The sequence below is a fragment of the Adiantum capillus-veneris genome, chromosome 12 (genome assembly GCF_014529385.1).
Source record: "Adiantum capillus-veneris isolate H3 chromosome 12, ASM1452938v2, whole genome shotgun sequence".
Taxonomy (NCBI): domain Eukaryota; kingdom Viridiplantae; phylum Streptophyta; class Polypodiopsida; order Polypodiales; family Pteridaceae; genus Adiantum; species Adiantum capillus-veneris.
The window spans coordinates 157,049,352-157,180,766 of NC_140942.1; the positions used below are offsets into that span (position 1 = coordinate 157,049,352).

The 131,415-nt window shown below is 42.8% G+C and overlaps 2 protein-coding genes and 1 pseudogene across 3 annotated transcripts; all 3 read right to left on the minus strand.

Annotated features, from left to right (window-relative positions):
- Positions 1–29,811: 29,811 nt before the first annotated feature.
- On the minus strand, positions 29,812–67,401 carry LOC147446742 (bZIP transcription factor TRAB1-like). Of its 2 annotated transcripts, none has more exons than XM_086526294.1 (5): positions 65,870–67,399; positions 31,287–31,358; positions 30,997–31,026; positions 30,747–30,819; positions 29,812–30,546 (listed from the first exon to the last, which is right to left on the minus strand). In XM_086526294.1, the coding sequence occupies exons 1-5, from the start codon at positions 67,085–67,087 to the stop codon at positions 30,398–30,400; spliced, it is 1,542 nt and encodes a 513-aa protein (XP_086382420.1). In that variant the 5' UTR covers positions 67,088–67,399; the 3' UTR covers positions 29,812–30,397. The 2 variants fall into 2 exon arrangements, 1 of the variants encoding a protein (XP_086382420.1); XR_015189948.1 differs by lacking the exon at positions 29,812–30,546 and adding an exon at positions 64,643–64,707 and having other exon boundaries at positions 30,714–30,819; positions 65,870–67,401.
- Positions 67,402–69,579: 2,178 nt separating this feature from the next.
- On the minus strand, positions 69,580–91,368 carry LOC147446743 (uncharacterized; annotated as a pseudogene).
- A 2,789-nt stretch (positions 91,369–94,157) lies between these two features.
- Positions 94,158–94,866, minus strand: LOC147446744 (uncharacterized). The gene has a single exon (XM_086526295.1). The coding sequence runs from the start codon at positions 94,864–94,866 to the stop codon at positions 94,255–94,257; it is 612 nt and encodes a 203-aa protein (XP_086382421.1). The 3' UTR covers positions 94,158–94,254.
- Between the last annotated feature and the right edge of the window lie 36,549 nt (positions 94,867–131,415).

Below are 131,415 nucleotides of genomic sequence, written 5' to 3' on the forward strand. Positions count from 1 at the left end.
CGCATCAGGTATTAGTTGGGAGGACTCAGTCAATGGCTGCTCCTTTGAAAATCATCTTCTCTGGGATGAAGTTGGAGCAATATCTACTTCCAGAGTTTGACCTTCAATCTCTAGACCATGAGATCGATAACTCAAGTCTTGTAGTTGCTCTATCGGAAAGAGACCATGATTGCGTATGTGTTGGTCGTAGAAGTTTTTTGTTTTTGAAAGATCTGATGCTTGCAATGCACACAAGGACACACCATCCTATCGTCCATACTTTATCTACCAATGATGCAACAAATAATGAAAACACTCTAGTTGTTATAACTACACACTACTAAGTACATGAAAATACATGACAACCTCACATTCTCTAGCCATGCCCGATCCCTGCACACCTCGGTCTAGAGGTGCACGGAGATTAGGACCACAGGGTAATAATATCGTCTTTATTGATCAATGACTATATATTAAGGTTCTTGAAGTCTGTGTGCACTTTTGAAGTTTGATTGCGTTTTTTTAACTATTTGCTGCTAGCTCTAACAACCTCACATTCTCTAGCCATGCTCGATCCCCGCACACCTCGGTCTAGAGGTGCGCGGAGATTAGGACCACAAGGTAATAATCTCCTCTTTATTGGTCAATGACTATATATTAAGGTTTTTGAAGTCTATGTGCACTTTTGAAGTCCGATTGCGTTTTTTCTACTATATATTAATGTAAGGACATGGGTCCTATAGGCAAGGTCACCGGCATAGCCGGACAGTGTGTATGCTAGGGGGAGGCTATAAGATAGCACGGTTGGGTGGAGACTAGCACACGAATTACCACCACCCTTTCACTAGGCTAAAAGCGTCTTGCATGTGCGTGCGACGCCCTACTTCTCTCCCACCTTCCGCAAACAGCGACGTCTCCGCTTTGCAGCAAAAAGAAGACAGGCACAGTTTCCTGTGCGAGCAGTGCGTGGATAGACAGTGACAACCGACTGCGACCACCCCACCTACGCCCTCCACAACGGGCGACCAAGGAAAACTCAATCGGCAACTCGACGGCACCGAGGCTCCGAAGGCTTCCGTTGGCGTCGTTGGCTGCACGCGTAGGAAGGTTCACTTAACCATTGTATGAAAGAGGGTTGAACCCACCCCATGAGGGTAAGAGGCCAACACCTCACCATCAAACTATTGGCCCTTGTTGTGTATAATAAGGAAAAATAGTCTACTTGTGCTGAAAGGAAAACTAGAAGGAAAGGGAAAGCTTCAAACTTCAAGGAAGTAGCTTTACCCTTCCTTTTCACTTCTTGGAGGAAGGCAAGTTTTCCTCCAAAAATTCTTTTTTCCTCAAGGAGGTAGCTTCAAAGTGAAGAAAAGCCCTCACAAAAACGACGAGTTTTTGTGAAGAATCATCAAAGGTGTTCTTACAAGGAACAACAAGTGAAGCGCTCAAATTCTTGCAAGGCAAGGTTCGTATGCAATGCAAATCACGAAGCATACAAAACACAAAGACTTCAATTTCTCAAGGTACAAGTTGTCGTTTCTTTTTCTCTCTTTGCATTAGTGTGTGTTTACCATGGCCAGTGAGGATATACCAGATCAAAATCAGGGCACCACGGGTGCTGCTGACACTAATATGCATGATGATGATGATCTAGGAGATCATGGGCTTGTAGATATGGCTTCTTTCAAGACTTTGGAACATCGGCAAAGCGTATTTGAAAGAAACCTTCCTACACTCAATGCAAATGTTACCAATCTTACAGAGTTACTTGTGAAATTTATGAATTCACAGACAACTCAAGGAGCCACAAGTGGCACGATTCAAGGGAACCAAGCTCACACGACTCAAGGAGTCCAAGAGACAAGTGCTGCAGAAGATGCAGAAGGTAGCAATGCAGAAGGCACCATTCTTGAGTTTCATGAGGAAGAGCGTGATCGCAACAAGGATGCGGTCAATACGTTCTTACACAAATGGAGTGATATTCATAGATTGAGACACACCCCGGATATAAAGACGGCTGTGGAAACAAGTCTATCTCTTAAAGGCAAGGCCTATAAGTGGTGGATGACATTTACAATAGATGCTCGTCCTCCGTCTTGGGCTGCATTTCAAGCTTCTTTCTCCAAAGAGTTTTTGGACTCCAATGAAGAAGATAAGAATTGGTTAGCATGGGATGCATGCCGCATGTCTGGCCTCTCTCTCACACAGTACCTTTCAAAGTATTGGGAAACCGTATTAAAACTAGAAGGTCTAGATGAATTCCAAAAGATGCGGGGTTTTAATAGGGGTCTTGACAAAGACTATCATCTTCATGTCAAGACCCAACATCCAAAAACTTTGGAAGAAGCCATTAGTCATGCACAAAGATATGATGATGACCAAGAGAGGAAAGGAAATGTTCCCTACTCTAAGAATACTTTTGCTAAGAGCAATGTGGCTAAGAGCCAATGGCGAGGTAGATCTCCCACACGTTCCAAGAGGAATAAGAGACAATCTACCTCTCCACGCCCACAAGAGGCTAAGAAGCCTAAGCAATCACAAGATACTCCGTGTGGGTCTCTCAGCACTGCTGATTTTGAGCATGCAAAGAAACACAATTTGTGTTTTAGATGTCTTTCGGACCAACATAACAAGAAAGATTGTCCTCTTTTGCAAGGCAAAGAAAAGGCCATGCACACGGTGCAACGCCTCACATTAGATTCATCTCCTAAATATTGTGTTGTAGAGATTCTTCATATGGAAGAAAAGCACAAGTGTTGTGTACCTGCTTCAGTGTGGCAGCCCACCTTTGGCCCCCATGATTTGATTCGCATGCATGGCACTATTAACGGACAACGTGTTCGTATTTTAGTGGATGATGGTGCAACTCATAACTTCTTGAACTATAAGAAAACTCCTTGCTCTCACAAGTATGTGGTGGAGCAGATGTCTAGGAATGATAAAGAAGTATGGGACACGGTAGTTCAAGGGTTGAGCTTATTCTTCAAGATCATACGATGACCCTCAACTTCCAAGTTATGAACATGGACCATGCTGATGTAGTTTTAGGACGGGAGTGGCTGCATGGTTTAGGAAACACATTGCACACTAGTTATGAACACAACTCCTTATCCTTTATGGCCAATGGTAAACATGTGTTTTTGCTTGGTGAGAAAAATATACCATCTGCACCACTTATATGTACAATCGAGCTTTCTATTCTGCAGAAAGCAAATTTAATAGATGGAGTCTTTTTGTGTTACTGTTTGTGTCCAAGTCTTGTGAATTCTCAAGAGCAAAGTGCAGTGAATTCTAGTAATGGTATGCAAAGTGCACTAAATTCTAGTAATGGTATGCAAATTGCAATGAATTCTAATGGTATGCAAAGTACAATGAATTCTACAGATAAACAAAGTGTTAACAAATCTAACGAGCAAAGTGCTCTCAATTTTAATTCTATAGAGCAACGTGCAACTGTTGTAAAACAAACATTATAGGAATTACAAGATTCTCCATCCCAGCATAACTCTAGTTTACTTTCTCCTTTTGCACGGCAAAAGCTGACTCACTTACTCACGGAGTATAGTGATGTGTTCTCAAGTGATTTACCACCGGGTTTACCCCATACACGTGATGTGCAGCATAGCATAGATGTCTTGCCAGGCACTAAACCGGTGAGTAAACCACCTTATCGTATGAGTGCTAAATAAGCCAAGGAGGTTGAGAGTCAGTTGGCTGACTACCTCGCTCGTGGTTTCATTAGACCTAGCACTTCGCCTTGGGCATCACCAATTTTATTGGTAAAAAATAAAGATGGTACTATGCGCATGTGCGCAGATTATCGCGGATTAAATGCAATAACCATCAAGAACAAGTATCCTCTGCCTCGAGTTGATGAGTTGTTTGATCAACTCCACGGGGCAAGATACTATACAAAGATAGATCTTCGTTCAGGATACCACAAGGTACGTATCCTACTGCAAGATATCTCCAAAACTGTCTTTAGAACACGGATCGGGCATTTTGAATTTTTGGTTATGTCTTTTGGTCTAACCAATGCTCCAACTACATTTATGACACTCATGGATAGTGTCTTACGTCCTATCTTGGAAAATTTGTTGTGGTTTTCCTTGATGATATTCTCATTTACAGTAAGACTGAAGATGAACACATAGAACACTTACGATTAGTGTTTGAACAGCTACGAGCTCACGCGTTGTATGCTAAGCAAAGCAAGTGCAATTTTTTTAAAACAAAGATACATTACCTCGGTCATGTGATCTCTTATTCTGGCATCACGATGGATACTGACAAGGTCGTTGTCATTCTTCGATGGCCACCTCCCAACACGGTTGAGGAGCTTCAAATATTTTTAGGTATGGCTGGATTTTATCGACAGTATATCCGTGACTATGCCAAAATCACTGTTCTTATGACGGATCAACTTAAAGCAAAAGGTAAAACCTTTTCTTGGCAAGAATCCCAAAAATGCAGTTTCGAAGAGCTCAAGGTAGCTATAGCCATTGCTCCCATCCTAGCAATCGTCGACCCACTTAAGTCGTTTGTGGTAGAGACTGATGCTAGTGATAAAGCCATCGGTGCGGTACTTCTCCAGGAGGGAAGACCTATAGCTTTTGAAAGTAAAAAGTTAGATAGAGCTCAACAGAATTATTCTGTCTATGAGAGAGAGCTCTATACCATAATTCACGCTTTACGAAAGTGGCGACACTATTTATATGGTGCCGAGTTTGAAGTAGTTTTTTTTTTTTACCATGAGAGTATCAAATGGTTTACTACTCAAACAGACTTGAAGGGCCATAAAGCTAGATGTGCAGAAATCCTTCAAGATTATGATTGTAAGCTACGATATCGCAAGGGGCGATATAATGTAGGAGTGGATGCACTAAGTCGGATGCCTCAGATTAATACACTTGCTTTCACGGAACTAAAGAGTGGATTTTTGGAGTCATAACGTGGCAAGTGTGCACAAGATCAATTATATGCTAAAGTGTGGAGTGTAGTTTTAAAAAGGGATCCCTCACACTCACATGTCTCTGAACAGCCAGATCAACATGTCTCTTCACACGCAGATAGAAACTCTAGCACATAGAGCTCCACCCCTACTCAGGAAGAGCTTAAGCGATGGAAGAATTTTTCCATTGATGATGGCTACTTACTCCACAAAGATAGAGTATGTGTGCCAAAAGGACTTAGACACTAGGCGCCAAATCTTATTTGAGTGTCACGATAGTCCAAGTGCTCGCCATCCAGGTATCCGTAAGACGTATGCCTTAGTTCGACGGCAATTTTATTGTCCGGACACACATCATGATGTTCAAGAGTACATACTAAACTGCCAAGTTAATAAGGAAGAGCGCCTCAAGGTAGGTGGCCTTTTATATCCTTTAGAGATTCCACAAGGTAAGTGGGAGAGTATCTCTATGGATTTTGTAATAGGACTACCTAATACAAATCGTGGCCATGATGCCATTTGGATAATTGTAGACCGATTCATTTTCACTAAGACTACGGTTAAGACATCGGAATTAGCACGGCTATTTGTAGAGCATATATATAAACTCTACGGTCTTCCAGCTAGTATCATTAGTGATGGAGATCGAAAGTTCGATAATCACTTCTAGAGAGCTGTGTTCCAAAAGTTGGAAACTAAACTTAATCTAAGTACGGCTCATCATCCAAAAACGGATGGTCAAACAGAAAGAGTTAATCAAGTGCTAGAGGATATGCTACGAGCATACGTTAGCAAGAAGAAAACCAATTGGAAAGACTACTTACCTATATTGGAATTTGTTAACCCTAATGGCTCACAGACACCCTATTACCTACGATGGACGTTGTAACCTACGGCGGACATTGTATTATTTATTTGGTAGAGTCAGGTACCGGGCTTGTCGGTCCAATAGGAAAAGGGTAAGAGTGATCGCCGATGAGAGGCGCACTCTAACTGGAACATTCAAGGGATTAGTTGGCTAAGCATGGGCGCCCAAGTGTGAATGGGGCGAACTCATATAAAAGTCAACTAAACCTAAAATTCACTCATTCTCTCATTTGTGCAATAGAAGAGTGCTCTTGCTCCATCTCCATCTCCATCTTCTTCTTCTTCACCTCCTTGTGTGTGTGTGTGTATGTGAGAGAGAGAGAGAGAGAGAGTGTGTGTGTGTGTGTGTGTGTGTGCGATCGAGCATTGCGACGACGGCGGCGAAGAGGTTGAGCGCAGCGAAGCGACGGCTCCTTCTTCTTCGCAGCGAGGAATCCTCCACGAAGCAAGCGTAGAGCGGTGAGTGACACACCATCGCCTTCTTTGAGCTTACTAGTTTAGGCTTATTGTGTGCTTGGAGCCATTTGTGGCTCGCACACGGTGTATCGGCAAGTTCCTTGCATTGACACGTGCGACATACGCGCACATTTTTGGCGCAGCTGCCGGGGAGTGCCATACATGAAGCTCGAGTAGCACTCTATGCTTCTCCGTGGTGCAATTTCTATTGTAGGAAAGGTAAGGAAGGAGTGTGTGTGTGTGTGTGTTGAGAAGAGGGATTTGGTGTTATACTGTGTGTTTTTTTTATTAATGGATTTTTCAAAGGTTCTGTGTTTATTCTTTGTGTATTAAGGTAGTTAGTTTTCTTTGTTAATAGAGATTTCAAAGGTTCTGTGTTTATTCTCTGTGTATTAAGGTAGTTAGTTTTTTGTGTACAGTAAGTAGAAAGTAGATTAGTGAGAGTTAATAGAGTGTGTTAGTGTGTAAGAGTAGGTGTATTAGTTAGAAGTAGGTAGAGAGAGTGTGTGTGTGCTCTCGTGCAGGCTGCGGCGGCCTTATCCTTATTATAAAAAAAACTTTTTAAAAAATAAAATTTAAAGGTAGGACCGGGATCGGGAATATCTCCCACATCCAAGCCCAGACCCAAGCCCAAGCTCATGCTCAGGCCTAGGCCTCAGTCGCCTTTTAAAAAAAAACAAATTTTAGCTTCACACGTAGCTAAAAATAGATTTTTTGAGGACCAACGGAACGTCAGATGCCCAAAAATTGTGTTGTAAAGCACACAGCGACCCTTTAAGTGATACGCTCGTTTCGAGCTATCACACACTTCAATCAAAAAAATCAAACATTAAAAAAACATTCAAAAAACATCAAAAACAAGAAAAAATCAAGTAGAAAACGGGGTGCAAAACACCCACAAAACAAAGCAAGTAACCTTTGAGTGTACTTGCTGACACTTGTAGGGCACCCAAGGCACATGTATCTACGCTCTGGTCGTGTGCTAGAGTCCAAACAACTAGCCAGTGCTTTGATTTACGGGGGTACTCACTATCCTTCCACGTTAGGGTCTATGCCCTCGGCGGGGACCCAAGGTAGTGCAACCCAAGACCCAAATATAGCGGCTAGCGACTCTTCCTCTGACTACGATATTATGGAAGAGCATCTTACACAAAGCCCCGGGGGAACAAATGAAACCGTGCCTAGCTGGGCCCAACAACCTGGAACTAGTGTTTTTAGCCGTTTGATGGAAACTTTTACTAGAGCTACGCGCTCTGAACCTACGGCTAGTGAAGTAAATGAAGGGGGTGGGGAAGTAGAATCACCATTCACATCTCCTGTAGACCCCACACTCCCTCAGAGTGTCCACGTAGACATTCTACCTACCTCATTTAATGAGGGCCCTACCGAGCTACCACCTTCCAAAGTCGCCTCTAAGGTAGCGGTGACTAAAAGTCAAAACACGGGAAGCAACATTGCATCCACCTCACGGCAACCCTCTAGTACACCAAGTTTGGACTGGGTATTTCTCAATGAAAATTGGAAATATGACCTACACACAGAGACTTTGACCGACCTATACATGGGCTACACATACCATGTGGGTTGGTTAGAAGTTGTACAATCCACATCTAGTGCCACTAGTCTAGAGGAACAACAACACATGATCTGCAATGTCATCCATAGGATTATCCAGTCTGAGAGGCAAAATCGAGGAATAAACATACCTTCGACGGGTCCTATGCAATTTTTAGACACAGGCAAAGGGAAACAACCCACTCTATCACAAATGGAGACTCCCCCAGTGAGTCCCATCGATCCCCCATATGTTGTTTTGCCAGGGGTCTCAATGCAATCTGAGCCCACAAGTGATAGCTTTACTTTTCCAAGTCTAGCTCATCTTTCCCTTGATGACACCATGGCTACCATGCCTACCCCAATGATGGGCATGCCAAGAAACACGACATGGACCTCGTTTGTTAGTAAAGCACCGCTACATGGTAGCTCAATGCCTGCAATAGTACCTACAAGTGCAAACCAATCGTATGCACCTATGGATCCACGTACTCATGTAGTCTCTACCCCTTCCATTGTTTCAACTACCTATGCTCCACAACCACAATACACAAGTTCTTATTTCCATGGGACTATACCGGCTAGCATTAGCATGTCACATCCGACGTCTGCTATGCCTAGGGCCACTCATATGAACTATGGACCACCACATGGCACAACATCGTACCCAACGTGGAACCCAAGGGCTTCCTATGCGCCAAGCCCAATGCCAATACCTACTCCACATGTAGTCTCTGGAGCGCCTTCACCCATGGTGCCTGCTCACTTAGGTGACTTGGCAACATTTGCTCAAGCTATTGGTCGATCTATTGCTGAGAATATGCGTAACACGCCTGATAGAGAGCCTAGAAGTAAGGCAGTAAAAATAGCCAAGCTCACACAAAAATTTAGTGGAGACGGGGATGTGAGAAAGCATATCGAAGTGTTTGAACAAATATGCGATTCTCTAGGAGAACACAATGACCTGCATAAGAGCAATGCTTTAAGCCTAACCTTAAGTGGAAAGGCTGGAGATTGGTATAGAACCCTAAGGGTGGAAGAAAAAACGATTTACCCTACTCTTAGGAGACTGTTCTTAAAGGAATACATACGAGAGGGAGTACTTTGGGGTGTAGCCTCTCAGCTCCAGAAAGCCCAACGAGAGGAAGGAGAGTCGGTGAGAGACTTTATAAGTCGCTTGAAGCATTTGAATTCTCGTTGTAATCCAAATGAGCACTTCAACAATAACCAATTGCTTGATAGATTCATTAGGGGGTTACAACATGAGGATATCTACAATGGCCTAGTCATTAGAGGTATCACCACTTGGGAAGCAGTCACCGCCAATGCGATCCAATTGGAGGATAATTTAATGATTCAAGGAGAAAGAGTGTCCGTTGAGCCTAAATCTATTAGCTCGCAAGCATCAAGGAATCAGTCAATGACCCTAAAGCCTATTGCTAAGGAGCCAAAGATATCTGAGATGACTTTAGCAGATCTCACCAAGGCTATTCAAGAGAGTCTTAGAGACAATCGTGCTCCACAAAACAATCATATGTATCCAAGAAGGGAGCAACAATGGTGCTCAGTATGCTATGGACCGCATAGTACCAGTGAATGCCCTACTTTTAGAGTAAAATTCAATGGGAACTGCAATGCATGTGGGAGGTATGGTCATCAAGCTAAGGATTGCATAGTATTTAAGCGTGCGATGGCCAATAGACCAACCTTAGCATGGACAAACACACCTCGAGTGCCTGCATTGATGCCGGCCCCACCTCTTGAACAAACATCACAACATATGGTCCCTAGGGCCCAAAATGTTGTTCAAACAACACCCTTACCGCCTCCAGTGCTAGGACCGCAACCACCACATCTGAGAATCACTTCTGTGAATCAAGTGGGTTGTGAGTCATCTATTTCTTGTTTGGAAGGCTATGAGGAAGATATAGATCCTAATATCACCTATGGGATGGATGTGCTTGAAGAAAGTCCACAATACTACATGGAGGACTATTGGGGACAAGTCAAACCTGTATATCAAGTAGCTGCTCTTGCGGCAAGAGGCCAAAATATCAACTACACTGCTAAGAGACCACCTCTTCAATGCTATGAGTGTGGAGGTCCACATCGTGTAGCCGAGTGTCCTATTAGGCTACAAAAGAATGCCACACTAATGCAAACCAATCAAGCGAGCACGTCTACAATGCCGATACTCATGTGTAATCGATGTGGCATAGATCATTTGATTGCCCAATGTCCAAATAATCCAAATTCACCGAAGATCACGCCATTAAACTTGATTGAAGTTACCGAGGAGCCATCACCAAGTACACCCGTGGTACCAGTAAACGTACTCACACGATCGATGCTCCAAAAACAAAATTATATTCTTGAGAAAAGAGACACGGCATCAATTGCCCAATCTCAGAAAAAGAAGAAAACACGAAGAAAGAGATCACAAAAAGCAGCAAAGTCAGACCCTAGTTCAAAGACCAACATAGGGACTGGTGATGACCCCGTATATATGAACGACGCTGAAGAAGATTCTGATTCAGGTGAAACCATGGAGACCAAAACGACCACTAACATAGAAACCAACAAGGAAGATCTTCATGAGCCACAATGGACAGGATCCAAAAAGAAGATAGGAACTTACCCAAACCCTATAGAGGAGATTGAGCGAGTCAAGCAATTAAGGAGTTTGGTAGAAGATACCCAAAGGGATCTAGAACCAGCACCTAGGAAGATCCAGATTACAAACACCGTGTTCCCTACGCAACAACAACCTCACCAAGTCCATAGACCCTTGGACATACCTAGTGTCATCCAAGAAGAAAGTGACTTAAAGTCATGGGAAAGTGGACGTACTCACTTCTTGATGGAAAGAATGTTTACAGAGGGACTACCTGATCCTATCAAAGAAATGGAGATCCCATCTTCACCACGTCAAGGGACTCAAGGCCAAAAGGTGTCGTTAAACATTGCCAAATTGATGGATTTCATGTCTTCAAAAGTTAGAACCACCATCATGTCCAAACTATATAAAGACCCTGAGCTAGTCTCAGCTCTTCGAGCCTTCCTCAATGGAGAACTGAAGTTTGGGCTACCACAATTTGCACAGATGGATGGAGCTGGGGAGATGCCAATAGAGGAGGAACACATAGATCCACAACCCAACCTTGATGAGAACCTTGTTATAGAAATACTTGTTAAGAAGTTGGGACAATACTTTGAGGGTGATGAATCCAATGCGACTATACCAATCACTACTAAGGGTTTAACTGTGAAGGGAATCCTTGATGGTGGCGCTGGGGTTAGCATTGTGACTAAAAATTGCTGGGAAACTATGGGAAGACCTCACCTTGCGACGACAACCATAGTATTGAAAATGGCCAATGGGTCTATTGTTAAACCTATTGGGATGCTAGAAGATCTCAAGATCAAGGTCTTTGGACATAAAATAAGAGTTACCTTCATTGTTATGGATTTCTCCAAACACACTATGGCATTGGAGATGATCTTAGGACGTCCTTTCATGAGGGAAGCAAAAATGGTTCATGACTGGTCTAAAAACCATGTCTACTTGCAGTTCCAAGATTCTGTCATTCGAGTGGATCTTGTGACGGGTCGAGCACATCCTCTAGGAAACAGGTTTATAATCGATCATAGATCTGACACCACAGTTCACTCGGCCCCATTGCAGTATTGTTACACGTGTAAAGCGGACACTGATGTTGGGGAAGATTCTCCTTATATGAATGTACTACCTGGGATAACTGAGTCGGACAATGTGGATTGGGTCCACCTAGTAGCAACCATAGACACTTGGGGAAATAGGGGGACGACCTGGGTAACACCTGAGGGGGATGAAATACCACCACTTGTACCCTTAAACATGCTAGAAGCAATGCATATAGCTTCTGATGATCTACAAGATGAAAGTTTGACTGGCATTGAAACCATTAGCGCCTCAGAAGACTATAGCCCACACGATTTGGGGTCAGAATCATCAGTTGAAATTGACTCTGAGGACAAATAATCTGAGTTAAATCTTAGTGCAAATGTGGGGACAAACCATTCAGGGCCCAGTGGTAACCTAGATGATAATCTATCCAAGGGAGCAGAAGACACAAGTAGTGATTCATCTAGTGAGTCTTCACTAGAAATCGACCGTAATCGATAATTAAACAAGACGAGTAAGAGATATAAGAGGCGACGATATCGAGCAAATGTGCGTGCTAGAATAAATGAAAAGAAATCTACCGCAGAATGGCTTAATTATATAGGGGCATGTGATGCTCATCGAAAGTTGGTAGATAACTGGGGTGAATACCTTCAAAGCGTTATGTGGTGTAGTCCACAACCCATTGACATCGCACAACTAGAGGCTACAGAGAAGCCAAAGTTGAGCCATACCGTAAGGAGACGACAAAATCGAGAGTTAACTCAACAACAAAAGGAATCAGAAGTTAAATCACAGTCCACAGAATAACAAGACCCCATAGACTTACACCCTGCACCTGAACATTTCAAATCCTATACCACAGAGGAACGTAAGGTTGTGTATACAAAGGCTCAAAGAAAACCTATCGATGGGAGCAATGGAGTTTATGATGGTCCAGCGATAGTTAAGGAAATAGAGTTAGCAGACCCAGGAGAAGAGTCTAAACCTGTTTTCATTGCCCAAGATCTGACCGAGACTGAGGAGTGTGTACTTAAAGAACTTATCAAGGAATTCAGAAATATATTTGCCTGGACTTATCATGATATGAAAGGTGTTCCACCTTTCGTGTGCAGCACACAATCCCCATGAATAGCATGGCTAAACCAGTTCAGCAACGACCCTACCCAATGAATCCTAAATATACAAAGATCGTTCAAGAAGAGATTGAAAATCTTGTGAAATGCGGATTCATATATACTATTGAGCACTCAGAATGGGTGTCCCCAATAGTGATTGTGCCAAAAAAGAATGGGAAACTTAGAGTGTGCGTGGATCTCAAGAAGGTCAATGCCGCCACTAGGAGGGACCATTGCCCCTTGCCATATTCAGAACATGTGCTTGAAAGAGTTGCAGGGAAGAAAGCTTATAGCTTTTTGGATGGGTACTCTGGCTACAATCAAATCACAATTGCGCTGGAGGACCAAGCTAAAATAGCCTTTATAACCGAATTTGGAGTGTTCACATTTCGTGTTATGGCTTTTGGCTTAACCAATGCCCCGGCTACCTTTCAAAGATTAATGAACACTGCTTTTAAAGAATATTTGAGGGAGTTTTGTGAAGCTTTCTTAGATGACCTTTGTGTTTATTCCTCTTGGAAAGAACATCTATCATGCTTACGAAAAGTGTTTGAGAAGTGTAGATTGTATCGCATCTCCTTAAATCCTTTCAAATGCCAATTTTGGGTTAAACATGGAGTCATTTTAGGGCATATAGTGTCCAAAAATGGGATTTCCACAGATGAGAGCAAAATTAAAGCCATTGCAGAATTGCCAACACCTACAAACTATAAAGGAGTTCAAAGGTTCATGGGCCATGTTGGTTATTACCTACGGTTTATTTTAAACTTTGCCGAGATAGCTCGTCCTTTGTACAAGCTTCTTATTGAGTTCCAATGGACTACGGAGTGTGACCATGATTATGAGTCATTGAAAAAGACCTTGACTAGCGCTCCTATTCTACGAGTGCCCGATTGGAATGTAATTTTTCATGTGCATATTGATGCATCGAACTTTTCTATTGGGTGTGTTCTAGCTCAACCAGGAGAACATAAACTGGACTACCCCATTAGCTTTGCAAGTCGTCAGTTGAATGATGCCGAAAGAAACTACACCACTACACAGCGAGAAGGTTTAGGTATGATTTATGCAGTGAAGAAATTTCGCTACTACCTTCTGGCCAACAAGTTTGTGTTCTATGTTGATCATCAAGCCTTGTTGTATCTAGTGAATAAACCTTGTTCCACGGGAAGAATTACAAGATGGTTGTTAATTCTCCTTGAGTTTGATTTTACCATTGTGGTGAGACCTGGTAAAAGACATGTCATGGCTGATCATTTGTCTCGCATACCCAATGGTGAAGCCCCTACTGGAGTCGATGATGAATTGCCTGATACTTCTCTATTCCTAGTTGAAACCATACCTGAATGGAGTGAGAATATTGTGAACTTTCTAGTTAATGGTTTTCCACCCAAAGAGCTTCGTAAGGACATAGCTCGAAAACTGTTAAAAGAATGTGAACCTTACTCTCTCATTGTAGGAACTCTCTATAGGCTAGGGAAGCATGATATTCTTAGACGTTGTGCCCGTGAGGATGAGTATTTATACATACTGCAAGAATCCCACATGGGTATAGCCGGAGGACATTTCTCAGGGGAACTAACAGCTAGAAAGGTGTTGCAATCAGGCTATTGGTGGCCAACCTTATTTAAGGATGCATCACTTTTTGCAAAAGGATGTGATGAATGCCAACATTACAAGATCACACAACAAAAGGATAGGATGCCCTTACATCCTGTTAAAGTGACTCAACCATTTGAAAAATGGGGTTTAGACTTTGTAGGCCCAATTAGTCAGGCAGCTCGTAGCACTCAATCTCGATATATTATCGTTACCACTGACTATGTGACAAAGTGGACGGAAGCCAGGGCGACACGTAAGGCCGATGCAAGGTCAACTGCTAAGTCTCTCTTTGAGAACATTGTTACAAGATTTGGTTGTCCCTTTGAGATTGTGAGTGACAATGGTACTCATTTTATAAATGGAGTAATAAAAGAACTCACTACCAACTTTATGATAGCTCACCATAAATCCACACCTTATTATCCACAAGCAAATCGCCAAGCTGAGAGCACCAATAAGACCTTAATCTCTATCTTAACCAAAACTGTGGAAGCTCATCGCACAGATTGGGATTTAAAGCTTACATCAGCTCTATGGGCTTATCGTACTGCGTATAAAGTTGCCATTAACTGCACACCATTCAAGATGGTGTATGGCCAAGAAGCGGTTATGACGTGGGAGTTTGTCGTTCCTAGTCTTTGAGTAGCTTCTCAAGAAGGTTGGGATGGTAACCCCTTAGTTGAGCAATTATATATCCTTGAAAAGCTAGATGAAGAGAGGCAATTAGCTGTGCAAAATGCACTTGTGGAGAAAGATAGGAGGAAGAAATGGTTTGACCGTCATTTAAAGAACAAAGATATCAATGTTGGTGATAAAGTCCTTATGTATGGAGTGCGTAACGAAAAGAAAAAGTTGAAATATGCGGGAAAAGGACCATATAGAGTATGTGAGATCACCCCACAAGGAACCATTCGTGTGGAGACTCTTGATGGAGTTGAAACCATTGGATTCCTCAATGGGAGCAAATTTAAAATATACTATGATCCTTTAAGCCAAGAGAAGTTGCGTGCCATTCACACAAAAAAGGCAGCCAAGGCACAAATAGAATTGAAGAAGATACAAGCTCAATCTGAGGCTAAGGAGCGACAACAACGTATAAAACGAAAACGAGAGGCTAACCTTGGAGTCACACATACATTCCACGTTGAAATCGACGAGTATTGGTTGGACTCTGACACACCTCTACGATACCCTATTGAGCTAAATAGCACCTATGGAAAAGTGCTATATAACGCCTTATTGGACACAGGTGCTAAATATAATATGCTATCATATGGGGTGTGGTGTCACTTTGGGAAGCCACCTCTATCTGAGAGTATTATCCAAGTCAAGGGTGTCAACAAGAAAAAAACTACGGTTTTTGAAATCTGGCACACTTCTGTCAGTTATGACAATGGGGTTGTAGCTCAAGACTTTTTGGTCATGCCTGTTGGAACTATGGAGGGTAATATAAACCTAGGACGCACGTGGATGATAGCCACCAAATGCACTATTGATTGGGGGACTGGGGGTGTCACAACGCAAAAAACAACTCTTATCCCTACCACTCAAGCCATAGTCCCTGAGATATTGCCTAAGGAAATAAAACCCAAGACATTGCATGTCCAAGAGGTTGAACCATACGTCCCCATAGCCCAACTCTCTAGAGCTTCAATTGATGTAGTTGAAAGAAAGCTTGAGACACACAAGAACCATCATAATATAACAAAGAAAACATACAAGTGAGTCCCTAAAGCTTCTTTAGTAACCATGGCTGATGCTAAAAAACGGAAGCCTCGTAAGAAACGTCCCCCTCACTCCAAGAAATGTAAAGAAACATTACGTTGGATTCCTAAACGACTATTGGAAGCCCAAGGATACTATGAAGGAAATGATCAAATCTGGGTGCCCAAACGTAAATTGTACTTTTACCTGTCACCGGGCCCATGTGAGCTCAATCCTATGGCTCCAAAACAAATTGAAGATCGTGGAAAGGAAAAAATCACAGAATGCGACACACCTGCTTCAGAGCTAGTTTGGGTACCAAAGAAAGAACAATTTGTTCCACCTAGCTCAGGAACAGGGAAAGCAAATGAAGCTTCTTGCTCTTCATGTAGTTCCTATACGGAAATAGAAGCTTCGATACAACCTCCACCTACCATTGTACATATCCATACAAGCAAGAAAGAGTTTACACCTCCCGTTGTAAATTCACCACCTACAACGATGTTGCAAATAAAATCATGGTAGAGTACCTTACCACCCTTGCAACTATATGAAACGCATAGAGTGGTCAAAAACTATTGGTTAAAGCCTTCACCTATAACAACTTGGAACAACTAGTTTCAAAGGGTGACGACATCATTTCAAACGGTATGATCTACACAAGGAAGGGGGGAGTGTTTGTTGACATCCATCATTCACTTGCTTCCCTCTCAACCTTTCTCCCTGACCTCTTAATCTCCAATCTTAGGGAATGTATATATAAAGCCTTATACTCACAAAAACAAGATAAAAAAGTAAAAGAGCAAGAGCGACTAGCAACGAGAGAGCACCCTATCAGATCCTACACATAAGTCTAAATTCACCATGTCACATCAAGCAACACACAAAAACAACTCATGTTTTAAAGACCTAACCAAATCTATTTGTATTCTCAGAGATGGCTAGTTCACCAGAGGCATGGGCTTCTATTTTTTATGAAAGGTACCCTTTTTCTTTTTCTCAAGTGTTTCACATTTGCTACCCTGTACTTTCTTGCGAATGGGATTTGGTAGAGAGACTTGCACGTGAGTGAAATTTTGAGGAGTTAGAATGGCTGATACGTATATGGATAACTAGTGATCCCTACCCAGTAGCGAATGTTTCTCCGATGGCACATGCTTATTCTTTTGCACAGGATGAGTATCCACGCATCGCGAGGTTCTTGATTAACACGCTTGCGCAAGAGGATGATGAAGAAGAAATAATAGAGACCGAGGAAGACTATGGCCTCACGAAAAATGATTTCGTTTATCTAGATGATAAGGATAGAGGCCTAGCCTTAGGGTGGCCACCCGGTTTATATAATATCCTCTTTTCTTGATTCTAAAAGGGATGACAGATAGGTAGGTTAGGGGTCTGGATTGTGTTTTGAGTTTGTTTTCTAGGAGTTTTAATTTTTTCACACTGACATGCCTCCTAGAGGTATAGTGCTTGTTTTTTGGATGTGTTAGGTAGGACTTATATGGATCTCCATCCACATGGCTAAGGACATCTGCTTCGACGAAATGAGCAACTCCATACCTCCAGGTGTACTACTTTCCATGATTCATGTTGGTGGATATGTATAATTGCTAATAATGATTTTTCATGGTTTGTTTGAGTGCAATAGTTACGTTTGTTATCTGCCATTATAGATGTATAAATTTTTATTTGCTTAAGTTGATGGAACTAGAGTATAATCTTATGGATGAGCCTTGAGATTTGGAGACCGTAACTTTAGGTTAACTCATTTACTTGACCACTAGTCCTAGCTAATAAAATTATCTGAGTATTTGAGACCTTAGGAATGTTTAAGGCATAGAGAAGCTTGCTCACTTAAACAACAAAAACACTAGTGAGAATACAAAGGAAATGATGGCAAAAAACATAAGTGCCACAAATGAAAAATCTAATGCTGGAAGAGAAATCCTGGCTTGATTTGGTACTTCACTCACATGTATTGTGTATGGTACTAGAGTCCTAGAGGTTCCCAGTGTGGGTGCTTTTCCTTGAGAAGCAAAAAGCCCCGGACATACAAAATAAGCACACACGTCAAATGATTGTGAACCAAAGTAAAAAAGAGAAAAAGAAAAAAATGACATTTAAAAGACTTCCATCGAGCTTACAGTTAACATTTCAAGCTTTTGTTTGCAGTTGTGAGAGCTAGTTGGCTAATCAGAGCTGAAAAGCACAATTAGGGAATCTTGCATTTAGATAATCTTCTTAGTTTAGCTAGTACTAGAGTAGTTGTTTTAACCTTAGTCATAGCTAACTAATTGATAGACTCACCCATAAGCCCAAAACTCTTGATTAATTAATTTACTCAAAGTGCGATTTATTTGTCCTTAATGGCAGTCTAACATTTCATAAATCTTGCATTTCCTCATTTCCACATGTACTTTACATTCCCCTCATGATTTATGGAAATATAATTCCGCTTGCTGAAACACTGACTTTGCCTTGCAGATTCAAATCCAGATGCTCTACAACATGGACATAACAAGCTTCAACTCAATAGCTTCCGAGGACGGAATCTACATCAAGAAGGGGGGCATGTTAACCCCCACGGCTCACAGACACCCTATTACCTACGACGGACATTGTAACCTACGGCGGACATTGTATTATTTATTTGGTAGAGTCAGGTACCGGGCTTGTCGGTCCAATAGGAAAAGGGTAAGAGTGATCGTCGATGAGAGGCGCACTCTAACTGGAACATTCAAGGGATTAGTTGGCTAAGCATGGGCGCCCAAGTGTGAATGGGGCGAGCTCATATAAAAGTCAAATAAACCTAAAATTCACTCATTCTCTCATTTGTGCAATAGAAGAGTGCTCTTGGTCCATCTCCATCTCCATCTTCTTCTTCTTCACCTCCTTGTGTGTGTGTGTGTATGTGAGAGAGAGAGAGTGTGTGTGTGTGTGTGTGCGATCGAGCATTGCGACGACAAAACGGCGGCGGCAAAGCGGTTGAGTGCGGCAAAGCGGCGGCTCCTTCTTCTTCGCGGCGAGGAATCCTCCACGAAGCAAGCGTAGAGCGGTGAGTGACACACCATCGCTTTCTTTGAGCTTACTAGTTTAGGCTTGTTGTGTGCTTGGAGCCATTTGTGGCTCACACACGGTGTATCGGCAAGTTCCTTGCATTGACACGTGCGACATACGCGCACAGAATTTTCTTATAATAGTTTAAAGCATGTGACTACAGGGTTTAGTCCATTTATGCTTTTGTATGGATTTCAACCTAGATCACCCGTTACGGTGGGGTTTGCTAAGAAGAAGATACAACAAGCAAAGGATTTTCTCCAATACCATTTTGACATGCTTCGAGTTGCTTGACAAAATGTTAAGAAAACTCAAGATTGATATAAGAAGTACGCAGATGAGCATCGATGTCTTGCTACTTTCAAAGGAGACAAGGTTTTCCTCAAAGTTCCGGAGCATTCAGAAATTCTGAAGACGGGAAAAGCTGCTAAACTTTCACCACGCTATTGTGGACCATTTACCATTCTCAAACGTATAGGTCAAGTGGCCTATAAGTTAGCTCTTCCAGAGCACTCACGAGTTCATCCTCTTTTTCATGTTAACCGTTTACGAAAATAGTAGGACAGAATGATAATGTCATTGACACAGGTGTGTTGGTTGACCTTATCGCATCGCCAAGTATTCCTCATGAGCCCGAAAAGATTTTGAATTCTCATGAGCTTCGCACCAGACATCATGTTAGACAACAGATGTTGGTAAAATGGCTAGATAGACATGAAGAAGGTTCTACATAGGAGAATGTCTCCGCACTTAAGAAACGTTTTCCTACGTTCGTTTTCGACGACGAAAACGATTCTCCAAGGGGGGGGGGGGTAATGTAAGGACATGGGTCCTATGGGCAAGGCCACCGGCACGGCCGGAAGTGTGTCCGCTAGGGGGAGGCTATAAGATAGCACGGTTGGGTGGAGACTAGCACACGCATTACCACCGTCCTTTCAATTAATTTGTCTCTAGCTGTAACCTAACCTATAATCTAAGCTAATCTATAACCTAAACCTAACCTAACTTAATGTAACCTAACTTATAACCTAAACCTAACCTAACCGAAGTTTGTTTTCATTTTTAGAAGTACACGAGTCATCTTCGAAGTCCGTTTGCATTTTTTCTACTATTAATTTGTCGCTAGCTCTGACTTAACCTATAATCTCACCTAACCTATAACGTAAACCTAACCTAACCTAACCTAACCTAACTTAAAAACAACACAATGGTGAGGAGTTTGTCAAAACGGCAAGCCATACAGCTTGCCCACAATGCATATGCGATGTCGGCAACCTCTATGGCTTGCCAATTTGCCATTTAGGGTTGCGAACACAATGGTGATCCGTTGGCAATATGGCAAGCTATAGAGCTTTCCCATAATGCATATGCCTTGTGGGCAAGCTTTATGCCTTGCCGTATCGCCAAATAGATCACCATTGTGTTGTTTTTAGGAACACGAGGCAATTTTAGTGCTTGAAAGTCGCTCGCAAACATATAGACAACACAATGGCAAGTTGTTTGGCAATACAACAAGCCATAGAGCTTTCCCAGAATGCATATGCATTATGTGCAAGCTCTATGGCTTTCCAATTTGCCAAACGATCTCCATTGTGTTGTTTTTAGGGCCGCGGGGCAATTTTAAAGCTTGAAAGTTTCTCGCGGACGTATAGATAACACAATGGCTAGCCTTTTGGCAATAGGGAAAACCATAGAGCTTACACACAATGCATATGCATTATGGGAAAACTCTATGGCTTGTCATATTGCCAAACAACTTATCATTGTGTTGTTTTTAGGGATGCTTAGCTATTTTAGGGCTTGAAAATCGCTTGCAGACATAAAAACAACACAATGGCAAGTTGTTGGCAATATGGCAAGCCATAGAGCTTGCCCTCAATGCATATGCCTTGTGGACAAGATTATGGCTTATCGTATTGCCAAACGGATCGCCATTGTGTTATTTTTAGGCACACGAGGCAATTTTAGCGCTTGAAAATCGCTTGCAAACATATAAACAACACAATGCAGAGCCGTTTGGCAATACGGCAAGCCATAAAGCTTTCCCACAATGCATATGCATTGTAAGCAAGATCTATGGTTTACCGTATTGCCAAAAGGCTTTCCAATGTGTTGTTTCTAGGGCCGCTTAGCTATTTTAGGATTTGAAAAATGCTTGCAAATATATAGAAAACACAATGGCGATCCGTTTGGCAATACGTCAAGCCATAGAGCTTACCCACAACGCATATGCATTGTGGGCAAGCTCTATGGCTTGCCGTATTGCCAAACAGATTGCCATTGTGTTATTTCCAGGGTCGCTTAGCATTTTAGGACTTGAAAACCGGTCACGGATATATAAACAACACAATAGCGAGCCGTTGGCAATACGGAAAGCCATAGAGCTTGTTCACAATGCATATGCGTTGTGGGTAAGCTTTATGGCTTGGCGTATTGACGAACGGATCGTCATTGTTTGTTTTTAATATGCGTTGTGGATAAGCTCTATGGCTTGCCGTATTGCCGAACGTAGCTTAAACTAACCTAATCTAACGTAGCTTAACTTAACCTAACCAACCTAATTTAACCTAACGTAGCTTAACTTAATCTAACCTAACCTAACATAATCTAATGTAGTTTAACATAACCTAACGTATAAGATAACTTAACATAATCTAACATAACGTATAACATAACCTAACGTAGCTTAACTTAACCTAACCTAACGTATAAGATAGCCTAACCTAACCTAACTTAACCTAAAACATAAACGAAATTTCTTCAACACAAAATTTTTCATAAACCAACCAATATTTTTTTATAATTCAAAATAAAATTTCACATCACAAACCATAATTTCTTTTAAAGCATTGAAAGTTTAAAGCATTCGAAGTTTAAAGCATGAATTTTTTTTATTAATATACAAAGTAATTTAAATAAATTTAATATGCATTTAGAGATTTGAGCACTCACATTCGTCCTATTTGAGGAATAAAAGAAGTAAATATTCTGGAACCTGCAAAAACGCACACACAAACACAAAGTTAAACCCTAAACCCTAAATCTACAAGTAAACATGAAAACAATCTCACCTTAGTGTTATGGGCTAACCCACAAGCAAGATTAGCACTTCCGAATGCTTGTTTCACACCAAATCTGTTAGAGGTGAGGAAGGAGAGAGCTTGAGAAAAGGCGCAAGAAGAAGAGAAATACACAGAGAAAGCCCAGGGTTTCTTTTTTTGCAGGTACCGTCGGTACATAAATTGGTATAAGCGCCGGAAAGCGCGCCGGAGACAGCGTCGAAAAGTGCATGCGCGTTGACGTCGGAATAGGCATCGAAAATTTGAAAATCAAAATTTTTAAAAACTTTAGCTCCCTCCATACATACCTACACATATACCGACACCCGCCAGTGATGCCGATAATGTGGCCCCGAAATTTAAGTAACCTCTTGTAGTGGTAGAAAACCAAATCTATATAGATTTGTTTTCTTAGAATGCACAAGTATTCAAATAGCCTATCTTAGTGTCCACCAAGCACGATAGATACACATTCTGCTACTATAATTGACACATATGATTCACCTTGACTAAATGAGAGTTACAAGATACATATATACTCCAAGAGAGTTTTTTTTCTTGCACAAACGATGAGATAATAGATTGTACTTCATGTCTCTCTTGCTAAATGACATTGTGGCATATTCGCAAATATGTTTCTTAATATTTGAAGTGTCACAAAGTGTACAAACTTTGCTACAAGTGTGGGTGTGACCTCTCAATATGGCAACAAAAGAGTAAGTAACAAGCTTACACATGAACTCTTTAAAGTTTAAAATGATGATTGGCTACTACTTTCTACAAACGAGTAGTCTTCAAGATGTTTTCTAGGGAAATGTTAGCATATAAACGTTGTAAAAAAATTATCTCTCAACTAAAGCATTGTAACTCTCTTAAGTTCAAGATCATGATTCTTTGCAAAAGACTTCTATGTATGATCTTTTAGATATTATTCTAAAGATAAAAAGTACCACCATACGACATGGTATCAAGGAGAAAATCTTTGACTAACACATCAAAGATTTTTGAAGATGCATTCAACAAATGGTTGTTATGCCACATCCAATAAAGCTTATAAACGATTAGACACAGACATGGACTGCACGTGTGAGAAATGAATACATCATTAAACATGCAAAGTTATCCAAATGATCACAAAGATTTTTTTCAATTCTAAAAAAAGGGTACATAATTAGCTATAAGCTCAAGATTGCCACTAATTGGCTGAAAGTTTTTCCCATCAAGTAATCCTATGAACTCAGTTCATAGAGATTTATTATTCATAGCATGAATTTGAATAGCTTGAGGACATTTCTAACTATCAAGACTCCTAAGTATGCAGCTAGGCTGTCACTCAAAGTTATATGATAAAATGAATTGAAATATTCATATGAGGTGACCATCACCGATGTAAAATTGAATTTAACACAACAACGATCTATTTTTGTCTCTCTTACCCAAATGAGGATTCACAAGATCTATTTTTGTTTCTCTTACTCAAATGAGGATTTACAAGCACCACATCTGTTAAAGAATATGATGTTAAAGAATATGTCCATTGTGCTATGGACGGCCGGACACTGACTATACTATGTTGTAAATATACTTTGGATAATAGTTAAAAGAGAAGAAGAGAAGAGCAGCTCGTTGAATGGCTGCTGCAGGGTAACGATTGTGTGTGTGTGTGTCTCGATGTGTGTTGGTGTGTGTGCGTAGTCTTATTTCCTACCTTCTCCATCACCTGCGCACTCTACAAAGTGGTATCAGAGCTCAGTTTAAGGAGCTACAGTCAATACACAGGTTTCCGCAGCTCTGGAAAATAGCAAAAAAGAGAGGTTTTTTTGTATAAGTCCCTCACCCGAACTCGGAATACAGTGATCCAGGAGTCTATCTTTATGTTTTTGGGCGTTCCAGACGCACTGGCATGCTCAGATTTGCCAAAAGCTGCAATTTTTTGTAGCAAACAGCCAATTCACACAAGCATAGAAGATGTCTAGTTTTGCACTCGACAGTAGATTTACAGGTTACAGGTGAAGAATTCAGCATTTACACAGGTTTTGGAGAGCAACATAGAGCTTTTGCATCATGATATTGTGTTATGGAAGATTATGTTTGGTTGTTGTGGGTCCGTTATGACAGCCGCCTATGTAAGAAAGGTTGTGGGAAGAAGTTGAGGCGGTTATATTGTCAGATTGAGTAATTTGTGGTTATGTATGGATATGCAGTTAATGTATTTTGGAAAACTGCAGCCTTTGTGAGAGTCGAGTGAGGTTTTTTGAAGCCTTGCCTTGGGAGCTTTGGTACCTTGGCAAGGTGGATTAGGTACTGGAGCGAACCCCCGACTGGCCCCACGAAAGACCTCATATGTCGTTTACGACTATGGGAAGAAGGTGGATGTATGGATATGTGGTACAGGACAGCGTATGGATTGCACTTGCATACAGGTCCATGTGGACATTGTTTTAGAGTATTTATGCATAGTACTGAGTCAGTTTGTGGCAAAGTGAGTCAGTGGATTTTCCCTTGGCAGTGAGAGATTTTCTGTCAGTGTTTATGAGCACTTTGGTTGAGATTGTCACTTGAGATATTTTCCAAATACAAACGAAACTCTGCCGAAATTTTGTCAAAATCCTTTGGAAGAAATTGAGAGAGTGAAGATGGCAGAAATTTCAACTCAAGTCACACAGATTGTTGGAGAGAAGCTGACCAGAGAGAACTACAATATATAGTCTTACAGGATGGAGAACTTTATCATGGGAAAAGGTTTATGGGATTATATTACAGGTGAACAAGAGTGTCCCGAGGTTGGTTTGGAACCAAATAGAGAGAATGTTGAAGCACATAAAACATAGCAAGCAGGAGTAGAAGCTTACAAGAAGTGGATCGAGAATTCAAGGAAAGTGATGCATTGGATTTCACTATGCATTAGTGACTTCTTTATACCACATGTGAAGAAGGCTCAATCTCCAAAGGAAGCATGGGAGATACTAGCAAGAATGAACAGCTCCAATACAGAACCACGAAAAGTTCACTTGAAGCAAAGGTTACATTGTGTATGGCAAGGAAATAGATCCATATCAGATTATGTGACAGAGATAAAGCAAATACAAGAAGATCTTGCAAGCATTAATGTTGAAGTTCCAGATGATGACTTAGTTTCAGTGACATTGAATGGTTTGGGACCGGAATACAAGTCATTGGATACATCTATATATGTTCGAGGACACATGCCTGATTTTGAAGAGTAAGTAAACCTTGAAGAGGTGAAGTTAGGCAAGTCAGGTCCTTCTACATCAAATAACAATTCCAGAGATCATGTTTTTTACTCTAGAGGTCGTGGAAACAATAGAGGTGGAAGAGGAAACTATGGTCGTGGAAACAATGCTGGAAGAGGTCAATGGCAAAACCAACAAAGTCAAAGTTACAATGATTATAGCCAAAGAAGCAGGGGGAGAGCCCGAACCCGTGGACGTGGAGGTGGACGATTTGTACATCCTCAAAGAGATGGATATTGTAACAGATGTGGCATTTATGGTCACTTTGAAAGAGAATGTTACACAAGGCTAAATCAAAATTGTGATCGTGGTGGAAGAGGCCGAGGTTATGGCAGACATAGAGGAAACTTTGCTGGATACAATCCTCATGATCAAAATATATATGACAATAGATCGAGTGGACATTTATTTCCTAGGGAGCATGTTGTTGGAAGCATGGTGGAGCCACATCATACAGATGATTGGTATTTAGATAGTGGTGCCACAAATCATATGACATATCATGGTGAATGGTTTGACAGAAAAGAGAAATTAGAAGAGGATGAGTTTGTCGCTACAGGTGATGATACTATGCATCGGATTACGCATGTTGGTTCAGTTCCATTACTAGAAAAAGACGGGACATACAACACATTAGGAGATGTTCTATATGTGCCTTCAATCACAAAGAATTTAACATCAGTTGGACAAATGACAGATCAAGGGTTATAAGTCCGTTTTAATCGTTATGGCTACTTCATAGAGGAGTTTCACAAAGGCAGACCAGGCAAGATATTGGCACGCGGAAGAAAGAAAGGTCGCTTGTTCTCATTGGAAGCTGGAGATCCATGTTTACACAGTGGTATGTATGCAAACAAATCAGCCACTCAAGATAATTGGGCAGAGTTATGGCATAAGAGGATTGGTCATGTCAATTTTAGAAGACTAAAGCATATGCAATCAAATCAAATTGTACGTGGATTACCAAAGTTTGGCAGATTGAATTTTGATCATGTTTGTGACGCTTGTCAATTTGGAAAGCAATTTCGTTTACCATTTCCAAGGAGGGGGAGGATTAGCCAAAGTCCTTTGGAAATTGTTCATTCAGATATTTGGGGACCTTGTGATCATGCTACACCAAATGGTTGTCGATATTTTATCACATTCACGGATGATTACAGCAGAATGACATGGGTTTACTTTCTAAAGGCAAAGTTGGAGGCATTTGAGTTATTCTTGGAGTTCAAAGTTATGGTTAAGAAAGATAATGGTTGTCAAATTAAATGCCTACGTACAGATGGAGGGGGAGAGTACATGTCACACAGTTTTGATATGTGAACAAGGCATAAGAAGACAGATTACTTGCAGATACACACCACAACAAAATGTGAGAGAAAGAATAGAGTCATAGCAGAGATTGCAAGAGCCATGATGAATGAGATGAATATGCCATTAACATATTGGGCTGAAGCAGTTCATATAGCAGTACACATTATGAATCGAACACCAACAGCTGCCATTCATGAAATTTCACCTTATGAGAGAATTTATGGGATCAAGCCAACAGTTTCCTACATGAAAGTTTTTGGATGTGTTTGCTATGTTCATGTGCAAAATGAAGCAAGAAAGAAGAGGGAGCCAAAGGCAGTGAAGTGTATATTCTTGGGCTATCCAATTGAAAAGAAAGGTTACAAGTGCTATGATCCTACGACAAGACCAGTTTATGTCAGTAGAGATGTCAGATTTTGTGAGCATGAACCATGGTATAAACCAAAGCCAGTGATGATAGAAGATGAGTATGAAGAGCAAGAGAATGTGCGTCATGTTGTTGATAAGCCAGGACCATCAACAAGAACTATTTCAGGACCACATATGGCAGAGGAGAGTACAGGAAGTGTCAACCCATGGAGTGGTCGTTTGCGAGATAAGAAGCAAGACGAGAAAGGAAAGAAGAAAGTGGTTGAAGAGAGTTCTGGAGATGAAAGCCTTGATGAAGAGCATGGTTTATCACATTTGAGGACACCTGGCAGTAAGCATATTGAAAAATATGTATCTCCATATGCAAGAGTTGAAGAGAAGAATGCACCACAATTGAGAAGATCAGAGAGGGTGCGTTATCCAGTTGATAGATTGACATACAACGGTTACATGCGTACACATTATGCATACATGGTTTCACGTGTGCAACATAAAGAGCCTACATGTTTTCAAGAGGCAATTGAAAAATCAAAATGAGAGTCAGCTATGGATGATGAGATGGATGCTCTTGTGAAGAATGACACTTGGGATTTGGTTCGCTTGCCAATTGGAAAGAAAGCAATTGGTTCAAAATGGGTATACAAAGTCAAGTGCAAGTCAGATGGTAGTGTGGAAAGATACAAAGCGAGGCTTGTTGCTAAAGGTTATGCACAAACAAAAGGTCTTGATTATGATGAGACATTTAGTTCAGTTGCAAAGATGACAACAGTCAGATTGGTAATAGCAATGGCAAGTATGTTTGGTTGGAAGTTATGGCAAATGGATGTGGATAATGAATTCTTGAATGGTGACTTGGAAGAAGAAGTTTATATGATACAGCTAGAGGGTTATCAACATCCAGAGTTTCCATATTATGTGTGTAAGTTGAAGAAAGCATTGTATGGTTTGAAGCAAGCATCTAGAGCTTGGTGTGAAAAGATAACCGGATTTCTGAAGAAGATTGGATTTAAACAGTCTACTGCTGATCACTCATTGTTTTTGAAGCATGTTGATGGAGAGATCATCGTTATTATTATCTATGTTGATGACTTGATTCTCACTGGAAGTCATGATGAGCAAATTTTGCATGTCAAGAAGAGTTTGTTGAGAGAATTCAACATGAAGGACCTTGGTGAGTTGAGATATTTCTTGGGAATTGAAATTGTCAATACATTATCAGGAATTTGGATGATACAAAGACAATATGCATTGGATATGCTTGAGAAGTATGGAATGACAGCGTGCAAACCGGTTGATACACCTCTTGATCAAAATGTGAAGTTGTTTGATGAAGGACATTACATTGAGGATATCACTATGTATCGCAAGATGGTTGGAAGCCTTATTTACTTGACAATAACAAGGCCAGATTTGAGTTATGCAGTGGGTGTTGTGAGTCAATTCATGCAAAAGCCATGTAAAAGTCATATTGATGCAGTGAGACGGATTATGAGATATGTGAAAGCCACTGTCAGTTATGGAATGTTTTATGGAAAGAATGGGAAGCTTTGTCTTTAGGGTTACACAGATGTAGATTGAGCAGGAGATTTCATGGATAGAAGATCTACAAGTGGTTATGCATTTTCCATTGGCAATGGTATGATAAGTTAGAGTAGCAAGAAGCAATCAACTGTAGCATTATCAAGTACAGAAGCTGAATATCGTGGAGCAGCTTTGGCAGCATGTGAAGAGTCATGGTTGAGAGTACTTATGGTAGGCTTTGGTTTTGACTATCTTGATAGTGTCATTATATATTGTGACAATATTAGCAGCATCCTGTTGGCAAAGAATCCAATCTACCATGCTTGCACTAAACACATTGAAGTACATTATCACTTCATCAAGAAAAAGTTTTGGCAAGTGAGATTGATTTGGTGTATGTAAAGACAAATGATCAAGTTGCGGATATATTCAAAAAAGCTCTTGGAAAGGAGAAGTTTTGTTACTTTCGTGAAGCATTGAGAATCCATCATATGCAAGCTCACTCTGAGCTTGAGGGAGAGTGTTAAAGAATATGATGTTAAAGAATATGTCCATTGTGCTATGGGCGACCTGACACTGACTATACTAAGTTGTAAATATACTTTGGATAATAGTTAAAAGAGAAAAGGAGGAGCAACTCGTTGAATGGCTGCTGCACGATAACGATTGTGTGTCTCGATGTGTGTTGGTGTGTGTGCGTAGTCTTCTTTCCTACCTTCTCCATCACCTGCGCACTCTACAACATCTATGTCCTCTTAAAGATGACTCATAGTCGAGGCCGAGTATGATGTAAGAGAAGCACATCTCTTTCTTAAATATGACTCATCATCGAGGATGACTATGATGTAGAAGCAACATAATGTCACCAAAATTAGATTTTGGTAAGAGCTTCATCAGAGTTTGATTATTGGATTGCATTTTCTAACATCCTCAAGGAAGGCTCAAAAACTTGAGGCATTAGAGAGAGAGAGAGAGAGAGAGAGAGAGAAGGCTAGAGGGGAAAATACTATGAAATGCCTAAAGTGAAAATACAACTGAAATTGGTCATATCAAACTCTAAATGAAGTATACGTTTTTTGAACATTTAAAAGCCATTAAGAGTAGAACTATGTGACCGAAACCCTTCTCCAAAATTGATTCTCTTTAATTTAGAGAGACAATATCAGTGGAAAATTTTTCTCAATCTACAAAATCAATGGTCATGCAAAAAACGAAACTTTGGAATAGTCAGTACGGAGTCAAATGTCTCGAAGAGATTGAAGAGAAGCCATAGACAAGGTTGACTATGACTTCAAGGAAGAGAGAATGTCATGAGCTATAACACTTTTATTTGAGAAAATTTTCACGGGAATTATGATCAGAGTGTCCTTTAGAAGTCAAATTCCTTGTTAAACAAAAGTGCTTTCCAAAGAGCACCAAAGAAATGTTTTCAATATTATTTTTGAATTGAGCGTTAAAACCTTCAAATATAGTCAATTATATTACGTAGGTTTTCCAAGGCTTGGGAGCACTCACGAGTGGTGTTGAAGCGGTGGGTAATAAGCCTCTCTCTGCTTCAAGAGGGCCGGAAGCCATGCATGCCTTGCTCTTCCGGCCATTGCTGCCGTTCTATACAAGCATCGCCTAAGCGGCAATCAAGCAAATTTACACTAGCCGCCGTTATAATTATTCAAGAGATGAATAGAGTACAAGAGTTAGTTAGAAGATGCAAGCTTGAAGTCAGCCAGCTGCCAGCTGCAGTTGTATGTATGTATTGGTTTTCTCGTTAAATGTCAGTGGTTGACAAACCCATACAAAGTGATCATGTCATCGTATGCAGAAATTAGTGTGCCAACATGATTGCACAAAAGCCCTGCTGCATACCACCATACAATCCCCCTGCCCACCACGCTTCAACAACCAAGATTATGGAATTACAGCCCTGCCACAGACCTCAGCTATTGCCCCCATTTTACCCACAACCAGACACTGTGCTCTCTGGCAGCCTTTTTGAGAGGGACATTCCAAGGATCAATAAATCTCCTTCCGAGATCGTTGTCCTCCACATGTGAAGCAGACTTGCTTCCAATTATTGATTCCCCACCATCTGCAGTTCCACAGCAAGCATCGCACCCAAATCCCGAACGCCCATCATGCAACTGCAGCTCTCTCGCATACCAGTAAAAAATATATATGTGTACAGATGAATATGAGCTGGGCTCTTTGTTGTCATTCATGCGTATGTGCGCACCAGGCGTCATGGTACATAGGTCCAAATTAAGAGCTTAAGGTCTTTTCACCACGGACCAGTTTGGGTTCTTCTTAAAGTCCGCGCTTTAGGGGGCATGTGCGACCCCAAGGAGGCTAGCACATCAAGGAACTAAAAACAACAGAACAGTCTATTATTATTGGCATGGCGCGATATCAGGGGTAAACACATGTTATGAAACCACGAACATTCTAGAAGCATTGTGCATTTCTTTTGTTGAGCAAGATTGTTCTTCATGAATGACAGCAAGCATACATCTTCCACATAATACGAAAGCACGCCGCTTACCTGCTTCCTTCGCGTGTCTGCCATCTCTTCCTGTAAATGACACAGACGTCAAAGGTTAGAGATTATGGAAAAGAATAGCCATATCGACAACATAAAACATCGACACACATACATCCTAAAGCCTTGATCATTGCATCAGAAAAAGCAACATTAAGGGAGGTCCTATGTAATGGCCAGAGGTTTGGACTGAACTCAGTGGTCCAGCGATCCAATCAGCTGGCAAGTTTCTCTCCGCAAAAGCGACCTTCAGCATTGGCCACTTGGATGGAAGAGGGCGCAAGGGGACACACCTGTAGCAGCCGTAACCGCATATTCTCTTCCTTCAGTTGCAAAACCTCTGCTTCAAGCTCCACTGTGTAAGCCTACATACATAACAATAGAGTTTAAACAAACCATCAAACACAGCTTACAACAGCACAAGGCCTTCCTAGATTTGGCCTCAAGTCCCATCTCTTCTTCTTTTTGGTAAATATGTGAATGTATTTAGAAAAGACGCTTTTTTCATCACGAGACAGAGCTCGCCCCATATCAAGTCCCATCAATTACTTTTGCAGGTTCAATTTGAGAATATAGAATACTTATCTTCTATAGTTAAAGAATCTTTGCTGACAACCTGTCTTCCTTGAAGAAATAATAGGAAAGGGAGAAATTGAAGTTTGGGAGAGCTTGGGCTACTTTCAATGACCATGATAGGCAGGTCCTTTGTGACAGGGTACAAAAGAGCTCATCACTCTCTGCCCAAACTGAGATACAAATTTTTTCCAAATATCAATGAATAAAATGACCAAATTTTGATCTTCAAAATCAAGGTCCAGTGAAGTCATAACCTATAATTTTCAACCAAAAAAATTACACTGCAAATCGGGATTAACGACCACTACAAATCGGGATAATTGTTTGCATGCATTTATACAAATTATAAAGAGGCTAAAACACTCACAAAACCACAAAAGCAAGGCACACGAGAAAACGGATAAAGAAGAAAAACTTACTCACCTTATTTGTTTTAACAGATAACACTTGACACACAAACACTATATATAGCTGATGAAAAGCTCTCGCCATACGTAGTGTGTGACAAGTGCACACATCACGGTGCCATTACTCATCTAAAGTTCACTATATGAGGCTATATCACATGCATTACGAGATTATTAGTCATACCCCTACATACATGATATATTCGTCAGATCTAGAGCAGGCAGCGGAAGATGCAATAAAGACAAGAACTTGCTCCCAATCCAGTGGACACCTCAATTCCGATCTAGAACACCTGCATGGCCACGTACATGAAAAAGGCACCTATGGAGAAGAGAGATCACTCAGGTAAAAAGAGACATGACTGACCAAGGGTGGTCTGGCATAGATTTGACATGCCCCAATAGATAGACCCGATGTACACACAATTGTAACTGCCCCTGCACACAAGACCAGACTGAACTACCACACTGGCTAGCACCCCAAGAAGCTCTGGGTACAAAGCAACCTGTAACTCCTCATGGCTGGAAGGCAACTCTGAATAAAGGGAGAGAGACGGGCCTCAAGGCTGCCATAAGGACATGGCTGCCCTCTAGGGGATCTGGGATCTCTACTCTCCAAACCCTCCTCCAGCTACTTTGAGGAAAAACGCTAGGGATACAACCAACTGTTGACCACAACAAGGCGTGGAATGGGCTGCCGACGATGGAGAATTGCAACACCTCCTAAGCTGCCCAAAAACGCAGGAGAGGCTGATGCCAAAAAAGCTAGCACGGCTCCTCTGCAAGCCCTCAAGGGCACCCATACGACCAGCCCCACGACCTGGCAAAAAGCCCAATACCTGTTTGGGGGACATATTTGGGGCAGTTTGAGGGCAGGTTTCGGGACAGATTTTGGGGTTATTTAGGAATTGATTTGGGACTAAGTTGAATGGAGGTAATTCAAGCCTTACTTTAGTCAACCGTTCCGGGCCCGTTCCCGTTCTGTGCCCCCTTCCTCCTCCCCGTTCCCGTCCCCGTCCCGTTCCGGACCCTCCCATTCTCGTTCCCATTCCCCACTCCCATTCCAGGTAACTATGGGCTACTGGACACTAGGGTGCTGGGCAAGCACTAGAGTGCAGGGGGAAATGTACCCTAAGGCAATAGGAGCCTACATGGCTATGGAACAGAGCAAAAAACCTAGGCTAGGAATGACTAGAATATCCCGACATGAGAAAACTACCTCATACTAAGGGCATAGCCACAAACAGGCGATGATAAATTTCGAGCGTTGCTGCTGATGTGGCAGCAGTGGTAATAATTAAAAAGTTAGAAGTTTTTGAAGTCGACGACGATAGAAGCGCTCGAAGCACTCGAAATTTATCCGCAGGGCCACAAAACAACCCTCACTCCCTAACACCTATCCCTATGAGAAATTGGTACCGACTGGACAATCCAAAGAGATGCCAAAACTCCAACAATATTTACAATATGGTCGTCTTTGGAAAGGCCCACCTATCTAGCGCTTGAATACTATTGATTATGAACATATAGGAGTTGAAGGAACGGGAGCGACGTTCCAACACCTCCTCCTCTTGCCATTGTTACTGAAGAGGACTGCACAAGTTTGAAACCTGCTCATGCCTCGGTGTTTTGCTTCTGTTTACATAGCAAGGCAAGGAACGTAGGGAATCTGTAGAGATTCCAAGGTAATAAAGTTGAAAGTAGCCAACAGCTGATAATCTTAGCGTTTAGCCTAGGACAAGTAGTGTTCGTGGTTAGCATTTCGCCTAGTAGTAGTAGTAGAGTGTGGTTAGGTCCGTACTAGCCAAACTCGTCGAAGGTATGCAAGCATTTCCAAGCCTAACCTAGTGTGATTTTGCGAGTACTTTTGATGAGGACTTAATTGAAAATATGTGGCATATCCTTAAGACGGTATAATTAGAATGTTTAAGGCTGAAACCCTTACTAGTAGCCTTACCTCTTCGGCAAAGGGCTAGCAATTCTGTCACGTGACACATCCAACCCTATGTGTCCGTGGACAAGCTACAGCATGATCAAGGTTCAGTCAGTCGAGTCCATCTAGATTTAGAAGTGATCTGGCACTTTTGTGAGTCTATTCGTAGACTTAGCATAGATGCATATCCTCTGGTTGCACACAGCATGATCATCAAGTATTCCCATCAGAATCAGTCAGGGGAATTTTCCAGTGCATTTAGCCTATTTTACTTATTTTCGGCACTTTTCACTTATTAATTTAAGTGACTTTGCAACAAAAGTAGGTAGGACAATTTTGCTAAGTTTGTATATAAGCAAACCAAAGCTAGCACTATTTGGCAGAAGAGGCAATAGGAGCACATGCTCAACAGGCACCTTCTCAGCACAACACCAGTAGAAAGCCCCCAAGAGACCTAGCATTTTCGCTCCATAGCAACAGCCTAGCGTTTTTGGACCAGATCACCCAACGATTTGCACTTGCAGATTCCGGCAGCAACAAGACATCAGATCAGCCTAGCATTCTGCATTTGCAAGACAAACAGCGTCAGAATTGCAGATTTTCAGACCTAGCGTTTTTGCATCTGCAGCCAACCTTGGCGTTTTGCAGATTCTCCGCGACGGAAAGTCAAGGAACATCAGCGTTTTCAGTTTTCAGTAGTTAGGACCCGCAGATCAAGTCCCGAACCTCCAAATCTCACCTTCTCGCAACAGTTTCTGGCCGCACGGTCAGTTTCCGCAAGGTTTACAGTTTCAGCCCGGAAAACGCAGATTTCAGCATCTGCGTTTTCAGCGCGTCGTCACCAACATAGAGTCAGAATTCAGCAGATAGAACATTCGCAGATTTCAGCCCATAGCGTTTTTGGACAGCAATAGAAAGATTGCAGATTTCAGCCCTTAGGTCGACTTCATCATCACCGTCGTCATCATCGACATAGCCTAGACTTGCATTAGTCTCGTGCATACCGTTTGTACCAGTTTGTGCAATCATAAGTAGACCACTCTCGTCGACGAGAGTGGGGCCTTCGGAGGAGGGTTTTACAACGTCTCTGGTGTCGTATCTCTCTTCTCTCTCTATCTCTCAGTCTCATACACTTGCACGCACGGTGTCCATTCACTTTGTTTGTGATCACAGCACTCTCTCATTAAGAACAGAAGGCTCTACCTTCCATTAAGAACAAAAGGAACCTTGAGCACAGTTCGGAGCACTCATCTTGAGCAAAGTGCAAACAATCATTCTGCTGCACCTTACAAATTCCATGTTGCTAGTCTCCCACTTTTATAGTATAACAAAGCACTAACTTTAGGCATTCATCTTAGACAAGGAGCACACAACATCCTGCTAGAAAATATAGAAGATATCAATAGTCCAAAAACAAGACGCGACAAAATGCAAATAGGACCCTTTTTATCATCGTTTTTGAAGGTGATCTATTGCAAAATTTCCAACGACAAAAGCACTCCGTGTAGTAGCCCTTAAGGGGTTCCTACAACCCCCTATTCTTTGCTCTTTGGCAGAATAAAGATCCTCATAGAGAGATCCTGCAGGTCTTCGTGGAACACCATGACCATGCATTTGTCAATTCCAAAGGTCATGCCCCAGGTCTTTGCCCATTCACTCACCTTGTCAAGGCTCGTTTCTAGGCTTTCAGGAGAGTCAGTAAGTAGAACCAGGTCGTCAGCAAAAAAGAGTCCTTTAATTCGCTTGAGGAGGTTAGGTACTTCCAGGCCCCATGTTTCCCCATCTACATCTAAAATATCGTTAATGTATATATTGAATAGACAGGGCGATCCCGGGCATCCTTGGTGGACTCCCCGCTGCACCGGAATCGAATCCGACAGTTGTTCCATGTGTCGGACTTTAACAAAGGTGGACCTGTAGAGCGCTTGGAAAAATCTAAGTGCTCGACCTTGCAGCCAGCCGCAGCGAGCTTTAGGAACAACCCCTCGTGCGGTACTGTGTCGTACGCCTTCTTGAGACCAATGTAGGTTGCATAGGTTGGTTTCCCATCCTTATGACGGAGTTTCACGATCTCCTTCAGACATGCGACCTGCCCTACGCATTCCTCATTAGTACAGAATCTTGCTTGGCCGAGATTGAAGAAGTTCCTCTTTTCAAGTATCTTAGTGTCCGCCTAATCACGACCGTAGTGGGGACTTTTATGGCAACGGAGATTAACGCGATCCCGCGATAGTTATTAGTGTTGGTCAAATCGCCCTTCTTGGGGATTGACACAATCACTGAGTCGCTAGCACCGGCCGGGATGTCTCTGGTGTCGTAAATGCCCTCAATTATGTGCAAGTATGCCTTGCCCATCTCCGATCGTGGCTTACGCGGATCCGACCTAAGCCCCTTATCTTTCACAAGCAGCTTAAAGAATTCGGGTGGTAAACCATCACCACCCGCTGCCTTGTGCCTCTTCAAACGCCGACAAGCCTCCCGTACTTCATACCAGTTCAAGGGGTCACATACTTCAGGCATACCAAGCCAGATGCGCACGTGTTTGTCATACCATGCAAGCGGATCCTTGTTGGTACCGTCCGTATCGGCGAATACCTTGGAGTAGTGACCCTCCCATACTTGTAATTGCCTCTCTGGTTCCATTACTAGCTCCCCATTTGCGTTCAAAGGTTGATTGGCAGTAGTTCCTTGCCCCTTCTATAACAAACTGCTGACGTCTCAAAGCCTAAAGAATGGAGCCAACTTACAGATGTGGCCGAGGGGCCTAAACCCTAAGAAGAACAAGTAACAGAAAAAGTCCTACCAACTTATGGGGACCCCGTTCAATGGGGCCCCAAGTGACATTAAGGAAGAAAATAAAGCAGGATCCGGACACGCAAAAACTGATGACGTGGTAGATTTCCAAAAATTGTGTTGGCATGATGACGTGGCACGCTGTACGGATTTACGTAAATTACGGTGGCAGCTTTTGGCATTGCTTTTTGGACCAGAAGCTTTTGAGTTTTAAAGGCTTTTTACTGTAACTACTTTTCAGGCCAAGGGCCTTTAAATATGAGGCTAGGGCTCATTCTATGGCATGCTTCCTGGAGAAGGTGCAGAGTCTGGAGTACCGGCTTGTACTGTGTTGATGCAATATAAAGAAATACCGAAAGGGGCGCCAAGGTTTGGGGCCAATACTCTCCGGGTGGAATTCCACCACTCCGTGTCGCGTGTCGTCTCTCTCTCTTTCAATTCAGTTGTTATTAAAGTGCTAAAAGTCTGTTCAATCTGTTCTTTTCTATTGGCACGTGGTGCCCGTCTTGTGACACATTCCCAACTATTTTCTTGAGGTGGGTAAAGAATTTCTTCGCTTGACCCTCCCTCAGGAGCTCATTCACTTTTTCCACGAAGCGCTCGAAGGATCTTTGGTTACTGTCACGGACAGCAGCCTTCGCACGAAGTGCTATTGCCTTGTACTTCCTAACCGCTTGCCGGCCAGCCCTAGTGTTCCCAGACTTGTTCCTCACCTTATTCCAGTCTTTTCGACGCGCATTAATGAGTCTTCGAGCCCGAGGTTCGAGTCGACAACCTAACCTTGGCCTCGGCAGGGGCTTCGTGGAAAGAGCTCTTGCCTCTTTGGCAATTGATGTAGCAACGGAAACAAACTTGTCATAACATTGTTGGGTCGCATGTTCGTTCTCATGCTCGAGGTGCAGCAGAGTATTCCATCGATTGTCATTGAGGAACAACCTGCAATTCACATCCATCTTACATGCGTCCAATTTGGGTATGGACGGCACAGTCGCTTTGGCTGCTACTCCCGAATCCACAGAATGTAGCTGGCACACTAGTGGCCAATGGTCAGACAAGTCTATCCCCTTTGTACTGTATTATCGAAAGTTGTCTCGCGGCGGACTCGTTCACGAAAAAATGATCGATGTCCGACTTTCCCTTCCCCACCCTGGAAAGATACGTGACGTTCGAGCCTCAAACCATTAAGCTCTCGAATCCTCTTCCGCATCTCAGTAGCCACTTCTTCAGTGTCCCCGTCTTCATGTTGAAGTCACCTCCAACAATTACCGGTAGGTTTTTGTTCGAGATGGCGCCCAACATTCGGGCGAGGGTCTTCAAAGCGACTGTCCTGGCTTCGCCCAACTGGCGCTGCGAAATGTGCACATTTCCATGAATCCAAGCCCTCAACCTTTGGGAAAAAATTGTATGATAAACTGATTCGGGGAGGAGAAGTTGAGCTCAAAGGGCCTGAGCTCAATTGCGACTAGAGACGCCATTCCACGTTCTCCTGGTTTTGCGGTGCCTAGTGCATTGAAGACCACGTGCCCGGGGAGTCTAAGAGGCCAACATCCTTGGAACATTCGGGTTTCTTGCACCCTGACAATGTTCCATTTCCCGCTTCCCATCAACGATCCAAGCTCGCTCCTTTTGTTTCCGAGTCCGTTAACGTTGAAGGTGGTGTTCATTCCTCCCAGTAGGCATTGTCCGTGCTTGCCGCTTGAGTTCGTTCCTTCCAGTAGAGGTGTGCAGTGTGCTCATAGCACTCACTGAACACAAGTTCGTCATCGCTTTGAGAGTATAGTAAGCTTTGAGAGTATAGATAGCTTTGAGAATAGTTGAGAAATTTGGAGAATTTGAAAGAATGAGCGCTAGAAAGCAAGAGCGTTTAAATATATGGTTGTACTTTTCATTAAGGGCCCCTGAATACTCTCTCCCGCGGGGGTTGGGAGAGAGACCACTTGCATCCCCTCGTGGTGCAAGGATGGGCGCCAATTATTTCCCCTCATCCCCTTGAATACTCTCTCCCGCGGGGGGCTAGGAGAGAGACCACTTGCATCCCCTCGTGGAGCAGGGATGGGCGCCAATCATTTCCCCTCCTCCCCTTGTATGGCTGGCAAAGGGGAGGTTTACACAACACGCCCTACTTCCGCAAAGTGGAGTTTGGATCTCACCATGGAGTGAGTCCTTTTAATTTTTATGATTCACGACCCCCCCCCCCCCCCCCCCCCCGCCCCCCCCTTTCGCACTCGATTGGGGGGTACTGCTCGAGACTCATCCCTTTGCAGCTCGAGGGGAGCCACCACTCCCCCCTGGGTGGCCCTAAGGGAGAGCGCCTCTGACCCAGGTCTGGGGGGAGAAAAGCTTTTACACCTCTCTCCCAAGCACCCCGTGGGGTGAGCCTGAGATGTCCCGTCCCCCCCCCCCCCCCCCCCCGCCCTACGGGGCTCTTAGCCAACTTCAGCAAGGTGAGTTACCCCACCCTCCTGAAGTCCTCAAGAGACTTACCTTTAGCCCAGGCACAGGGCGTAATGCGTTCAATACCCATAGGACAAACTTCAGGTCTAGTGCGTTCAAAAGCCACAAGGAGTGAGTTACTACCTCATCCGCTTGGAAGCTAGATCTTCACGGGTTGGGAATCACCCCATCCGGTGGAAGATCCCTACCTTTAGCCCAAGTACAAGGCGTAATGCGTTCAATACCTTTAGGACAACCTTTGGGTGTAGTGCGTTCAAAAACCACAAGGGACGAGTTACCTCATCCGCTTGGACGTTAAATCTTCAAGGGTTGAGTATCACCCATCCGTTAGAAGATCCAAAGAGGCAATGGAGAGTTCTCGGTTAGGATCCAGTCCCGCCACGTGGAGGCGACTCTCTGTAGGGATGGGTGAAGACTCAATGGGAGAGTGGAAATGTATATATCATTGAAAGGTGTTTCATCCTCACTAAAACAAAAACCCACAAAACTATCAATCTCTCCCATCTCTCTCTCTCTCTCTCTTTGACCTAGTAGACAACAGTTTACTCTTTTGATCAACTCTTTTGATCATAACTTCTTCATCCAAACTCCAATTTGGGTGATCTATAGCATCTATCGAAGAGCACGATGCCCTCTACACACTACGCACTAATGTAAAAACACAAAATTTTTAAGCAATGTAAGGCTTTTCTGCAAGAGCATTTTTAAAGTGAACAGATTCAAGAAAGTTGACTCTCATCTCTTATTTTACATACAATGTCTTCCGGCACTCACAAGGATACTTCTTCAACAAGGTCCACAACCGCTGTAGAAAATGATCCAAAATCTCCTACGTATGAAGATACCAACAGAACCACGATTATGGCATACTTGTTATCGTTCCAAGAGACCGTAAACAAACGAGGTGAAGACTTGCAAACATTTGCAATGAAGAATGGCACGCTAAAGATTCTTGTTGTTGAAAACGAGCATCTCCAGAGGACACTTGAGATGCAAACAACAAGATTGATGCAACTTGAAGAGGAGGTCAGAGAATGTAAACGCTTTCTTATGGACTTGAATGGTCTGAAGGAGCGCACTATATGCACAAAGAAGTCTTAGGTTGAAGTATGTGGTAGCAATGTGGTTCCTAATTCCTCTCTCAGGTAAGCTATGGCCCAAACAAAGAATGCTGAGAATATGGACATATAGGAGTTGAAGGAACGGGAGCAACGTTCCAAGAATATTGTTGTTCGTGGAATTCCTCAAGAGAAGTTACAGAGACTTCCTCCTCTTGCCATTGTTATTGAAGATTTCTTCAAAACCGACTTTGGTATGTCAGGAGTTATGGTTTTCGGAGCACATAGACCGATAAGCAAGGAGCTGCTCGCTCTAGAGAATGGCCAATTGTATGCGCCATGCCAAAAATAAGACCAAACAAAAGATTATCCTAGATAATAGTTGAATTTATTTAAGGGATACAAAATGTTATGTATGCAAAGATCACGCTATTAAGCAGCAAAATATGCGCCGCAAGGCATATGAGAATAGGAATAAGAAAAACAAGGAAATCTCTCATGAAGAAAACATGCCCAACAAGGACGCAAGTCCCTCAAGCAAATAGAAATGTGCGATCTGAGGCCGAGTTACAATTGAAAGTATGCTTTGGGAATTACAATGGATAACCGTCGAATGTAGGAGTTGGTATAGATAAACTAATAAGCAAGCCGATGTTGTATATCTTGTTGAAACTTGGGAGCATGATACACAAAGGATTAACGAGTGAAAGGATTACAAAGTACATTCATTGATATGGTCAAAGAATCTCAAGCCAAAAAAAGGGCAAGGACGGGTAGCATGTATTATTAAGAAAGGAGTAGAAGATATGGTATCAATTATAAAAAATGAAAAGCACAAACGTTATGTATGGTTGAAAATTATGATACCGAAAAGAGAGTCCATTTTTATAGCCAATTGCTACATTGCTTATCATGATTCCCTCTTTTATGCTTGCATGAAAAAAGATCAACCATTTGTTGATTTAGAGAAGAAGGACATTGCTTATTTCAAAGACAAAGGTGACATTATTCCGGGGATATGAATGCTCTCACGAAAACATTGCAACATGATACTCAACACTTTGATATGCGGTACATTTCAAGGGAGTTGGAAAGAGTTCACTTGTATGATCCTACTTCACTGGATGAGAAAGAGCCGGATCACTATGGAACGCTACTTTTACACAATGGTGTAGCTTTATGTGGAGAAAAACTAAGCATGATAATCTCAGCCAAAAGAAAGAAAAGTTATCTCTTTGTATGGTTTTCAACGGGCACCAATGTAAAACTAAATGAAAAGCTTTCAAGAAAGTTACTTATTCTTGTGACGATGAATGTTTTGTCATAAAGCATGTCCATGGTGTCAATAAAGGTAGATCACGCAAAGACGAAGAATGCTTTGTCATAAAGCATGTCCATGGTATCAACCAAGGTAGATAACGCAAAAGGTGGTTTGATAAAGAATGTCAAGATGCTTGAAAATCCTTGATAAAGCTAGATGTAACTATGGACAAAGACAACTATCAAAGTCATTTATATACAAACAAGGCATTGATTCAAAAGAAGAACATGGGAAGTGAAGCATCAATTTTAGAAGTCCAAGAAAAGGCACACGCATGTGGAAGATTTTGGAGAAACTTGACGGACAAGCGCGTTGAGAGTCTTGGTAACTTGAGTGTTATGAATATGTACACACATTGTAGGCACAAGGTTCATTTCCATCTATGCCCTCTTTTTTTTGATATCGAGTATGTGTGGCAGGCTCGAAAAGTTGGACACTCACAAAGCGAGAGATCTTGAAGGTATCAAGCTAGAAATGATTAAGTGGACGGAAGATTTTACATATGATTGAATGTGTTATATATTCAATCTTGCACTTCAAGAAGGTATGCTTTGTGATCGGAGCACTAATTGAGTGCATAAAGGAGGGAATGTAAAGAATGAAAATAATTGCCGAGCTAAAATGATTGGGTCTCTTATGGCAAAGTTATTTGGGTGCGTAATGGAAATAAAATTGAGTGATTGGGCTGCAAAGATTGGCAAGCGTGCAAAAGGACAAGCACCATTGACCATCTTGTCACTCTTCGTGTTCTCATGGAGGAAAGCCGGTTGAAAGGAAAGCGATTGTTTTGTTGCTTTGTGGACTTCAAGAAAGCCTTTGATATGATTCTACGTAATAATTTGTGGAGAAGTGAGTTTATGCTTGCGGTTTCTCGAATTAGGAGAAATCATATGTCAATTGCGTATGGGAAGAGAAATTTAAAAAAAAATTGCAAGCACTATTGGGGTTGAGCAAGGATGTCCATTGTCACCAATTTTCTTTAGTCTATGCATCGATCAATTGGAACAAATGGTACAGAACGGGAAATTGGGATGGGAACGGAGAACGGGGAACGGAAAATGGTCATTCCCTGTTACTATGATGGAAAGGGTTGTAGAGTACATGATAAAGATGGGTAAATGAAACCGGCCTGTTCAATCCAAAAAGGGCAGTAGACTTTAAACTTAAACCTTATTTGCTTTCACCCATTTAATTTGTCGCCCACTTTACCTGTACTTTCAAGACACAACAAAGGGGAAAGGGATACAGGCTGCTAGATTGCACCTGTATGAGTAGACCGACACCAGATTGGCCCCTAACTTAGGCGCCCTATTCGGTATTTCTTTACTGTTCAAAAGAGGGAATAAACGTTGTGGTTCCTTACAAGCTGCCCCACACAAACTTGGCTGAATTTCAACTGTTCCGGCCCGATTTCGGCAACATAACTGTACTAGGACCCTTCACAGTCAGTATTCCCACGCATTGAGTGACTTTCCCGACGCATACGGGCACTTTGCAAGACCTGGCGAGAATCCGCAGCACGCTGAATTCTCTGTTTTCAGCCCCCGAAAATGCGCCAGATCACCTGTACAGCGGTCCCCTCGCGTCCCCGAACCTCTTGGGGGTATTAGGGACCGTTTAGGGCCAAAACCCTAAACCTGCAAAAATACACAGCAGGCTGTAATTTACTGTTTCGGGCTCCGTTTCGCGTGCCGATCGCATCCGTAGCAAGTCCTCGAGCTCCTGCACCTATAGGGCTACTTGCCCTTTGAATCAGACGAGATTTCTGGCGTGAAACCTCTCCGAATTCACCTGTACCTACCGGGGGGATTAGCCGCTAGCTAATCCAGTACCTGTGCAAGAGGCTCTTGCCTCGGCAATCGCGCATGAACCCACACAACTGTACATTGGTCAATTGAAAAGCCCACTAGTGGGGCATAACATACTGCCATAGGGGAAAGAGGGCAGTGCATAGCGTGCAGGGCATCACTCCTCGCACCGCACTGTGCATAAGAGGGAAAGCAAGCACTCCATAGCTCTTAACCTGTGACAAATTCTGCAAAACAGCCCCTCCTCCCTTCAAATTCAGCGCCAACTCTTGTTGCATGAGGAAAGTGCACCAGAAGGTGCCACTTGGCACATTTACAAGCATTTTCCCGTTTCGGGGTTGCCGCCTAAAAATCTCCCAACCGGCTACCCAGTTGACTTCACGGCAGAGTAAGAAAATGTTCCCCTCGTCATTCCGGAGGTAATGACGCAAACACATTTTCAGGTCCCAAAATAGCAGTTCCCTAAATTTTAGGAGATGCTGCCATTGTATCTTTCTAGGTCATCCGACCCTCTTTGTACACTGTGGCCACATCCAGAACTGAAATGTAGCCTCTGTAGCAAAGGATTCGCTTTGGCTAGTCAATGACCCCACTTTGGCTAACCATAGTCCTTGTCCAACCTTCGTGCTCTCTTGCCCTCAGGCCTTGACTCCCTCTGGACAGTTCCACACTAGCTATGCAATGTAGGACAGTTAGATTTCCTAAGGGGTGTTTCCAAAAAGTGAAAGTAAATAAATAATAAGAAAGAAATCAACAAAAAGGATAGATAGTAGTCACACGTTGGTGACATACCCCCCCTTGAAATCTCAAACGTCCTCGTTTGCATCTATGTCGTACATGCTCACAGTCAACATTGATGTATGCAACACCTGTCGACACATGTACGACACATACATGCTCATTGTCAACCCTAGTGTATTCAACACCTTGTCGACTCATGTATTACCTGCGTGTGAACCCTGTCCCAATGACATAGTGATAGCTTCGCACTCTGCCATTGTTTTGAGTCACTAACTTTCCAATGACAAAATGGTAGCGACACATTTTGCCACTGTCTTATAGTACACGTTGGATCCCGTAACACTTTCGAGCATACCCAAACTGACAGTTTAAGAATGCAGTTACACATGTACTCTTTAATAGAAGCAATTATTGTATCCTTGACAAACTGACAAGAAATACTCACTTCTATAGCATTAAGCACACTTTTGGACATTCCATAAGAGCAATTGCCAAACTGACAATCTGTACAGCTCTAACATTCATGTAACAGGTATTTCATTTGAGCTCACTTTAAATACCATGTACATCATTTCTTTCAGAAGCCATTGTCACACTGACAATCCATGTAGCTTTGAAACTCAAGGGGTCAAGGTAGGTTGCAAATCGAAGGCTTCAAGGTAAAGTGATAACACAGTTGGTGACTCTGCAAGTTCACCTTCTTCCATCCACTTAGCATCCATTGGTGGATAGTTTCTGAATTTTACCAAGTAACGCCTAGCAACCTTGCCGTTCACTTTTGTGCCAAAATCTTTTCCGGGTCCAAGATCTCGTCAAGTTCCTCCACTTCCGGCTGATCTTCCACTGGCATATCCTCTGGCACATCACCCACATAGGGTCTGAGAAGACTCACATGAAACGCATTGTGAATCTTCCAATTGTTAGGCAATTTCAGCCTATATGCAACATCACTGATTATGTCGCACAATTGAAAAGGCCCATAGTAACGCATGCTGAGCTTTGAAACATTCTTTCCTTGCCCTTCATCTTCTTTAACCTTGCCTTTTCAAAGCACAAAAGCACCCAATCACCAAGTGAATATACCACTTCACGACGGTGACGATCAACTGCTTTCTTTTGCTTTGCATGAGTTTTTTCTAAGGCCACTTTGACCTTCTTGTACATTTCATCCATGTCCTGGACATACTTATCTGCTTCAAATATCTTGTCCTTTGTATGCAGTATGGGAGGAACTTTCTTGCCACCTTCAACAATCTCAAAAGGTGCCTTGCCAGTTGATGAATGCACTGTATTATTGTATGCATACTCCACCAATGGCAAATATTGCTCCCACTTTCCTTTATGCTCTGACACATAACACTTTAGCAGATCTAGGACAGTAGAATTTGCCTCTTCTGATTGCCCATCTGTTTGAGGATGAAATGACAAAGAGAATTTGAGCGTGGTGTCCATATTCTCAAACAAGCCTCTCCAGAACAAACTTGTCATGCGTGGATCACGATCGCTAACAATCGACTGTGGCATCCCATGATACTTGAAAATATTGCTCATAAACAAACGTGCCATCTGATCTAGCTTTATCTTCTTCCTGACAGGAATAAAATGAGCCTGTTTGCTGAATCTGCAAATAATGGTCCAAATACCATCGTTTCCTGTCTGCGTTCTCCGATTATCAAAGATAAAATCCATAGCAATACTTTCCCATGGTTTATCTGGAATAGGTAGTGGTTGCAATAATCCTGGTGCCTTTTGCCTGTCAAACTTGACCTTCTGGCAAATTAGGCATTCTCGCACAAAGGCATCCACATCCCTTCTCAATGTAGGCCAATAGAAGAATGTCTCAACCGCTTTAACTGTAGCATCGATACCACGATGCCCTGCATACGGTGGGACATGACTCTCTTCCATAACTTTGCGTCGCAATGGCTTTGTGACACACAATCTGCCATGCATCATCATGAACCCATCTTTGAGAAGATAGTGTTCATGACGTTATCCGTCCATTAGCTGCTCGAAGACCCTTGCAAAATCTTCTTCATTTTCATACTGTTCTCTCATATCATCAAGTTCATGATGATAAGGAATTGACACAGCTGAAATTTGTGGCTTCCTTGACAAGGCATCAGCCACAACGTTCTTCTTGCCTTCCACATGCACAATCTGAAAATGGAACATGGACAAGATATTTGCCCATCGCATATGCTTCTCAGATAACTTTGTCTGTGTCAAGAAGTACCGCAAGGTCTGATGGTCCGTTTGGACAACAAAGTCTGCACCTAGCAAGTAGTGTTTCCAACTTAAGAGCGCATGAATCACAGCCAGTAACTCTTTCTCATAGACCTGCATGGTCATCTCTGGCCCTTGCAAAATTCTGCTCTCATTGGCTACTACCCTGCCATCTTGCATTAGCACTGCACCAATGCTACTACCATAGGCGTCACACTGGACCACAAATGACTTCCTAAGATCTAGCAACACAATGACTGGATCTGAAGTCATCTTTTCCTTTAAGAGATTAAAAGCTGAAATCTCTTTCTGTGTCCATCTAAAGGTGACTGCCTTCTTTTGAAGAGCATGTAAAGGTGAAGCAATCTCAGCGAAATTTAGGATAAACCTTCTGTAATAGGAGCATAGTCCCAAGAAGCTTCGCACATCATGCACCGTCTTCAAATCTGGCCATGACTTGATCGCTTCAACTTTTGCAGGATCCATTTTGACACCATCCTTTGAGACAATGTCCCAGAAAGTGGATCTCTTCCAGAAAAAATTCACTTTTCTTTGCATTGATGAGCAACCTATGACTGCGTAGCTCTTCGAACACAATGGCCAAGTGATGCCTATGCTCCTCTTCATTCTTTAAGTAGACTATCATGTCATCAAAGAAGGTATCAACAAACTGCTGGTGTGGACGGAAAATTATGTCCATCATCCTATTGAACGTAGCAAGAGCATTTGTGAGACCAAAGGGCATCACTAAAAATTCGTAAAGGCCAAACGTTGTTCTAAAAGCAATCTTGTGCACATCCTCTGATCTAATGCGGATCTGATGGTACCCACTCTTTAGATCTATCCTGCTAAGCATAGCTACTCCTAATTTGTCCATAATATCATCAATTCTAGGTATAGGAAACCTATTCTTGATGGTATTCTTGTTCAGTGCACAGTAGTCGATGCACATACGCCATGAGCCATCCTTTTTCTGCACCACCAACACTGGAGAACAGAATGGAGATGAACTGGGCTGAATCAGCCCCTTTTCTAACAGCTCCTGTACTTGGCCCATTATCTCTTTCTGTTGAGCCGCACTAACCCTATACGGAGGCTTATTTGGTGGGCTACTACCTGGCACCAAATCTTCGCATGGTTCTCGGGTCTCTCTGGCGGTAATTGAGACGGTAATGAATCGGAAAAACAGTCACTATACTATTGTAAAAACATTGACCTTTCTTTATCTAGCACAGATAAATTTGATTCATCACAATCTGACACTTCACGTGCAAAAACCAAGTACGCAGAAAGATGCCTTTTCATTACAGAAGTAATAGCAGAAGCTGATACAGTGGGAATAGACTCCCCTTTAAGCTTTACATCCAGAATGTGAGTCTTTCCCTTGCTCTGTACAGTGATCTTTTTGTTGTAGGCATCCATGATTCCCTGTGCACGAAACAACCAAGGAATACCTAACAACACATCACATCCGTCCAGTGGCATGATGTAAAATTCTTCAGCATCTACATAGGACTGGATATGTAGGCACAACTTTCCAATGATGGGTGTCACAGCCTCTGTATGGCCAGGGCATGCCAAACTTGCCTCTGCTGTATACCCCATCTCTTCAGGTCTGATTCTCAACTTCGAAGCCAATTCTGGGGAAATGAAGTTGGCTTTGGCACCTGGATCAAAGAAGATGAGCACTGTTTGATCCCTAACCTTTCCCCATGCTCTGCAAAGCTCACTTGCATCTGAATTTGGCTTGTCGCCCACCATATCTGGCACTAGACCAGCCATGCGCTTCTTTCCTTTCTTGTCCTCCTTGTCTTCAGAATCAGCTGGCCTTTTCTTTGTAGGACAATTGTAAGCAATGTGGCTAGGCTGCTCACAGATGAAGCATTTGTTCTCTGACCTCAGGACCTTCTTTTGCTCTTCCGACTTGCGAGGAAAGCATCTTTTCCATTTCTTTGCTGGTCCCTTTTCTGATTCAGCCGTAGCTTTGTCTTTCCCTGCGTTGGCTGGCTCCTGGGTCACTTTCGGAGCCTCCTTGGGAACATACTTCTTTGCTGAATTTTTCTTGGCTGATCCCTCCTTGACGCCAGTATTGAATTCACAATCTTCTCCCTTGAGCAAACCATTGCCAGTGTTTGCTACCTCGATGAGCTGCTTCAAAGTAGTGACTTTGGTCTTCGTGCAGTATTTTCTCAATCCTTTGGGTAGGCCACAACAGTATTTTTCAATCTGTTATGTCAATGGCACAAACCTATAGGAAGTTACTGGAAGTAGAGCTTTCCAAAACTTCCGATTGTAATCATCCAGATTCTTGCAAGTGGCAGCATTAAGCTGGTGCCATTCTGTCATGACATCTGCTTCAAAGTCATCAGATAACCATGCTGCTGCAAAAATCTGCTTGAAGTAAATCCATGTGTGTTAACCCTCGTGGCTCACGGACACCCTATCGCCTACGACGGACATTGTAACCGTATTATTTATTTAAGTAGAGTCAGGCACCGGGCTTGTCGGTCCAATAGGGAAAGGTAGAGTGATCGCCGATGAGAGGCGCACTCTAACTGGGACATTCAAGGGATTAGTTGGCTAAGCATGGGCGCCCAAGTGTGAATGGGGTGAGCTCCTATAAAAGCCAACTAAACCTAATTTTTACTCATTCTCTCATTTGTGCAATAGAAGAGTGCTCTTGCTCTATCTCCATCTCCATCTCCATCTTCTTCTTCTTCACCTCCTTGTGTGTGTGTGTGTGTGTGAGAGAGAGAGAGAGAGAGGGAGAGTGTGTGCGATCGAGCATTACGAAGGCACAACGGCGGCGAAGCGGTTGAGCGCGGCACGACTGCAGCTTCTTCTTCATTGCGGCGAGGAATCCACCACGAAGGCGAGCGTAGAGCGGTGAGTGACACACCCTTTGCTCTCTTGAGCTTGCTAGTTTAGGCTTGTTGTGTGCTTGGAGCCGTTTGCGGCTCGCACGCGGTGTATCGGCAAGTCCCTTGCTTCGACAGTGCGGCAAGGAGCGCACATTTTTGGCGCCGCTGCCGAGGATATGCCCTACACTAAGCTCGGTTAGCACTTTACGCTTTCTTGTGGTGCAATCTCTATCATAGGAAAGGCAGGGAATGAGTGTGTGTAGTTGTGTGGAGATTTTTGTTTTGTGCGTTTTCTACGTTTTCTGGTTTGCACTGCACAGTTAGCATTTTCTGCATTTAATTTTCATTTTCTGCGTTTAATTTTCTGTCAAGTTCCAATTTCTGCAATTTTCTGCATTTTCTGTGCTTTTTCAATTCTCTGCATTTCTTGCGTTTTTTCAATTTCTGCAATTTTAAAATCTGCATTTTCAATTTCTGCGTTTTCAATTTTTGTATTTTCTGCAAAGAAAAAAAAATTATTTTTTTTGAAAAAAAAAATTAAACGCGAGCGAGCGGACGGTTAAATTTTTCGAAAATAAAAAACGTGACTCTTAAAACGGACGGGTTGGTTTGTATAAAAGATAGATCGGGATCGGGATCGGGATCATTTCCCCAAGCCCAAGCCCAAGCCCAGGTCCAGGCCCAGGCCTCAGTCCTCAGTCTTATGATATATACTAGACTCACTCTTATATATATACCCTACCTCCTCAAGAGGGAATGAGAGTGTGGGGCAAATCCTCCACTCTCCTCCTTTCTCTTCCCACTTGCACCCTTAGACTTTCTAGTTTGGGCTTAGTTCCCTACTGAAAATTGACAGTTTTAGGGATTCCGAGGGCATAGAGTGACCAAACGGAGGGCTGTAAAGCACGGCACGACCCTCTGACCGAGACGCTCGTTTTGAGCTATCATACGCTCTATTCTATAGCCGGGTCAGAAAAAAAGGACCAAAAAGTCAAATTAAGGAACGACTTGGGTTGCAAAACACCCAAAAATACTAGGTGAGCAACCTTCACGGGCACTCACTGACACTTCTATGGGATCAAGTCATATGAACCTACGCTTTGGGCGGGTGCTAGAACACGAGCATATTGAGGGTGCCTCTGTTCATACGGACACCCATTACCCATCCACGATAGGCTCTAGACCCTCAACGGGGACACAAGGTAGCACCACCCAAGACCCTAAAATAGCCGCTAGTGATTCCTCCTCCGACTCAGAAATCATGGAAGCATACCCTACCCAAAACACTGAGAGAGAAGGCCATGCACCTCCCGAAGCTCCACAGCTTAGTACTAGTATGTTTAGCCGTTTCATGGAAACATTAGGTAGAGCTACTCGCTCGGAACCTGATGCAAATGAAGCACGCGAAGGGGGTGGGGAAATGGACTCTCCTTTCACATCGCACGTGGACCCCACACCCCCAAAGAGTGTCTATATGGATATCCTACCTGGGATGACGAAGTCAGACAATGTGGATTGGGTCCACCTAGCAGCAACCATAGACACTTGGGGAAATAGGGGGATGACCTGGGTAACACCTGAGGGGGATGAAATGCCTGTACCCTTAAATATGCTACAAGCAATGCATATCGCTTCCGACAAGACTCATCCTAATGTCACGAAGAAAACATACAAGTGGGTCTCTAAAGCTTCTTTAGTGACCATAGCTAGTGCTAAAAAACAGAAGCCTTGTAAGAAACGTACCACTCGCTCCAATAAAAGTAAGAAAATGTTGCGATGGATCCCTAAACGACTATTGGAAGCCCAAGGCTACTATCAAGGAAATGATCAAATCTGGGTGTCAAAACGTAGATTGTGCTCTTACCTATCACCTGACCCAAGTGAGCCCAATCCCGTATCTCCAAAACGAATCAATGATCGTGGAAAGAAAAAAATCACAGAATGCTATACACCCGCTCTCGAGCTAGTTTGGGTACCAAAGAAAGAACGATTTGTTCCACCTAGCTCAGGAAGAGGGGAGTCCCATGAAGCTTCTAGCTCCTCATGTAATACATCCATAGAGGTAAAAGCTTGTACACAGCCTCCATCTATAGTAGTGGACCTCCATGAAGCTACAAAAGAATCCACACCTCCCAGTGTTCAAGAATCACCTGATGAACCACTTCAAGTTCGATCCTGGGAGAGTACCTTACCACCCTTGCAGCTTGACGAGGCACCTAGGGTAATAGAAAACTACTGGCAAAAATCCTCACCTATTACCAACTGGAACAATTGGTTTCAAAGGGTGACAAGCTCATTTCAAATGGTATGATCTACCCAAGGAAGGGGGGGAGTGTTTGTGGACATCCATCATTCACTTGCTTCCCTCTCAACCTTTTTCCCTGACCTCTTAATCTCCAATCTTAGGAATGTACATATAAAGCTTTATACTCACAAAAAACAAAAAAATAAAGAGCAAGAGCAATTCGCAAACGAGTATGCACAATAAAAGTCAAAACATTGACTCAGACCTACACATTCACATCTGGTACAGTGAAACAGAAACCTATGCCATAACACACCTTTGATCCTCATCACTGGAGTGATGGAGGGTAGGTAAGATTAGTACGATAGGAGTGTTTCTGTTTTAGAGTTGAGAGATTAGCGAAGTTCTCTTTTCCCACTGATGTGCCTCCTAGAGGTATTGTTTGTGTTTCATAGTGTGTACAGGAGCGTGTTGCTATTGATAGGATTTGGACCTTCATGGAACCTTTCTCTCGTTCACACTTCAAATCAAGCGCGACCATCAACACAAACAGGTGTTTCTTGTCCATTAGCATTGCCCTTATCTTTTTGCATCCATGTTTGTCTGCTTTGATTGTGATTGGTAGCATAATATTCAGTGCATTTGCTTAGTATCAAACATTTAATTCAATGTAATGTTTTGTCATAATCACTTGTCTAGGTTTAAAAATCAAGCAGTCCGACTAAGCTAGTTTGACCAAGCTAGGTATTAGAAATCTTCTCTTAATACCATGGGGAATGCCTTCCTAATAAACAATGGTTACTTAGGTTCTTAATCCGATTTAGGCAGCATTGTGTGAAATGTACTAGGGCTTTCTAGTGGGCTTAACCCTAGTGACCTTTAACTTAAGTATTATAAAGGGAGTTTACTAATGTGATGAGCCTGGGGAGGGTAAAAGTGTTATATGACCCCCCAAAGTTACAAAATTAAAATGCTGAAAATGAACAAACAAAAAATCAAAGTGCCACAAATGAAAAATTTTACGCTGGAAGAGAAATCTCAGCTTGAATTGGTACTTCACTCACATGTATCGCCTATGGTACTAGAGCCCTAGAGGTTCCCAGTGTGGGCGCTTTTCCTTGAAAAGCAAAAAACCCAAGGCATACAAAGTAAGCACACACATCATAATTGAATCAATGTGAAAAGACTTTGGGGGGTTAAAGAAAAAGTATCAGTCAGGCGATGATTTCATGAGAAATTCCTTTAATGGTAGCTTAACTACAAGGTTTTCTAGATATAGCCTCTAGTCAACCCTCGAACATGAATACTTGGCTCGCGCGATTAAACAACTTAATTGACCATAGAAAATTAAGAAGCTTACCCATGGTATTAATATTCGATCTCTAGTGCCTTTCGACCGTCAAATTAGCGACCTCAGACTTGTTTAATTTTTTACCTTTACATCTGTTTATGCATTTGATTACATTGCAATTTAATGTTCATTGCTAACAAATTGTTTGAAATTCTTTTACCAATCAATTTGTCTACCTAAACTGCATATGCTTTTTAAGAGAATGCAATTACTGTGCCAATGTTGTTTGATTTTGCAGTGACTGAAGAAGGCTAAGGACATTCATCTCAAATGCTCTTCCACCTCGACGAACCAGCTTCAACTCAATAGCTTCCGAGGACGGAATCTACATCAGGAAGGGGGCAATGTTAACCCTCGTGGCTCACGGACACCCTATCGCCTACGACGGACACTGTAACCGTATTATTTATTTAAGTAGAGTCAGGCACCGGGCTTGTCGGTCCAATAGGGAAAGGTAGAGTGATCGCCGATGAGAGGCGCACTCTAACTGGGACATTCAAGGGATTAGTTGGCTAAGCATGGGCGCCCAAGTGTGAATGGGGTGAGCTCCTATAAAAACCAACTAAACCTAATTTTTACTCATTCTCTCATTTGTGCAATAGAAGAGTGCTCTTGCTCTATCTCCATCTCCATCTCCATCTTCTTCTTCTTCACCTCCTTGTGTGTGTGTGTGTGTGTGAGAGAGAGAGAGAGAGGGAGAGTGTGTGCGCGATCGAGCATTACGAAGGCACGACGGCGGCGAAGCGGTTGAGCGCGGCACGACTGCAGCTTCTTCTTCATCGCGGCGAGGAATCCACCACGAAGGCGAGCGTAGAGCGGTGAGTGACACACCCTTTGCTCTCTTGAGCTTGCTAGTTTAGGCTTGTTGTGTGCTTGGAGCCGTCTGCGGCTCGCACGCGGAGTATCGGCAAGTCCCTTGCTTCGACAGTGCGGCAAGGAGCGCACAATGTGGACGGAGCTTGCCCTTAAAGCAATAAAGTTGTCCACCATTGTCCCGCATTCCTTGTTAAGAAAGTGGCTGCCTTGCGGACCTTTGAAGCCTCTGTAAAGTTTCCCCCTGCATAGGCCTTGTCAAACTGTTGGAGGAATGAGAGAGTCTTCTTCCTGTCATCAAACCCTGTAAAGGTCGTGAATGTCACACCTTTGCCACCTTCTTTGTACGGAGTTGGCCTCTCCAGCGGCGTTAAATTGTCATATGGAAGTGACTGAAACATGGGAACACTGTTAGGGTTCATTTGTGTTCCTTGGCCGCTATTAACTTGACCTGGAAATGCCATATTTGGCTGCTGATTTGTAATTCCAGCCATACCAAAATTTGCCTGTGGCATTCCAAATTGGCCCTGAGTGCTCTGAAACCCTGGTTGCATACCCATGACACTGTACATGGGGTTAGGCATCATCGTTTGAGCACCCCCAAACACTGTTCCTGGCGTGTAAAACTGATTTCCAGGTGCATGACCAGCCATGCTCTGGAATACGGATCCACCTCCAAAATAGCCAGGGTGTACTGAAGGTGGTGGGAAGACCTGTTGCATAGCCTGTAGGTTGCTTCCCTGCCCATTAGAACCAGCTATAGGCTGCTGAAAGGTGGCGGGCTGCACTGGTACAGCTTGAAAGACTGGCATCTCAGCCACCTGTTCTTGCACCTTAGGCATAGGTTGTGGAGACTGCATGTTCTCCGTCAAGTGTACAGGTGTTTCCATTGACTGTGCAGTATGAATCACCTGTGCTCGAGCCTTAACAGGCTTTTGAATATGATCCAGTGACCCAACTTGCTGAGACGGAACAGGAGGTTGCAGAAAGGCTAAAAACCTCGGGTTTTGCATTACTTGTGTGAACATAGCGACAGCAGTAGCCAACTGGGTCCTGAATATATCATCATCCGTCTGTGGTGGTCTTGAGGACTCACCCACTTCATGTGTCTGTTGACCCTGTGAAGAGGAAACCTCTTCAGTCACATAATCTGGTCTGTCAGCCATAATTGCAATTCCCTGTGTCTGGTCTATGATCCCCTGTGTCTTCAAGCCCAAAACTGACCAAGGATCACTTCTATGGGAAAAAGTGATTTAATCCCGTCGATGGAACCATGAAACCGGCTTGTTCAATCCAAAAAGAGCGGTAGACTTTAAACTTAAACCTTATTTGCTTTCACCCATTTAATTTGTCGTCCACTTTACCTGTACTTTCAAGACACAACAAAGGGGAAAGGGATACAGGCTGCTAGATTGCACCTGTATGAGTAGACCGACACCAGATTGGCCCCTAACTTAGGCGCCCCTTTCGGTATTTCTTTACTGTTCAAAAGAGGGAATAAACGCTGTGGTTTCTTACAAGCTGCCCCGCACAAACTTGGCTGAATTTCAACTGTTCCGGTCCGATTTCGGTAGCATAACTGTACTAGGACCCTTCACAGTCAGTATTCCCACGCATTGATTGACTTTCCCGATGCATACGGGCACTTTGCAAGACCTGGCGAGAATCTGCAGCACGCTGAATTCTCTGTTTTCAGCCCCGAAAATGCGCCAAATCACCTGTACAACGGTCCCCTCGCGTCCCCGAACCTCCTGGGGGTATTAGGGACCGTTTAGGGCCAAAACCCTGAACCTGCAAAAATACACAGCAGGCTGTAATTTACTGTTTCGGGCTCCGTTTCGCGTGCCGGTCACATCCGTAGCAAGTCCTTGAGCTCCCGCACCTATAGGGCTACTTGCCCTTTGAATCGGACGAGATTTCTCGCGTGAAACCTCTCTGAATTCACTTGTACCTATGGGGGGGATTAGCCGCTAGCTAATCCAGTACCTGTGCAAGAGGCTCTTGCCTCGGCAATCGCGCATGAACCCACACAACTGTACATTGGTCAATTGAAAAGCCCACTAGTGGGGCATAACATACTGCCATAGGGGAGAGAGAGGGCAGTGCGTAGCGTGCAAGGCATCACTCCTGGCACCGCACTGTGCATAAGAGGGAAAGCAAGCACTCCATAGCTCTTAACCTGTGACAAATTCTGCAAAACAGCCCCTCCTCCCTTCAAATTCAGCACCAACTCTTGTTGCATGAGGAAAGTGCACCAGAAGGTGCTACTTGGCACATTTACAAGCATTTTCCCGTTTCGGGGTTGCCGCCTAAAAATCTCCCAACCGGCTGCCCTGTTGACTTCAGGGCAGAGTAAGAAAATGTTCCCCTCGTCATTCCGGAGGTAATGACACAAACACATTTTCAAGTCCCAAAATAGCAATTTCCTAAATTTTAGGAGATGCTGCCATTGTATCTTTCTAGGTCATCCGACCCTCTTTGTACATTGTGGCCACATCCAGAACTGAAAGGTAGCCTCTGTAGCAAAGGATTCGCTTTGGCTAGTCAATGACCCCACTTTGGCTAACCATAGTCCTTGTCCAACCTTGGTGCTCTCTTGCCCTCAGGCCTGGACTCCCTCTGAACCGTTCCACACTAGCTATGCAATGCAGGGCAATTAGATTTCCCGAGGGGTGTTTCCAAAAAGTGAAAGTAAATAAATAATAAGAAAGAAATCAACAAAAAGGATAGATAGTAGTCACACGCTGGTGACAGTAAAAACTCCGCGACTTCATACAATAGCATGGGAAGCAAGCAAAAAAGTACAAAAAACGCATAAACGCAAGATCTTGAGCACGAGAGGATGCAAGACGTAAAGAAGTGGTTTGGGAGATTGACATGCATTACACTTGCTACATGATGCCTCAATTGACTCCCAAGTGAATGAAGCTTTTCTACAACGCCAATGTATTACGACTTGGGAGGAATCCGATGGGTCATGCTTCATACATTACACCACCCTTGCCCCCAACTACAAAACCATGTTCTTTGCTGAAAGAGAAAACCGCATTCAACCTTACATGCTTGAGCCTATTCCCTTGTCAAGGATACGCATTATCGCAGCCACTCGGCGCTCCCACGCCCTTCGATGAGAGACAGGGCGTTGGGGCAATGAAGAAGAGTCAAATCGATTGTGCACATTATGTTCACAAGTTCAAGAGTCTCAGCATCACAAACTACTAGAGTGCTCAGCTTTTGATCACATCCGAACTTGCCTCCTTCACAATTTTGGCCATGACATAGACCTACACACTTTCCTCTCCCAGCCACACTGTGGGCTCTCCATTGTGACCCTCATCACCACAAACTACAGCATCGAATATCACTTATTAGGCCTAAACATACTACATCACATGTACCATGCACAGTCTTTGAGGAAGACAAGATTTTTTCCAATCACTTTACATGGAATAGGTATGTTCATGTTTTTGTGTTGGAAGTGGAATTTTCAGCCTCGACATTCTTGAAGAAGAAAGAGGCATGACTCTAGACGAAGTTGAAGCATTGAAGGAGGTACAAAAGACTTTGTGTCGCTTTCGGCGCGGCCCAGAGAAGCAAGCATTGCAAACCTTTATGAAGTTCAAGTATCGCACGACCCACACATTAGAGTGGGCCAGCGAAGAGTCCTTTCGAGGATTCCGGATGTTGTTGGCGAAGAGTGGGCCGGTGAAGAGTCCTCTCGAGGATTCCGGATGTTGTTGGCGATCTCCCTCAACGCCATACAATTCGGTACCAGTACCTCACTTGAAAAGGAGGGGAGGTCACGTGACACATCCAATCCTATGTGTCCGTGGACCAGCTACAGCATGACCAGGGTTCGATTTAGTCAAGTCAGTCTAGAATAGGAAGTGACCTGGCACTTTTGTGAGTCTGTTCGCAGACCGTGCATGTCTAGACACTTAGATTAGATCCATATCCTCTGGTTGCACATAGCATGACCATCAGATTCCAGTCAAATCCCATCAGTAGGAATTTTACAGTGCATAGGCCTATTTTCCCTATTTTTGACATTTTTCACTTACTATTTTTAAGTGACTTTTATTGGAAAGTAGGTAGGGCAATTTTGCTAAGTTTGTATATAAGCAAACCAGAGCTAGCACTTTCTGGCAGAAGAGGCCACAGGAGCACCTTGCTCAACAGGCAACTTCTCAAAAGCCAATTGATTGTAAATCTCTGTCTGACCATCTGACTGTGGATGAAAAGCCGATGAAAAATTCAACTTAGTACCAAAATTTTCAAAGAGTACGCGCCAAAAATTGGACGTGAACTTAACATCCCTATCTGAAACAATTGATTTTGGCAAACCACAGAGGGGGTATCAATGCTTAATGAACAACCGTGCTACATCTTGTGCGGTGATTGTGGCTTTACAAGAAATCAACATGCAAAACTTGCTGAAACGATCGACAATTATCAAACATTGAGTGTTCCTTGAATGCAAACTTGGTGGAAGGTTAGTCACAAAATCCATGGAAATATCTTGAAAAGGTCCATTGGGAATAGGCAGCGTGTCACGTGACACATCCAACCCTATGTGTCCGTGGACAAGCTACAGCATGACCAGGGTTCGGTTTAGTCAAGTCAGTCTAGCATAGGAAGTGATCTGACACTTTTGTGAGTGTTCGCAGACCGTGCATGTCCAAACACTTAGATTAGATGCATATCCTCTGGTTGCACACAGCATGACCATCAGATTCCAGTGAGATCCCATCAATAGCATTTTTACAGTGCATAGGCCTATTTTTCCTATTTTTGACATTTTTCACTTATTATTTTTAAGTGACTTTTGTTGGAAAGTAGGTAGGGCAATTTTGCTAAGTTTGTATATGAGCAAACCATAGCTAGCACTTTCTGGCAGAAGAGGCAGCAGAAGAGGCAGCAGGAGCACCTTGCTCAACAGGCAACTTCTCAGCAAGACCAACCCCTGCGACAACTCTGGCGTTTTCTCTCAACAGAAGACCTAGCGTTTTTGTACCAGATCAGCCAGCGTTTTTGCACTTGTAGATTCTCGGGGACAGTAGACAGCAGATCAGCCCTAGCGTTAGCAGATTCCCACAAAAACACAGCAAATTTCCTAGCGTTAGCAGATTTCCCCGCAAGGTCAGTTTTCAGCCCTAGCGTTTTTGGTTTGCAGATCAACCTCAGCGTTTTTGCAGATCTTCGCGACAAATTCAACCCTAGAACCAGTGTTTTCAGTTTTCAACCTTTAGACACCGCAAAACAATCACTCGAAGCAGAATGGATACTTCGCTTGGAAGTGAGGAGCATGAGAGAGGCGAAGAATAATTTTCCCCACCAGGAGGTTTTTCCGACCCTCCCCCTTCCCCATCTATGCCGAGGATTGCACTAACTCTTATGGAGGAGTTGAAGCGGTTGCTTATGAAGAAAGTTAGAACGCAAAGAAAAAAAAGCAAAAAGAAAGGCCTACGAAGAAAGAATGGTAGCCATAGATCGTGACTACGAAGAAAGCGTGGCAGCCATAGAGCATAAGTACGACTTGGAAGCCATAGAAAGTCAAGCCAAATTGGATCGCGAGAACAAAGAAAGTCAAGCCAAATTGAATCGCGAGAAAAAGAGAAGCAGAATTTGATCGCGAGAACAAAGCAAGACAAGAACAGAGCGACCAACACATGAAAGAGTTCTTGCGACTCTTTTCCATTGTGCACGCGCAGTTTGCACAGAATCAGAAAAAGCAAACTCTCTCGGTCTCTTCTTCTCCCAAGCATGACACACATGATTACATGATGATTTGAATGATAATGATGAGCATGATGATTTGGATGACAATGACAAGCATGATGATTTGTATGACCAAGATGTGATTTCTCACAAGCATGATGATTTTCAAGATGAAGATGATGTGATTGTTCACACGATGATGAGTTAGTTGATACTTTCTCTAGTAAAGCTAACCTCATTGCAGATTCGATCAATCACGACGAATCGATCTTGGCTTTCGAGTTGAGGTCCACAAATTCCCCACAAGAAAATTCGATCAAACACAACGAACCGATCTTGGCTCTCAAGCCTAGGTCCAAAGAACCCTTACAGGAAGTATTATGTGTTCGCCTGATTAGTACGCACACATTGTTCAAGTGTTTCATTCATGATCGTTTCCTGTATTTTAGTCAGCGTCTTCATGTGATCCCTTTTCCTAGGCATGACATATTGTACGTTGAGCATGTTTCACTCATGAATGAGCACGGATGTATGCGGCTTATTCATGAAAAGTTGAAAAGTATGCATTCAAGGAAATCACATTCCATGTCTCTTCCTTGGCACGACACATTTGTAGAAAGAGCACAAGAAAGTATGAGCACCAAGCATGGGCATTTCTGTTGTGAATTGCCACAGTTGATTGCTTCAGATCAGAATAGAAAGATTCAATCTCATTATTTGCGTATGTGTGGTGAACGGTTTGGCACTCCGTCTATTTGTTCATCTACATTGCATGCACAGTCTTTGAGGAAGACAAGATTTTTTCCAGTCACTTTACATGGAATAGATATGTTCATGTTTTTGTGTTGGAAGTGGTTTCAGGAATTTTCAGCCTCGGAGATTCTTGAAGAAGAAAGAAGCATGACTCTAGAGGAAGTTGAAGCATTGAAGGAGGCACAAAAGACTTTGTGTCGCTTTCAGCGCGGCCCAAAGAAGCAAGCATTGCAAACCTTTATTAAATTCAAGTATCGCATGAGCCACTCATCGGAGTGAGCCGACGAAGAGTCCTTTCGAGGATTCCGGATGTTGTTGGCGATCTCCCTCGACGCCATACTGTTCGGTACTAGTACCTCACTTTGAAAAGGAGGGGATGTCACGTGACACATCCAACCCTATGTGTCCGTGGACCAACTACAGCATGACCAGGGTTCAGTTTAGTCAAGTCAGTCTAGAATAGGAAAGGATCTGGCACTTTTGTGAGTCTGTTCGCAGACCGTGCATGTCTAGACACTAAGATTAGATGCATATCCTCTGGTTGCACACAGCATGACCATCATATTCCAGTCAGATTTCATCACTAGCATTTTTACAGTGCAAAGGCCTATTTTCCCTATTTTTGACATTTTTCACTTATTATTTTAAGTGACTTTTGTTGGAAACTAGGTAGGGCAATTTTGCGAAGTTTGTATATAAGCAAACCAGAGCTAGCACTTTCTGGCAGAAGAGGCAGCAGGAGCACCTTGCTCAACAGGCAATTTCTCAGCAAGACCAACCCCCGCGACAACTCTGGCGTTTCCTCTCAACAGAAGACCTAGCGTTTTTGCACCAGATCAACCAGCATTTTTGCACTTGCAGATTCCCGGCGACAGTAGATAGCAGATCAACCCTAGCCTTAGCAGATTCCCACACCAACACAGCAGATTTCCTAGCATTAGCAGATTTCCCCGCAAGGTTAGTTTTCAGCCCTAGCGTTTTTGGTTTACAGATCAACCTCGGCGTCGGCGTTTTTGCAGATCTTCGCGACAGATTCAGCCCTAGAACCAGCGTTTTCAGTTTTCAGCCTTTAGACACCGCAGAACAACCCCCAAACCTCGCAAATCTCACCTGCGAAGTTTGCAGTTTCAACCCGGAAAATGCAGATTTCAGCATCTGCGTTTTCAGCGCGTCGTCGTCGTACCGTCGTCATCAATGTCGTCATCAACACAGAGTCAGAATTCAGTAGATACAGATTTGCAAGTTTCAGGCATTAGCAGTTTCAGATTTAACCCATCTCGTCGTCGTCCTCGTCATTGTCGCCATCATCGGCAAGTCCAAGCATTGTAGAGATTTATGCAATCATAGACCGCTCTCGCCATAGAGAGTGGGGCCTTCGAAGGAGGGTTTGACAACATCTTTGGTGTCGTATTCTCTTCTCTCTCTATCTCTCAGTCTCATACACTTTCACGCACAGTGTCCATTCAGTTTGGTTGTGTCCATTGCACTCTCTCATGAAGAACAGAAGGCTCTCCCTTCCATAAGAACAAAAGGAACTTTGAGCACAGTTCGGAGCACTCATCTTGAGCAAAGTTCTGAGTGACTGGGCATGCACGGTCTGCGAACAGACTCACGAAAGTGCCAGCACACTTCCTAAGCTAGACTGATTGGACTGACTGAACCCTTGTCATGTTGTAGCTTGTCCACGGACACATAGGGTTGGATATGTCACGTGACATCAGTTTTCAGCCCTAGCGTTTTTGCATCAGCCTGGAAGTCCAACGTTTGCAGATCTACCGCGACGGAATTCTCACAAGCATCATCAGCGTTTTCAATTTTCAACAGTCAGACATCGCACATCAAGTCCCGAACCTCGCAGATCTCACCTTTACGCAGCAGATCCTCGTCGCACGATCAGATCCAGCGCAGTTTGCAGATTCAGCCCGGAAAACGCAGACTTCAGCATCTGCGTTTTCAGCGCGTCGCATCGTCACCATGGACTTCGTCACCGACATACAATCAGAATTCATCAAATAAAGATTTGCAGATTTCAGCCCATAGCATTTTCAGATTTCGACCCGTCTCGTCGTCGTCGACATCGTCGGCAAGTCCAAGCATTGTAGAGATTTGTGCAATCGTAAGTAGACCACTCTCGCCATAGAGAGTGGGGCCTTCGGAGGAGAGTTTGACAACATTCTGGTGTCGTATTCCTCTCTCTCTCTCTCAAACTCAGTATCTTCATTCACGGTGTTTATCCACTTTGTTTGTCCCCCTTACACTCTCTCACTAAAGGAACGAAAGGCTCTCCCTTCCATAAGTAAAAGGAACCCTTGAGCACCGTTTGGAGTACTCATGTTGAGCAAAGTTCAACATTCATTTCCGCTGCACCTTACACTTCTTTTGCTGCTTCTCAGAATCAAGAAGCATGATAGCTACCAATTGTCTTGATTGGCATGGCCACTCAACTGCCTTATAGAATGTGAAGACGTTATATATATATATATATATATATCTATATGTATATATATGTATACCTAGATGAATCTAGGATAGCCCAGATTCACCCGTAGAGAAAAGTGCAAGGTATAGACCCATGGTAGTCACCCCCAAGACAATATAGCCATCAGCTTCATCATGCATAGTATTGACTAAATACCACGACATCCCCACTAACGTCGTCAGTGCCCAATAGTAGGTGTAGAACTAGGTACTAACATACGCTCCCAAACAAAACACACCACACGCACACACACGTAAGGATACATCAACATAAAATTCAGCATACTGAGTTTCTGTCATGACTTCGGAGAAGGGCAGACTCGGCCATAATGAAGCCTAGCACTAAAAGCAACATTTAATCGAAAAATTATCACAAAAATGAGATAGATGATAGCGCATACGCACCACAAAAGATCGAAAGAATTAGCACGATATCAACTGGTCATAACTCGGGCGAAAACTTCACAATGTGAAGGCTGTATGTCCGCTATAAGACTAAAAAATATACCTAGATGAATCCAAGATAAGCCTGGATTCACCCGTAGAGAAAAGTGCAAGGTATAGACCTATGGTAGACAATGTGACATGAAACATTTCGGGGTTTCGGGCGTTTTGGGGTTTCGAGGTTTCTGAGACGTTTCGTTTCGGGGCTCAAAGAAAGCAAAACACATGTGTCATTTTACATGTATGTACTTATAACTATACATTGAATATACGTATAATTTACCTGTCAAAACATGTGAAATACCAAAATCTGGATGTAAGACTTGAGTTACGAGTAAACAAGGTATTGATTTTTTGAAGCGGCTTGGCTTTAAAAATCCCCAAATAGGTGGTTTAAGGTCAACTGGTCAAAAGGGGGGCAAAAAAAATTTCAACTCGTTTCGCCTATTTCACCGAAACGTTTCGGCCGTTTCGGCATTTCGGCCCTGAAAAAAATTTCAACTCGTTTCGCCGAAACATTTTGGCCGTTTCGCCGTTTCGGAGGGCCGAAACGCATTTTTATGTCACTATGGTACTGGTCACCCACAAGACAATATAACCATCAAAAAAATTAGCACAAAAATGAGGTAGTTGATAGGGCATACGCACCACAAAAGATCGAAAGAATTAGCACGATATCAACGGGTCGTAACTCGGATGAAAACTTTACAATGTAAAGGTTGCATGTCCGCTATACGACTAAAAAATATACCTAGACGAATCCAGGATAAGGCCACATTCACCCATAGAGGAAAGACCCATGGTAGTCACTCACAAGACAATATAACCATCAACTCCATCATGCATAGTATTGACTAAATACCACGACATCCCAACTTACATCGTCAATACCCAATAGTGGGTGTAGAACTAGGTACTAACAAATGCTTAAGACGTCCAAAATACATCAATCCTTCATTAAACCTGTCTAAGAAGCATGGATGAGATCAAGCAATCTTAGTGTCAAATGCAAACTACTCATGAGCAAATAACTTATGAAATGTATTTTAAGCCAAAAATCATAAGGGAATTGAGTACATCCCAAAACTGAAAGAAAATTTGTCCAGTCAACCGATCATCTCCAAGAGAAGATGAACCATCAAGACTAACCATTGTATCATGCATCTCCTGCAAAGTGAAAGGAGCCAGTAAACTGAGACATAGCCTCCGTAACTGTCACGAGCCTTTATTTGTTAGTTTCTTTCCCTTGACTTTTATTTAATTTTTACGACCCTCTTTTAAAATCACAAATACGCGCACATTGCATGGCCAATGTGAAACGACCATTGGCCGAGAGTTTCACGCGCGTGAGTGAAGGCCAGGCAGCCACGAGATTGTTGGCCCAATCGGCATTGGAATCTAACTAGTAAAGAAGTGGCTAGGATCAATTGAAGTCATTTAAGCTCCTTGCCAAGACTTTCAAAGTTGGTGGATACTAGGAATTAAACCAAGAGGAGCAAACTGGATAGAAGAGAAACCTACAGCTCAACTCTCACTTCTTGAAGTCTCATCTCAAGAGGGGGCCCCCAATTTTGAGAGAGGAGACTGGTTTTTACTCACAAGTGAACACTATGTATATGTGTGTGTGAGTAGTGGGTGTAGGTGATCAAAGCTTTAACGGAAAGCTTACCTTCTCCCTTGTCCCATGTAGCACGATGATTTGCTCTTCTGCATCGCTCTCTCCCTTGTGTGAAGCTATGCCAAGAGAAAATTAAAAACATGCATATACTTATTACCATTGCTTTATAAATCTATATGAAACCTAGCCTTAGATTATGCCCATGATCCTCCTCATTGTTAATGAATCAGCTGAATTCACTTTGATATTAACAAAGCTTTCTATTATGGTCTATTGCCGCAACTTGATTATGGGCACTTTGATACATTTGCTCTACCTAGAGCAATTTTTATAAGCTATTGTAAAAATGTAATACAACACCAAGAACCAAGCTAAGGGTTATCAGAAGTAGGGCTCTTTGAAGTGTGCAAGGAGAGGAATTTTTCTTAGGGCATCACTATGTAAATGTATCACATGAGAAGTATATTAAAATCCTTATCTCAACAACTGTTTGAACATAGGGGTTTCAATAATGAGCCCTTTCAATGTTATGAAGGAGTGTGCAAAAACAAGGTGCCCATAATCAAGTTGCGGCAATAGACCTCCTTGAACACACACATATTAATAATACCCCTTGAACGCGCACATTAATGTAGTGGTTTTACATAGCATGAACTCCCATGAATGGTGTGAGTGCGAGAGAGAGAGAGAGAGAGAGAGAGAGAGAGAAATTTTAACGTCGGAGGAACATTCCTAAGAGACATCGTCCGATGCGTCTTAAACTCGTAGTTCTTGAAATTAAAACTCACTATCCAAGTGGTCCCTATGTGTATAAGATCAAACACAAGGGAAAGCCGTGCATACATGTGAGAGATTTTCTGGTTTTCATAATTTAAGTTGCATTTAAATGCGCACGATGTAGTAGTTTTACATAGAGTGAACTCCCCATGAATAGAGATAAAAAAAGGCTTGGTGTGTGAGCGTACTTGTGAGTGTGTGCGGAGACGCGGGGAGAGAGAGAGAGAGAGAGAGAGAGAGAGAGGGGAGAGAAACTTTAAGTCGAAGGAACGTTCCCAAGACATCGTCCAATGCGTCTCGAACTCATAGTTCTTGGGAATAAAACTCGCTATCCAAGTGGTCCCTGTGCGTATAATGGATCAAACACAAGGGAAAGATGTGCATACATGTGAGAAATTTGCTGGTTTTTTTCATGATTAAGTGCAGCAAAACATGATCTCCTCCTTTACCCCTAAAAGAGAACCATTCATTTACCAAGTTTTGAAAAGCAAGAGTAGCTACCTGCTTTCTAGCTCTCGACCTTGCCGCAGACTCTCGATTCTTTATCATTCGCCGTTGCCGCCGCTCCACCACCTTTTCCAACGAGCCTTCGAAACCTCTCTTCCTTCCTCCTATAGTTCCTTCAAGGTTATATGAAAGAGGTGAAATCGAGGACATGGACCCATGGCTCGGGCCAACCCCATCCGACAAAGGGCTTGAGGGAGATCCCACTTTGACGCTAAGTGGAGGTGCAAGCCCTGCTGCACCAAATCCTACACCAAGGTCTGGACCAATATAATGACTCTCCCCTAGTCCCATCATTGTACCATTCCCTCTGCTGGCATTCGACTCCAACATGTGGTTCGGCACACTGCTGTTCAGTTGATGAGAGTTCATCCCTGCACTTTGAAACGGGTTGTTTGTGAGCCAATCTAACGATCGCGAAAGAGGAGAGGTGTTGTCCCTTACTGCGGAGAATCTTTCTTCTAGCCGCATTGGTAATGCCTTGATGTTGGGCTTTTCATCCTCTAGCTGACCTTTGTAGCCAAAAAATGCACTGCTGTGGCTGAGCTTGTCGCCCATGTCATCTCCCTCGGGCATAGAGCTATATGTGTTGTTGAAGCTAGAGCCAAAAGGCACGAGGGATTGGCCTCCATGCCCATTTTCCTTGATGGCAACTCCTGCCTTCATGAGGAAATCTTCGAGGGTCATTTCTGCAAAAGTAGCCTGCCGTTCTTGTCCAGCACCTGCTGCTGCTGATGCAGACTCTGACCCCAAGCCCATATCGATGCTAGCGCTCCACACATCCTCTACAGTCTTTCTGCTCAGAGTGCGTGGGAGCGAAATGGAGCCCTGACGTTGAACACCGGCATAATGCAGCCAGCTGGTATGTGCAGGAGGAGCCTCATCATTCCCAGTCCCCATCGCTACCGCCATAGCCTGGCTTTCCTCAGCTGTCCAGATGTTCTTCAAAAATTCATCCATATTCATGGAACCGAATTGCTTACCAGGCTCTCCAAGAACATTCTGAAACTCGTCCAGGGTGAGGGAGTAGATCGACGTCTGGCGAGCGATGGAAGAATGCCGAGGAAGAACAGAAGTGGGCTTTGCAAAAGCGCTGTTCCCAATGATGGCTGGGGCTCGTTCATCCGGGGTGGTAGATGTGGACAGGGGCACACACAGCTCGATTGGCAGCGGAGGAGGGCCGCCGTCTGCCTGTGGCGAAGATGAGGCGGCCATAGTGGGAGCGGACTTTATCTGTCATGAAAAGGGGGTAGAGGAGCTGCAAATGGAGTGGTGGGAAGGGAATGGTGAGGCGCGCAGGCAGCGGAGGGGACGACACGTAGGTGCAGTTCAGAAGGGTTTGACGTCGGAAGGGAACGATTTTGAGGAACTCATCATCAAGTCTTGATGAGAGTGGAGAGGCTGTGTGTGTGTGTTTGCTGCACAGAAGCTAAGGTTTCTCAGTAGAGAGAGTAGCTGTAGGTGAACATGAGTAGGGTTTTTAGTAGGGGAAGAGGCTGTCTGGAGTTTACTTGAGCATTGCATGGCAAGTGGCTCGTGTCTGCGTCGACACGCGTCCCTACCCTTTTTGGTACTAACCTGCCGTTCCCCAATATGGACAATCTTCACCCAAACAGGTAAGCCCTAGTACCTACCTTTCAATTACTACCACGGTACCACGGGATGCACGATCTTACCCTACTGTCCCTAACCAAGAAGTGGTACATACACATAGCCCTCAAGGCCCTAAAACCGAACATGTGCTTAAGAGCTGAGTCGCGCTGGGGGAGTGTGGTTAGGATAGCATTGCTATTACCAGGTTCCACTCCAGTGGTAAAGTAAGCGCTGGGATTCTTGTAATCCCACTAACGCGTCCTGAAAACCAAGGGGGTAAGCGAAATCTTCGAGGATTTTACTTGCACAGCCAGTACTCCCTCTTGCTCACCTGCAAATGGCAGTTGTCGTTCGCTGCCCACCTCCTCCCGCTTCTTCTGTGCCATATCTGGCTTGCCTTATAATGCATGAAGATCTCCATGAACCTTGCAGAAGATTCAGGCCTACTATTTTACACATTGCGAGAGTGCATGGATCATGGGCCTTAGCAGCATTACAAATACAGGGCTGCCTCACCTCGTACAAATGCAAGCTCACTTGTCAATGCAACAGTTTGGAGACATGGGGACTTGCAGAACTCAAAGAAGCTAGGCACTTATTGTAAGTTTTTTCCCCACTCGCCTGCATTGCGTTTTGAAGAGAGAGAGAGAGAGAGAGAGAGAGAGAGAGAGAGAGAGAGAGAGAGAGAGAGAGAGAGAGAGAGTTCCTTGTTTGCTTTGGATTCCGAACAGTGAACGAGAAACATAGAGAGAGAGAGAGTAGGATCATTCAAAACTGTTGTGGGTTGTCCAGCATCATCACAATAAGCTGGGAGGGCTAGGATTATTTGCCAGGATTCAGCGTTGCTATGGGTTGTTTCAAGTGGTGGCTCACCTGAAGAGAACAGTAAAAGCTTCAACAAAATTAACCGGCGAGGACAATCAGCAAAGGTGAGTCAGCTCATTTCGACACCTGCTATTGCCACATTTTTTCGCGATCATTAGGAAGTGAAGGGAAAGTGGATGGGGTATAGGAGGGCCTCTTTATTTGGCAGTTTAACGGAATGATTAAAGCTTAAGCCAAGTTTGACCCCCGATTTGACCAAGCCTAAAAGAGAGGGCAAAAAGGCCTATGCTGAGATTTTTTAAAAAGCCATTTTCATATTTTGTATTTGAAAATAGTCTATTTAGTAACCCAAAAGAGAGGTGGATAAATGAATTTTATAATGTCCTTTTCCCACCCCTCTTCTCTCTCTAACATATAAAACACTCTCTCACTTAGATTTCATTAAAGGGGGCACTTTTCAGTCCACCCTACCAAAAAAACAGATTTTTCACATTCTCATTGCATTATCTCTCTAAAATGTGAGCCAACTCTCTCTCTTTCTTTCCCCCCGTTTTCTCTCTTGTCACTTCCCCTCCCAATCATTAAGGAACATTCTTAGCTGCCTCACTACAAGAGGTTGTGTGCACTTGTGACGCTGTTAGCGAAGGAAATACATTGGATTTTTATACTCCCCGGCGTCGCTAACAGCATCGATACGGGAACGTCGCTATGAGCGTCGGTATAACCGTCGCTATAGTCGTCGCTATATAGCGACTTCTATAGCGATGATCATAATGACGTTTACAGGCCACCTATAGCGACGTTTATAGCGACGCTGCAGAGCCTTATATAGCGACGACGTCCGAGAGAAAAACTCTTTGGTGGTAGGGTCATCCATTAACCATATTGAATGTTTCAATAATTGAGTAAACCTAAATGAATCCAAGATAAGCCCAGATTCACCTTTGAAAGAAAGTGCAAGCTTAGATATAGACCCAAAGTAGTCACCCACAAGACAATATAACCATTAACTCCATCATCCATAGTATTGTTTGCAAATAAAGATCCAAAAGTCAAAACTGACAAAAGTAAATTGATGAAAGTAAATCAATGACAATTGTACACATCATATGCAAAATCACTTGATTGTTAAACTTTGCAAATGTAATAGTTACAACACCATTGTCATTATTGAAAAATATACATGGTTTTCCAATAGTTACAAAAAGACTTATAAATGTCATCTCATGATACATATGCTATGACAAAAGGAAACTAATGATATCTCGCTACGACTAAACTGACGGCGTCTAATCAGATGTCTCATCGCGTCCAAGCGGCGTATTTGTCGGATTTTGCAAAAAAAAAAAAAACAATAAGAAAACTTTCTGTAAGTATAAACATATAACTCATAAAACAATACAACAAATAGAAAAGAGTAAAACCTAATACTAACCATGCCACCGCGAGAACTCAGAATGTCCATCAAGGCGTTTAAGCCCTTCCTGCCTGCATACGTGCGCTCGTACGGTGTGGGGTCACGTCCTGTCATCGACCACTGTCAAAACATACAAAGAATCCATTATGCTAGAATTTAAAAACCCCTAAATCCTAAACTATTAAACCTAAAGAGCAATGCGAAAACACTTACAAAATCGGCCTCAAATGATGTCCTCTCACCGCTCCCCAAGTGGTGCGAGCTCTCTGCGTCTACTCGCGCTCTGGCTGCCTCCTTTTGTTGCTTCCACTTGTCGGGATTCTCGCGTGCTGCTTTCTTCGCATTCTTCCAATCTTCTTTGGCCAGCCAATCTGGTATGTTCCACCCTAATTGCTTAATTGATTTTTACACTTCGGAACGCTTGTGCTTACAGTATTCGTGCATTCGAAGCTTCATCAGGTCTTCATTGAAGCGGCCATCCCGTGTTGAAATGGGAAATTTGTCATGCAGCATGCTAATGACTCTATCTTTTAAATCACTTGGTACTTCACTCCAGGTGTTTAGTATCTAGTGTCTAAACACCTGAGAGCAAAGACCATGCATGCGTGAGATCACCTTCTTGCCTTCATCATCCAAGATGATGCTGTCGCTGAAGTGGACCGAGTAAGGCAAGCCCTCTCGCCGGTGACGCGTGAACCTGGGTGTCCCGGCAGGGGTCTCTAGCGGCGTGTCGATGGGGGTACGGACATCAAGTGTCTCCACTGGAGTCTGGGCCCCGAAGCGAGGAGTGTCGACTGGAGTGACTCCTGGAGGAGTAGCTAGTGGTCTGTGGCTGCTAGGAACGGCCGTCAACCGCGCAAAACCTAGTGTAGATGGCGATGTCGTGGCTGGTGTGGGGGGGGGGGGGGCGCAAATAAGGGGAGGGTAAAGAGCCTCGTCGAACACAAGGCGGTGTCGAGGCATCGGCGGCGGCATCCCCCCAACAACCGCCGCCGCCACCACTAGAGCGTCGATGCCTAGACGAGTGTGAAGATCTTCTCATCGACACTAAAGCTTCGTAGCACGCTGAATGCTCTGAAACAGAGGGAGACGCTAAAGGAGTAGGAACACCTGATGGTGCTCTAGAGCAATGACGCTCCACGTACCACTGTCTATGCTGGGGTGACAAAGAAGAAAGAAACTCATCATCATCCATACCTGCATTAAGCACACGAAACATTTAATCTTAATATTGAATGAATGGAGAAGAAAACATGGACAAGTAGAGAGAGAGAGAGAGAGAGAGAGGGGGGACTCATAAAGGGGGAGGGATTCCTGTGTAGAGAGATTTCATTGAATTTCTGTGAATTTGTAAAAGCACTGCGCTCCGGATGCGATGGAGACTGAAGTTGCATCGCGAAGGTCTACTCATAGAAGTTGCTTGCCCCACCACTAAATCTAATTGATTGGGTGAAAGAGACGCTGAGAAGCAAGCTAGATCTAGCGATGGGACGAGTAGAATCTATATTCAGCAGACCTTCACGATTGCAACTTCAGTCTCCATCACACTCGGAGCGCAGTACTCGTCGTCCCTGCTTGTGAGAACATACCTAGAGCATACGTACGTGGAGTGGACACAAAGACCATTAAATACAATGACACAATGACGCATATAGACAGGAATGGACAAAGAGCCACTTGAATACAATATATAGTATAAAACGGAGCTAAATTGTTCAAATACAATGTTTATGGCTTTAAGAGGTCTCTCGCTCATTCTCGCAAAGCTCGGCATAACTTCCTATATCTATATAGAGATCTCCGTTTAAACAGATGTCCTTCGTTTCATTTTGTAGATCCTTTGCATGCACCCCATAGAGAGTAGCAGCTTGATGCTCGTCTGGCACCACCTCAGCGGCTTCTAAGTGAGCATCTTCTCCGATCTCCTCCATTGATGCCGCTGTGATTGGCACATGGTAGCCTTCATACGTTCGTGCACTACGAGGGGCTACCTCTATGACGTACCACCAGTTTGATGCAGACTTTGTAGGATGAAATATCACCTGCCAGAGCCACATAACTTACATGAGAGCTTCCAAGCACATAACTTCTAAAATTGGATGTTAACTATTTACATACTTACTTGTTCACAATGCTCGAGTAGTACGAAAGTGTCTCTTAGGTCAGTCCATTTCTTAGTTGAATCCACCTAAGGAAAACCAGACTCTCCTCTACGCACAGTAGCGTTGCGACCCTCCATGATTTATATCTTGAACCATTGCACGTCGAACAAGTCGACAAAAAATCCTCTTATAATCGATCCTCAAAATCTCTTGTAGCGTGCCAAAGTAAGTGAGTTCCGCCACCACAGGATCTGCATTAGAGGACCATCGTCGACTAGACTGTTCATATTTTGCCATGATTCCATAATCTTGAGTAAAACGCTTTTTGTCGATCCGTTCCACCCTAAAATGTCGACCTTTACACCATGCTGTTGTGTATGACTTATACTACAACCAACAAAGATTATGAGTGGCCATTCAAACATCTAGAAAGTCATTAGTCGTACATTGTAAACTTACCTTGGTCGCGCAACCCTGAGAGTACTCCCACTCCTCCTCAGTCACTTCTTCATCGCACTGTTGTGCGCTTTTCAATTGGTTGTGCAACCATCTTAAGCTCATGAATGTTGGTAGGCTCTCTAGACCCGTCGGATAGTGCATTAGTGGTCGTCTTCCCCGTCTCCACTCGATTCGTGCGCTTTGTCGCTCTTGCTTTGCATCCTCATATTGTGAAATCCACTTTTGCATCACTGGATTTTGAAGCATGCAAAATCGGTTGATTTTAGCCTCTAGATCTTCCATCATCTTCTTCTCAATACCGAGATTGCACATGACAATCCCAGATATGCGCTCATCATCTATGGTTTGCCATAGCGTGTCTCGCGCTTTATCAAATCTGTCTAGCCACTCTCCAATGTACACTAGGGGTTTTGATACCAGCCAACCTTCTGCCATGCTACCCTCTGGACGTGCCTTCTGACACACATATCCCTTGAGCGTTTGCATGAAACGATCTAAAAAGAACATCCATCTGGAATGTATTGTGCCAGCTATTTTCACCTCATCAATTATGTGAAGAAGAAGATGCACCTGAATGTTACCATATACATGTGGTAGTGATGTGTGTGAACACACTAGGACCGCCGGGGCATTTTTTCCCTCTTTAGGAGGTTTTTTCCCCCGTGCATTGTATATACGCCCATCACTCTAGGGCTATCTATCTTTCCATTGCACACTAAGTAACACACTCTCTATTGTGTGCCTTGAGCTCCCTTCGTCTTCTCCAAGCTGTGTGTGTTTCTCTGCAACCCTAATTCCAACAATTGGTATCAGAGCAGGTCACGTCTTCCCGGGCTTAGTCGCCAGCTGCTCCAGCACACGCCTGCTCACTTTCTCCGATTTCAGTGAGCTTTGGCGAGCGTTCGCAGGTCGACAAATATTTTGGGAAAACTCGAAGAGCTTGGTCTGCTCAGAATTTTGATTTGGGCTCATTTCGGCCTCCGTTTCCACTACGGGCAGTACTGCACATGCTATTTCGTCATTTTGCGCAGATTTTATGTCAGTGCCGTTTTCTGCATAACAGGTGCCTTATAGTCTTCTACGGTTTGTGCTATATAGCACAAGTTGTTCTCGCTCCATTTCTCCTATTTTCGGGCAGTTTTCACATCAGGTGCAGCATTTACCATGGCTGACAACAACAACACAGATGTGTTCAAGATGTTTGCTGCTGAGGATAGGTTGGATGGGGACAACTACCCTATGTGGGCTTATATGATGCAACATGTTCTTGTGTCAAAAGGTGTCTGGAACATTGTGCAGGGCATTGATGTACGTCCTGGTTCTGAAGATGTAGGCGATATTGAGGATGTTGCAGGTCTTGCTGCAAGGATTGCAGCTGTTAGAGTTGTTTTGCCTACGGCAGAACAAGCTCGTTGGGATGTTAAGGATGCGCAGGCTCATGCATTGATTGCGTTGTCTGTGAAGCGCACCATTATTCCTCACATCCGTTCAGCAAAATCTGCAAAACAGGCTTGGGATATTCTAGCAGGTCTTTATGCAAGCCGCAATGAGGCTAAAATTGCTTTGCTGCGTAAAGAGCTAGAGTCGAAGATTATGCATGAGGAAGATGATATGGACACTTTCCTTGCTAGTGTCAAGGATATCAATGAGCAACTCATTTCTGCAGGTGAAGTCATTTCTGACAGTTCCCTTGTGCAGACTGTTCTTGATGCCTTACAAGATTCCTACCAGACTTTTGCTAGTACTTGGAGACTGATGACCCAAGGAAATCCTGAAGTTGTCAAGTTTGATGCATTATGCACATTGCTGTTGCAAGAGTCACTTTCTAGAAAAAACAGGACTAGGCAGCGTGCAGTTGAACAGGCTTTTATTGCTTCTCAAAGAAAGGGTGGTAACAGTAATGCAGCCACTTCTTATGGTTCTGCTGCGAGTGGCAAAAATTCTGTTCCTAATGCTTCTGCTGGCAGCACTTCGTCTGGCAATTCTGGTGATAAGGGCAAAAAGAAGATGCGTTGCCATTATTGTAAAGCCAATGATCACTTGATCAAGTCGTGTCCTAAGTTGAAGCCCAAAGAGGCTAAGAAGAAAGAGGGTGGTTCCACTGCAAATGCTGGGTCCACTACAAATGCAGCCATTGTTGAGTCTTCTGTGAAAGGAGATTGTGATGCTGATGTTGATGCAAAATGGGCTTTTAGCGCAGAGTGCACTTACAATCCTGCTGTCCATGATGCATGCTTGTCAGTTGCTGCAGATTCACATGTGTGGTATTTCGACAGTGGTGCTACAAAGCACATTACCTCACATCGTGAATTGTTTACCTCTCTCGAGTCTGTCCCTCATGGGAATTCAGTCACTTGTGCCAACAACGCCTCTTATCCAGTTCAGGGAGTTGGAAAGATTGTGCTCACTGCTGCTAATGGCAGTTCCTTCACACTTGTTGATGCACTTTATGTACCTGGGATCAAGAAGAATCTCTTGTCTGTATCCACACTTGCTAGACTTGGACTTGTAGTCAAATTTGTGGATGACAGATGTACAGTTCATGATCTCAGTTTTGGTGATGAAATTGTTGCATCTGGGCTTTTGTGCCATGGGCTGTATAAGCTCACTTTGTATGACAAGTGTGGACAAAATTTTGCAAATGCTGTTGCAGATTCAAGGGCTATTTCAGATGCAAAACTTTGGCATGCACGTTTTGGTCATCTGAATTTTGCCAGTTTGCTGCGTTTGCAGAAATCTGATATGGTTGCTTCTTTGCCGCCTCTTGAAGCACCTATCAAACATGTTTGTGAAGGCTGTATTCTGGGTAAAATGCAGCGTTCTAAGTTTCCAAAGGATGGTTCAGTTAGGGCCACATGCAGGTTGCAGCTTGTGCATAGTGATGTTTGTGGGCCCATGCAAACTCCGTCCTTGGGCAATTACCTGTACTTCGTGACTTTCATTGATGATTACTCCAGGCATGCGTGGGTATTTCCGCTTAAAGCGAAGTCCGAAGTTTTTATGTGCTTCAAACAATTTTTGGCTATGGCTGAAAATGTCTCAAAATGTACTATGGGCACCCTCCGTTCCGATCGAGGGGGGGAGTATATGTCTCATGAATTTAATGCATTTCTGGCTAGTCGTGGGATAAAACACCAATGTACAGTGCCTTATACACCTCAGCAAAATGGTGTTGCTGAGAGGAAAAACAGGTCACTAACGGAAATGGCACGATGTATGGTCAAAAGTCAAGCTTTGCCGCATTCTTTTTGGCTTGAGGCCATCATGTGTGCCACTTATGTACTTAACAGGTGTCCTACGAAAGCTTTGCAGTCTATTACTCCATATGAAGCATGGCATGATAGAAAACCTTCTATTGAGCACATGCGTGTTTTTGGCTGTTTGGCATATGCTTTGGTGCCACAAGTGCAGCGCTGAAAATTGGATGATAAGGCTGTCAAATGTATTTTTGTTGGTTATAGTGCTGAAAGCAAAGGTTACAGGTTGTATCATCCGCAAACAAAACGTATTCTGGTTTCACGGGATGTAGTGTTTGTGGAAGATTCTGTTCAACCCTTGTTGTCATGTACTAGAGACAGTAATGTAAGCTCACAGGACATTTATGACACTTTGTTGCCTCTTTTCAGTGGTGGAAATACGAATGTAAGTTCCAATGAGGCAAATGTACAGCCTATGGGGGTTTCTGAAAATGTTTTAGAACAGCCTATTACTGATGCAGATGTACATGATGTACTTGATGAGGAAAGGGCCGAAAATGCGCAGGCTAGAGGTATGCCAAAATGGCTGGTGCACACTTTGCGTGACAGTAAATTGGATGCACCTTTATCTAGTCGTACTCGTTCAGGCTCTCGCCATGCATCTTATGCATCAGATTGTTATGCTTTGGCTGTGTCTAGTTTACATGATGTTGAGGAGCCTCTGTCTTTTGATGAAGCACAGAATTCAAAAAATTGGATTGCTGCCATGAAATCAGAATATGATGCACTTATAGAGAATGACACATGGACTTTATGTGATTTGCCTCCTGGCAAAAAGGCCATTGGTACGAAGTGGGTTTACAAGTTGAAACGCAAGCCGGATGGTGAGATCGATCGCCATAAGGCTCGACTTGTTGCAAAGGGTTATGCACAACAAAAAGGCATAGATTATGAAGAGACTTTTGCTCCCACTTGTCGTATGACTAATGTGCGTTTTCTATGTGCATTGGCAGCTCATTTTGGTTGGGATGTACATCAATCAGACATTGTTACTGCTTTCTTGAATGGTGACATATTTGAGGAAGTTTATGTAACGCAGCCTCGCGGTTTTGTCATAAAAGGACAAGAGGACAAAGTGTGCAGATGTAAGAAGGCTTTGTATGGGTTGAAGCAATCTCCTCGTGCTTGGTATGAGAAAGCTAACAATCATTTGGTTAAACGAGGCTTTCGTAACATTCCAACAGAAAGCACATTGTATGTAAAACGTGAGGGTGATGTACTTCTCATTGTGGTTCTTTATGTTGATGATTTGCTGATCACTGGACCAAATGAGAGACATATTGCTGAATTTAAGGCTGATTTGAATGCTACATTCCAGATGAAAGATTTGGGGTTGTTGCATCATTACTTGGGTATACAATTTAAGCAGTGTGATGGTGGTATTGCCTTGTGTCAGAAAAGTTACATAGAGACATTGCTATGTAAGTTTGGACTTGAGGATTGCAAACCTATTGCCAATTCCATGGAAACAGGTTTGAAGTTGAGTCTACATGATGCTGGCGATCCTGCTGATGTCACTCTTTACCAAACTGCTGTTGGCTGCCTCATTTATGTATGCAACACGAGGCCGGATGTTCAGTTTGCAGTCTCACAGGTCAACAGATTTATGCATAGCCCAGGGTCTAAGCATTGGCAAGCTGTCAAGAGGATTTTCCGCTATCTTAGTAGCACTTTACATCTTGGCTTGTTTTATCCCAAGGGGGGATCATTACTGCCAGACTTACATGCTTTTTCAGACTCAGATTGGACTGGTTGTTTTGACACGCGAGTGTCCACAAGTGGTTTTTGTTTCATGCTTGGCAGTTCATGTATATCATGGTTGAGCAAGAAGCAACCTATTGTGGCCACTTCAAGTTGTGAGGCTGAGTACAGGGCAGTCTTCACAGCTACGGTTGAGTGTGTATGGCTCAAACGCATTATGGCTGATTTGGGTGTTGGACAGGACACTACCAACACTATCTACACTGACAATCATAGCACATTGGCAGTTGCGAGGAACCTAGTTTTTCATGATCGCACAAAGCACATTGAGGTGCATTACCACTATGTCAGGGAGAGGCTCTCAGCAGGAGAGATCAGCTTGGCTTATGTGCCAACACAGGACAACCTTGCAGATCTTTTCACAAAGGCATTGTCTCGTGAGAAGCTTGAAGCTTTCCGCAAAGCTTTGGGCTTACTCCCGTTTGTGGACTGATCCTGTCCTCAGGGCATGGCACTTCCCTTTACTCATGTGCCAGCTCTCGTTCACCGCATCACTCCAGGGGGGATTTGTTACCATATACATGTGGTAGTGATGTGTGTGAACACATTAGGACCGCCGGGGCATTTTTTCCCTCTTTAGGAGTTTTTTTCCCCCGTGCATTGTATATACACCCATCACTTTAGGGCTATCTATCTTTCCATTGCACACTAAGTAACACACTCTCTATTGTGTGCCTTGAGCTCCCTTCGTCTTCTCCAAGCTGTGTGTGTTTCTCTGCAACCCTAATTCCAACACTGAATGGTAAGCATGGTAGTAGGAAAGTGTTTCTCAAACATGCACACAACCTCCGCAGCGTTTAGTTTGGTGAATGGTATGGAGTCTACGTTGATCTCCTTTTGTGAGATCCATTGCACCAACTTCACAAGTTTGTAGATTGTGTTACGGACGTCAAGAGACAAACATCCCTCAATGGCCACCTGTAAAATTAACTACAAAACACGTGTAGCAATGATATTAAAGTCCACACACGAATTTGTTACTCAATTCCCACTATGATATATTCCACTATGAACATACCTGACACATTTTATGCCAGTCGTGTGACTTCAAACCGGTAAGCTTTCCTTCTTTAGTAAAACACGTTTGGAGCGAGTGCATTACGCCAGTGGGGGTCCACACAGATCGAATGGTATCTTTTACTTTGCGTTCTTGGGCTCCACTGAAAATCCATTGCGCTTTAGGGAGTTTTATCGCTCCATCGGATGCTGTCCACGGCCAAGATTGCTCCATACGATTCACATTTCTAAGGTCAACCCTGGCTCCCAAAGTATCTTTCTTACCGGTTAGATGGTCCCATAGCAGATTACCCACATTCTTGAATATGTGCATTGGATCGAGCAAGTGATTGATCATGAGTCGGGGCCAATATGGTAACTCGTACGAGAGAGAGAGTCTCTTTATCCCTGGGGGCAACCCGTCATCACACATCTCCTTCTGCTCTAACCATGCTTGTGCAGACATCCTCGGTGGCTCTCTTCCCAAAAAGCTGTCGCATAACACATGATCTCTGGAAGATATGCTTGATGACCTTCATAGATTTACTTCTACAATGAGGACGCCCAACGTGCATTCAGTCTAGGTCCACATGTGACACATGCTCTATATCCGCTTGTTTGAAGCCCTGCATGTATACACATGATAATAGATAAGCTTGAGAAAAACCAAGATTTACAGTGTTTGAGTTTAAGTGTAAATCACCTGAGCATTCTGTTAGTCCGGGATAGTCATACATGGTCCACATTAGAATGCCTCTAATCAAAGCATTCCGTCGACCTGTGTGTCGGCTCATATCCACCACTTCTATGACAATCCACAATTGTTGTAGCTCTTCCAATAGTGGACAAAGATACACATCCATATTCTTCACTTTATATCGCCCCGGCATAATCAAGCTTAGCCATAGGTGCCCCTTCTTCGTACTCAACCACGGGGGAATGTTGTAGTTGACGATGACAACGGGCCATACATTGTAAGATGTTGATCTTTGACCAATTGGATTTATGCCATCCATAGCCAGGCCTAGGCGCAAATTTCGAGCTTCCCTGGCAAAATCCGACCATGTTTCATCTATACTATCCATGCTGTGCAATCTGCAGGAATCCATAGCACACCATCCGAAGATTTATTCTCCTCATGCCATGATGCTAGGGCGGCCATGGAACTACTTTCGAAGAAATGCTTGATGCGAGGAAGCAGAGGAAAATGTCGCAAAACCTTTTCTGGAATTTTTGTTCCGTGGAGATCTACTCAATATCTCTCGGAATCACATTTCGGACACTTCTCCATGTCTATGTACTCCCCTCTGAAAAGGATGCAGTCGTTAGGACAAGCGTGGATCGAATTGTAATCCATCCCCAAGTTTCGCAAGATCTTTCTTGCTTCCTCTCTGGAATCTGGCATCACATTATCAGCTGGCAATATGTGCTCTTTGAGCAATCTACACAACGAAAAAAATACGGTACAATTGTGTAAAAATCTATCAGATCATTATACATCTAGAGTTGTTTATTAAAGTAAACACATTGTAATAGATCACCTAAAAAGCGTTGTGATGCTAGTGTCACTCCATCCAAACTTTGTCTACATGTTGAGAACAACCAGGAGTGCCTTCAATCTAAACACACATGCTTCATCATACAATGGCGTATCTGCTTCACTTTTCATATCAACATAGATAAGCCTTTATAAATCCATGATCATCTCGATCATTTCATCGATCTCGGGCTCAAACATTTCCTCGTTGGGAATGTGGTCTGCATGATCATCCCCTGAGCTGTTAGAGGCTACATCTTGTGGCCTCACATATGCTGCTTGACCAAAGTCCCTGCGAACACGTCTATTGGGTTGCAAGATTGCTGCCTGTTGGTCAGCGTCAGAGTCCGACGAGTTATAATTGGCAACAACTCAATCTATAATAGATGGATCGAACTCGCCAAATCTGCAAACGTGTTGCAAAGAAACGCGTTTTGTCCGTCACACAGCATGCTTGTATTGATTACAAGTACATAAGATCCTCGTTGAGAGATAGGTGTTTCGGTTGGATGGCCCCACATCCTCGTCACTACTCATAATTAGGGGAAAAACCTTATAACCTGGATAACAAATTTAATCTTCTATTGGAATTCTCCGTCTTTTATCTCTCTCTCTCTCTCTCTTATCTCTCTCTCTCTCTCTCTCTCTCTCTCTCTCTCTCTCTCTCTCTCTCTCTCTCTCTCTCTCTCTCTCTCTCTCTGTTCACACTATAAACTACCTCACATTCTCTATTCATGTCCAATCCCCTCACACCTCGATCTAGAGGTGCACGGAGATCAGAACCACCGGATTATAATCTTGTCTTTATTGGTCAATGCCTATATTTGTGGATACAAGAAATCTACACACCCACGTCTACATGATAGTGCATGTAGTGGACAAAACCCCTTTGCCTCTTCTCTAGCTGTAGCATTTCACAACTTCTTAACATCTTTTCACAGTAGATCTTTGTTCGAGGGATTACTTAACACATTACATGTTGGCCTCCAATCTGAGTATCATGCCGTTGAAATCTTCCCAGCTTAAGGTCGCATCCGTAGAGAGGAAGAGAGGGATCACCGTTCGTCTAACTCTAATTTTTTTACCGTAATCTCGAAGGTAGACTCTAATATAAAAACTCAATCCAAAATCTAATCTTAAATCTAACCTAATTGAACATGTGGTGATTCGCTCCATTGAAGGGTAAAAGACATACCAATGGGACTAGTAGCTGCGTGGCTGTGAATGGGCCTCACTTCATAACACGGTTTTAAATTTCAAATTCGTCATTTGCTCTCACGTGCGTGCTCTCTTTCTCTCTCACACTGAAATCTAACCTAAATTTAAAAAAAAGCTAGTCCATCGAACATAAATCTAGATCTAATTTAATTTTAAACTCAAAATAAACATAAATCTAATCTAATCTAATCTAAATCTAACGTAAATAAACCTAAATCTAATCTAACGTAAACCTAACTCAAAATAAACATAAATCTAATCTAATCTAACCTAAATAAACATAAATCTAATCTAACGTAAATCTAAATCTAACATAATCTTAAACTCAACATAAACATAAATCTAAATGTAATCTAACCTAATCTAATTTAAATTTTAACATCTTTGTTTTCTCCCCTTACCTCTCTCTTTCATCTTCTCCCCCTCTCTCTCTCTCTTTGGTTTTTTATTCTCTCTCTTTCTCTTTGTTCAACAGGTCTTGAGTTCAACTCCTTGTCGGCAAGATCTTTAAGGTCTCTTTGGATAGTTTCCTACGACGTTAAATCTCTCTTCTTCTCGGGTGTGTGTGTGTGTGGGTGTGTGCCAATAAAAAGAGGAAAATGGTATAACCTTTCTATCACCCAAGTGTGGTAGATTGGTTATGCCATTTCCCTCTTGAATAACAGGTCTTGAGTTCAACTCCTCGTCGGCTAGATCTTTAAGGTCTCTCGGGATAGTTTCCTATGATGTTAAAACTCTCTTCTTCTGGGGTGTGTGTGTGTGGGTGTGTGTGTGTGCGCCAATAAAAAGAGGAAAATGGTATAACCTTTCTATCACCCAAGTGTGGTAGATTGGTTATGCCATTTCCCTCTTGAATAACAGGTTTTGAGTTCAACTCCTTGTCGGCTAGATCTTTAAGGTCTCTTGGGATAGTTTCCTACGACGTTAAAACTCTCTTCTTCTCGGGTGTGTGTGTGTGTGTGTGGGTGTGTGTGTGTGTGCCAATAAAAAGAGAAAAATGGTATAACCTTTCTATCACCCAAGTGTGGTAGATTGGTTATGCCATTTCCCTCTTGAATAACAGGTCTTGAGTTCAACTCCTCGTTGGCTAGATCTTTAAGGTCTCTTGGGATAGTTTCCTATGACGTTAAAACTCTCTTCTTCTTCTTCTCTCTTCTCTCTCTCTCTCTCTCTCTCTCTCTCTCTCTCTCTTTTCCTCTCTCAATGTGTGTGTGTATGCATTCTTTGTTTATGCATGTGTGTGTGTATGTGTGTTTTTTGTTTATGCATGTGCTCTCTCTCTCTCTCTCTCTCTCTCTCTCTCTCTCTCTAAAACACAATGTGTGTGTGTGAGAGAGAGAGGGAGAGAGAGAAAGAGGGGAAGGGAACATTAGAGAGAGGAGAGGGAGGGAGCATACCTGGCACTCCTTCCTCTCCTCGTGTGTGTGGGTGTGTGTGTGTGTGTGTGTGTGTGTGTGTGTGTGTGTGGAGAAGAAAGAGAGAGAGAGGAAGAGCGCGGGTTACCTCTTTGCTTGCTTGAGCGTCGAAAACTCAGATCTGAGATCTGAGTTTTTGGGCACTCTTGGTTTATTTTTTACCCCTGTCGGCGTCGCTATGAGCGTTGCTATGTTACAAATAAACTAGCGAGGCCGTGAATTTTCACTTTTAAGCGTCACACTGCGAGCGTCGCTAATGTGAAGTACCTCTTGTAGTGCCTACTTCTGTCAAAGTGCAGATCCTCCAAGGTTGGAGATCTGCCCTCTCTCCCACTCTCTCTTCCTTTATTGTCTTTCTATCTCCCTCTCTCTCTCTCTCTGTCTCTGCCCCCCCCTCATGCTTCTCCCACTTCAACTCCAGTTGAGAGCAATGGAAAACTCCATTACTATTGTGTGCAGCAACATTTCTCTCTCTACACTCATGATCAACAATTTGAATCCAAATGAGATTGAGTTGCACTCCCTCTCTTGTTTCCCTCCACAACATAATCCTTTTCTTCTATCTCTGAGTACTCCCCGCTTCTTTCCTCCATAGCCACCTTCACCTGCTTGTAGCAGTTACCATTACACATTCTCTCTCTAATTTGCATGATTAGCTAACATAAATGTCATTCAATCCCCTACCACTACAAGACATTACTAACAAGACAAAACGATATCGATGATTTAGATAGGAGTACGCTACTGTGCGACTTGGCACATCTAATCCCAATGCTGGAGATGAGCTACAGAACCTTGGGTGCAAGGCAATCAACTTATGGGTCGATGACCATATTTACCCTGGCAATCCAATGACCTATGCATCACTGCCCTTTCGTAATTTCACTGAGCTACCACATTTTATAGGAGATAGGAGAGACGAATTGTTTGGCTACTGCTAGAGATTATATTCAGCTTTTGTCAATGAAAGGAAAGCAAGAAAACATCTATGTGCTGCCTATTCATCATTGCAAGAGAAGTACGTGAAAGACATTCAGCAGGTCATAGAGGAAGCCAACGAGAAGACGAAGTAGCTAAATGATAGGATGTCAAAGCTTAATAAAAAAGTAGAGCATCAGAAAATAGAGTAAGAGTGTCGTCTAGACAATTATGTTCAGCTACAACACACTGCATGTAATATGCGTCGGCAAATTGATCATCTCACACACATTCCGTTGGGCTACCACATTCGTAAGCGCAATAGACATGCAATGTCTATGCTATCTTCAAGCGGTGAAGCTCAATAGAAACGTATCTGTCAAACTCGGTAGGGATACAAATGTAAGCTTCTAATTTATTACATTTTTTGCAGGTTGCTGTAATATTATTTCAACGCGCAAGAACCTGGCTCGGATGATGATGGGAATCGATTCCGATGCTCAAATGACTGGACATACTCTGCTACAGCGTATCATCAAGCCAAAGAAGTTAGTCGAGCTATTGGATGATCCATCCAATGTTGGCATTGCTAATGTTTTGCGCCATAAGTATTTCAGTCATGAGATAAAGAGCATTGTGTTGCCTCAAGAGATGATGGAGGTGTGTGACAACGCAGGAGTATGTTGGAATTAGGGTTGCAGAGAAACGCACACAGCTTGGAGAAGACGAAGTAAGCTCAAGGCACACAATAGAGAGTGTATTACTTAGTGTACAATGGAAAGATAGATAGCCCTAAAGTGATGGGTGTATATACAATGCACGGGGGGAAAAACCTCCTAAAGAGGGAAAAAATGCCCCAGCGGTCCTAATGTGTTCACACACATCACTACCACATGTATATGGTAACAAATCCCCCCTGGAGTGATGCGGTGAACGAGAGCTGGCACATGAGTAAAGGGAAGTTCCATGCCCTGAGGACAGGATCAGTCCACAAACGGGAGTAAGCCCAAAGCTTTGCGGAAAGCTTCAAGCTTCTCACAAGACAATGCCTTTGTGAAAAGATCTGCAAGGTTGTCATGTGTTTGCACATAAGCCAAGCTGATCTCTCCTGCTGAGAGCCTCTCCCTGACATAGTGGTAATGCACCTCAATGTGCTTTGTGCGATCATGAAAAACTAGGTTCCTCGCAACTGCCAATGTGCTATGATTGTCAGTGTAGATAGTGTTGGCAGTGTCCTGTCCAACACCCAAATCAGCCATAATGCGTTTGAGCCATACACACTCAACCGTAGCTGTGAAGACTGCCCTGTACTCAGCCTCACAACTTGAAGTGGCCACAATAGGTTGCTTCTTGCTCAACCATGATATACATGAACTGCCAAGCATGAAACAAAAACCACTTGTGGACACTCGCGTGTCAAAACAATCAGTCCAATCTGAGTCTGAAAAAGCATGTAAGTCTGGCAGTAATGATCCCCCCTTGGGATAAAACAAGCCAAGATGTAAAGTGCTACTAAGATAGCGGAAAATCCTCTTGACAGCTTGCCAATGCTTAGACCCTGGGCTATGCATAAATCTGTTGACCTGTGAGACTGCAAACTGAACATCCGGCCTCGTGTTGCATACATAAATGAGGCAGCCAACAACAGTTTGGTAAAGAGTGACATCAGCAGGATCGCCAGCATCATGTAGACTCAACTTCAAACCTGTTTCCATGGAATTGGCAATAGGTTTGCAATCCTCAAGTCCAAACTTACATAGCAATGTCTCTATGTAACTTTTCTGACACAAGGCAATACCACCATCACACTGCTTAAATTGTATACCCAAGTAATGATGCAACAACCCCAAATCTTTCATCTGGAATGTAGCATTCAAATCAGCCTTAAATTCAGCAATATGTCTCTCATTTGGTCCAGTGATCAGCAAATCATCAACATAAAGAACCACAATGAGAAGTACATCACCCTCACGTTTTACATACAATGTGCTTTCTGTTGGAATGTTACGAAAGCCTCGTTTAACCAAATGAGTGTTAGCTTTCTCATACCAAGCACGAGGAGATTGCTTCAACCCATACAAAGCCTTCTTACATCTGCACACTTTGTCCTCTTGTCCTTTTATGACAAAACCGCGAGGCTGCGTTACATAAACTTCCTCAAATATGTCACCATTCAAGAAAGCAGTAACAATGTCTGATTGATGTACATCCCAACCAAAATGAGCTGCCAATGCACATAGAAAACGCACATTAGTCATACGACAAGTGGGAGCAAAAGTCTCTTCATAATCTATGCCTTTTTGTTGTGCATAACCCTTTGCAACAAGTCGAGCCTTATGGCGATCGATCTCACCATCCGGCTTGCGTTTCAACTTGTAAACCCACTTCGTACCAATGGCCTTTTTGCCAGGAGGCAAATCACATAAAGTCCATGTGTCATTTTCTATAAGTGCATCATATTCTGATTGCATGGCAGCCATCCAATTTTTTGAATTCTATGCTTCATCAAAAGACAGAGGCTCCTCAACATCATGTAAGCTAGACACAGCCAAAGCATAACAATCTGATGCATAAGATGCATGGCAAGATCCTGAACGAGTACGACTAGACAAAGGTGCATCCAATTTACTGTCACGCAAAGTGTGCACCAGCCATTTTGGCATACCTCTAGCCTGCTCATTTTCAGCCCTTTCCTCATCAAGTACATCATGTACATTTGCATCAGTAATAGGCTGATCTAAAACATTTTCAGAAACCCCCATAGGCTATACATTTGTCTCATTGGAACTTACATTCGTATTTCCACCACTGAAAAGCGGCAACAAAGTGTCATAAATGTCCTGTGAGCTTACATTACTGTCTCTAGTACATGACAGCAAGGGCTGAACCGAATCTTCCACAAACACTACATCCCGAGAAACCAGAATACGTTTTGTTTGCGGATGATACAACCTGTAACCTTTGCTTTCAGCACTATAACCAACAAAAATACATTTGACAGCCTTATCATCCAATTTTCTGCGCTGCACTTGTGGCACCAAAGCATATGCCAAACAACCAAAAACATGCATGTGCTCAATAGAAGGCTTTCTATCATGCCATGCTTCATATGGAGTAATAGACTACAAAGCTTTCGTAGGACACCTGTTAAGTACATAAGTGGCACACATGATGGCCTCAAGCCAAAAAGAATGCGGCAAAGCTTGACTTTTGACCATACATCGTGCCATTTCCGTAAGTGACCTATTTTTCCTCTCAGCAACACCATTTTGCTTAGGTGTATAAGGCATTGTACATTGGTGTTTTATCCCACGACTAGCTAGAAATGCATTAAATTCATGAGACATATACTCCCCTCCTCGATCGGAACGGAGGGTGTCCATAGTACATTTCGAGACATTTTCAGCCCTAGTCAGAAATGGTTTGAAGCACATAAAAACTTCCGACTTCGCTTTGAGCGGAAATACCCATGCATGCCTGGAGTAATCATCAATAAAAGTCATGAAGTAAAGGTAATTGCCCAAGGGCCCAAGGACAGAGTTTGCATGGGCCCACAAACATCACTATGCACAAGCTTCAATCTGCATGTGTTTTCTATGTGCATTGGTAGCTCATTTTGTTTGGGATGTACATCAATCGGACATTGTTACTGCTTTCTTGAATGGTGACATATTTGAGGAAGTTTATGTAACTCAGCCTCGCAGTTTTCTCAAGAAAGGACAAGAGGACAAAGTGTGCAAATGTAACAAGGCTTTGTATGGGTTGAAGCAATCTCCTCGTGCTTGGTATGAGAAAGTTGACACTCATTTGGTCAAACAAGGCTTTTGTAACAGTCCAGGAGAAAGCACATTGTATGTAAAGCGTGAGGGTGATGTACTTCTCATTGTGGTTCTTTATGTAGATTATTTGCTGATCATTGGACCAAATGAGAGACATATTGCTGAATTTAAGACTGATTTGAATGCTACTTTCAAGATGAAAGATTTGGGGTTGTTGCATCATTATTTGGGCATACAGTTTAAGCAGTGTGATGGTAGAATTGCCTTGTGTCAAAAAAGTTACATAGAGACATTGCTATGTAAATTTGGACTTGAGGATTGCAAACCAATTGCCACTCCCATGGAAACATGTTTGAAGTTGAGTCCACATGATGCTGGCGATCCTCCTGATGTCACTCTTTACCAAACTGCTTTTGGCTGCCTCATTTATGTATGCAACACGAGGCTAGATATTCAGTTTGCAGTCTGACGGGTCAGTAGATTTATGCATAGCCTAGGGTCTAAGCATTGGCAGGCTGTCAAGAAGGATTTTCGCTACCTTAGTGGCACTTTACATCTTGGCTTGTTTTATCCCAAGGGGGGTTCATTGCCGCTAGATTTACATGCCTTTTTGGACTCAGATTGGGCTAGTTGTTTTGACACACGAGTGTCCACAAGTGGTTTTTGTTTCATGCTTGACAGTTCATGTATATCATGGTTGAGCAAGAAGAAACCTACTGTGGCCACTTTGAGTTGTGAGGTTGAGTATAGGGCAATCTTCATTGCTACGGTTGAGTGTGTATGGCTCAGACGCCTTATGGCTGATTTGGGTGTTGGACAGGACACTGCCAACACTATCTACATTGACAGTCAGAACGCATTGGCAGTTGCGAGGAACCCAGTTTTTCATGCTCGCACAAAGCACATTGAGGTGCATTACCACTATGTCAAGGAGAGGCTCTTAGCAGGAGAGATCAGCTTGGCTTATGTGCCAACACATGACAACCTTGTAGATCTTTTCACAAAGGCATTGTCTTGTGAGAAGCTCGAAGCTTTCTGCAAAGCTTTGGGCTTACTCCCCTTTGTGGACTAATCATATCCTCAGGGCATGGCACTTCCCTTTACTCATGTGCCAGCTCTCGTTCACCGCGTCACTCCAGGAGGGATTTATTACCATATACATGTGGTAGTGATGTGTGTGAACACACTAGGACCACCGAGGCATTTTTTCCCTCTTTAGGAGGTTTTTTCTCCCGTACATTGTATATACGCCCATCACTCTAGGGCTATCTATCTTTCCATTGCACACTAAGTAACACATTCTCTCTTGTGTGCCTTGAGCTTCCTTCGTCTTCTCCATGCTATGTGCGTTTCTCTGCAACCCTAATTCCAACACCTGCGATAGAAGGGGAGTGGATTTGTAAGAAGGCAGTGGTAGAAGGGGGTGTTATCAATGTGACGCTCTTGACCTATGCATCCAACTAGCAACACAATTTTAGGCTCATTGTGATTGCATAAAGGTTAGCTAGTGTATCCTAAGCATGTTTTGCTAATTTTGTTGAACAAATGAGAGGGGTAATGGTACGCTTCCTAGTGAGGGAAAAAATGCCTCAATGTCCTAAGTGTGTTCACACACATCACTACCATATATATGGTAACAAAAATGGGTATGTGATAGTCTCAATGTTTAGCTCTTTTTAATCCACACATAGACTCTGAGTTTTCCATTTTCTTCCCTCCCTGACTCCCCCATAGTGTTGTTATATTTCATGAATATTTGTACCAAAAAATGATAGATATTTTATCCTTAAATTAATTACACGTACTTAATTAGCGTAAATTATCATGATTGACAAAATTAGAGAGAGAGAGTAGAGAGAGAGAGAGAGAGCAATGAATGGGCGACATGACAAAACCTTTCATTGAATAAAATATAAAAAATGTTTATGAATCATCTATCAAAAGATTTCTACAAATAGCTTGATTTAAATCTAAACCCATGGCTCTTAAATCAATAATGAGACAAATTGAATTGTCATTTGTGGATGTGTTGACTTCATCATCTTTGAATTGGCCATCTTCCATTTCATCGTCATCATCATGGCAATCATTTTTGCTATTAAGGTTGGCAAAGCGGTGAGACTTGAAGCATCGATCTCTCTCTCCTCTGTCTCATGAGTGTTTCCCCCTCATCCAAAGTAGTAGGTGGGAGAGGTTTGAAGATAGTCTCCACTTCATCAGCGGGAGAAATGGTTCTCCCAGGAGGTGTTACAATAACTACGAACCAAAGTTTCTGTTGATAAATTGATGGGATATAGATGACTATAGAAGAGAAGTTCAAAGTGAGTGACATTGGTATTATGTTACAACTTACAAGCAAATAAGGGTAAAGAAGGTAATCACTCACCTTCTCACAATTGTGTGGCAAAACTAAGTTTTCATGCCTCCTCATGTGATGCACACTAGAGTCCACCATGCACTATGAAAATTTGCAAACGTTTACTGTGGATCTTTACCGCGGTTTGTATAGAGAGAGAGTCCAAAATGGCTCGCTAAAGAAGAGAGAGGAGGGCGGAGGGAGAACTTTTTGAACTAATAATATTACCGCTATTACTGGGGTTATTATTGCAGGTACTATCGGGGATTTTATCACAAATAATATTGGGAGTATTACCACGAGCAGATCATTGGTGCTATGGCATTCAAATTTGAGTTTCCATCTATCTAAACAGTTTTGTTAATGATCTAATTTTTAGAACATGATTTACCTCTCTTTAAAAATGAAAAAACAAACAATATCAAAACTTGAAATGACGGCTATGTGAATAAATATGAAACTACAAAGAAAAAGCTCCATGCCAAAAGCACCACCATAGATGAGAAGCAAAATATGGACAAAATCAACCCACCAAGCATCCATCCTGTTTTGTAATGACCCTCCCATTAGGGCCAATTTGGATGAAAAAAGGGCTGTGTAAGGATCTAAAAAGGGGCAACCTAAAAAAGACCATGAAGAGCTTACCAAAACTATTCAACATGGGTACTCATTGGATAGAGCTCATCAAGCGCCACCCATGGACCATTTGAGCGCTAAATTTGGAGTTCGTATGCAAAAGTTATGGCTAAAATAGTGTAAAATATTCAAAAAGCAAGTGAAGGAGATCTTGACACGTGTACAAAAGTGCCATACTTTTGGAAATGTGGCTCCTCCTTGACCCTTAGATCAAGAAAAGAGAAACCCTAAACAACCCTTATTTCATCCAAATTGGCCTTAATGCAAACTGAGACAGTCGCTTCACACCGTTATAGTAAAACATAGACAAGCATGTTGTACAAATAGAACCCCTCGTAATTTTCACCCTTCAAGCTTGGTGATGGCGTGATTTTGTGATGGACCAGAGAGCCCTCCATTCAACAAAGCATCCTCGCCTTGAGAGTAAAATATCCAATGCTGATCAAGTATCCCTTTGGAGCTTCTTTTTCATTTTTCATAATGATAGAGTGAAGTGTGCCCACATTTTACCAGTAGTACCTATGTTAGTTTCTTCAAGCTCTATCTTGCCCTTCAAGCAGGAGCTCTGCATTTCTGTCAATGGACTTGTAAGCCTCTACCAGTTGGGTTCAACGTTGATTGCCTTATGATATATTATCTTTGCAAGCTCTCTGACTTTTCCTTTGCACACCCTCAAGACCTGTTATGAAGAGGCGTTGAGCAAGGAGCACAAGAAAGAAGCTCCTCTTCAACGCAGTTTTTGGTACTTCCATCTATTCTCTTAAAAAATCACAAAGCATTTGTCTTTTTCCTAAATAATTGTACAAAAAATGATAGATATTTCATTATTAAATTAATCACACCCACTTGATTAACATAAAAAATAGCGTGCTTGTCAAAATTAGAAAGAGAGATAGAGGGGGAGAGACAAAATGACAAACCCTTTCCATAGAATAAACTATACAAAATGTTTATAAATCGTCCTCCAAAAGATCTCTACAAGTAGCTTGATCTAAATCTAAACCCATGGCTCCTAAATCAACAAAGAGGATGTTTGTGGATGTCTTGGCCATGGCTTCCATCTTCAAACTGGTCATCTAGATCTTCCATCTCATCATCGTCGTCATGGAAATCATCCTCACTGAGATTGGCGGTGCTAGGAATTGAATCATCGATCTCTTTGTCCCCTGTCTCCCCATCATCCAAAGCAATAGAGTGGTAGAGGGTCGAAGATGGTCTCCACTTCATTAGTGACAAAAATGGTCTTTCCTCGAGGTGTTACAGGAACTACGAACCAAAGCTTTGATTGATGCAATGATGAGATATAAGTAACCTACAAAAGAGACGTTCAAAGCGAGTGACATTGGTACTATGTTACAAGCAAGTAAGGATAAAGAAGGTTTACACTCACCTGATCACAATTTCATGGTAAAACCAAGTTATCATACCTACCCATGTTATACACACTAGAGTCCACCATGTAGAGCCCATTCTCATGGCATATTGACACATTTGCAAATCATTTTCACTCAAAGATGAACGTATGAAAGGTTCTAAAATCGACCTTTAGTATCCTTTCAATAGTCCCACAGTACCTGGCCTCATCACCATTTGTGTCTCAGTTGCCCATGATGCCACAATTCATGGTGGTTCGACACTCTTCAATGTGGCATGTACGAAAGTGTGAACCCTTTGACCACATAGAGCTAAAGGAAAGACACTACAAAACAAGAAAGATTATACAATCAATGCAAGATCTAAAATGAAGAAAGAACTAAATGCAATATAGTTTAAGTGTAGGAGTACTATACCTTTTGCACGTAACCTCGTGCATACTCCCATACTTTTTCATTGATGTCCTCTCCATGTGCCGAAGCTTCGGTCATCCTTTCATGGATCCACTCGGCACTAATGAGATCTGGGAAGCATGCAAGGTGTCGAGGAATTGGGGGTGCTCTCCTGCCTCCATGGGCTTGCTTCCATGCGTCCTCTCCTACATACGCAATTCCTTGGCTATTGCCCACAAGTACACCCACTTGGTCATAACATTTTCATTGAGGATGCAAAGTTGTCGCCGACTCGACGTACATCCACATCCATGTTAATTAATTTTCCCCTCCCACTTTGGTAAGTGTGAAGTCATCCCTGCATCCTCATCATCTGACCACATGTGACTTTGCGAGCATAGAGGGTGAACTTAATTCATGGTAGCAACATAAATAAAGAATTTAGTTAACTTGGCATGAACAATGCTTTTACAAGAGAATGAGTTTAGAGAACATGACAACTGTTGAGGACCGGATTTATGTGGAGCAGGTCCCCCCTCCAATAGGGATTTGTATTAAAGGTTCTCCCATTAAGAGAGACTTGGTACAATACAATCTTTGTGTTCCTTGTGACATAGGTGATGCAATGAAGATGGAAATCATCATGCATCACGAGCATAACATAAATTTTGTAGAAAGCATTAACTATCCCAAGCCTCAGTCCCAACGCCTCAAACACCTTCGAAGCTGGAGAGAGCTAGCAGGGAATGAGGGTAGGAAAGAGGAAGAAGAAACATTTCATAGGAAAAAGAATTAGTTCCTCACTTATCATCACTCTTCTTGCTAGCATACATAATAGCATAGTAATAAAGATGGAAAGCTTAAGCATTAAAGCATGGCTCTTGGTTGGATTTCCATTCCATAGCCAAGAGTGTTGGAGTAGTCTCTCAACTTCTCTACTAGCTTGGAGAAGGAGATGGAGCTCTTGCACTTCACACAATGAGAATGTGTGTGTGTGTGTGTGTGTGTGTGTGAGTATACCACTCAAGCATGCCCCCTAATTGCATTGGTCGACACCATATTCTAGCACAAGCTTGAAACTCGTTGGACCTCTACAAGCCTGGTTAATCACATGTAGGATGCATAACAAGCAAGCATGCTAGCCTTGGGACAAGTGTCCTCCTTTCCCCTTGAGAGAGAGGACTTGATAAATGCAAAAAAGAATTAATTAAATCTACTTAATTATCATTGGACCCCTTGGGAGGCCAACCAATAGGCTTTGGACACTTGTAGAGGGTAACCTTGCTAGGGGCTTGACATGTGTCCTACTTGCAAGGGCTGCCCTTTGGGAGAGAGAGAGTGGTCAAGCAACCACCCCCTCTACTCCCATGCCTCGCCCCCTCCTTGTAGGGATATGAGTTGACTTTTGTGACACCTCAAGCCCCTCAACCTTGGGCCGAGTTCTCACCACGAGCTTGGCCTTTGAGCCCCTCATGTAATGGAATTGGCCTATTAACTTGAGAGTAGCGGAAATTAGAGAGAGTACTTTTGAGAAATTACTTTGTGAGCATAGCGGGTGATCATAATTGAAGATAGCAACATAAACATAGCATTTAGTTAACTTGGCATGAATAATACTTTTGCAAGAGAGAGAATTTAGAGAACATGACAACAATTGAGGATAGGATTTATGTGGAGCTAGTCCCCCCTCCAATAGGCATTTGTATTATGATTTCTCCCGTCAAGAGAGACTTGTTACAATAAAATTTTTGTGTTCCTTGTGACCGAGGTGATGCAATGAAGATGGAAAGCTTCATGCATAATGAGCATAACATAAACTTTGTGAAAAGCATTAACTATCCCAAGCCTCAGTCCCAAGACCTCAAACACCTTCAAAGGTGTAGTGAGCTAGCAAGGAATGAGGGTGGGGAAGAGGAAGAAGAAACATTTCATAGGAGAAAGAATTAGCTCCTCACTTATCATCACTCTTCTTGCTAGCATACATGATAGCATAGTAATGAAGATGGAAAAGATGGCAAACTTAAGCATTGAAGCATGGCTCTTGGTTGGATTTGCATTCCATAGCTAGGAGTGTTGGTGTAGGCTCTCAACCTCTATACTGCTTGGAGAAGGAGAGGGAGCTCTTGCACTTTGCACTTCACACAATGAGTGTGTGTGTGTGTGTGTGTGTGAGTGACAGAGAGATTCAAGATAGATAGATTCAGTTATCGTCCACGGAGGTCAGATATGACCCATGGGACCAAAAACAAACATTACAACGGTGACGTTTGTAGCAGATCGCACTGAATACATATCAGTTAAGGACTGAGGGTCCATTGGAAAGATGAAAAATGAAAAGGACAAAAACCTAAGAGGGATCAGCTGTGGGGAGAGCTGATTTGGGTTTTCGAAACTCCTGGATGATGGCTTTACCACCTCGGTAGACTGCCCATTTGCCTTGTTTGCGGGCTTCATGTACCTTCTTGAGCTCTTCACTTTTGCGTTTGAGTTGTAGCGGGGTGAGTTCTTCTGCGATCCAAAACTTGGTGTCCTTGAGAAGACGTGATTGTTGGAGAAGCTTGAGCTGACATTCCCTACTTTCGAATTCAAGGATGGCATGTCCACTTGGTATAGGTAGGTCAGGGCCTCTCCAAGTGATACGACTTATTGCATTGTGGTCGACCTTGATCGGCTTGAGAGTTTCGTTGAGGAAGTTGATGCGTTCCGAGAAGTCGAGCTCGGTTGTTTCCCATGCTTGAGGTAGCCCACCGATGCGGATCTTGAGGGTATTTTCTGCTTGGAGTCGTTGTTCTCGAAGCTCTACTGTCACACATGTATTCACCTTCGCAAGGGTTGCCGAGTGGGTTTCGATGGCCTTGGCTTCGACTTCTTTCACTTTATTGGTGGCGAGATCGACCATGGAATCAAATCGCGCCTCAAGCTTGCAAAGGCGAGCTTTGAGGTCGCGATTTTCTTCCATGACGCGATCGAGATCTGCTTGAAGGCGTTCGATTCGGTCAAATTTCCTTGGCGCTGCTAGGACAGCAGCAAAGCTTGGTCGTGTTTTCACAAAGCTCTTCGGAGTGTTGGTTTTGGTCGTCATTCTTCCGATGCTAATCTTCTTGTTATTGAGTGCACCCACCAAACTAAAGTTTTGTGGCAGTCCCTGCTTAGTTTAGGCTCGCAGGTCAAAGTAGGTTGGGAGGGCAGGAGAGAGAGAGAGAGAGAGAGAGAGAGAGAGAGAGAGAGAGAGAGAGAGAGAGAGAGAGAGAGAGAGAGAGAGAGAGAGAGAGAGGGACCCGCAGGTCGAAGCAGGTTGGGAGGGCAGGAGAGCTCCAGGTCGGGGATCTATAAGTTGGGAGAGCGGGAGAGCAAATCAAAACTCTGAGCTCCGAGCAGGTCGTAGCTGCTCTAGGTCAAAAGAGCAAGGGGGCTACAGTTCTGAGACTCTGAGAAGGCTTTGATTCTGTTGCAGGCGAGCTTGGAGGCTTAACGCCCCTCCACAGGCCGCCCTTGATCCTGGGAGGGACACAGGTTGTGCGGGTCTTAGGGCTTCGCTGAAGCGCACACACACACACACACACACACACACACACACACAGAGCGAGTATACCCACCAAGCATGCCCCTAGCTTCCTTGGTCAACCCCCCCTTGTAGCTCATGCTTGAAGCTCATTGGACCCCTCTAGGTCTAGCCAATCACAAGCAGGAGGTAAATCAAATAACAAGCGTAGCCTTGGGAAAAGTGTCCCTCATTCCCCTTTGAGAGAGAGGACTTGATAAATGTAAAAACTATTAATTTAATATTCTAAATTATCATTGGACCCCTTGGGTGGCCGACCAATAGGCTTCAGGAACACCATAAGGGCAACAGGAGGAGGAACTTGACAAGTGTCCCTTTTGCTTTCTTTGTACCAAGCATGCCTTGTGTGAGTGTGAGTGTGTATGTGTGTTCTCTCTCATCCTCCCTTTTGTAGGGCTCTCCCCCTTCTTGTAGGGATTGGTATTGAATTTTTCACACCTCAAGACACTCAACCTTGGGCCCGGTTCCCACCACAAGCTTGGCCCTGCCCCTCAAGCTTGGGCAGGGTTTCCACCTCAAGTACAACCCTACCATCTCAAGCTTGACAAGCAAGCATCTCAGTCATCAAGCACCTCAAGCACCTTAGTCATCAAGCACGACAAGCACCTCAAGCACCTTAAGCTTGGGATGGGTTCCCACCTCAAGCTCAGCCCTAGCTTACCTAAGGTCAAAGGACTTTTACACTAACTATTGGAGGTCTTCAATGAATCTAACCCTAAGGTCTTTATGCTCCATTATTTAACCTTGCTCTTTGATAGACCATCTCTCATTTGGGCCCCTTTACCATTGGCCCCGTGTTGAGATAGATCTATAAGCACATGTCTATATCTTAACCCTTGGTCCCACTATTTCCCACATTAAATGATCAGTTTAACATGAGAAAATCATTTGGGTTGATTAGATATTAGATTTTTTGGCATTACCTCTCTCTTGAAATCATTGTCGTCCTCGACTATGAGGTAGAAGAGATAAAGCCTTAGTCATTAGTCAATCTTGCCTAGCGGGTAAAGGATCCCTTTTTACCCTACAACGTCTTTCCAAGATGGATGGCTAATCCATTTGGTGCTTGGGAGACATAGCTACCGCAAGCATGTCTGCTCCTTAGTCCATTTCATTCTCCCAAAGTAGAGTGACAAATTCTACTTGGTGTTTGAGAGACGTCATCATCACAAACATAATTCTAAGCATGCATACTATTTAAATTTGTGCACAATTAAAAAGAGAATTAGTCTTATAAGACAAAAACATGGGCCATTTAAAAGAAATTTGTACATTTTCTTACTCTAATGTAGCATTGTAAGCATTGACAAGGTTCATATATCCTTAAAAAGCATTCCCTGCATCCATCTAGCATCTTCAAAAGGATAATTTTTGAGCTTAATAAGATACCATCCAATAAAGGAATCAAAGACAAATCTTGTAGACAAAGGTAAAGCTAAAGTGGACCCTCCACCGATTAGCAAAGAAGGTGTGACATCGTATGCCTCTACATCAAAGAACCCTTGGGGATCAGATACTTCTAGCAAGTCAAGCTTTCAAAACTTCAAGTCAATTGCTGATCCAACTGAAACCTCTAAGGAGACACCCAGAAAAGCAAAGATGTTTCAACCAAAGTACTCAAGAAAGCAAAGGAAAGTCAAGCAAGTGTTTGTTCCGAGTAGTTTAGTCAAATTCAATGATCCATTTTGGATTAAAGACAAGAAATCAACACAAAAAGACAAACACATGGGATGGATAGCATCACAATGGAGCTTAGAGGAACAAGAGCACTATAGACGTAACAAACATATATGGGTACCAAAACCATAGGTTAGGGTATATGAAGTGAAATCAAGTCCTTCCCAAGAAAGAGGGCCCACAAGGTATCAGCCTCGACAATATCCTAGGATACCTAAGAAGCAGGTATACAACAGAACAACATCGAAAGATGCAAAAGTCTACCACAACTCACAAGAGGATGCTGAACAAAGACAAATCTCAAAGAATCTTCCTCTTAGACAAGGATTCTATACAAGGTATAAAACGATTTGGCTACCAATCAACCACAAGCCAACTATAACTACACCAAACTTGCATGAAGATCTCAAGAGCTCAACAAAGTCAACAAAGGAGATACAAAGGACATCAACAAATTTGGATTCCTAAGTCTTCCAATGCTTCTAGTCAAAACTCAAATGCCGACAGTCAACAGAGACCTACAACAACATCAAAGACTCCTATCAACGGGCCTAATTGGAGAATCAAACAGATAATAAAGTCTTCACGGTCAATGAAGGACAACCCAACCAACGAGAATGCAGATTCAAAGATGAGAAATCAGGTATGCCAAAAGAAACCTTCGATGCCAACTTGGTCCTTCACTAATCCTCTTTTTGGAGGATTCAAGCTTACTTTTACCTGAAGAAATGTTTGTGGTAAGCACAAGAATGTAAAAAGTCAAGTCGTCAGGGTGCAAAAAACACTCTTTGGCATAGTCAGAGTCGGCTGCTGAGCCATAAAATGAGCAAAGCATTAGTCCCAAAGCTTCAAATCATATTAAACTCTGTGCTAAGAGTCATAGTTATTAGGCTTACGCTCAAGCTGGAAGAGTTGAGCATATCTAAAGTCATGTCACTCATGCTGGATGAGATGAGCATAAGAGTCAAAGTCTATTAACTTACAATTGGTGGAGTGTCGTAGAGTTTAACACTCACGCACAGTGCACAATAAGATGAGAGCACATATCCTCGTCAACAAAAACCATTCTTAAAGGGGTGCCAACTTGCAAAGCCATGTCATATGCTTTTATAGCTACACCATCTTTCTGAATTACCCCTCAAAATCTTTCTTGCATAGCATATTGTCTTCCATGCATTTTTGTGTATGCATAAATAGGATGTCCCACCATTGGACATTTGCATTAGACACTCTTTTTTTTCTTTCACCTATGCACCTTGAGTGAACTACAACAGGCAAACCAATGTCCCATCATGCTACCCTCTCATAATTGTTGCCTTTTTAATTCCATATCTATCAGCAAATAATCCCTTGATTACCTTATTAATAAATATTCCCATGCTAATAAGTACCCCAATGATGCGCTTATCCCAGAGGCACTTTTTTCCCATTGGGTTTTTTCCCTTTGGTCATCTAGGTATTAGAGCCTCATCATTCTACTTCCCTTGTACATACTTTTCATAAATAAACAGAAGCCTCCTCATTATGCTATTACAACGGAAAAAAGCAACATCATCTCTCACATCAGACATATTCGAACCAATGAAGATGCTGCAACAAATTAAACTCATCAACAAATTCGACGACAAATGAAGACAATCAGGCCATCAACAACCAATCGTAAACCTTCCACAGTCTCCACAGACACTTTTCAACAATGCCCAAGGACGGGTACTAAAATCGAAAAGGGAAAATGTTAACTGAGTCAACGTCAATTAATAGAAGCTGCTAAAGACCAAAGACATATGGATGCACATCGAAGATCAAAGCAAAGAAGCAGTAAAGATTGGAGTTACACATTTTTCACATTTTTCCAAAATGGTCACATATTGTAAATTCTCGATTTATTTCAAGCCATTGTAATATTTTAATGTGTTATGGGCTCAATGGGAGTTCCAAGCTATAAAGAACAGGTCAGTTAGTGTGCCTAGGTAGCAGATTCAGTAAGTGGTGGAGCCGTAAAGGCCTTGGGCGCCCGGGCATTGCATATTTTTATCCTAGCTATATAAGGCAGTGTGTAAAAGAAATTAAGGTTCTCAAGCTCATTTGTTGAGAGCACTTTTTGGTGAGAGCTCTTGAGGTGTGTGGCTATGGAGTCCTTGAGCTTCCCCTTGCTCATGAGACTTGATTAACACTAATCAATAATTCATTCGCTTTCACTATACCTCTCTCATGCTTCTTGATTGTCTATGATTCTTAGATTAGCTAGATCTCAACTAATTAGTGGTTAGTCCCTCTCTTATCTTGTGTGATTGCCCTCTTTTGCTTGTGTGTGCATGCAGGTTTGATTGGAGTGTGGTGCTCGATAGATCTATGTGTGTGTGCTTGCGATTAGTGTGTTGCATGATAGGATTAGTGTTGTGTGTGTCTTGCAATAGTAGTGTGTGTGACTAGGTTTATTAGAGGTGAAGACAAGTGGATGTGGATATTTCCCTTCATTGTGCTTAGCTCCTCCATAGGCCGAGAATCTCACCTCGTAGATTTAACCATTCATGTTGCCATAATTAGCTCACTAATCGTGTGAGTGTTTCCATGCCCTAGCCAGGTAGCTCATCCCTCCGGATTGATAATTTTGTTGGTCATTGGAGCTATTGCAACGATGGGATCCCCAACACTTTTGTACGAACCACATTGACAAGAGCATAGAACCACAATGGACTGTGGAATAATGGGCAACTTTGACTCAGATGGTGATAAATCTATATAATGTGGAACTATTGAAAGGATACCAAAGGTTAATTTTAGAACCTTTCATACCTTCATCTTCCAGTGAAAGTCGTTTTCAAATGTGTCTAGACAGCATGAGAATGGCCTCTACATGGTGGATTCTAGTGTACATCACAGAGAGAGGTATGAAATTAAGTTTTTTCACGCAATTGTGAGCAGGTGAGTGACTAACCTTTTTATTCTTATTTGCATGTAGCATTAATTATACCAATGTTACTCACTTTGATCTTCTCTTCTATAGGTCATCTATATCCTAACAATCCACCAACTAAAACTCGGTTCATAATTCGTGTAACACCGCGGGGGAGAACCATTTTTTCCACTAATAAAGTGGAGACCATCTCGACCCTCTTCCATGTTTAGCTTCTCATCATGCAATAAGTAATGTGTGTGTGTCTTGCAATAGTAGTGTGTGTGAATAGGTTTATTAGAGGTGAAGACAAGTGGATGTGGAGATTTCCCTTCATTGTGCTTAGCTCCTCCATAGGCCGAGAATCTCACCTCGTAGATTTAACCATTCATGTTGCCATAATTAGCTCACTAATCGTGTGAGTGTTTCCATGCCCTAGCCAGGTAGCTCATCCCTCCGGATTGATAATTTTGTTGGTCATTGGAGCTATTGCAACGATGGGATCCCCAACACTTTTGTACGAACCACATTGACGAGAGCATAGAACCACAATGGACTGTGGAATAATGGGCAACTTTGACTCAGATGGTGATAAATCTATATAATGTGGAACTATTGAAAGGATACCAAAGGTTAATTTTAGAACCTTTCATACCTTCATCTTCCAGTGAAAGTCATTTTCAAATGTGTCTAGACAGCATGAGAATGGCCTCTACATGGTGGATTCTAGTGTACATCACAGAGAGAGGTATGAAATTAAGTTTTTTCACGCAATTGTGAGCAGGTGAGTGACTAACCTTTTTATTCTTATTTGCATGTAGCATTAATTATACCAATGTTACTCACTTTGATCTTCTCTTCTATAGGTCATCTATATCCTAACAATCCACCAACTAAAACTTGGTTCATAATTCGTGTAACACCGCGGGGGAGAACCATTTTTTCCACTAATAAAGTGGAGACCATCTCGACCCTCTTCCATGTTTAGCTTCTCATCATGCAATAAGTAATGTGTGTGTGTCTTGCAATAGTAGTGTGTGTGACTAGGTTTATTAGAGGTGAAGACAAGTGGATGTGGAGATTTCCCTTCATTGTGCTTAGCTCCTCCATAGGCCGAGAATCTCACCTCAGAGATTTAACCATTCATGTTGCCATAATTAGCTCACTAATCGTGTGAGTGTTTCCATGCCCTAGCCAGGTAGCTCATCCCTCCGGATTGATAATTTTGTTGGTCATTGGAGCTATTGCAACGATGGGATCCCCAACACTTTTGTACGAACCACATTGACGAGAGCATAGAACCACAATGGACTGTGGAATAATGGGCAACTTTGACTCAGATGGTGATAAATCTATATAATGTGGAACTATTGAAAGGATACCAAAGGTTAATTTTAGAACCTTTCATACCTTCATCTTCTAGTGAAAGTCGTTTTCAAATGTGTCTAGACAGCATGAGAATGGCCTCTACATGGTGGATTCTAGTGTACATCACAGAGAGAGGTATGAAATTAAGTTTTTTCACGCAATTGTGAGCAGGTGAGTGACTAACCTTTTTATTCTTATATGCATGTAGCATTAATTATACCAATGTTACTCACTTTGATCTTCTCTTCTATAGGTCATCTATATCCTAACAATCCACCAACTAAAACTTGGTTCATAATTCGTGTAACACCGCGGGGGAGAACCATTTTTTCCACTAATAAAGTGGAGACCATCTCGACCCTCTTCCATGTTTAGCTTCTCATCATGCAATAAGTAATGTGTGTGTGTCTTGCAATAGTAGTGTGTGTGACTAGGTTTATTAGAGGTGAAGATAAGTGGATGTGGAGATTTCCCTTCATTGTGCTTAGCTCCTCCATAGGCCGAGAATCTCACCTCGGAGATTTAACCATTCATGTTTCCATAATTAGCTCACTAATCGTGTGAGTGTTTCCATGCCCTAGCCAGGTAGCTCATCCCTCCGGATTGATAATTTTGTTGGTCATTGGAGCTATTGCAACGATGGGATCCCCAACACTTTTGTACGAACCACATTGACGAGAGCATAGAACCACAATGGAGTGTGGAATAATGGGCAACTTTGACTCAGATGGTGATAAATCTATATAATGTGGAACTATTGAAAGGATACCAAAGGTTAATTTTAGAACCTTTCATACCTTCATCTTCCAGTGAAAGTCGTTTTCAAATGTGTCTAGACAGCATGAGAATGGCCTCTACATGGTGGATTCTAGTGTACATCACAGAGAGAGGTATGAAATTAAGTTTTTTCACGCAATTGTGAGCAGGTGAGTGACTAACCTTTTTATTCTTATTTGCATGTAGCATTAATTATACCAATGTTACTCACTTTGATCTTCTCTTCTATAGGTCATCTATATCCTAACAATCCACCAACTAAAACTTGGTTCATAATTCGTGTAACACCGCGGGGGAGAACCATTTTTTCCACTAATAAAGTGGAGACCATCTCGACCCTCTTCCATGTTTAGCTTCTCATCATGCAATAAGTAATGTGTGTGTGTCTTGCAATAGTAGTGTGTGTGACTAGGTTTATTAGAGGTGAAGACAAGTGGATGTGGAGATTTCCCTTCATTGTGCTTAGCTCCTCCATAGGCCGAGAATCTCACCTCGGAGATTTAACCATTCATGTTTCCATAATTAGCTCACTAATCGTGTGAGTGTTTCCATGCCCTAGCCAGGTAGCTCATCCCTCCGGATTGATAATTTTGTTGGTCATTGGAGCTATTGCAACGATGGGATCCCCAACACTTTTGTACGAACCACATTGACGAGAGCATAGAACCACAATGGACTGTGGAATAATGGGCAACTTTGACTCAGATGGTGATAAATCTATATAATGTGGAACTATTGAAAGGATACCAAAGGTTAATTTTAGAACCTTTCATACCTTCATCTTCCAGTGAAAGTCGTTTTCAAATGTGTCTAGACAGCATGAGAATGGCCTCTACATGGTGGATTCTAGTGTACATCACAGAGAGAGGTATGAAATTAAGTTTTTTCACGCAATTGTGAGCAGGTGAGTGACTAACCTTTTTATTCTTATTTGCATGTAGCATTAATTATACCAATGTTACTCACTTTGATCTTCTCTTCTATAGGTCATCTATATCCTAACAATCCACCAACTAAAACTTGGTTCATAATTCGTGTAACACCGCGGGGGAGAACCATTTTTTCCACTAATAAAGTGGAGACCATCTTCGACCCTCTTCCATGTTTAGCTTCTCATCATGCAATAAGTAATGTGTGTGTGTCTTGCAATAGTAGTGTGTGTGACTAGGTTTATTAGAGGTGAAGACAAGTGGATGTGGAGATTTCCCTTCATTGTGCTTAGCTCCTCCATAGGCCGAGAATCTCACCTCGGAGATTTAACCATTCATGTTTCCATAATTAGCTCACTAATCGTGTGAGTGTTTCCATGCCCTAGCCAGGTAGCTCATCCCTCCGGATTGATAATTTTGTTGGTCATTGGAGCTATTGCAACGATGGGATCCCCAACACTTTTGTACGAACCACATTGACGAGAGCATAGAACCACAATGGACTGTGGAATAATGGGCAACTTTGACTCAGATGGTGATAAATCTATATAATGTGGAACTATTGAAAGGATACCAAAGGTTAATTTTAGAACCTTTCATCCCTTCATCTTCCAGTGAAAGTCGTTTTCAAATGTGTTTAGACAGCATGAGAATGGCCTCTACATGGTGGATTCTAGTGTACATCACAGAGACAGGTATGAAATTAAGTTTTTTCACGCAATTGTGAGCAGGTGAGTGACTAACCTTTTTATTCTTATTTGCATGTAGCATTAATTATACCAATGTTACTCACTTTGATCTTCTCTTCTATAGGTCATCTATATCCTAACAATCCACCAACTAAAACTTGGTTCATAATTCGTGTAACACCGCGGGGGAGAACCATTTTTTCCACTAATAAAGTGGAGACCATCTTCGACCCTCTTCCATGTTTAGCTTCTCATCATGCAATAAGTAATGTGTTCCATTCATAACTAAAGTGGTATTAAAGTGTAAAATAGGAGCCTCCAATTTTTGGCACCAACATTAATATCAAATATCAAATATCAAACTCCACAAGAGGTGCCGTGGAGTTTGGGGCTGCAATCTTTGGTCCTTTCTTGTGTAGATGCTCTGAATTTTCCCCTTTCTCTCTCTTATGCTATGTTGTGTTACTCTATGTACTCCATGATTATGTCTACATCTCTTACAATCCCTCTTACACTCTCTTACACTCTTTCCTTGTCAATTTATTCTCATGTGTGTGTGCGCGTTATCATAGTCTAGGTGTGTGTGTGTGTGTATACTTAGAAAATTGGAAGAGATGGTGAAAGGTTAACAAGCATGTGTGCAAGCAAGATTGGGAGTTGGAAGAAACCGTTCTCCCCATCTCCCTTCCAACAGATTTTGCCTCCACAATAGAGGTGACAAGACACTAGTATCTTGCTTTACGTGGAGCCGCATGCATTACTTTAGGATAGAGTGGGCCCTTTGTTGTTTCATGTTTATCCACATAGCTAACTATTACAATACAATCTTCATGTTCCTTGTGACCTAGGTGATGTAATGAAGATGGAAATATTCATGCATCACGAGCATAACATAAACTTTGTAGAAAGAAAGCATTAACTATCCTAAGCCTCAGTCCCAAGGCCTCAAACACCTTCGAAGCTGGAGAGAGCTAGCAGGGAATGAGGGTAGGGAAGAGGAAGAAGAAACATTTCATAGGAAAAAGTATTAGTTCCTCACTTGTCATCACTCTTCTTGCTAGCATACATAATAGCATAGTAATAAAGATGGAGAAGAAGGAAAGCTTAAGCATTGAAGCATGGCTCTTGGTTGGATTTGCATTCCATAGCCAAGAGTGTTGGAGTAGGCTCTCAAATTCTCTACTAGCTTGGAGAAGGAGATGGAGCTCTGCACTTTGCACTTCACACAATGAGAGTGTGTGTGAGTGTATTTGAGTGTGAGAGTATACCCCTCAAGCATGCCCCCTACTTGCATTGGTCGACCCCATATTCTAGCACAAGCTTGAATCTCATTGGGCCTTTGCAAGCCTGGTCAATCACATATAGGATGAATAACAAGCAAGCATGCTAGCCTTCGGACAAGTGTCCCCCTTTCCCCTTGAGAGAGAGGACTTTATAAATGCAAAAAAGAATTAATTAAATCTATTGAATTATCATTGGACCTCTTGGGAGGCCAACCAATAGGCTTTGGACACTCCTTGAGGGTAACCTAGCTAGGGGCTTAACATGTGTCCTACTTGCCTCTTGCGCAAGGGGTGCCCTGTGGGAGAGAGAGTGGTCAAGAAACCACCCCCCCTACTTGCATAGCTTGCCCCCTCCTTGTAGGGATATGCATTGACTTTTGTGACACCTCAAGCCCCTCAGCCTTGGGCCGAGTTCTCACCACAAGCTGGGCCCTTAAGCGCCTCATGTAATAGGCTTGAGAGTAGCGGAAATTAGAGAGAGTACTTTTGAGAAATTACTTTGTGAGCATAGCGGGTGATCATAATTGAAGATAGCAACATAAACAAACTTGGCATGACCAATACTTTTGCAAGAGAGAATTTAGAGAACATGACAACAATTGAGGACCGGATTTATGTGGAGCAAGTCCCCCCTCCAATAGGCATTTGTATTATGATTTCTCCCATCAAGAGAGACTTGTTACAATACAATCTTTGTGTTCCTTGTGACCTAGGTGATGCAATGAAGATGTAAAGCTTCATGCATAACGAGCATAACATAAACTTTGTGAAAAGCATTAACTATCCCAAGCCTCAATCCCAAGACCTCAAACACCTTCGAAGGTGAAGAGAGATAGCAATGAATGAGGGTGGTGAAGAGGAAGAAGAAACATTTCATAGGAGAATGAATTAACTCCTCACTTATCATCACTCTTCTTGCTAGCATACATAATAGCATAGTAATGAAGATGGCAAATATGGAAAGCTTAAGCATTGAAGCATGGATCTCGGTTGGATTTGCATTACATAGCCAAGAGTGTTGGTGTAGGCTCTCAACCTCTCTACTTGCTTGGAGAAGAAGAGGGAGCTCTTGCACTTTGCACTTCACGCGATACTTAGGTATCTAAAGGGGACAATAACAAATGCTTTATGTTTTGGAGGCACTAATGTTCTCTTACAAGGGTATGTTGATGGAGATTAGGCAGGACACAAAGATATTCCAAGGAGCACTATTGGCTACATCTTCACTATTGGAGGCACAATAGTAAATTTGGCTTTAAAGTTGCATAAAGTGGTCTCACTTTCTCCCACAAAAGCAAAATATGTAGCTCTTACGGAGGCTAGCAAAGAAATTTTGTGGCTTCATAGATTCTTGGAGAAGCTTGGATACAAGAAAGACAATTGTGTCTTGTATAGTGACAATAAAAGTGCCACTCTTGCAAAGAATTCAGCCTGCCACTCAAGGAAAAAATATATAGAGTTGAGATATCACTTCATACGCACTCTATTGGAAGAGGGAAAACTAAATCTTGGAAAGGTGCACACAAGCAAGAATCTCACAAACATGTTAACAAAGGTGGTTAACAAGGAGAAGTTGATCTTGTGCTCACCTTCAATTGGCATTCAAGGATAAGAAGCCAAAATGGAAAGTAGTCGTAGATTTGGTATCGTGATTAGTGTCCAAGTGGAACATTGTTAAGTATGGATCCCGATTCAAACTTTCTAATTGTTATTTATGTAAGGCTCCCCTTATGAGGAGAAGCCATCGTGTGTGAGAAATTACTCATCCAAATATTCCATTTTGTTGAAATATCATGGCTGAACGGTGGCTAGAGAGCGATTGAAAAATGATCGATTAACTGGTGTCAAGTGTGCAATGGGCCGATTTTTTCGGTAGTCCGAAGTCTATGGCCGGTGGCCGAAGGTGGTTGACTTTCAATGGCCGATGGCCGATTTTTAGACAAACTTGTCTACCCAATGATGGCTACACATGGGCGCATGGTTCTACTTGAACTTGTCTACACAAGGGCGGGTACACACGACTATCTCTCATGAGAGAGGTCATCCCATAGAGGCTCCTTTTGGCCTATAAAAGGAGGCCTCTTCTACACACAAATTTGTGGATTGAAGGTGGTAGAGGCTGTGAGGTGAAGTGTGTGGGAAGTGGTGTAAGAAGTGAAGCAAGGCATGAGAGGTCCATTAAGGGTTTGCTAATCCCTTTGTAACCTACTTCAAGATTGAAGTGCAAATCCATTGAGTGGCTACTTTTTCGTGGACGTAGCCCACACTTGGGTGAACCACGTATGTTGTGTGCTCTCTCTCTCTCTCTCTCTCTCTCTCTCTCTCTCTCTCTCTCTCTCTCTCTCTCTCTATTTTCTCTCTTGTCTCTCTTGTGTAAACATTATCTTTCTCCATTAAAAACCACTCTAATTTCTAATTATCTACTAATTTATTCCTAGCATAACCTTCATGGAAAGGAAAGGGGTATTTTTACGTGTGTTAAAACATTCACGAAGTTTAAAAACTGGGCCAACACCTAAACTATCTCCAAGATATTGTGGGTCTTTTAAGATACTCAAGTGGGTTGGAGATATGACTCGCAAGCTCTCTTTACATGTGCACTTGTATCCATCCAATGTTTCATTTAATTCGTTTATGTAAACGCTTGCATAGGGACAACAATGTGATTGATCTACAAATTTTGGTTGATTGCATTGATCATCCAATCTAGCCGTATAAACCCGAGTGCATTGTAGACTATCATGATTTACGTACTCATCATCATATGCATCATCAAGAATTAGTCAAGTGGAAAGACCGACCTGAAGAAGGTTCCACTTGGAAAAACATTCAATTTTGTAAGAAGAAATTTCCCACTTTTGTTTTGAGAATAAAAACACTTCTCCAAGGCGGGAGTAATGTAAAGCCAACAAGGGTCAGTTAGTATGAAACCAAGTTTGGGGGTTGCCTATAAAGAGGCATGAGGCTAGGAACAGAGTACAATTTCATAGCCCAAGAACTCACAAAAATAGCAAGAGACAATTTCTACACTCACTTTTTAATGTGCATTACATGGGTCTTCCTCACACAAGTCCATGGAGCTAAGAAGCCTAGTCAGCTAAAATTGGATGACTAGACTTTAGCTCCTAGTGTTCACCCTACTTGAGGCATGTCGTATGTGCGGATGCTATTCAATTTGCTAGGGTAGTCTAAAACTATTAGAATGCTATAGTGCCACTATAGACATACCGCATGAGAGGGATAGGTCATAACCTCTCTACCCAGCCATCGAGATGATGAGGCTTGCCCCTCATTCCCAGACCTTAAATAAAAGTGTGACTACCATCCACATTGTTTAAGTTGCCCAAGCACTTGGGTGATCTCCCCTTGAACCCCGTCCTCATGGCTCTACGACTAGAGGGCAACCGACCGAGTCATAGCCACTACATGCTATGTGAAGTTACCTCCCCCCCAATAAACAAATTTCATTCTAAAAGAAAACCTAGAAAAATCTCTTGGAAATCGCACTACTGCATTCCCAAGTTTCTCCTTCCTCGTTTATGTTTGTCCACTTACCTAGTACCTCCTGGTACATGATGGGTTTGTCTATCCTAATACCCTAGAATCCTTTTCGCTTCATGCAATATTTTTGGTGGCTCTATCAAGTCGACAAAGATCTCAAGAGAAACTACGCTCTCCAACCCATGAACTACTTTCTTTAGTGGCATTTTATATGTTTTCTTCATGGAAATACACTACCATTTTGGTTAACTTGTCCACTACCACCAACACTAAGTCATTACCTCGACTAGCCTTGGATAAACCGGTAATTATTTACCTAACACTTATTGCATTGCAACACGTAAGTCTAAACATACATAAATAAACTAGGCCAATGACATTGTCTTTGAACTAGTGTATAGGTCTTCTGAATCCCGGGATGAGACTATCATAACTTTCTTTAAGAATGCGGGCCTGAAAGTCACCAAAAGTTAGTAAGCACAATCTACACTTGTAGAGTAAGCACCCGTCGTCAATGGAGTAGTTAGCACACTTCTTTCCCCGATAAAGTTTATCACCCCCATTTGAAGCCATAACTATAAAAGGTGATGAAGGGTCTATGCCAAATCTCTCCGGGTCCAAACTATATTCGGAAGGCTCACATAGTCTCTTCAGACTAACTCTCCCTATGTTATTATTATTTCATTCACAGCAATAGAATTTACAAGAGGGGGTAACAAGCAAATACCTCTGCTATCTGGCCTTTGCAGAGTGCTTTGTGTAGCTCCATCGAAGAAACGAGAGGGATAAAGCGGACACTACGGTCACCTTGTAGGGTGATGACCCTATCACTCTGCTCAAAATGTAATGTGTTATGCAAATAATTCCGAACTAGACTAGGGCCTAGGCGATACAGCCACTATTTTCTTAGATATACATATGCTCTAACCAAGTGCATGACCTAAAACTCAAGCAAAGCCTTGTAGTCTTGCATGGCTTATGGAACTCCCAAGACTACGGTATTCCAGATCCGTTGACCGGTGGCCGGTGAGTGGAAGTCTCTAGCCGTTGGCAGAATTCAATGGCCGGTGGCAAATTTCTAGGCGAACTTTTCTTCTCAAGGGTGGCCACACATGGGCGCATGGGAGAAATCAACTCAAACTTGTCTACACAAGGGTGGCTACACACGACTGCCTCTCATGAGCAAGGGCATCCCTTTTGGCCTATAAAAGGAGGTCTCTTCTACACACAAAATGCAGTGTGAAGTTGATAAAACAAGGTGTATGTGAGGTGGTGAGAGTGAAGCAAGGCAAGAGCTCCATTAAGGGTATAATCCCTTTGTAACCTACTTCTAGCTAGAAGCACTAAAGCCATTGAGTGGCTACTTTCCCATGGACGTAGCCCACATTGGGTGAACCACGTATATCGTGCTCTCTCTCTCTCTCTCTCTCTCTCTCTCTCTCTCTCTCTCTCTCTCTCTCTTGTGTGTGTGAAAATTATCTCTCTGTATTAAGTAACCTACTATAATATCTACTTAGCTACACTATATTTCCTAATAGTCTACGCTCACTCGCGCCTGCTAACGGGTCGTCACAAAATCGAATGTCTACATCATAGCTATTTGGCACTAACATAATGTCAATACTCTGGGAAGTGACTTGGATGGGGCATGGAGACTCTTTGAGGGTGTCAACCTCAAGAAGTGCACCTATTGAAGTGCATCTCTAATCTAGGAAATTTTCCTATATCATGTCTCATCACTCTAGGTCATCATGCCATTTTGTCAAACCAATGAACTTGGAATGCAAAGAAACTTTAGGAGGAGGTATAAGAGGCCTAGGGGCGATATCCTAAAAATCCTAGAGGTCATCCAACAACGTACCAAAATCCCAATCCATCATGATAGAGGTCCTAAAAACTGCAATAGAATAGTCTAGATAGGTTGGCCCATGGTCTAGGAACACTCTCCTAAGGTCAAAATGTCAAAACACAACCATTTTTGCACTCGAAATTGCAAATTTATCTCACAGACAGGTAGTCACAAACCACAACAAAATTGAGAATGGTTATGCTTAAATGAAAAATTAAGAGACAAGAACACAATGCAATTCTTGAAACTGAATTATGATTACCAAAGCAAGTAGCCTACAGTCGTACTACAAAGCTCTTTAAGACTTGGATAATGTTACAAAGGTGTGTCAAACTAAAGAATTTGACTTTATACCTAGGGATTTTCATATGGCTAGTGGCATGCTTACAAGGCTCTTTGGGCTCACGATGAAAGAACTATATCTCTGAGTGTTCAGAGTGCAACTCAAAAATCATATGTCTCTTTTATACACAGCTTTTCAAAATAATTAGTTCAAAATTTTGGGCATTGATGTGATGTGGTTGGCTAGGAGGGTGCCCATCAACTGTATCTGACAACATTCCCCCTTCCTAGCCATTGCACATCCTCGTGCAAGCTTTGTCCTTTGGTATTTAGTAGTCAAACTACTGCTTTTCTGGTGTCTTCATGATGTGGGTAAACTTGGCAGCCCGAGCTACTATATCTGCTTGCATTGAGAGATATTTGAAAGGATTGTTGAGAAGGGTACTCTAGTATGTGATATGCCATGCTTACAGAAACATCCCACCATAAAAAGCCTCCTCAAATTTTTTCATATAGCGCGGGGGGAAACATTATTCTTGCATACATCCCCATGAGTATGTTACAGATGGGGACTTCAGTCTCTAAGTTCCATGCTATGCCTTTAGTTCCTTCAAGGAAAATCTACCCTGGATGATCTACTACATCAATGTCTTCAAAAGCTTGTATGTAGGTGGTTATTATCTTGGCTATCTTTGTCATCATTTGGAAAGTTAGGTATGGCACATCTCTCATCTAAGAAATCACTACCTTCATAGTGTGGACTATATAGGACTCTGTCGGCTTGTAGTTGTTGATTTTCTTTGGCAGCAGCTATCCTAGGATTGTTGCTGAGGAATTGGACAATATGTAGGGTTGATCTTGAGGTGTTGTGGTGCATTTCTATACATTGTTTCATCTTGTGGTCGCTTCTTGAACCATGTCTTTTTCCACAATGGTTGACTTTCCAATATGAGAAGCACTTGATCTGAAGTGACTCGCACATCTTCGTAGTCACCCTTGGCATTTGGCTTCAACAATGGTAAAAATCTTTTTCTTCCATAAGATTGCCTCTTGTTTCACGAGTGGGAGTGGAATCATTTCATGGCCAAAGTTTTTTACCACTTCGCTAGGCTTTATCATCAATAGTGTCGCTGATTTGAGCACCTTGAGCTCATACAAACGTATTCTTTGTTGGAGTTGGCTGGAATGTCCTCTTTCCATTTCTTTAACTCCTCATGGGGATTTTGTGTGATCTATCTCTTCTTTTAGCCCTCCCCCTGTTGATGTGCTTGGTAGGTCCACGGGGGGGTAAATCTATACTTTGAAATGCTACCACGTGTTGTGTGGTTTGAGCAAGTACAATGGCTTTGGATTGTAAGGCACTGATTGCCAGAATCTTTACTCTATGGTTCCTCAACATGTTGTTCTGTCTAGCTAGTTAGATCCACTTTAGCTTTCACTAATTGTTCTTGGAGCGCCTTGAGCTCTTGCTCCCTTTCTGTGGGTGTAGCCATCCAGCATCATTTTTCTTTGACGTCTCCAAGTCTAGCTCCGCTTTTAATGCTTTTATTTCCTCTACTATGGCAATAGGAGATTGAGAGGTAGAGGTAGGAGCGAGACTTCTTGAATGGCCAGGAGAGTTGACAATGTATGCTTGACAACATCATTAGATTCATACAATTTTGAGTATTTCTTTTGTTCTCTTGCCAAGGTCTCCTCTAGGGCTTGATGCTCCATTTAAATCTCATTGTTGGCCTCAATTTTCTTCTCTAAATCATGGAAGATGCTGGCCGCATCTTGAGTTTCTCATTCTAGGCCAGTCTATAGATTTTGTCTCTCTCCTTCCTCCAGGCAGTCTATCTTCTTCTTGGTTGCCTTAGTCGGGCTTGGCTGTTTCAGAATCCTTTTGCTCAGTTTGAGTTTCGTCTTTCTTTTCATCAGATTCTTTCTTTTCTTCTTGTTACTTCACTTTATCTTGATTATTGTCAGCATGAGGAGGAGTCGGCGGTTTTGGTGAGACTTGTTGTTGTCCAGTCTCATATCTCGTCTCCTCTTGTTGGTATGTGGTAAATATGTCCTTAGGAGAATCCCCATGCATAGACCTTTGATTCTTTGGAGAATCCATTGGAGATTCTAAATCCGTTATCTTTTGCCTTTTTGTGTCCTTATACACCTTTCAATTTTTGGCAAATCCATGGAGATTTTAAATCCTTCATCTTTTGCAATTTTGTAAATTATTCTTCTCTTTGATCGGCTTTGCGCTTTAGAACTTCATCAATCCTTTGTATGAAAGCTCCAACTAGCTCGGTTTCTTCAAGTTCTTTTTGGCGTCTGTGTCACTTAATCTTTTCTACCCGCTCCTCTTTGATTTTCTCGAGCTTCTTGTTGAGCTCGAGGTCGTCTTCTTCTTTTGTAGAGGTGGATTCTTTTGCCTTCTTTTTCTCCATGGCTAGCTTTGCCAATCTTTCTTCCCGGAGCCATTGCACTTCCTCCATTGGTCTTTGAGCTTGCAATTTAGGGATTTCTCCGTTGTTTGTGTTTTCTTACGGACCAAGGGCATGGTAACATCCTCCTCCTCTTTAGTAGACTAATATTTTGAGGGGATCTCTTGTTTTCTTCCTTTGATTCACTTAGCTTGAAGTCAGAGTCTGTGGCCTCACTATTAGGTGTTTTGGCCCTAGAACTCTGTACCCTTGTCCTTCTCTTGGTGGGTGTTGTAGACAAGATACCCACCAACTTGACCGCATGTTTTGCTTTGTGAAGTAGATTCAGCTGAGATTCCGCCTCAAGTAGTTGATCCATCATGTCCAATGCCTCGTATGCCATTCTAGTTGGGCATGCATTCATGAACGTCTTGTTTCTGTTGCTACCTTTGAGATTTTCTTCAACAAGGTTTTTGAGGATGTAATTCCCCAAGTCACATCTGATTACTCTCCTCTCGGCTGGTCCCATAGCCATCACTATTACAATATGTAGATTTGGTTGTGTGTATCTTCGTGTCTTATGTACTTTAAGGTGTTTTGAAATGAGCCGTAATGGCAGCTCACTCTCTGAATAGATTAGGTCTTTGTAAGTGACCTTGTGACCTTCCTGCTTCACAAACGCTTTGTCATTGTCAATTGCTTTTTTTTTTTTAGCAAAGTGGTTGCCAACTGGGAGATAGAGAGCCTCGGTGATACATATGCCCAACCTATCCAAAGTGATAAGTGCAAACTTACCTTGTTTGCCCTGGTTTCTCATAATATACCACTTATGGTTGAGACGGTTCATCATTCGGATACTTGGTCGCTAACTACCCTCAATTTTTCAATTTGGTCCCTCGTAAATTGGCCCAAAATTTGACATGTGCCAAATTCTTCCAAACTTGACATGCTTGAAGCTCTTGCTTTGTCGATTCGGCGTTTGCTTTCAAAACTTTATTCTGACTTTCCTGACTCATTTGATTACTTTTTTATCCTTATTAAATTAAAAATGAAAGAAAATTGAGGAGGAAAAGAGCTTACACATTACTAGGAGTCAAGTGCAATTTTCAAACCTAAAAGGTACATTACCAAAAATCTAACCTCAAAAGGCCCAGTATGTCTTTGACCTGCCAAACCTAAATGCGAGATTAATAAAAATAAACTAATATTTAACTCATAACCTTGGGTGTTTCCTTGGCAATCCAAACCCTTTGGTTAGATTTTGCAAAGGACTGCTTAAACTATTAGTTAATTGTGACCAGCATAGTCTATCGTGCCACCAATAGTGATTGTAAGGAACTTGGTAAGGTGAACTAATCTACTAACCCTTGGTAGATTGAGGATTTCTTTCCTTGAAAGTATAACTATGAAGAGGCTAAACCATGACCCTCAACACCCATGGAGTGATTTTGCATTAGATGGGTCGTACCCCTGAAAATACCACTCTTAGAGATACAATTAGTGTTATAAACTACACAACAGATCTTCTCAAGTTGGAATCTTATTTACAATTGGAGCAAACTATGCAGCAGATCCTCTCAATTTGGATTTTTTTTCACAATTGGATCTTGAAACAATCATATCTCCCCATCAGAAGAAGAGAAAGATTCCCAATACCAAAAAGAAGTTAGTGTTGGAATTAGGGTTGCAGAGAAACACACACAGCTTGGAGAAGACGAAGGAAGCTCAAGGCACGCAATAGAGAGTGTGTTACTTAGTGTGCAATGGAAAGATAGATAGCCCTAGAGTGATGGGCGTATATACAATGCACGGGGGGAAAAACCTCCTAAAGAGGGAAAAAATGCCCCGGCGGTCCTAGTGTGTTCACACACATCACTACCACATGTATATGGTAACAAATCCCCCCTGGAGTGATGCGGTGAACAAGAGTTGGCACATGAGTAGAGGGAAGTGCCATGCCCTGAGGACGGGATCAGTCCACAAAGGGGAGTAAGCCCAAAGCTTTGCGGAAAGCTTCAAGCTTCTCACGAGACAATGCCTTTGTGAAAAGATCTGCAAGGTTGTCCTAAGTTGGCACATAAGCCAAGCTGATCTCTCCTGTTGAGAGCCTCTCCCTGACATAGTGGTAATGCACCTCAATGTGCTTTGTGCGAGCATGAAAAACTGGGTTCCTCGCAACTGCCAATGCACTCTGACTGTCAGTGTAGATAGTGTTGGCAGTGTCCTGTCCAACACCCAAATCATCCATAAGGCGTCTGAGCCATACACACTCAATCGTAGCTGTGAAGACTGCCCTATACTCATCCTCACAACTCGAAGTGGCCACAGTAGGTTGATTTTTGTTGAACCATGATATACATGAACTGCCAAGCATGAAACAAAAACCACTTGTGGACACTCGCGTGTCAAAACAACCAGCCCAATCTAAGTCCGAAAAAGCATGTAAGTCTGGCGGCAATGATCCCCCTTTGGGATAAAACAATCCAAGATGTAAAGTGCCAATAAAGGTAGCGGAAAATCCTCTTGACAGTCTGCCAATGCTTAGACCCTGGGCTATGCATAAATCTGCTGACCTGTGAGACTGCAAACTGAATATCCGGCCTCGTGTTGCATACATAAATGAGGCAGCCAACAACAGTTTGGTAAAGAGTGACATCAGCAGGATCACCAGCATCATGTAGACTCAACTTCAAACCTGTTTCCAGTGGCAATAGGTTTGCAATCCTCAAGTCCAAACTTACATAGCAATGTCTCTATGTAACTTTTCTGACACAAGGCAATAACACCATCACACTGCTTAAACTGTATACCCAAGTAATGATGCAACAGCCCCAAATCTTTCATCTGGAATGTAGCATTCAAATCAGCCTTAAATTCAGCAATATGTCTCTCATTTGGTCCAGTGATCAGCAAATCATCAACATAAAGAACCACAATGAGAAATACATCATGCTCACGCTTTACATACAATGTGCTTTCTGTTGGACTGTTACGAAAGCCTCGTTTAACCAAATGAGTGTCAGCTTTCTCATACCAAGCACGAGGAGATTGCTTCAACCCATACAAAGCCTTCTTACATTTGCACACTTTGTCCTCTTGTCCTTTTATGACAAAACCGCGAGGCTGCGTTACATAAACTTCCTCAAATATGTCACCATTCAAGAAAGCAGTAACAATGTCTGATTGATGTACATCCCAACCAAAATGAGCTGCCAATGCACATAGAAAATGCACAGTAGTCATACGACAAGTGGGAGCAAAAGTCTCTTCATAATCTATGCCTTTTTGTTGTGCATAACCCTTTGCAACAAGTCGAGCCTTATGGCGATCGATCTCACCATCCGGCTTGCGTTTCAACTTGTAAACCCACTTCGTACCAATGGCCTTTTTGCCAGGAGGCAAATCACATAAAGTCCATGTGTCATTCTCTATAAGTGCATCATATTCTGATTGCATGGCAGCCATCCAATTTTCTGAATTCTATGCTTCATCAAAAGACAGAGGCTCCTCAACATCATGGAAACTAGACACAGCCAAAGCATAACAATTTGATGCATAAGATGCATGGCGAGAGCCTAAACGAGTACGACTAGACAAAGGTGCATCCAATTTACTATCACGCAAAGTGTGCACCAGCCATTTTGGCATACCTCTAGCCTGCTCATTTTCAGCCCTTTCCTCATCAAGTACATCATGTACATCTGCATCAGTAATAGGCTGATCTGTAACATTTTCAGAAACCCCCATAGGCTGTACATTTGCCTCATTGGAACTTACATTCGTATTTCCACCACTGAAAAGAGGCAACAAAGTGTCATAAATGTCCTGTGAGCTTACATTATTGTCTCTAGTACATGACACCAAGGGCTGAACAGAATCTTCCACAAACACTACATCCCGTGAAACCAGAATACGTTTTGCTTGCGGATGATACAACCTGTAACCTTTGCTTTCAGCACTATAACCAACAAAAATACATTTGACAGCCTTATCATCCAATTTTCTGCGCTGCACTTGTGGCACCAAAGCATATGCCAAACAGCCAAAAACACACATGTGCTCAATAGAAGGCTTTCTATCATGCCATGCTTCATATGGAGTAATAGACTGCAAAGGTTTCGTAAGACACCTGTTAAGTACATAAGTGGCACACATGATGGCCTCAAGCCAAAAAGAATGCGGTAAAGCTTGACTTTTGACCATACATCGTGCCATTTCTGTCAGTGACCTGTTTTTCCTCTCAGCAACACCATTTTGGTGAGGTGTATAAGGCACTGTACATTGGTGTTTTATCCCACGACTAGCCAGAAATGCATTAAATTCATGAGACATATACTCCCCCCCTCGATCGGAACGGAGGGTGCCCATAGTACATTTCGAGACATTTTCAGCCATAGCCAGAAATTGTTTGAAGCACATAAAAACTTCGGACTTCGCTTTAATCTAAAATACCCATGCATGCTTGGAGTAATCATCAATGAAAGTCACGAAGTAAAGGTAATTGCCCAAGGACGGAGTTTGCATGTGCCCACAAACATCACTATGCACAAGCTGCAACCTGCATGTGGCCCGAACTGAACCATCCTTTGGAAACTTAGAACGCTGCATCTTACCCAAAATACAGCCTTCACAAACATGTTTGACAAGTGCTTCAAGAGGCGGCAAAGAAGGAACCATATCAGATTTCTACAAACGCAGCAAAGTGGCAAAATTCAGATGACCAAAACGTGCATGCCAAAGTTTTGCATCTGAAATAGCCCTTGAATCTGCAACAGCATTTGCAAAATTTTGTCCACGCTTGTCATACAAAGTGAGCTTATACAACCCACGAAACAAAAGCCCAGATGCAACAATTTCATCACCAAAACTGAGATCATGAACTGTACATCTGTCATCCACAAATTTGACTACAAGTCCAAGTCTAGCAAGTGCGGATATAGACAAGAGATTCTTCTTGATCCCAGGTACATAAAGTGCATCAACAAGTATGAAAGAACTGCCATTAGCAGCAGTAAGCACAATCTTTCCAACTCCCTGAACTGGATAAGAGGCATTGTTGGCACAAGTGACTGAATTCCCATGAGGGACAGACTCGAGAGAGGTAAACAATTCACAATGTGAGGTAATGTGCTTTGTAGCACCACTGTCGAAATACCACACATGTGAATCTGCAGCAACTGACAAGCATGCATCATGGACAGCAGGATTGTAAGTGCAGTCTGCGCTAAACGCCCATTTTGTATCAAAATCAGCATTATAGTCTCCTTTCACAGAAGACTCAACAATGGCTGCATTTGTAGTGGAACCAGCATTTGCAGTGGAACCACCCTCTTTCTTCTTAGCCTCTTTGGCCTTCAACTTAGGACACGACTTGATCAAGTGATCATTGGCTTTACAATAATGGAAACGCATCTTCTTTTTTCCCTTATCACTAGAATTGCCAGATGAAGTGCTGCCAGCAGAAGCATTAGGAACAGAATTTTTGCCACTCATAGCAGAACCATAAGAAGTGGTTGTATTACTGTTACCACCCTTTCTTTGAGAAGCAATAAAAGCCTGTTCAACTGCACGTTGCCTAGTTCTGTTTTTTCTGGAAAGTGACTCTTGCAACAGCAATGTGCATAATGCATCAAACTTGACAACTTCAGGATTTCCTTGGGTCATCAGTCTCCAAGTACTAGCAAAAGTCTGGTAGGAATCTGGTAAGGCATCAAGAACAGTCTGCACAAGGGAACTGTCTAAAATGACTTCACCTGCAGAAATAAGTTGCTCATTGATATCCTTGACACTAGCAAGGAAAGTGTCCATATCATCTTCCTCATGCATAATCTTCGACTCCAGGTCTTTACGCAGCAAAGCAATTTTAGCCTCATTGCGGCTTGCATAAAGACCTGCTAGAATATCCCAAGCCTGTTTTGCAGATTTTTCTTAACGGATGTGAGGAACAATGGTGCGCTTCACAGACAACGCAATCAATGCATGAGCCTGCGCATCCTTAACATCCCAACGAGCTTGTTTTGCCGTAGGCAAAACAACTCTAACAGCTGCAATCCTTGCAGCAAGACCTGCAACATCCTAAACATCGCCTACATCCTCAGAACCAGGACGTACATCAATGCCCTACACAATGTTCCAGACACCCTTTGACACAAGAACATGTTGCATCATATAAGCCCACATAGGGTAGTTGTCCCCATCCAACCTGTCCTCAGTAGCAAACATCTTGAACACATCTGTGTTGTTGTTGTCAGCCATGGCAAATGTTGCACCTGATGTGAAACCTGCCCGAAAATAGGAGAAACAGAGCGGGAACAACCTGTGCTATATAGCACAAACCGTAGAAGACTATAAGGCACCTGTTATGCAGAAAACAGCAGTGACAGAAATTTTGCACAAAATGACGAAATTGCCTGTGCAGTACTGCCTGTAGTGGAAACGGAGGCCGAAATGAGCCCAAATCATAAATCTGAGCAGACCAAGCTCTTCGAGCTGACCCAAAATAGTTGTCGACCTGCGAACGCTCACCAAAGCTCACTAAAATAGGAGAAAGTGAGCAGGCGTGTGCTGGAGCAGTTGGCGACTAAGCCCGGGAGGACGTGACCTGCTCTGATACCAATTGTTGGAATTAGGGTTGCAGAGAAACGCACACAGCTTGGAGAAGACGAAGGAAGCTCAAGGCACACAATAGAGAGTGTGTTACTTAGTGTGCAATGGAAAGATAGATAGCCCTAGAGTGATGGGCGTATATACAATGCACGGGGGGGAAAACCTCCTAAAGAGGGAAAAAATGCCCCGGCGGTCCTAGTGTGTTCACACACATCACTACCACATGTATATGGTAACAGTTAGTTATACTAGAGTTTCATTGATTTTTTAAACTAGAGATTACCTGCCTTAAGTCTTTCTTAGCCTATTCATGTCATCCCATGAACTAGCTACTTGATAGTGAGGCCATGCCTACTTACTACCCACAAAAAGCATCTGTTAACCCTCACGGCACACGAACACCCTATGATCTATAAACGTTGTATTATTTAGAGTCAGGTACCGGGCTTATCGGACCAATAGGGAAAGGTAGAGTGATCGCCGATGAGAGGCGCACTTTAACTTGGACATTCAAGGGATTAGTTGGCTAAGCATGGGCGCCCAAGTGTGAATGGGGTGAGCTCCTATAAAAGCCAACTAAACCTAATTTTTACTCATTCTCTCATTTGTGCAATAGAAGAGTGCTGTTGCTCCATCTCCATCTTCTTCTTCTTCACCTCCTCGTGTGTGTGTGTGTGTGTGAGAGAGAGAGAGGGAGAGTGTGTGTGCGATCGAGCATTACGAAGGCACGACGGCGGTGAGGCGGTTGAGCGCGGCACGACTGCAGCTTCTTCTTCATCGCGGCAAGGAATCCACCACGAAGGCGAGCGTAAGGCGGTGAGTGACACACCCTTTGTTCTCTTGAGCTTGCTAGTTTAGGCTTGTTGTGTGCTTGGAGCCGTTTGTGGCTCGCACACGGTGTATTGGCAAGTCCCTTGCTTCGACAGTGCGGCAAGGAGAGCACATTTTTTGGCGCCGTTGCCGGGGATATGCCCTACACTAAGCTCGGTTAGCACTTTACGCTTCCTTGTGGTGCAACTTCTATCATAGGAAAGGCAGGGAAGGAGTGTGTGGAGATTTCTGTTTTTTGCGTTTTCTGCATTTTATGTCAAGTTTCAATTTCTGCTATTGTCTGTGCTTTTTCAATTTTCTGCATTTCTTGCGTTTTTTCAATTTCTGCAATTTCTGCATTTTCAATTTCGGCGTTTTTAATTTCTGCAATTTTCTGCATTTCTGCGTTTTTTCAATTTTCTGCATTTCTGCATTTTCTGCATTTCTGCGTTTTCAATTTCTGCATTTCTGCGTTTTTTCAATTTTCTGCATTTGTGCATTTTCAATTTCTGCGTTTTCAATTTCTGTATTTTTTGCATAAAAAAATAAAAAAATGAAAAAAAAAATTAAAAAGGGAAAAAAATCGGAAATTAAAAACGCGAGTGAGCGGGCGGTGAAATTTTTCGAAAATAAAAAACGTGACTCTTAAAACGGACGGGCTGGTTTGTATAAAAGATAGATCGGGATCGTTTCCCCAAGCCCAAGCCCAAGCCCAGGCCCAGGCCTTAGTCCTCAGTCTTATGATGTATACTAGACTCATTCTTATATATATACCCTACTCCCTCAAGAGAGAATGAGAGCATGTGGGACAAGTCCTCCACTCTCCTCCTTTCTCTTCCCACTTGCACCCTTAGACTTTCTAGTTTGGGCCTAGTTCCCTACTGGAAATTGACAGTTTTAGGGATTCCGAGGGCATAGAGTGACCAAACGGAGGGCTATAAAGCACGGCACGACCCTCTGACCGAGACGCTCGTTTTGAGCTATCATACACTCTATTCTATAGCCAGGTCAGAAAAAAAGGACCAAAAAGTCAAATTAAGGAAAGACTTGAGTTGCAAAACACCCAAAAATACTAGGTGAGCAGCCTTCACGGGCACTCATTGACACTTCTAGGGGATCAAGTCATATGCACTTACGCTCTGGGCGGGTGCTAGAACACGAGCATATTGAGGGTGCCTCTGTTCATACGGACACCCATTACCCATCCACGATAAGCTCTAGACCCTCAGCGGGGACACAAGGTAGCACCACCCAAGACCCTAAAATAGCCGCTAGTGATTCCTCCTCCGACTCAGAAATCATGGAAGCATACCCTACCCAAAACACTGAGAGAGAAGGCCATGCACCTCCCGAAGCTCCACAGCCTAGTACTAGTATGTTTAGCCGTTTCATGGAAACATTAGGTAGAGCTACTCGCTCGGAACCTGATGCAAATGAAGCACACGAAGGGGGTGGGGAAGTGGACTCTCCTTTCACATCGCACGTGGACCCCACACCCCCAAAGAGTGTCCATGTGGATATCCTACCAATTTCTTACCAAGAAGGCCCTGTTGAGCTGCCTCCTTCAGAAGTTCCCTCTAGAGTACCGTTGGTGACAAGTAAAACCACGGGGAGCAACATTGCTTCTACCTCACAAGAAACCGTTAACACGTCGACTCTAGAAGGATTGTTCATTAATGATCATTGGACATACGACCTCCACACTGAGGTGTTGACGAATCTACACTCTGGCCACGCCTACCATGTAGGATGGATAGAGATTGTACAATCCACCTCTAGTGCCACGAGCATCGAAGATCAACAGAAAATGATCTGTAATGTTATCCATGGCATTATTCAATCCGAAAGGCAAAACCGAGGGGTAAATATACTCTCAGCTGGCCCCATGAGATTTCTGGATACGAGCAAGGCTCAACAGCCTACTCTATCACAAATGGAGACTCCTCTAATGAGCCCCATGGACCCATCTTACGTCATTTCACCTAGGGTCTCTATGCAATCTGAGCCTCCGAGCGAAAACTTTAGCTTCCCTAACTTGGCTCAACCCTCTATTAAGGAAAACACAGTGCTCACTCCAGGGATAAGCCTGACAGAGAATGTACCGATGACATCTACGATTAGCGCAGTGCCACTACCTAGTGTCGTAGTACCTAATATGGGACCTCGACCATATGTGCCTCTAGCCCCTTATGCACACATGGCCCCCACACCTCCAATTGTACCACTTGCTTATGCTCCTCGAGTGCCGCTCCCTAGCCCTTATCCGAGTGGACCTATGCCCGGTTATGTTCCATATCCTGCATCACCCACACATATGCCAAGACCGGCACCCATCCCTCTCCCACATATGATTCCAAGAGTACCTCCACCGGCCCTGCCTCCTCACATAGGTGACTTGGCAGCGTTTGCTCAAACCATAGGTCGATCTATCGCGGAAAATATGCGTCATGCATCTGATAGAGAGCCTAGAAGTAAGGCAGTACAAATTGCCAAACTCACGCAAAAATTCAATGGGGACGAAGATGCTAGAAAACACATTGAAGTGTTTGTACAAGTATGTGATTCCTTAGGGGAACGCAACGAACTACATAAGTGCAATGCCTTAAGCTTGACATTAAGTGGGAAGGCTGGAGATTGGTATAGAACCCTAAGGGTGGACGAGAAAACAATCTACCCTACCCTTCGAAGGTTGTTTCTAAAGGAGTACATACGAGAAGGTGTGCTTTGGGGTGTAGCATCTCAGCTACAGAAGGCCGAACGTAAGGAAGGAGAGTCAGTAAGGGACTTCATTAGTCGTCTAAAGCACTTAAACTCTCGTTGCCCTGTAAATGAGCGCTTCAACAATAACCAACTGCTTGATCGATTCATTCGAGGGTTGAGGAATGAAGGAATCTATAATGGACTAGTGATTAGAGGTATCACAACCTGGGAAGATGTCACTGCCAATGCAATCCAATTAGAGGACAACTTGATGATAGCAGGCATGAGGGTGTCTACTGACACGAGATCCACTAAATCACAAGCCATTGAGTATGAACCCATGACTGCAAAGCCCATTGCCAATGAGCCAAAGGTATTTGAGACATTCTTGACAGACCTCACCAAGGCAATCCAAGAGTCTCTTAAGGATAATCGACCCCCTCAAAATAGTCACATGTATCCAAGAAGGGAGCAACAATGGTGTTCCATTTGCTTAGGTCCACATAGCACTAGTGAGTGCCCTACATTTAGAGTAAAATTTAATGGAACTTGCAACGCATGTGGTAGGTATGGTCACCAAGCTAAGGATTGTTTAATGATCAAACGTATGATGGCAAATAGAACACCTGTAGTCTGGACGGATGCGCCTCGAGCTCCTGTATTGATGCCTACTCCACCTGTTGAGCAACTACCGCAACACATGGTCCCTAGATCTCAAAATGTTGTACAAGCTACACCGCTACCACCTCCTGTGCTAGGACCGTAGCCCCCGCATCCAAGAGTCGCCCCTATGAACCAAGTGGGTTGCGAGCCATCAAATGCTTATCCAGATGGCTGTGAGGAGGAAATAGACACTAGTATTGCCTACGGACTTGATACATTGGAAGAGTGTCCTATATACTACATGGAAGATTGTTGGGGGCAAGTCAAGCCGGTTTATCAAGCTGCTGCTCTCGCATCCAGAGGTCAAAATATCAACACCCAGGCTAGGAGGCCACCTCTTCAATGCTACGAGTGTGGTGGACCACATCGAGTAGCGGAGTGCCCTATTAGGCTGCAAAAGAATGCTGCACAGATGCAAGTGAATCAAGGGAGCACGTCTGCAATGCCAATACTCACATGTAATCGTTGTGGCATAGATCACTTGATTGCCCAATGCCCCTATAACCCAAATGCGCCTAAAATCACACCCCTGAATTTGGTCGAAATTGCTAGTGTGACATCGCCAATACCACCCGTTGCACCCGCTTATGCGATTACACGGTCCATGCTTCAAGGGCCAGGCCATATCCTCGAAGAGAGAGATACCGCGTCAATTATCCAAGCAAAGAAAAAGAAGACACGAAGGAAGAAGTCGCAGAATACGGAAAATTCAAAGCCAAGTTCCAAAACAAACATAGGAACAGGAGATGACCCCGTGTATATGAATGACCTCGAGGATGATTCAGATTCAGTCGAGACAATGGAGACTAGAACCAATACCACAAAGAGAAAGACCGACAAAGAAAACCGTAACATGGAACCAAATGAAAACCGAATAAGAGAAAACCATAAAGAGCCTCTGAAAATGCCACAAGTGTTTCCAAATCCAATCCAAGACCCCCAAGATAAACCGCAGGGGAAAAAAGGGAAGAATCGTAAAAAGAAGATTGGGACGTACCCAAACCCTGTAGACGAGATTAAGCAGGTGAAACATCTAAGAGGTTTAGTGGAGGAGACTCAAAGGAAACTAGAACCAGAACCCATGCATGTCAAAATTCATGACATAGTGTTTCCCACGCAAGTTCATCCACCCCACATGAACCATAGACCGTTAGCCATATCTAGTATCATCCAAGAAGGGAGTGAGGACGGGACATCAGAAAGTGAGCATACACCCTTCTTGTTAGAAAGGATGTTTAACGAAGGAATACCTGATCCCATTGAGGAATATGAGATTCCATCCTCACCAGTTCCTAGTCAAGGACCTACACCCTGCAAAACGCCAATGAATGTTGCCAAACTAGTGGACTTCATGTCTTCTGAGGTCCGAACTACGATCATAGCAAAGCTGTATGGAGATCCTGAGTTATTCCTTGCACTTCGAGCATTCCTTAACGGAGAGCTACAAACGGGATTACCGCAGTTTGCACAACCAAATAGGCCTGACTCGATTATGATTGATGAGGAAAATCATGTGCAATCACTTGACTTAGATGGACACGAGTCTGTGATCGAGGTACCCATTAACAAATTAGGGCAGTATTTTGAAGGCGACGAGTCTAATGTGACCCTACCCATCACTACCAAGGGATTAACTATAAAGGGAATTCTTGATGGTGGTGCGGGAGTTAGCATCGTTACAAAAGGTTGTTGGGAATCCATGGGAAAACCCCGCCTCAGTGTTACTAACATTGTGGTAAAGATGGCAAATGGTACCATAGCCAAACCTATGGGGATGCTCAAGGATCTTAAGATCAAAGTTCTAGGACACAAGGTACGACATACGTTCATTGTAATGGATTTCTCTAAACACCTTATGTCATATGAAATGATTTTAGGACGACCATTCATGAGGGAAGCACAAATGGTTCATGATTGGTCTAAAAATCATGTCTATTTGCAATTCCAAGACTCTGTCCTTAGAGTGGATTTGGTGACTGGTAAGGTACACCCCTTAGGGAGTAAAACCATTATTGATCATCGCTCTGACACCACAGTTCACTCGGCCCCACTACAATATTGTTACACTTGTAAGAAGGATACAGACATTGGTCAAGATTCTCCTTATATGGATATCCTACCTGGGATGACTGAGTCAGACAATGTGGATTGGGTCCACCTAGCATCAACCATAGACACTTGGGGAAATAGGGGGACGACCTGGGTAACACCTGAGGGGGATGAAATGCCTATACCCTTAAATATGCTACAAGCAACGCATATCGCTTCCGACAAGACTCATCCTAATGTAACGAAGAAAACATACAAGTGGGTCCCTAAAGCTTCTTTAGTGACCATAGCTAGTGCTAAAAAACAGAAGCCTTGTAAGAAACGTACCACTCGCTCCAAGAAAAGTAAGAAAATGTTGCGATGGATCCCTAAACGACTATTGGAAGCCCAAGGCTACTATCAAGGAAATGATCAAATCTGGGTGCCAAAACGTAGATTGTGCTCTTACCTATCACCTGACCCAAGTGAGCCCAATCCCGTAGCTCCAAAACGAATCAATGATCGTGGAAAGAAAAAAATCACAGAATGCTACACACCCGCTCCCGAGCTAGTTTGGGTACCAAAGAAAGAACGATTTGTTCCACCTAGCTTAGGAAGGGGGGAGTCCCATGAAGCTTCTAGCTCCTCATGTAATACATCCATAGAGGTAAAAGCTTCTACACAGCCTCCATCTATAGTAGTGGACCTCCATGAAGCTACGAAAGAATCCACACCTCCCAGTGTTCAAGAATCACCTGATGAACCACTTCAAGTTCAATCCTGGGAGAGTACCTTACCACCCTTGCAGCTTGACAAGGCACCTAGGGTAATAGAAAACTACTGGCAAAAATCCTCACCTATTACCAACTGGAACAATTGGTTTCAAAGGGTGACAAGCTCATTTCAAACGGTATGATCTACCCAAGGAAGGGGGGAGTGTTGGCTGATTGTCATCATTCATTTGTTTCCCTCTCAACCTTTCTCCCTGACCTCTCAATCACCAATCTTAGGGAATGTACATATAAAGCTTTATACTCACAACAAAAAAAAAAAAAGAGCAAGAGCAATTAGCAAACGAGTATGCACATTAAAAGTCAAAACATTGACTCAGACCTACACATTTACATCCGGTACAGTGAAACAGAAACCTATGCCATAAAACACCTTTGATCCTCATCACTTGAGTGATGGAGAGTAGGTAAGATTAGTACGATAGGAGTGTTTCTGTTTTAGAGTTGAGTGATTAGAAAAGTTCTCTTTTCCCACTAATGTGCCTCCTAGAGGTATTGTTTGTGTTTCATAGTGTGTACAGGAACCTGTTGCTATTGATAGGATTTGGACCTTCATGGAACCTTTCTCTCGTTCACACTTCATATCAAGCGCGACCATCGACACAAACAGGTGTTTCTTGTCCATTAGCATTGCCCTTATCTTTTTTGCATCCATGTTTGTCTGCTTTGATTGTGATTGGTAGCATAATATTCAGCTCATTGGCTTAGTATCAAACATTTAATTCAATGTAATGTTTTGTCATAATCACTTGTCTAGGTTTAAAAATCAAGCAGTCCGACTAAGCTAGTTTGACCAAGCTAGATATTAGAAATCTTCTCTTAATACCATGGGGAATGCCTTCCTAATAAGCAATGGTTACTTAGGTTCTTAATCCGATTTAGGCAGCATTGTATGAAATGTACTAGGGCTTTCTAGTGGGCTTGACCCTATTGACCTTTAGCTTAAGTATTATAAAGGGAGTTTACTAATGTGATGAGCCTGGGGAGGGTAACAGTGTTATATGACCCCCCCAAAGTTACAAAATTAAAATGCTGAAAATGAACAAACAAAAAATCAAAGTGCCACACTGTAAAATCTTAAGCTGGAAGAGAAATCTCGGCTTGATTTGGTACTTCACTCACATGTATTGCCTATGGTACTAGAGCCCTAGAGGTTCCCAGTGTGGGCGCTTTTCCTTGAAAAGCAAAAAACCCAAGGCATACAAAATAAGCACACACATCATAATTGAATCAATGTGAAAAGACTTTGGGGAGTCAAAGAAAAAGTAATCAGTCAGGCGATGATTTCATGAGAAATTCCTTTTATGGTAGCTTAACTACAAGGTTTTCTAAATATAGCCTTTAGTCAGCCCTCGAACATGAATACTTGGCTCTCGCGATTAAACAACTTAATTGACCATAGAAAATTAAGAAGCTTACCCATGGTATTAATATTCGATCTCTAGTGCCTTTCGACCGTCAAATTAGCGACCTCAGACTTGTTTAATTTTTTACCTTTACATCTGTTTATGCATTTGATTGCATTGCAATTTAATGTTCATTGCTAGCAAATTGTTTGAAATTCTTTGACCAATCAATGTGTCTACCTAAAACTGCATATGCTTTTTAAGAGAATGCAATTACTGTGCCAATGTTGTTTGATTTTGCAGTGACTGAAAAAGGCTAAGGACATTCATCTCAAATGCTCTTCCACCTCGACGAACCAACTTCAACTCAATAGCTTCCGAGGACGGAATCTACATCAGGAAGGGGGGCATGTTAACCCTCACGGCACACGGACACCCTATGATCTATAAACGTTGTATTATTTAGAGTCAGTTACCGGGCTTGTCGGACCAATAGGGAAAGGTAGAGTGATCGCCGATGAGAGGCGCACTTTAACTTGGACATTCAAGGGATTAGTTGGCTAAGCATGGGCGCCCAAGTGTGAATGGGGTGAGCTCCTATAAAAGCCAACTAAACCTAATTTTTACTCATTCTCTCATTTGTGCAATAGAAGAGTGCTCTTGCTCCATCTCCATCTTCTTCTTCTTCACCTCCTCATGTGTGTGTGTGTGTGAGAGAGAGAGAGAGAGGGAGAGTGTGTGTGCGATCGAGCATTACGAAGGCACGACGGCGACGAGGCGGTTGAGCGCGGCACGACTGCAGCTTCTTCTTCATCGCGGCGAGGAATCCACCACGAAGGCGAGCGTAAAGCGGTGAGTGACACACCCTTTGTTCTCTTGAGCTTGCTAGTTTAGGCTTGTTGTGTGCTTGGAGCCGTTTGTGGCTCGCACACGGTGTATTGGCAAGTCCCTTGCTTCGACAGTGCGGCAAGGAGCGCACAGCATCATCTGTAGTGGCAGCACCTTGTGCATAGAGCCAATGATATAAAGTGTCCAACAGTGTAGTCATATACAATAATCACAAGCAAGTATACCAATCTTAATTATTATCGAGTAAAAGGTTACAGCTATGGGTAACACATGCAACAACATCATCAGGAGAAGCTTCGAGAAAAATCAAAAGAAACAAATAAGGTCTTACCACATCTTAAAAATTGTCCAGGTCCAGTGCATGTGGACATCATAGTGAGTGGCGGATGATGGAGAATTCTGGGATGATGGAGAATTTTGGGAGAACAAAATCTAAAACCCTTCAATCTTTCATCACACACATAACCATCAACCTTTCACCATCTTTTCCAAACCCCAAGTACACACAATCTAGACAAAGACACCAAGCACACACACATACACATAGAATAAACTAGTTAGTGAAAGCATGTAAGAGAGGATATGAAGACATGATTTCTGCACATACACTTGGCATAAAAGTAAGAGAAAAGAATTTTCACACGATTAGCCTAAAACCCTAGCCACAAAAATCCAGTGCTTACATACATGTATATAGTAAATACACACTCGTATATATACATACATACACACTCACTCACATAGATACGTATGTACATGTATACACACTCACTCACTCACATAGATATGTATCTACATGTATGTATGTATGTATCTACACACTCATATAGATACATACATACACACTCACTGACATAGATACATAGATATCTGTCTACCCAAGTAGGAGCTAGTAATGTCAATAGTCTAGTGACACCTCTTTAGATATCACAATCTCAATCATGGTAAAACCAACGATACATTGCGGTAATCCATGCATGAGTGGACCAAAGACCGTAACGCCATGATTAAACAAGGACTATATCCAAGAGGAAGTGTTCGACCATCGAGTGCTATGCTCCCTCGTTTAGTGCCTATATAAATGCATATACACACACATATGCGCATGTATACATAGCTACATATATATGCATGCATATACACACACATATATACATATATACATGCAAACATATCTCCTCTCCATCTCTCTCTCTCTTTCAACCTCTCTTCTATCTCCATACCCTTCTCTCTCTTTTCCTCTCTCTCCATCTCTCCCTCTATCCCTATCTCTCTCTTTCCCTCTCCATCACTCTAATTCTCTCTCTCTCTCTCTCTCTCTCTCTCTCTCTCTCTCTCTCGCTTGTGCATCCATTTTTTACCAAGTAGACAATAGTTCACTCTTTCGATCATAACTACTTCATTCAAACTCCAATTTGGGTGATATATAGCCTCAATCAAAGAGCATGACGCCTTCTGTGCATTGATATAAAAGAAAAAAAATTCAAAGATATGGAAGAATTTTCTACATCATCATTTTTGAAGTGAATAAGTCAGAGAAAGTTGACTCGTCTCTTATTTTACATAAAATGTCTTCCAGCACTCGCAAGGGTTCTTCTTCTTCAACAAGGGCCACAACCATTGTAGAAAATGGTCCAAAATCTCCTAAGCGTGGAGATAATAACACAACCACTCAACCAGTGACATCGAAAACCATGATCATGGAATACTTGGTATTGAGGACACTTGAGATGCAAAAAACAAGTTTGATGCAACTTGAAGAGGAAGTTAAGGAATGTAAATGCTCTCTTGTGGACTCGAATGCTTTGAAGGAGCACATGAGCAAAGTAGAGCATGACCATGTATTGAAAGAGTACAAAGTTGACACCATGAGCCGGGATGTATGTCACATGGAATATGCACAAACAAGTCTTGGGTTGATGTATGTGGTAACAATGTGGTTCCTAATTCCTCCCTCATGTAGGCTATGTCTCAAACAAAGAATGTTGAAAATGTGGATGTAGAGGAGTTGAAGGAACGGGATCGACATTCCAAGAACATTGTTATTCGTAGAATTCCTAAAGAGAAGTTAGAGACTCCTCCTTCTCTTGCCATTTTTATCAAAGATTTCAAAACACATTTGGCATTTCAAGAGTTCTGGTTTATGGAGCACATAGGGTGGGTAAGCAAGGAACTCTTCGCTCGAGAGAACAACCAATTGTATGCACCATGCCGGATGAGACCAAACGAAAGATTATCCTCGAAAATAGTTGGATATATTTGAGGGATACAAAATGTTTTGTATGGGAAGATCGCATTATTAAAAGCAACAAAATATGCGTTGCAAGGCATATGAGGAAAGGAATAAGAAAAACAAGGAGATCTCTCATGAAGTTAATGTGCCTAAGGAGGAGGCAAATCCCTCAAGCAAATAGGAATGTGCGACCTATGAGGTTGAGTTATAATTGAAAGTATGCTTTTGGAATTGCAATGGATACCCATGGAATGCGGGGTTGGCATA

What these genes read in the sequence shown, in the direction of transcription:
- LOC147446742 (XM_086526294.1), bottom strand. Translation starts at nt 67,087, where the DNA reads ATGGCCGCCTCATCTTCGCCACAGGCAGACGGCGGCCCTCCTCCGCTG. An exon ending in TGCGGTTACGGCTGCTACAG is followed by an intron (nt 31,027 to 31,286) that starts GTGTGTCCCCTT and finishes TGTCATTTACAG; the next exon opens with GAAGAGATGGCAGACACGCG. An exon ending in TTTAAGAAGAACCCAAACTG is followed by an intron (nt 30,547 to 30,746) that starts GTCCGTGGTGAA and finishes GTGGAACTGCAG; the next exon opens with ATGGTGGGGAATCAATAATT.
- LOC147446744 (XM_086526295.1), bottom strand. Translation starts at nt 94,866, where the DNA reads ATGGAAGAAAATCGCGACCTCAAAGCTCGCCTTTGCAAGCTTGAGGCG.